General features: G+C 35.6%; 3 protein-coding genes across 7 annotated transcripts; 2 read left to right on the top strand and 1 right to left on the bottom strand.

Moving 5' to 3' along the window:
- The first annotated feature begins 6,628 nt into the window (after positions 1-6,628).
- Positions 6,629-83,164, top strand: LOC137396524 (protein PALS1-like). Of its 5 annotated transcripts, XM_068082830.1 has the most exons (13): positions 6,629-6,755; positions 13,232-13,372; positions 33,724-33,857; positions 43,735-44,013; positions 48,442-48,675; positions 49,417-49,507; positions 54,245-54,405; positions 54,638-54,769; positions 71,214-71,427; positions 73,827-73,988; positions 78,612-78,823; positions 81,027-81,140; positions 82,375-83,164. In XM_068082830.1, the coding sequence occupies exons 1-13, from the start codon at positions 6,674-6,676 to the stop codon at positions 82,831-82,833; spliced, it is 2,415 nt and encodes an 804-aa protein (XP_067938931.1). In that variant the 5' UTR covers positions 6,629-6,673; the 3' UTR covers positions 82,834-83,164. The 5 variants fall into 5 exon arrangements, with proteins under 5 accessions (XP_067938931.1, XP_067938935.1, XP_067938934.1 ...); XM_068082834.1 differs by lacking the exons at positions 6,629-6,755; positions 13,232-13,372 and adding an exon at positions 22,686-22,805 and having other exon boundaries at positions 33,727-33,857; XM_068082833.1 differs by lacking the exons at positions 6,629-6,755; positions 13,232-13,372 and adding an exon at positions 22,740-22,805.
- A 2,781-nt stretch (positions 83,165-85,945) lies between these two features.
- Positions 85,946-102,878, bottom strand: LOC137396739 (phosphorylated adapter RNA export protein-like). The gene is made up of 9 exons (XM_068083047.1): positions 102,795-102,878; positions 100,397-100,555; positions 99,876-100,013; positions 98,987-99,088; positions 95,571-95,759; positions 93,058-93,101; positions 92,284-92,463; positions 89,351-89,411; positions 85,946-86,638 (listed from the first exon to the last, which is right to left on the bottom strand). The coding sequence occupies exons 1-9, from the start codon at positions 102,820-102,822 to the stop codon at positions 86,409-86,411; spliced, it is 1,131 nt and encodes a 376-aa protein (XP_067939148.1). The 5' UTR covers positions 102,823-102,878; the 3' UTR covers positions 85,946-86,408.
- Positions 102,879-103,037: 159 nt separating this feature from the next.
- On the top strand, positions 103,038-115,619 carry LOC137396227 (AP-2 complex subunit sigma). Its single transcript, XM_068082412.1, has 4 exons — positions 103,038-103,160; positions 108,336-108,485; positions 111,768-111,941; positions 115,173-115,619. Exons 1-4 carry the CDS (start codon positions 103,158-103,160, stop codon positions 115,272-115,274), a joined length of 429 nt encoding a protein of 142 aa, XP_067938513.1. The 5' UTR covers positions 103,038-103,157; the 3' UTR covers positions 115,275-115,619.
- Positions 115,620-144,179: the final 28,560 nt, after the last annotated feature.

Genomic DNA, 144,179 nt, shown 5'->3' on the forward strand with positions numbered 1-144,179 from the left:
GAGATGCTGTAAGGACGTTACTAATGAAAACGATGAAAATCTAACCTCCGATCGCAAAGATTTGTGCAATAATACGAATAACGATGTTTACAGGATATGCAGTACTTCGTTGTTGATACGATGTTTTCAGAAATACCCTTCCTTGAAACGGAGGTTTGAATCGCTTCGAAGATTTAAAAATTTGGCATGTTGAACCGTTTACATGCTACGAAGATGAAAAATATGACAAAACTTTGTAGCATGTTTTAACATGTTTTTAACACTAATCATTGTCAAACTTCTCAGTCCATTATTTACATATTTGCTATAAACTATTCAATAAACTACTCTCTGTCATAGGTATTGTTGCTGTGTCTTTAGACACTCAGGGTTGTATACACTCATTGGCTTGATTCAATTTGTTTAATTCTTTTAGGCTAAGATGGCAGCACTACAAAACATTATTTGCTACCTATATTATCGGGTTTCATAAATAAAATAACTATTTTATATTTTGTTTAAATAAATCAGTACTATTGGAGTATTTGTTATATAGCATCCCTCCGCTAATCTTTTTAAAAACTAAAGCCTGGTTCCCATATATGCCGCAAGCACCGGCAACAGCACCTGCAGGGCTATCAGTGGTGAAATGTGAGCCTACACGCCGAGTACCGCCGGTAGTTGCCGGTGGTTAACGTAAGAGTTTGGCGCTGTACAAATTTTGCGAAAAGCTGCAGGCAAAACCTTCCCAAAATGCAATGTACAGGTAAAGGTCAGCATTATCGAAACGACATGGTAAGCGAACATTTTTTATGCGATTTGTAACGATGCAGCTTTATGTGAACAGAAGCCACTGAGCCTAGCGTCGATATGGGAACCAGGCTTTAGCTTGCCTATTTCCTAAATTGGAGACTTTATTGTTCTTTGAAACGTCAAATCAATTTCAACACAAAGTGTAACAACTTTCATGCACCTGTATGATTATTATTTAACTGATGGTTTAATTAGTTTTAAATTATTATATTGTTTCATGCAGAACTTACACGGTATTATTGTGTTATTACATTCTATTCTGGTGTATTGTACTATAATAACTGTATTATGTTGTATTGTATGTAGTGTTGCATTGGATTGTGTTATAGGATTGATATGTTGCATTATGTTGTGTTATATTATATATTAATACATATTTCATTGTATTTTATTCTATTGAGTTATGTTATATTGTATTGTTATAGTGCTCACATATTAATTATTACTTTACAGAAGTATGCGATGTATGGGGTAATTAAATATCAGTGTGGCAAGAACTAAAGGGTGTACATCTATTGTTTTCTTGTAGAGCTTTGCGCATTGCCTACACATCCAAATCAGCCCTTTACCTCTTCCTATTTTTAAGTTTTAAATTTTTGGCTACATGCTTTGATAGATCGTGTTTTCTGATAGGTTATGTGCTAGCCAAAAATATTGTAGAAAGGTTTTTCAAAATTGGCCCTGGCTATAACTGTATAAAGTGCTTGCCAAACAAAGCTCTGCTTTGAAATTGGTTTTGTAAACTACTCACTGTAGCCAATGATTGTATCGCAGTATCTGATTAAGTTCCTTGAAATTTTTGCAACAATCATTTTACCTCGTTGTAACTTTTTAGGTGATTGATAAATATTCCACCATAAACGTAAGCTCTTATATGTCTTTATGATAATTTTGTATTTTGAACTCATTGTATGTAGTTCTTTACTTTGTAGTCAGCCGCCAGGGACTCAATATGACAGACATTTCTTGTCATCATCTTAGCCACTGGTCTGCCAGGAACCCTCTTCATACTCTTTACAAAGAGACTTGTACAACTACTGTTTGACAGGCTATACTGTATATCTCATTGGGTACACAGGTTGTGACGCGGACTAACTAACGAATCTAATGTTTGATCTTTTTAATGAAATTATGCTGCTGGGCAACACGTGACAAGCATAAAGTATTTGTTAGTACTTTCCATTGATACAGGTTATTTCTTTTTTATTTAACTGGTGTTTATATACGAAATTTCTTGCTTCGTTTTAGATTTATTGTACTTGTAGCACGTGAAAACATTATTGGTGCATTATGTTTGATGATAACTAACTTTCTGGATGATTAATGAATACCATATGACTTTGTACATGTATATTGATACACTGTATGCTTATTATATTATATAGCATGTTTACCAAGGTATCAGTCTGTTTATTATGATACATCAGAATCTTTCAATTGATTCTAGAAAGTATATTGCAAAACATTTAATAAAACTATTACATATAATCTTAAATCTATTTATAATCTCACTGCCTATATGATTACCATCCTCAATCTCGCGCTCCACAGCTTGCAAAATGCTCAATTATTGATTTTTTGCTTAAAAAATAATAAATAATAATGTGCTAATAAGGCTTATTAGCTCATTAGAATGTGGTATTTGATTATAGTGAATTATGCAATTCATGATAGCTAGCTTTGGAATTCAGTATAAATAGTGAATTAAAGTTTTCGACTGTTACTACCGATGCTGACGAGTCGCTGGGCGAAACCGGAAACGGACTACAAACCTAATTGCTATAGGCGGAATTTAAAACCCCCTTAACTAAGCATGACATAAATGCAGGTCTACGGCTCTAATTCGCTGGTTTGAATGATTGCACACGACGTAAGAAAAGTTTTATTTTTGTATTACTACTCACCATTTAATGGCCAATTACTCCTAGCTTATCAGCTAAATTAGCGGTAGGATTAATAATGGATTAATTACCGGATTAATAATGACTAGGTTAAAGCATACTAAGAGCATTACGCTACTATAGACCCCATTTTCTGCCACATGTTGACATGAGAATGCCCTGTGGTCACCAGACTAATACCCTACAGGATGAAAATATTCGTTGGTTATAAAAATTCGCGATTTCGCGAACAGCCAATTCCGCGAATTATTAAATTTCATGAATAGTTAGTTCTATTTTTAATCATAAGGGAGAATAACTACTGCATCAAATTAAAAACTAGCTGCTAGGCTAGTTTTTAATATAAATACTAAACGTAGTTGAGTTCCAAAACATTTTTAAAATCATTGCCTGGGCTTTGAGCTAACACCTTTGCCAATGCATCACATGTCTTTACAAAATTATTCAAGGTTGTCACAAGATATGCAGAATGGTGTCATCGCAAAAATAGCCGCTAGGCAGAAGTACTAAACGTAGCCGAGTTCCAAAACTTCTTTAAAATCACCGCCGGGCTTCGAGTTTTATTGCCATTGCATCAAACTTTACAAAATTATTCAATGTTTTCACAAGTTATTCGGCATGGCTTCGTCATCGCAAAAAATCTCTCCTAGTCTTTTTACATTGAAATCAACTCCATCAATCTCTAATACGGAAGTCAAGGACGATCATGATTTTGATCTGGACATTATGATATGTATTTGATTTGCAGTGCAGATAAATTTTTCCATAATTAACTGCATTAGTTAATTTTTTTGTTTAAAAACTGATCGCTTTCATTAAGTACTTCAGTTATTGTTTTTGTACTTCCTTAAAGGTTGACTTGCAACAAAATTCACATTATAGTTATTTGGTATCAAAAGATTCACCATGTCTTACTCTGTTGTGTTGTAAGTGCCAAATATATGGAAATGTGATTACAAGCTCTTAAAAGCTCAAAAATGAAAAGCCGCCGTAGATTAGAATCTTTTTATGTCGATGACGTAACCACAAAATTTGGTTATCGTCTTGTCACGTATGTTCTCACATGAATTGAAAGGCCAATACAAAAATCAATATAAAACTTATCGTAGTACTAGTTTCTGACAAGCACTTCGGGTTTTACCGAAGACCCCATATCAAATATAGATGATCGCTACTTTACAGTTTTGTTTCAGCCTGGTCTAATCGGCAAGTCGTAATCTGATCATGTGACCCAATACTTCGCAAATAAGTTTTGCAGCACTTTTCGATTATCACAGGTGACCAACAGGCTCGTCATGATTATCAGACAATGATATGTACTCCTTCGAGCTAAGGCTAAAAAATTAAACGAATTTTTACGGTAAGTTATAAGATATCACTGCTAAAAGTGACAGCATTACGATGACGATAAAACAAGCGTAAGAACAATAGACATAGTTTTATTGAATGCGTGAAGTATATTTGTGAAAATATTTCGACAAATAAGGTTGCAAGAAAGTGTAAACAGAAACCATCTCTCACAACTACATCACATTTGAGCCGTTTTGGAAAGGGAATCCAAACTACGGCAGTCTCGTGTGGCTGCGATTTTCTGTTCATTTTTTAGCTTTTAAGAGCTTGTAATCACCTTGCCACATATTTTGCACCTACAAAACAACAGAGTAAGACATGGTGAATCTTTTCATATCAAATAACAGTAATGCTTGAACACTTATTAATATTTTTTCTTTTTTGTGTTTACTGCAGATTGAGAATGAAACAATGTACTCTGATTACGAAAACTAGAGACGAGTAGTAATATTCATCAAAGCAGGAATATTGGTAGAGAAGCAACCAGTCAACCTAGACCTCTTCATCGACAACAACTCGTTGATATCGCTGCAGCAAACATGATTAAATTATATATTTTCTTTCATGTATAGATATATTACAATTTGTTACAAACTTGAGTGTACAAATAAAATATTTCAAATACAAATAAAATTTTACAAACGATGGAGTAAATATAAACAGTTTAGTGTATATGGCGGTTGTCTAGAGCAATAAAATTAAACTGATACTCTTGATAAGTGAATACTAGCGTGTAATGGTGCTCTCTGAGTAGTTATTTTGGTAATAGCAGCTCTATATCGCTGTCACTGTCTTGAGTAAATGTTAAAGGTGATTCTCTCGCTACTACATGGCTGGTAAGGAAGTTATCATCAGAACTCTTGTCGTGGCTTACTATTGCAAAGTTCTGCCGGTTGGCCAAAGATTTGTGCTCGTAAAGGTGTTTTTGTTCCTCTTTTAAAACAGATATATTCTCCTCGTAAGTAGCTGCGGTCACTTCTACCTCAATTTCCAGACCTCCCTAAATGATTGGTGATCTTCTAAGAATGACATATACCACCCTTGCAGTCATTGTGCTTGCGTGTATGATAAAAAACCTCTCTCTCACACTAAAACAAATAATGAAGCGGTAGGGATGGAAAAAATAAACATTGCGTTTTACCGAAGAACCAAAGTAAAATTCAACTAATTTAGTAAATGGTTTTGAAAAAACTCTTAACTTACCACAAATTGTTGGTTCATCAAAGGCCTCCAAATCTATGAATATTCGTAAAACCTCTGAACGCAGCAAAAAAGTTATAGCTTAGCACGATCGACCCATAGTTGTAAGCTAAATAGAAAACGAAACACGCAATGTGCGCATGCGTAGGGTTAACTCTATTGCTAGACGTAATAGAGTTAACTCTTCATAGAGAGTGACAGTTTTCAGCCACGAATAAATTAATCCGCGAATATGCACGAAATGGCAATTTTCGCGAAATTTAACTCCGCGAATAAATTTATCCTGTAGGGTAGTGTTTTAAGCCAGCTTAATAATCATTATGTTCCACGTAACGATCAACTGTGCTAGTTATTAACCTCAAGAACTTTAAGCTTGAGTATTCTGTTGTAAAGAATACCATTGCAATCCGTCATCACTACAGTCACTTAGCCATTGTAGTGTAGTGGATTAGATCGCTGGTCTTCAGACCTTGAGGTTTCGAGATCAAATCTTCTGGAAAATGGATTTTTTACAACGGGTACATTTTTTGTTTTATTTTTACCAGTCTATAATTTTTTTCAAAACTGCAAGAATTAGAGAAGCTCTGAATATGAAAGATGCGACTGGTGAAAACACAAGATTTTGACTTTTAAAACTTCTGTTACTGGTTTGGTGCAATAGCCTGAGAAGTTTTGCTGCTCAGGAAACACGATTAATATCTATTAGTAAATCTCATGAAGTTATTGTGTGTGTGTGTGTGTGTGTGAACACAAACGCTACACGTTTCTAAACTTTTTGGCCAATTTTGCCTCAACTTCACGCGCATATGCCATGTAAGTCGTGCCAGGCCGACAAATATATTTGTTTTCAAAACTTCACCCTGTTCCTGAGGACCAACCTTTTAAACACCCATTTTTAGTAGAAACTCATGAACATGTCTTCGCTTGCGTTATGTACAATTGCCCTAAAGGAACATAGTATGGCAACTGGTGTTGAAAATCTACACGTGTGTTGCAGCCTATCTGATCGAAAATGAAAGCAACCCAGACCGACGCCAGCCGATGCTAGTTATTTCTATTGCTGTCAGTACTATAAACTAAAGTTTCAAGAGGTATCGAATTATCAAGCAAATGATGCAGTAATCAGTTGTCTGGAGAAGTTAATACTCAAAATTTCATATCTTCTATCCATGCTATTTCAGGAACTAAAAACAATCCTACAATCAATAATTATATCTCTTCTAGTTTACTATTGCAGAGGAAACCCCAAGCATCACGTTGCATACAAATCCCAACACGAATGGGATTCCATGGCATCAGATCCAAAATTGGATGAATTAGCCCAAAATCCTAAACTGAATGCCCTAGCCTTGAGTCCAAAATTGAGATGTCGAAAGCAGTTCGGATTCTCACGACTCAAATCTCAACTTTTGGCTTGGCCAGGAGACCGAATGAAGAGGTCCATTTCGCATGACAGGCTCTTGGCGGACAGTTTTGTTCAAGAAGGTTCCTTGAACGGTATGAATATGCAAGGTAGGAAGAGTTAACATTGCATCAAAAACTGTACCACTACCTTGTTTGTGAAAAGCCTAAAGAAGGAAGGTTTTTGAATTACTCCCATGAGCATGACTAACAGGATTTGTGCCGTTTGGGAGAAATGACCACCAACCATGCTTGCAACGTGACTGGGGTATTTAGGTCAGGGATGCTTATCTTTATTCGCTGCTTAACTTTGTTGAACGTACCGAGCACCATCAAATTCATATTCATTTTCACCCATTAGCCTACATACCAACACCGAAACGAAATGAGATGAAATCATCTAATTGTATACCAAATAATTTTTGATTGTAATCGTAGCGAAATAGACTATATTTAGCCGTTAGACCTACTTGCTAATGATTTCACATTTACATTTAAAAACCTTTACATTTTCATTTTTTCTTCTAATTTATTTCAACGGAGCACTTCTTGCAAGTTATGAAATTTTAAATTTGCAGCTGTTTGAAAACCTTTACGGTTGTTTTATTTATTTTTAATTTAGTTTTCATGCACAAAACATTTTTCTCATGATTTGAAGTTTAAACGTTAGTTGTTTCACAAAGTTTGAAAACCTTTACAGTTGTTTTTATTTTCTCTCTTAATTTATTTCAATTACACACAACACTTATCTTATGATGTGTAGTTTGAAAGTAAGTATGGCAAATGTTGTTTTATGTTAAAACAAATCAATTTTCTGTCCAAAGACTTATTACCCAGACAGCGCTGGGTAGTATAGCTAGTATATACATGTATATATTTCAAAGTTTGTGTATTTAATGATCATTGTATATGTCCATCTATAGCTATTAAAAACTTGGAATAAAGAATCTGTACCGTAGGAGATTCGATCTCGGACCCTCCCGTTCACCAGTCCGACACCTTACCAATTCAGCTACACAAGCTTGATAGGTTCAGTAGGCGATATATGTCGCTATATGGGAGCAAATACGCTACCGCTTCCTGTTACAACGTAACATCATGAGAAGTGGTCTCTTATTAGTAAGCGTACTCAAATTATCCATTGGCAATGTGCCAGGCTAATAGCAAGTGATAGGCAACTCTCATTACCTCTCATTGTTTATAAGCTGATTTTTAATATCTGGACAACGTCGGGTAGCACAGCTAGTTGGAATATAAAATATGACTTTTTCTCACATTCAAGACAGGTATATGTTTTACTGAGAAAAATGAATTGCATATTACCATCATTGTGTTAAAAAAGGCAATACAATGCATGAACTCACAAAAGATATCTTTGCGTAAAGGCATCGCCATGCAAATCATTGTGACTTCAGCTGTCGCCTTTGAGTGACCTTCACCGAACCCTTGAGACTGGCTCCCCAAATCCCTTGGGATTTAAAAGCTACCGCCCTTTGAGGCTAAACAACAAAAGAAAAATTCGACTAGCCAACCTACTCTAAAATTGAGCTCAAATCACTTGTATTGAGAGATTTGAGAGACCACTTAGGTGTCTTGATGTACTTACATGTACTTACACCTGAGGTACTTACATGTAGGTGTTTTGATCTCCATCGAACCGTGAGATTGACTAACAGAGCCCACAGGGTTTGATAGGACCGCATTAGGAACTACTGATTTAAAGGCACAGTGCCAGTTAAGCCAGTTTCCTTTCCTAATTTTCCATAGTGAGGATTGAACCACTGCTCTGCAGTTTGTCTGTCCAGAGTACCACCAACTGCACCATGTGTGCTCCCTTTTTAACATTTGAATTCAAGAACATCTGCCAATAAGGCATTCGTATTTGCCCCTCTTGGTTGACCGCTTTCTGATAAACATTTTCACTGCTGACTATGCAAGAGTTCTTATGAATAGAATGTGCCAATTCAATTAGTTTCATATTTTTACGCGTAAAAAGTGGAAATCTTTTTTGTTGGTGTGATGCTCAAATAGTTTTAGTAAAATCATAAAAATTGGCCAATCATAACATTTTCAAAACAAAAAAACTAGGATTGCTTATGTTACTTAGACAAGAGTTGAAACTCATTTTATAATACATAAAACTCACAATTGCCAAATTAAACATCTTTGTATTTCCCGCAGATACAAAAATTTAATTTTTCGGTTTTATTAAACAGGTTTCAAAATCTAACACCCATTTATCAGCATGGTCAGTGTGAAGTTTCAATGAATTTTCAAAATGTCTGGTAGTTGTAGCTGCCATACTGAAGGATAATAAATTAAATAGTAAAAATAGTAAATCATTTAAGGATGTTCTTTTTTAATTTTTAGCTTTTGTATTTCCAAAAGTAGTTAATGAAAAAATAATTAATAAAAGAAGGTTTTTATTGTCACTTCACCTTCGAGCAGCTATGGCCAATGGCTATAGTGAAGCTATGGTGGATATAGATCCGGATCTTTCTAGCCTTTTTTGTGGATCTTTCAAGTTGGCTGTAAAAAAAAGTCTTTATTTTAAAACTTGGTTTGAAAATTTTTTTTTGTCATTTATTTGGTCATCAGCTGTAAGCTTGGAAAAGTACCTAATAACTACTAGGCTAGTTGAAAGACTAGTTGCCCTGCCTCAATTTACCTATGTGAGTCATTGTTTTCAACAATGAATTTTGTGAAAAACAATCATAGAACACGACTTACAAATACTCATCTTCACGAACTTGTAAGAGTTGCTGTAAGTAGCAAAAACCCATGTTTTGATAGTATTGTGAAGTCAAAAGTCCACTCACCATTTTTCTCTCTGATATCAGACCTATTCATTACAACACATTCATTCACTGATTTTTAGTAAAATGATGTATATAATTAAAGTTTTTAAAATTTTATTTGACGCCTTTTTATTGTATACACAAATAGTTGCATGCTTTCGTTTGGTAAAAAAAATGCGCATCTTCAGCTTGCTGTGGATCTTTAATTTGTCAGATTTGGCTGTAGTAGGTCATGGCCAAAAGTATATGGCCATCCCTGCCCTTGAGGCTGGTGTAGCCTTGCTGATATGGAAGACGGTTGACGCGGAGGTAGAGTTGGCCATAAATACAGTAAAATCTCCAATTGAACTCCACCTCTATTTGAAAAATAGAGCGTCATGGCGTTCGATTAGAGTTTTATGGTAGATGCAGCATAAATTACTTTAGCTTAAACTAGATAAACCTTAACTATTTTATTTGTATGTTTTTTATATATTTACGCTTTATTTTGAGTTTTGCTTTTTGAATGCTGCTAGTAGATGAACTTTGAACTTGCAATGCTTTGATAAACTATATATATTGTATGGTAACCAGTACTTCGAATGTTTAATTGAAAATGTTCTCAAATCTTATGTTTTTATGTTAAAAATAATTAAAGCAATCGTAAATAGAAATTTACCTATAATATCATTCACAAATATCCAACTTCTGCAGATATTAATTAGAACCATGAAGCAACCGTGGTTCAGTGGTTAATGCATTGGCATACAATCAGCAGGTCAGTGGTTCAAATCACAGAAGGACCATTGGTGGTGTTAGGAAGGGCATCCAAATACAATTACTCCTTTGTCAAATTCCATACTCAGATGGTCACAATATACTTAGTTCCAAGATAAATCTGGTTCAGAATATAGTGCCATACACGCAGCAGAGAGGGAATAACTCTTAATAAAGAAATTGGCATTATTGATAATAATTAAACTAAAAATATTGATTAAAAGTTATTATTCAAAATGAAACATTGTCAAAAAAACATTTGGAGTTACAGCATAAGTCCCCTTGTTTTTCACAAGTTAGTATTACCTAAGGACACTTAAATTTCGCTAGTATTTAGTTTCGTGAGTAGCATACAGAGTAAAATTTCGCTGCAACTTGATTTCGCGGCTTTGATGAGTGCGAAAATATGGTGATGTGAAAATAAATGCAGTGGAACTAACAGATTAGATTCCTCAGGTCTAGTTCACGAGTAAGAAAAAATTTTTCAGTGTGGGACTAGTTTGTATTTGTAAACCGCAGGTAAAAATGTGTGGGCGAGATCGATAATACAATTTGATCGCTTGCTGCCATTTGTTTCATGGACTATCAATGAACAAAGCTATTTAATTTCGCGTTTTCGCTCAGTCGTTATGATAGTTTAGTTTCGCTCATGAAATTTTCACGAGAGGATGACTCCATGAAAACGCGAACGTTAGATGACGCGAATACATAAGTATCCTAGGGTAACTCAACTTGCGCACATTCCCAAATGCGTATCATGTGAATCATGGAATCATACCCAGGCCTTTGTGTAGGCTTTTGTAGGAAAATGACTTAATGTTGAGCTACTCAAGGGATATATTTTATTGCACAAAGCTTACACTACGTGAATTATATTCTAAACATTTCTTCTGGTAATTGGTTTATTACAACATAACGGTGTGTTGGTTGGAGTTTTTATTGTTTGAAACTGAAGAATTTACCAGAACACTAGAATTATATCAATAGGCTGATTATAGATTTTAGAGCAGCTGAAGTACAAGCGTCAGCATACCTGCAGAGTTAGTCAGGCTAATTACGTTGCCTCTATACCTGCATTAAGATGCATGCACTGGTTCATTTATTCAAATTACTAGCATTGATCTGTGTCTAATGTGCAGGTGACTGACTCGTAAGCAAGCGAAGAAGCCACGACTAAGTCATGTTAATTCAATAGCCATGCTTTCTTGTGGTTTGGTAATCACATTTGATAAAGTTTTCAATTTTTCTGTGAGCTTTCACTTTCTAAAAAATTAGTTATAGCTTTGACCATATTTAGTGTATATGTACTTAACTGCTACACTGATCTGTATATATAAATCTGAGAGTTTGTGCGTGTTTCGGTTTGTCCAACTATAGCTATTAATGCCAGGCTAATGGCAACTGGCAGACAACTACATTATCTGTCACTGTTTATAAGTTGATTTTTAATACCCGTGCAACGCCGGGAAATAAACATACAACGTTCTAAAATATAATTACAAGCAAACCCTAGCTTTTCAATTCTTACATATGAAATTTTGGCATGATGCGTAAAGCTGAGCGAATATTTGTTTGAAAATATTACACACAACGTCTGAAATTTCTCCAAGCACTACAGTTTTGTAAGTAAAAATACAGCAGCTAGCAGAGATTAAACATAAAATGTTAAAATAATGGAAAAATAAAATACTTGAAACAATATATTGGGTAAGATCTAATAAGTTATATCAAGTAGCTCTATTACTATTTGTCCCACTGAACTTAGGTATTGTCTAGTCTACACTTATGTTCATTTCTCTAAAATAACAATGAAAAGTTGAAAACATCGCTTTACAGATTATAGATTTCATAAGTTTACTATTTACACACCACTGTATGTATTTGCATTTGTTTTAATACTATAGTAGGCGCTCCACAATGTAAATAATCCGCTCTGAGAGCGTGTACGTTATAGAGATTTTACGTACAATTAATACAAACAGTAAAATACATGTAAATTGCTTAATCCATTCTAAGATCGTCCCAAACTCACTCCTTTAGCCCTTAAAATAGGAAAAAGTTAAACCTAACTTTTTTATTTAATGACTGTATGACCTTTTTATTTTTTATTATTGCTTACACTTGGTTTAGGCCTCACGATTACGTTAATTCCACGTTAAGTTAATGGTGCGCACACCTTCTATGTCCATTTAAATCGATTTCTTCACTTTTTTCTAGACAGCAAGGTCTATGCTGGAAAGAAAAAAAATTGAATAGGTCTAAAATGTAGTAAAACAAAATATATATTTACTATCGTAAAAGCGATGTCTGTCTGTCCATTTTCCCGAAGCCAGGGCTTAAGGTTAGGGTAAAATATTGATTTGAATGATATTCCAACTCATGACATTCAGCTTGGTTGACCAACATTTTAACCAATTGACCACCTTTAAGTATTCCTGAAGGATTGTGCTGCTACTTATTCTCTTTGCTTTATCGACAAACTTGATGATCTCCCACTAGACTGAGTGTGCTTGTATATGTATAATAGAGATATCCGTATACGTCGTTTTTCCACCCGAGTGCGACAAGAGAGAAAGCTATATTTTTAAGACTAACTACAAGATTTACAATATTCAAATCGAATTTGAGAACTTGCTCTGACTTGATACTTTCCGTCATATGGATTTTTTTATGTAGTACGAGGCAGAAAAACATTACATAAATTCGTTATGTTGAGTGGAATTTACGTCAAAGAAGTGTCTACTATATACGTAGTTATAAAAATTAGCCTGCACGCTGTCAGGCCTGACAGAAGCCTAACTGCATGCTAGTGAGAAGAAAGGAAAGATATAATGTGATTATTTGAAGTATTTATGGTCAAGTTTTTTAATCTTGGGAGCAAATTAGATCAACTGTTAATAATTGGAAGGTTGTCCACTCTGTTTACTCTAGAGATCAAGTTTGAAAATATCCATGTCCTGCTAAAACTCCTCAGTAATTGCACGCAGTTTTGAATAGTTGACTTAGTAGTTAACTCGGAAACTCTATTTTTAGAGTCCGACCATGACAAAATCTCCAACAAGCATGACAGCTTCTCAACAATAGATCCAATAATTCCAGGGTTAGCTTCAATCTTATCACCGAGAGAAGACGACTCTGAAGACACAGCACAAAAGGATCGGAATGATGACTCCAGTAAGTTGACTTGTATTTTTTCTTTCTTTATCTTTGAAACTACATGTTAGGTATAGCCTGTGGTTGCTTAACTTGAAAGTGTTTGATTGAGATGCTATAATGCGGGTTGCTAGTTGTTGAAGAATAAAAGCTTGCCTGCTCGGAAGACATTTACTAAGTTTTCATACAGCGATAGCTTAGCGACACGCCCCCATATGGTACCGCAATACCATTGTGGTAATTACCAAGTTGCTGTCATTCTGTTGTGATTAAGGTTCACTGTTTGGAAGGTAAACACCCGTTTGATGCGCCATTTTTGTGCCATGGAAACTGCCCTAGCGACCAATGACGTCGCGATTGCGCGTGCATATAGGTCTTGCTTTCCTGTTGCGTCATATGCAGACCATATGCCTTGATATAAGACGTCGCACAACCAGCTTGTCTATAGCACTCTATGGAAACATAATTTGCTTGATGGCCCTGCATAGCACATCAGGACTGGCGCACCCAGGAGGTACTAAACTATCGTGATAGGAACGTTGGTAATTCTCTCCAGACAAGCTAAACCGATAAATTATTGAATATGACCTTGATTAGTTACTCAGATAAACTCATTTGGATTAAAATACCGTAAAACCTGTAATTGAACGCCATGGCACTCTATTTTTCAACCTCTCTATACTGGCGGTCAATTGGAGGCGGCGTTCAAATAGAAGCTGGCGGTGTATTTTTCAAATGGCTCGTTACAATTTTCGGAAGATAAATTTAGCCCTATTGTGGGCGAAGTGAATGTCGCCTATATTTTGCTCTCTTTTTCTGGTGGAGCGGTATTAAACCTTTTGAATGCAATAAATCTGCTAACTTGGCTCCAACTTGTCAAAGATTTCTTAATAAATATGCATGGAGAAACCGAGAAATATCTTTATCAGTTGATATTTATTGCTTGCAATTGACCTGCGTTGATATTAAAGCCTGTGTCCTTCTTTGCAATTTGATGGAATTTTCAAATTTAATTTCATTCTAAATTTGAAGATAAATTTTCATTTTATATCTATCTTTAACATTATTACATCAAAACTCATTGTAATCATTGATATGTTTGCTACAGTTCGCAGCCAAAACTAGCTTTTTATGTGCAATAGACATGGAGTTGTGAGCATCGATCCATTGTAAGCCGTGTTAAGATAGCCGCAAGGATGCTATTAAATAGCATGCTATAGATCTGCCTATTTATAAGTTATGCAATAATAATCTCTCAAATGATACAAATATATATTCATGAACAATTGACATGAATGAACTATACTTATATTACATACAGAAACAAAAATTAACGTTTTTAAAACAAAAATATTTCCATCGTTTACTCGGATAGCTGCGTTCTGATTGTTGCTTTTGAGGGAACGAACATCTTCTAGTTGCCCAATACTTTCCACAATATCTTCTGGTCTCAACTCTTCTTCTGCACTGCTGAACTTGTCGATATTAGCGTCGAAACAATTTTTTAGCAAAGCAAAACCTTCACGCGTTGCATTTAGCACGAATTGCAATGCATAAAAGTTTGCTTAGTAAACGTAACCTTTGGTCCAAAACCTGTGAACTGGTTTTATACGCATGTCTTTTGGAGTATTAGGACCGCGCTAAACAAGAAACTACTATTAGCCTAAGATAGATAGTATTTATTTTTATGGCGTTGCTTTCAAAGTTTCATCTACTACAGTGAATTTAAACCATTTTTTATATATGTACCTGTACTTTGAAGTATCAGGACCGCCTTAAACAAGGAACCACTATTAGCCTGAGACAGTTATTATTTCTATGGTGTTGCTTTGAAAGTTCATCTACCACCGTAAATTTAAGCCGTTTTTATATGCAGGCTACTTCGAAGTTGAAAGACCGCGTTAAACAGAGAACTACTACTAGCCTGAGACTGTTATTGATTATCGCTATGGTGTTGCTTTCAAAATTTTTACGAAAAAAAACGAAAAGCTTTAGAATTAGACAACGAGAAAATTAATTGTTATTGATATAAACGATTCATTATTAATACCATTTTGTGGACATTTTTCTACTGATCAGTTGATATCATGGGCTCATAAAGATCAAATAATGTCAGAGTGGCGGTCAAATGGAGGTGGCGTTCAAATAGAGGTGGCATTCAATTGAAGGTTTTACGGTATTTAATGCAAGCATACACTGGTACAATCATCAAAATAAGATATACTTACTGTACATATTAAAGATAAGTAACAAAATAATATTTTAACTTCAATAACTATAGTTACCTACAGTAACTTTGGTGTATTCAGTGTATTTAGTGGTTATGATCTGCAATAAAATGTAACATTACAATACAATGTAGTATGTGCAGTAGCAGCAGTACGTACCGTAGGGAGTTCTTACCTTTGAGACAGACAAATAACATAAATGTTGAATTTAATTTAAATGAATTTAGTTTACTAAACACATACTTGAAGTTAAGTTTTAATATTAATTTAGTAATAAACTTCAACTTTTTCATCATCTTAAATTTTATCACCTGTTTCCTGTTTCGTTTTTACTATAATTTATAAAGAATAACGCCGAACTGAAATTGAGATTGAGCAGCGTATCTCTTTCAGATATTGTGAGAGGAATTTCAGCGAATAGCATGTTAGCATCTTCGATACTTCGACATATTTAGCACACCGACTGCCAAATTTTAACTGTGAGAGAAATTTTTGTTGATATCGTATGGCAAAAAAATACATCGTATGGTCGAGACGTAAAACCATTGTGTGTGACATCATAAGGCGAAAAAATCGTATAACAAGGGCAACTTGGGACGCACTGTAGCTTGAAAAATTTAACTGGTGTTAGATTTGTCTTCTCCTTTTGTGAGCATAGAAGCTTCTTGAATTTTTTCCTCTCACAAGCTTTTATGATAGTTGAATTTATTTTTTCTTGTTGTCAATTTGTGATCCATTGTTAGGTTTGTCCTTTTTCCGTACGAACTCGCGACGGCTATATTTGCCTCCTGCTTTTTGAAACCCTTTACAGCAAGTTAATGAATGAAAATTCACCGTTGAATGCACACCTGTAAACACATGCCAACTCCTGTCACACTTGAGGAGTGTCATTATTACCAGTATCTGGTTAAAAACTGAGTGATATATTTTCTGTACTAGTTGTCCAACTATGCAAGCTCTCTTTATTCTTCTCACACTATTTATAAAACAACAAACTGTCTTTTCTAGCCTACAGATTGATTCAGTTTTATAGTTGTCTGCTCTTTCTTTTAACAGTTTTTGCGGATAAGGTGTTCAAACTGTTGATATTTTTACTTTGTGCTCTGCTTATAAACACAAGGAATTATCTACCTTTCCGTTTCATGAGATCTAAACTAAAGTTGTGTAGCCTTAATGTACCATTTACTAAATGCACTCAGCGGAGAAATCTAGCATAGACATCTAGCTTTGCTACTTGGCAAGAAATCCAGCGCTGGCATAAATCATAAACATTTAATATAGACATTTGGCATAGATAGAATGCATGAACATCAAAGATGAAATGTATGTGTGTGCGAGTGTGTGTGTGCGTTCTTGCGCGCGAGTGTGTGTGTGTGCGCGCATGTGTGTGTATTTCATTTCATCAATTAGTAGAAATATAACATTAAGCAAAATGAAGATATAGTTATAATATTGATTAAGTTAAACAAAATAAATGAAAGCCTAGTTCCTACTCGTTAAGGCATGATGAGGCCCACATGCGCAGTAGCACTGCAGCTAGTCAAGGCGCTGGGCCCACAGGAATTGGCAAACTCAAACAGCAGGTCTGAATTAATCTTGGCTTAACAAATGACTTTTAACATTAACTCTAAAACTAGTAAATGCAGAGGTTTTGCGTAAGTCTATTGAAAGAATTCCATTGTGATGGTACCCTGTATTCAATTGTTTTTTTTACCTGCAGCAGTATAAAATAATGGTAAAGGTAGATTGATTTCTAAAAATCTGGTGTTATAGTGTGAATCTTTTTTGGTTTCGTCATCACTTGCATAAAATTTTGAATGAGCTATAAAGAGAATTTTATATTTATAAAATTAATCAACAGGCCACACAGACAGTTGAACAAACAAGGACCAAGATGGTTTGTGATGGTTTATTGCATATTATGCGCATTAGACATTTTTGAGATATTAATATTATTTTAAATAACAAAATGGAGCACTTTTCCATGACTCCATGACTCTAGACGGTAACTAATTTTAGGGTTAATAAACATGTTGTATATTAGTTTCATAATACTTCTGGGTAAAAATTTACTTATTTTACCCAGAAGTTGACCCAAAATTTACTTGGAGAACATTTACTAATTAGGCCTGACATAGATCCTATCTGCTTGTTTAGTGTATTGATGTGTGTATCACATACCAGGTGACTGTCCAAATGAATTCCTAAGAATTTGATCAACAATGTCTCCTTTAACTCGAAATCAAATAATTTTATTGATTTTTTGAATTTAATTTTCTTTTGATGATTTCGCAGTACAATGTACATTGTTTTGTCTGTTTACAATTAATTTATTTGTATTACACCATTGTTCAATTTTTTGAAGTTCATTATGAACTATATCAATGTCATTAGGCCTGTTCAAATTGTTAGACTCAAAAAATAACTTTGTTTCTTCAGCATATAGAATAAGTTTTAAATGATTAGAAGATAACACAAGATCATTAATATATATTAATATATAAATAATATATAATGTATATATTATATATTAATATATATTAAGGATAAAGTTGGACCCAGGATAGAACCTTGAGGAACGCTACAATTGATACTTGAAAAGCTAGATTTGTAGTTTTCTATATTATAAGTAGTTTTTTTATCCAGTGAATAGAAGACAATGAAAAGTTCAAATATTTTTATTTGTGAATGAGTATATCGTGGTCAAGTGTCAAAAACCTTACTTGAGTCAAAAAATATCCCTAATACTGCTCTGCCATGGTTCATTGCCGATGAAAATTTATTTGTGAGCTCAGTTAACGCTTGGTTAGTGTTTCGATTTTTTCTGAAACCAAATTGTTGTGCCGTAAGAATGCTGTTATTTTTTAAATATTGGCATATTTTCGCATTAGCAACTTGGGTCAAAATTGGGTCATCTAGAAATTCATGTATATTAGAACTTGGTTGGTGGTAGACTATTGTGATAACAAGACCACCTGCTAATTTGCTAAAGATTCTACCATGCAGCCTGATTGCCAATGACTCTGTACCAGATATGCCAACCGGGTCCGCCCCCACGCTCTCCGCAATGCCACGGCGCATGTAGGCCACAACACTACCTCCTCGACAGTTTCTTTCTTTTCCTAAAAATATAATCAACAAGAGGAAAGTAATGTTGTTCATACTTGTAAATAAAGGTTTCAGTTAGACACACCATATCAACTGGTTTAGAAAAGAGACCCATAAAACAGATGTGCTGGGAAGCTTGAGGTACAGAACAAGTCACCTTGTTTTCCACAAGACAAGGTACGTATGGCCACACATGGCAATTTTTTCATTAGTTATGACCAAAATCACGAAATGAACAAAAAACACAAAATTATTTTGGCAGAAATTCATAAAATTGTCAGAGCTGTGCGTGCACACCGAAATTGTCGACGACACGCTTTAAATTGGCTAAACAAGTTATTAGCGAGTGCGATTTTAGCAGCTTTTGCAATTGGTATAGTCCAAGACACGTATTATGACACACAATAAAAGTACGACTGCAATTCAACATAGTACATACGATGCAACTGCCTAAATTGCGCTATTGTTGGTTCTTCATCGTTCGGACACTATGGCTACAAATTGTTTCCTTTTTAATAATAAGAATTTCTTTTTTAGCAGCCAAAGTTCCGTTGTAGAAAGAGTTGCCATCTTTAGCGCAATCAAGTCAATTGTATCGTATTTACTACGGCGAGTTGCGTTAGTATTTTTCTTACGTGTCGCATTATGTGCTTCGGACTATATAAATTGCAAAAGCTGCTAGAATTGTACTCGTCAATAATTTGTTTAGCCAATTAAAAACGTCTTGTCGACAGTTTCGATGTGCATGCACAGTTCTGACAATTCTGTGAATTTCGGTCGAATAATTCTGTGTTTTTCGTTCATTTCGTGATTTCGATCAGAATCAACAAAAAATATCGGCACGTGTGGCCGTACATTAACTCTAGATATTCTAGCTAGTAATTTTGTAACACCAGAGATATACATGTCTGCAGTAACTGTTTCTAACTTTCTCTTATCATTGATAGTCTCATCACAGGCTAGAGACAGGGTGTCTGTGAGAAGGTTTTATTACCGCTGTATACCATTTCACCAACCACAGCAAATCAAAAGGCACACAAAGTAAACCATTAATATGCAAAGCCATTTGCTACACAGAAACTTCCAGACAACTTCACTGAGCACATAGCAATGTGACTGTTTTGGCTGACTTTATTGCAAATGTAAACAACTACTAGCCATGGGCTGTTAGTGAACAGTACTGAACAGAGACTCAGCGGTCTCTCAGGTCACACGTGGTCGAAGGCTGTCAGAGCAGCGGGAGGCAGTGTTTCTAGTCAGCTGGTGCAAAGGTCACTCTCTTTCCCCTCACTAATCTAATAATAATTGCTCATTATATAAATACCTCCAGTTCTAGGATACAAGCTGAAAGGCAGCGCATACCGTATAACCTCTATAATGCCTTGGGAGGGAGCTGATCAAGTAGCCAATATACAATTTCTGATATGAAGATTTTGTGGACTGATTCTCTCTGTTTGTTATGTATATGGTGTCTCGAAGTGCTGTATCTTTTTTCTACTCACTCATGTATTAGCTTTAATACTTGATCCGCTAGCTTTAACAAGTTATCGCAACTGCCATATCCACAGACGTCAGTGTAGCCTGGGTGCCCGTAAATCCCAACAGTACACAGGTGCCAATATTGCCAAAATGTTTTTTAAGTGATTATTCTTGAAAACTTGTTAGTTTCAGTAAATTTTAATATGTCATAGTTACTAAAAGGTTTTAGATTTAAATATTTAACTTTCTACCTTTTTTCATTTTTAATTTATTTTTTATTTTATTTTTTAATTTATTTCCGTTTTTAGCCACAAATGATTTGGACCGTAACCTCATACGCAAATCTCAAGGAAATTTCAAAGGTCAAGAAAAGGCGTTTCATAAGTACAATTTGTTGATTAACAAAGATCAGCATGGCTTAAATCTAGACAAGTCAGAGCAGCTAACTCTCAGTTTTGTTATACAACAGGAAATACCTGGTTAGGAATTGTCTCCCTTACCAATTTCAACGTAAAATGGAAACAGGCTGCAGTATAGCAGACTAGACCTGTTAACTTCTGTGATAGTTTAGACCTTTACGTAATTCATGCTGTTGGTTTAAAATGGACTGATAAAACCCGTACGAAGTAGGTGTTTTTGCAATACCTCTGCGACATGGTTTGACAACTCTGAAGCAGACAACTCTTTAGTCTTCTGCATTTGTGTGACTTTTTAAAAGTATATTCGAAATCGTATAGCCAATGTTCTTGGAATGTCACACAAAATAAGAGGCGAGTCCACTACTGCTGTTTCTAACCGCCGCTTTCTGGCTGCAGTTTCTGGCAGCTGATAAGTGGTCAGTGAATATTGGAGAAGCATGTAATGTAACATAATTACTTCAACTTTATGTCTACATGTTTCTAATGGGGTCTGATCAGTATCTTCACCAGAAGTAAAGTGTAACAATGAAGCCCTTTTCTCCCAACTAGTCCAGGTGCTTCTGAGTCCCCTTTGCATAGGGGTACATGATTGGAGTACACGGGTTCCAATCGTGTTCCCTGTACAGTTTTATTCAAATCATGATATACCAGAGTGCGCAATAATCGAGTCAGGAGATGCTGTTGAGGATGGGTAATTGCGCTTGTATGCGTGGCGATAAATCATTCGAATCTTCATAAATATTTGAATGTTTTTAGGTTCTGATAACCTACAAATTGTCTCATAAGTAACATAACATGTTTGGTATATGCTGTATATTAGAGTTGCCCCGATTTTGGTATCGGAATCGGTATCGGTGCCGATATGAGTGTCAAGTATCTGAATCGGTATCGGCCGATCTTTTCTTAAAAAATCTGAACCTTCCGATACTTTTTACAGATCAACCATTTAGCAGAAAACTGTATTTTAGCCTGCTATACTAATAAAAAATCATCAGCTGTAAGCTTCTTACTTTTACTTAATGAATTTCTGGCCTGCTACACAATTTATTTCATGTCTATAGCCTGATCAACACAGCGAAGGAAACTTTTTAGCCAGAACGTAAACAAAAAGTGTGGTATTTCCCAATTACAGCGATAGGTTTTATTGCAAGCAATCACGAACAAGATAACAAAAATGGGAAACAAGAACGCAGTGTAATATTTCTATTTACTAGCATTACGAAAGTAATTTAAACAGTCGACGCATAAAGTTATCTATCACTCTCTTGATCCTGACGATACAATGGATCGTTTGTATTGTACAACAAACGGTAACCCCAGTGGCGTATCGGTATGTAGCCTGTCCTCCAACATCTGTTGCAAGGGAATCCCCCTTCAGTACGCTTGGCTACATTGATAATGATGGAAGAAAAGAGACGTCTTACTGAGATAATTGAATCACTAACGGTTTTTAAAAGAAACATTGATTTGCTCTAAACTTGTACAGGCACAGCAGTTCATCCAACAATAGAAGAGGGACTTCGTTATCACAGATAGAACTGTACCACTAACAGTAATTACCTTTATTTACAAATTACAAGAAACATGGACTGTTTTGTTACTACATGCACGGTATGTCAGTATGTGAATATGTATATATTTTTTTCCATAAATGCAAACAAATAAATACAATAATATTCATGTTTTCTTTGCATTATGTTTGTATTTGCATAATAAAATGAGCTACTATCTATGCAACACAAAAGATCTGAATCGGTACCTGAATCGGATTATTTTTCAATTAGGATCGGTATATCGGATCGGTATCTGAATCGGCTGGTGAATTTAGAATCGGGGCATCTCTACTGTATATCATCAATTGAGTAATATTACTGTGTAGATCGCCTATCGCTGAAAGCAGCATGGGGAAGAAAACTCCTTGGATACACACAGAACCAAATGAGAGCGTAACGTGTAACTCCCCCTCCGCAAGGATAAGTATATTTTGATATTTTACGCCCTCTGCAATGCGCATCTAAAAGCAGCAGTCAGTAGTCGAAACAGTTTTGCACGTACAGCTTATGGTTGGGATACTACGGTAAACCAATCAGATCACGGTATCTCTATTGCGCTCCCTGCTGCTGGATCGCTGCTTCACATTCCTCTATTTTGTCAGATCTGTTCGAAGCTCGGAATACAGCAACACTCGATAACAGGAAATATCACTTCTCTTCTCTTACGGTGGATATCTCAAATTGGTCGCTAGCTCTTACATTGGCTTATTTAAAAAGGTTTCAGCTTTGAACTGATCTCTTGAACTCTATAGCAGGAACAGCTAGTTTTTTGGAATATAAAGTGACAAAGTTGGCTGCAAGGTAGGACTAGGGAAGGAATGAATATTGTTGGCTCAATTCACGCTAGAGAATTGACAACACGAGTGTGTGGTCTTTTTAGAGGGCTTATGATTTACAAAGTCAACCAAATATTAGTTCTGGTAAGATGTTATATTGGTTTACAGCTATAAAATGTAAAAATGCCGTCATAAATACTTTCAAGCATGTTGAAATTGGGAAAACAAGATGTTTTGCAACAAGGTTTTATTAATAAATGTTTGGACGGAACGTTTGCTTGGGATCATGCAAATGCTAGAATGCTCATTTTTAGTGTGATTGATATCTCTAGCTGGTAATGGTAATACACAGTTATCATATGCTGGTCAGCCACTATACAAAGGTTCTGTTCTTTGTTTATTCTGGTGATAAAACACTTTTGCTTCACATTAGCTACTACTTTGTCATCTTTTGATATTCATTCGCTCGTAGCATGAGCTGTCAAACGTTAGCTGATGGGCTACCCAGCAGAGCCCCAATCTGCTTGATGATTCAAAGCTACATGTATTAGTCATTTTTTATCAAGCGTAGTTATAGGTCTGACAGCTTACACCCGCTGTTTCCCCCTTTGTCATCTTGTCATCATTCAACTGCAACATTTACTCGAACTCGGAAAGTACATTGGAACACTTTTTTGTAACCTACTTTCAGACTCTATCCGCACCCTAACCCTTTCACTACTGCGCTATAATCGCTGTTCTGAACTTCTGACCAAATTAATTCGAATAGATTTTTGAAAAAAAATCGATATACCGCTAGTATTTATGCAATATTTCGAGAATCAATGCAGATATTGTTTTACTGTGAAATGCATCTTATTCAGAACAAAATATTCTACAAGATAAGTGTAAAACTGTTTAGTGAATCCCACTCTCGCAAAACTTCTGATGCTTCCTCTCCTTTCCATTGAAAGAGCGCAGTGAATTTCTTATTGCCATGACATAAGCGATCTGGTTTTCCCAATTTGAAAAAATAATTAGAAATGAAAATACTTAGCAAAAAGACTTTCGATTGGTTGCACGTGATTGGCAACAAGGTTGTTTCATGGGAGACAAAATTTGATTGGTCTAGTTATAGATATATAAACCTAGATATATATATATATATATATAGATAAAGTTTATATATCTATGGGTCTAGCTAATGTGTAGGCTTTGTAATAAAAAGAAAAGTGAAACCCTATTGATTAGCCGATACATCGGCTTACGGTCTGTACTTCTATTACCGCGAAAACCGATACATCGGCTTACGGTAGCGAAAGAGTTAAGGGGTCATGGGTGACAAAATATAAAAAAAGATTTCTATCATTAAATATGGTACATGACAATCAATCATTCAGTCCTATATATCGATAAACTTGGAGTTATCCCGTGTATGTGGATTTCAGCAATATAACCTACACTGCAATTACTCTCTTGAAAACCGATGATCAAATCCCATCAAACATTTTCAGCGTACATGACATGTGTTTGTTACAAAGCAAGTTTACAGTTACCATAGCCTGCAAATGGTAAAATATTTAAAACGATCTTTTAATGATGCATTGACAGGTGCTTACATTCAGTGAGCCGACGTTGTACGTTATTAATTCGTTTCAGTGTTGGCATCGAAAGGCGAAAAAGTCATATAGAAACCCATAGAAATTATCTAATGTAGACACACCTCTTGGTAAAAACATCAACATTTTGCACATATGAAAAATTGGTAACAAAATAGTATGTTAACCTTATAGTAACTATAGTTACCTACAGTAACTTAAGTGTATTTAGTAGTTATGGTCTGCAATAAAATTTAACATTACGATGTACATGTACTATATGCAGTACATACCTACTGTAGGGAGTTCTTACCTTCGAGACAGATGTATAACATAAATGTTGACTTCAACTTAAATGAATTTAGCTTACTAAACACACACTTGAAGCTAAGTTTTAGTATGTATTTCACTAAACTATAAATTTGTCATTGTCTAAATTTTATCGCCTATATGTTTCCAGTTTCGTTTTTACTATAACTTTTAACAAATAATGTTGAACCGAGACAGAGCGAGCGTTGTATCTCTTTCAGACGTTGTATAAGGGATTTCGGCGAATAGCATATCAGCATCTTCGTTATTTCGATGTAAACAGCACATTGACTGCCAAATTTTAATTTTGAGCAATTTTTTGTTGATGTATGGCGAAAAAAATGTTGCATAGTGGGGGCAGAACAAACATTGGGTTCTACATCGTACATTTGAAAAAACCTTTTGACAGTTTAATCGTAACTCGGTTGAACTGTACAGTTAACCAACTCTACTCGATCAAGGCAAAAACTATCGCAAATCTCTTTCAATTGTGAAGGGGTAAGTGACTGGAAACTGAATACTTTACAAGCACCCCCTATGTGTACGCATGTCTTGTGCCCCCATATGTACCCCCTATATGTGCTATCTATGTGTAGCCCTTATATGTACCTCCTAGATGTACACGTAGGAGGTACATATAAGGGGGTAAATATAGGGTTAATATATGTACCCTTTATATGTCCCCCCTCTATATGTCCCATGGGGAATCTGGAAATACCCTAAGAATTCTCACCACTTGGCGTGATATTTCATCATAATTAGAAAACATCTCAAAATGACGCAGTGACAATGCTTTTCTTATGTGCACCCATAATACCGTCATTGCTGATTGACGCCTGCATTGCTTCGTTGCTAACCAATAAATTCACTTGTTTAGCCTTTTTCCTTAATTGAATGCGTCAAGGGTTAAAACCAACCTTTTACGCCCATCTGTTATTCATTCATTAGCACAGACCTGAGAGAACTGCTGTCAGTCAATTGTGACAGTTTTCAGCAGGTGCTTTGAAGCAGAATCTTCAGTGTGATGTTAAAGATGATGCCTCACTCGAGTCGTGTTATCTACAAAAAATTCACTTCATAAATTCAATGCTTTGAAAATTGAGCCTTCATAGCAATTATTTTTATGCGTAAAGGTTTAAAAATAAAATAATTTCTTTGATTCTTCAATAATTGATTCTTTAAAGCCGAACGTATTTATAACAATATAATCATAATACAGTCATACCTCTCATACCAAGTGCCCCAACATACAAAAAATACAAGATACGAATAAAATTTCAAGGAAGTTTTTCTCTTGAGATATGAGCCGGTGCTCCATTGTGACTACACAGCCAAGTATGTGAGAGACCGCTTTTGAGAACAGCATCACTTAATTTCTTCCTTGAACCAGTTTGAAAAAAGGTTTTCTAAAGGTCGGCTAAAAGTTATAGTAACTCGACGCAAAAGAGTCAAAAAAGTTTAGTTTATCGCGCGCATTGCTATCAAGTCTCTTCCAGAACGCTGTTAGTCACTGTGTCTGTCTAGCAGGTAAAAACTTACAATAGTTTACATAGTAATGTTACATTTTATTGCAGATTTTAACAACTGATTAGGAATTTATAACTTTTGTTAGCATAATTGCTGAATTACAACAATTCTAAACATGTTTTTCTACCATAATATCTTGTTTTATGTTTTTTTACAGCATGGTACCGGATTAATTTTAGTTATTTTATATAGGAAATAGTGCCTTGAGACACGAGTAAATTGACATACGAGATCAGTCCCTGTGTGCATTAAGTTCGTATGGCCAGGTGCGACTGTACTTGTTTTTTTTATAAATGATGAAACGGAAAAAACTATTTTGGAGACAAAAAAACCCTTTAAAATAACATCTCAACTGAAAACTAAGATGGCCGTTTGTTCCACAAAATCACAACTCTGTGATAACGATGTCAATGCCGCAGTCTCGCCTTGACGTTTAAATAGATGAAGGATTAAAAATTCATGGCAAGATAAAATTATCACTAGTAGCACTTACTCTGCTCTAAGCTCTCAGTCTATAGTTATACGTATGGTGATTAGTTTATATCTCGAAATATCAACCTTCTGCACGCGCGGAATAAGGTCGAAGCTGATCCCACCGAATACTGACTAAGTATGTTTGTATTTATACGTCTCGAACTAGTTTGTCAGAGGTTGGTTATAACATTACACTAATCGGCGTGTGTGAATTGTGTTGGCACAACATTCTTGCATTGCGTAGGATGGAAATTGAAAAAATTGTCTGTAAAGGCAGCGTAACTTACTCTAACAAGGACTAGGGAAGTTGAAGCTTGTTCTGCTGCTGTATGAGTCTCTTTTGTGTCTGTATTCTTTGTGCTGTACATTATGGTTTCACCAGCCAACCAACCAAAAACGTTTCATTTTATATTCCAAGATTCGACGTTTCATTTTATCTTTCGAGGTTCTACACCAATTACGATTGACATAAGCTGATATCGCAGAGCTAGAGGTGAGTTCACCCTTAGGCTCAACTCGTCTGAGGTTGACTTTATCAAATTGAACCTATCACTACTATCACTATCTATCACTACTGTGCTAAATTCGCTATTCTGACCAAATTAATTCAATGGATTTTTGAAAAATCGATAAGCCGCTAGTATTTATGCATTATCTTGAGAATCAATGCAGATATTGTTTTACTGTAAAGTGTATCTTATTCAAAACAAAGTTCTCTACCAGATAAGTAAAGAATTGTTCAGTGAATCCCACTCTTGCAAATTTCTGACGCTTCCTTTGCATTGAACGAACACGGTGAATTTCTTATTGCCATGACAACAGCGATCTGGTTTTCCGTTTTGAAAAATAATTAGAAATGGAATTGCTTAATAAAAGTGGTTGCACGGGATTGGCAACAAGGTTGTTTCATTGGCGACAAAATTTGATTGGTCTAGCTAATGCGTAGGCTTCGTAATGAAAAGAAAAGTGAAACCCTATCAATAAGCCGATACATCAACTTACGGCCTGTACTTCTATTACCGCGATAACCGATACATCGGCTTACGGTCTGTACTTCTATTACCTCGATAACCGATACATCGGCTTACGGTAGTGAAAAAGTTAAAGCCTTTGCAATATTTGAACACCGAGACCTTTTGCTAACTTGTCCAAATATTGTAAGTACTATAAAACGCTGACAGAGAGGTCAAGGATATGGAGAGGTCAAGTATATTGCTTTTGTAAAGATATACGGTAGATAGATTCGGTAAAGGTGAGATGCTGCTCATGCAAGTATAAATGATTAACATACCACTGTTACAGAGAGCACTCTAGGATGTATCAACTAAAGCCGGGTTCCCATATCAGCTGTGAGACCCCGGCGGTAATCTTGCGCAGCGACACTAGGCTTGGCGGCTTATGTTCACATAAAGCTGCATCACTAATAATCGCATGGAAAAGGTTCGCTCACCATGCTGTTTCGATAATAATGACCTTCACCTGTACATTGCATTTTGGGAAAGTTTTGTCTGCGGCTCTTCATGCCAGCTGAACAGCACTGAACTCTTGCCTTGACTGCCGGCATCTACCAGCGATACTCGATTGTACTTGGCGCGTAGGTTCACATTTCACATTTCATTGATGTCGTTGATGCTTGCGGCGTATGTGAGAACCAGGCTTAGCAGATCCTTGAATCCGGCAACATCAAGCATGGCCCCAGCCACTATTAGATGGGAATTGATTGGTGTAAATGGCATAGCACTGCTATAAAGGCTAGACACTGTGATGCCCTTACAAACTATAACATAACACCACTTGTTTTCCTTATTTTTTGACTATTAGAAGTTCCGCCTTTTGATTTTGATTTCGAATGGACATGGCTCAAGGATGCAGATTGTCTTACGACAAAGATGCAAACTATCTGTTTACACTGCATACACTACCCTAGGACACTTATGTATTCGCTTCATCTAATTTTCGCGTTTTCGCGGAGTCATCCTCTCGCGAAAATTTCATGAGCGAAACTAAACTATCATAACGAATGAGCGGAAACGCGAAATTAAATTGATTTGTTCATTGATATCCACATTAAAATTGTCATATAGAGGGACCTAGACGTCATTGATAGTCCATGAAGCAAATGGCAGCAAGCGATAAAATTGAATTATGGATCTCGCCCACACATTTCTACCTGCGGTTTACAAATACAAACTAGTCCCAAGTTGAAAAAATTTTTCTTGCTAGCGAACTGGACCTGAAAAATCTAATCTGTTTGTTCCACTGCATTTATTTACACATCACTATATTTTCGCACTCATCAGAGTCGCGAAATTAAGTTGCAGCGAAGTTTTACTCTGTATGCTACTCACGAAACTAAATACTAGCGAAATAAAAGTGTCCTAGGGTATTTTCATGATGCCATTGCTCTGCAAGTTTGTGTCATATGCAGGATAGAGATGGCGAAAACCCGCAAGCCAAGTGAGTTTTGTTACTGGCAAATTTTTATTGCTTGCGAAAGATAAAAACAGCGGCCTTGCGAATAATGCTGAAGTAAAGGCCTCGCAAGCTATTCCATGTCAAACATTTTTTACATTTTAAGTGTTCCTATTTTGAAAGTGTGCTGCTAAGTGAGACAGGAATGTGCCGATATGACCTCTGGAGAATTCATTATTTTTTTATAGCAAAATACCTGCTCGAATCCTTAACATTCGAATGACTGTTGAAACACTTATTGCAAGGTATTATTGCACGGTATTTGGCTTTTGCCAAACCGCATCATCCGGGCTTTTGGAAACATAGTGATAGAGAAAAAATTTTTTATTATCACATACAGTGGCACGCCAGCTCTATGTCCGTTTTAGAATATTGCAGATATCTAACGCACTTTAGGAGTATTCCAAAAAGATTTCATGATCACTGTGCAAATCTAGGTTGTCCAAACCACCTTCTGCAAAGCATCCATGTAACTACTGTACTAGCCTACTAGTTAACTAACTAACAAAGGCAGGCATCGTTGTTTCTATGGTATAGAGTTATCAGGCAGAAGTTCTGTATTGTATACAATCGGTACCTCCAATAGACACGAGCGTGCTTGATGAACTATAACCTCTAATGGAATGTACAAAAGGCGGAGCCTAGTTATTCCGCTGGTCTTCTAATGTGGAGCTAATTAGCTGTAACCGTAATGGTGGAATATGCCAAGAATGTGGCTCCGACAGTGATTTATATAAGACTCAATAAAATGGCCACTGTTATATATAGCATGTCACCTAGACCTGCACGATGTTTCGGTTTGATTCGGTGGTTGCGGTTAGTTTATATTTAATCGAGCCGAATGATTAATTTTCTGACATCGAACAAAACCGAAAACACCGGCTAACCGGTGTGAGTTTGAGGTGCGATTTCGGTTTCCATATCATAAAAACTGTGTCTGCGTGCTTGGGCAGTTACACGGAATCTTCCATGGAAATTGACACTACTTTCTCTCGAAAGGTTTTTTAATCTTTACTTTACAAATACGTAGGCCTAGATATCACATCCATTCTCGAAAGCTATTTATCCCTCCCGCTGCCATAAACGCTTTTATGCGTTTTCTAGGGTCCACTGCCATAGATGCATTATTGCGACTTTCCCAGCAATACGTAGTAACCTGTTTTTATTATTCGTTGACAACATAACCCACGGTCTTTAAGACTTGAACGAAGATGACAGTGTTGTCCGAAAACTTCTCTAAAAGAATCAGCCTAAAACAACGAAGCAATTTTAAACTTTCTAACCTAAAACGAACATTTTTTTGTGTGAGTTCATTTTTGTGTACCGCTTGCGAGTCAGAAAACAGGTAATTAGTTATGTTGATCACATTATAGCCAATTCAGATTTTCATGATCATACTGATAATTAAAGTAGCAGCATTGTCTCTGATAGTGGTGAAAGTAATAGTTTTGTAAGAGTAAGGAACATTGTGGAGAATCGTTTTAGCTTCGCATCGATCGTAGCTTCACATAGCTTTATCATCGCACGAAGTATAGATCCATTGAATTTTTGGATAGCGATGTTGGTTAAAATGTTGTCAAAATAAAATATGTACCATAACAAACATGTTCTAGATAAAGATTGAAAAAAAACTGTATACATATCATGAAGCAATGTCGGCAGCTTTCGGTAAAATGGCTGGCACTGGGTAAATACTTGAATTTGTACATGGTTGGCAGTGAAAGAGTTAAATTTCATTACAAAAATCTGAAGTTAAGGTTCATGAAATGAGGATGTTCATGTTGTCTCGGTGTCAGGTTAACCGCAATCAATTGTGACACCGTTTGACACCGTGGTGAGTCCTCATGTGTGTCGGTTATAAACGGTGTTCGATTGAAGTTGAGGTCGATAACCAAATTGGCATGGGGAGACGAATCGTGCAGGTCTAATGTCACCTGCTGGGTAGTAGGTCCCGGTAGTTCTGGCTTAAAGACCTCTTTGTTATATGATTCCATCATTGAAGGAACCCCCTCGAACATCAATCGCTTACATATAGGCTATTTACGAGTATTGTACTTCTTCCCTTTTTCTCATTCTTTATTTTTTGGTAATAAGTGTAAGCTTTTAACAAGTAGTGTACATTTTGTTGTAACCTTTTCTTTTTTATTTAGGTCTTGCGTGTGCCTGAAAATGTAAACAAATGTTCAGCTAACGCAGAGCACACTACGGTAGATGTTACATATTTTTACCTATTCTATATGTATACTTGGCATTTATCTTTTCATTTAGCATTTGTATGTACCGAAAGTCTTAATTTATAGTGCTTCGACTGCTGCAAATATCAGCCAATGCCTTGTATGACTGATACAAATGGCAGATACGCTATATGTATGACATTTATATATATGGTACCAGGCGGGTGGCTGGTACTGTACATACAGTACCAGCCATACACATGGCACTGTATGTGCCTAAATGGGTGATATTTGCTTAACCTGATACTATATATAACAATGTCATGGCTTGTGTACAGTGTAATATCTATAGATTCATGGTTACTTCAATAGTTTTAAGAAATATATTTTCTTTTTATTTGCAATTAGCTTCTTTTAAGGTTGACTTGCAACAAAATTCACATTACAGTTATTTGGTATCAAAAGATTTACAGTGCCTTCCTTTGCTCTGTTGTAAGTGCAAGATATGTGGAATTGTGATTACAAGCTCATAAAAGCTAAAAAATGACCAGTTAATCACAGCCATCACGAAAACGCTGTAGTTTGGAATTTCTTTATTTCGATGATGTAGTCAAACATTGTGGTTATTGTTTTGACACGTGATGGTGATGTTATCGCATGAAATCAAAGGCCAATAAAAGGCTCAATATAAAACTTCTCGTAGCACTAGTGTATGACAAACACTTCGAATTCTACCGGAAAGCCCGGGTTTTACCGGAAAGCCCGCACCTAATTAATAGTTAGTAATTAATTATTAATAATTGATAATATTAACATTAATTATATTATTAATATTATTAATAGTATAATTAATATTAATTATATTGTATGTTAATTATATTATAATGTTAATTAATATAATTAATATATTAAAATATAGATAATATTAATTATTAATAATTAATATTAGTACTATTAGTACTATTAATTGTTAATGATGTATTATAAAGCATACTGCTAAATAATAAATGAGAATAATAACAGTTTTAAATTTTAAATTTCTGTATTTATAACAATGACCTTGACACAGTTCTAGACTAGTCGCTACAATTATTACTTTAGTTTTCATCACTAAATGAGAATGTGATTTCATGCAACTGAAATAAAAATATTGATTTTGTGGAGTGCGACAAATCACTGACAAAGTTTAAAGTTTGACGTTTTAGAATATCAATTTAATTACTGATTAATAATTGACTTAAACCATAACTGCCACGAACAACTTTTATCATATTTACTAGGTAAATCAGACATGCTGATTCCGATTTTGTAATCAAAATAAAGATTAGGCCACTAACTTTCAGAGTAATGAAGAACTTTTTATAGCGTTTTAATATCGGTCTCGAAAACAACACGATCGGCATAACAAGCTCCGCCCATAAATACTTGACGTAACCTAGCTTTTTAGGAACAGAAGTTACGTAGGGATGTTTAGACCGATTTAGAATAATAGATATGGGTGTTTTAAAATCCATTAATATCTAAATTCAGCCTTAAAAATAATATCAGTCTTTTCTGAAAGGTAGATAAGCTATTTAGCATTGCATATTTAAAAAGCGCAATAACAATGCTAGCTCGTGATAAAACCGCGCTTTTTGAGCTCATTTTTTTAGGCGTCCAGCCCATTTAAACGTCATGTAACAAGCTGCGAGCAATTCTAAATAGTTTATATCCCTTTCATAAAAAGCTGAAATTATTTTACAGGCTGGATTTAGATAATAATGGGTTTTAAGACACCCATCTCTATTATTCTAAATCGGACTAAACATTCCTAACTTCCGTTTCTGAAAAAGCTAGGTTTCGTCACATTTTTATGGGCGGAGCTTGTAATGCCGATTGTGTTGTTTTTGAAACGGATATTGAAACGCTTTAAAAAAGCCTAAATGACTTTGAAGGTTAGTGGACTAATCTTTATTTTGAGTACAAAATCGGAATCAGCGTGTCTGATTTACTTACAAAATACGATAAAAGTTGTTCGTGACAGTTATGGTTTAACTAGTTCGAAAACTCATGAGCAAACTAATACCAGTTATTGACCTAATTCATTAAAAGTTTGGTTCCTGGAAATTGAGTGATTGAGAGGAGTTATGGGAATGACAGCGAACTTTTCAGGAATACCATTGAACCGAATTGATGAAACAACTCTATGCAATTGCTCTCTACGAATAGTTTATTCATAGAGTTTATGTTATTCATTTATGAATTTAGTCTTGACTAATCAAGCTCATATTTTGCAGCAGTCTGGAACACTCTCCATCTTCTGGTTGAAATAAAAAAGAGGCTGCAGCAGACGTCTTTTCACGACCTTCTGCTACTCAACCAGTTCTTTAGGCACGATCCTGCACAAAGAGCCGTTGTGTTAAACCAGCGTGTAAGTAGGAGTTATCTTATCTTTGCGGAACTGATGTCACATAGTTAGTGGTTCCCATTTGGTACAACTTGTTGGTAGGATCCAAATATTGTCACTTGCTGTGGTACTACTCACACAACACTGAATTTATGTTTTCAATATATTTTATAATAAAATAGAGTTATTTTTATATTTTCAATTTTCAGAAAACAAAAAATTTTTTTTTTTCTGAAAGTTTTAGCCAAAAAGTTTATTATCAATCATCAATGATGGTAGCAAGCCTACAAATAAGAAGTTGCCAGTGTGAGTATCGTAATCCCCCAAAGATCAGGTATGCTGTCTGCAGAGGCTGTGTGTGTTTTAAAGAGCATTGTTGTACAAACAATGGCTCTGTGCAAACGATGGCCCTATGACATAGGCTGGACATGCCTGAGTCCAGAGGCAAGGGAAACTCAATAACTAGAGACATACCCAGTTGCAGAGAGCAATTTATTGAATATCCTTCCAGGCACCGCCAGTGAATTGTCACAAGTCACTGAGTTAGTAGTAACTAGTCACTGAGTTAGTAGTAACTAGTCACTGAGTTAGTAGTAACTAGTCACTGAGTTAGTAGTAACTAGCCACTGAGTTAGTAGTTATAAGTCACTGAGTTAGTAGTTATAAATCACTGAGTTAGTAGTAATAAGTCACTGAGTTAGTAGTAACAAGTCACTGAGTTAGTAGTAATAAGTCACTGAGTTAGTAGTAACAAGTCACTGAGTTAGTAGTAACTAGTCACTGAGTTAGTAGTAACTAGTCAGTGAGTTAGTAGTTATAAGTCACTGAGTTAGTAGTTATAAGTCACTGAGTTAGTAGTAACAAGTCACTGAGTTAGTAGTAACTAGTCACTGAGTTAGTAGTAACTAGCCACTGAGTTAGTAGTTATAAGTCACTGAGTTAGTAGTAATAAGTCACTGAGTTAGTAGTAACAAGTCACTGAGTTAGTAGTAACAAGTCACTGAGTTAGTAGTAACTAGTCACTGAGTTAGTAGTTATAAGTCATTGAGTTAGTAGTAATAAGTCACCGAGCTAGTAGTAATAAGCCTATGATGTAATAAGTCAATTACTGGGTCAGCTAGTAATGACTAGTTACTGAGCTCCAATTGTAAGTATTAGTCATGGACTTATTGTAAAGCAAAGGAAGCGATTATGAAACCTTTTTGGAAGGTAATTTCAATTTCAGTTAAACTCTTTCATAACTCTCTGATTATAATATTAAATAATTACTAGATGATGATTGACCTAACATTCAGTGCTAGGATCTAGATTTGACCTCGACGCTGACTATTTGCCCAATTGACAAAAACATTTTATGTTGATGCATCATATTTTGCAACTGAATAATAGTTGAACTGTTGATTTCCTGTTCATCAAAGGCATCATACTAACATGTTTATGTACAATTAATTAACATAACTCACTTACTGATGTAAAAAACAATAAATATTTACGTTTGAAATGCACGCTTGCGATATGGAAAAGACGTGCAAAGGATTGATTGTACCAAAGTCCAATCGACCAGATTCGAATGTTACAAAATTGTACTCAAAGTGTTCGTCATGGTAAAGCATTGACCTAGAAACATATAAAAACTGGGGTCGGTCCTCTGTTGTAATGATTCATTGTAATTGCGAAAAGTAATTTTTTATACATTTTTGAAAGATGCTGCGATCAGCTCTTTGTAGTACGTGATAAGAATTCATTTAGACTTACCCTTGCCCATAAACATGAAGTTATTCTCTACATACCTCTAGCGATATGCTCTTGACACTGTAATTACTCCATTGATGACCCATAAACATGTCCAATTAACATTTTAGCATAACCAGTGTTTGGTTGCCAGTCTTTGAAATATTAAAGTACCTATAACGATGCTTTTAAAGAACTTACACAAATTTTTAATAGAGTTTATAAGAAAGTATTGGTATTGTTCTGTAAATGGTGATTGCTTTTTATGCTTGAGGTGATCTGATTGCCAGGATGTTTCAAGATTAAAATGGACAAAATTTCATTGCCATTAAAATGGTTATCATTGCTATAATTGGTATCAGCTATTGCCTGCTTTTGTCTGTCTCTTTAAAACTATAGATGTCATAATCACACTTTCGCTTGACCTGAGCAAGTTTAACCATGATCAAGCTTTATCAATTTTAATTTTGAAACATGCTGGCAATCAGATCACCTAAAGCTTAAAAAATAATTGCAAACGATAGAAAAATACTGATACTTTCTGATAAAATCTAGTAACATTTTGTAAAGGCTCATCTTTAATGTGCCTATAGTCCAGACCATAGAGTTATCACTCTAGGGGGAGATGACTCTATAGTCCAGACTTGGTCATCATCTACCCTCATACACTTCGTAGACCTCATATCAAGATTAAAACTATGATAAGTTTCCTAAAATTGTGAGAATTACTCGATTAGAGTTGGAATGCCTCACATCTACCCCCATAGTCTATCATGTATAAGCAATCGATTAGCCTTTTGGGACTGGAAGTGTGAAGAATTTTTAGTAAAGGTTGATTGCGGGCCCACCTGCTCCCAGGATTTTTATTGAAAGGTATGTACAAACTACATGTCAAATTGCAACACTTGACCTGCATATTTACTCGTAAAATGTCTCTTTTTAGTATGCACTTTAGACTCATTACAGGCTCTGATGATATATGACAAAAATATTTCTGGTAAAGCAAGGCCAGTTAAAAGTAAGTGCGCTTTGTCATATTGCACTTAACTGGTTGGCAGCAGGTTCAGGGAGCAGCAGTAAACGTGACCCAAGTTTGAGTTAGCTTTGGTTACAGGCCACAATACACTTACAAACATTTGGAGCTGGAAAGATGGCTAACTAGGCCAGCCTTAAACCATACAACCGTACAACTTTTATCGTTGTTTATAGGTAAATCAGACACGCTGATTCCGATTTTGTACTCAAAATAAAGATTGATCCACTTACCTTCAAAGTCACGAAGGCTTTTTTAAAGCGTTTCAATATCCATCTCGAAAACAACACAATCAACGCAACAAGCTCCGCCCATAAATATGTGACATAGCCTAACTTTTTAGGCATGGAAGTTCCTAAAAAGTTCTCTTTAGGATAATAAAATCGAATTGAGTCTTTCCGAATCTCAAGTTTCAGCTCAAGTTGTTTTATATAAAACGGAAGTAGCAAATTGATAAGTAGGCCCATTTGTGTATTTATAGTAGGCCTACAGCTAAAAATAAGAGATTTCACATAATTTTAAAATATATTTAATAAAAGCAAAACAAAAATTCAACTTGTATTAAATGTCGAAAATAAAGCACAAAATAGTAGTACAGTAGCAGGAAATACTTTAGAACAAAATCTAGGTTTTATAAGCATTTCCAAGTTTCAATAACCACGATGTTTGAGTACGTCGTCGAAATAAAGAGATTCCAATTTACCGCGTTTTCATGACGGCCGCGATTAACTGTTTGTTTTTGAGCTTATAAGAGCTTGTAATCACATTCCCACATATTTTGCGCCTACAACACAACATAGTAAGACATGGTGAATCTTTTGATACCAAATAACTGTAATGTGAATTTTGTTGTAAGTCAACTTTTAATACATAAGTTGCTCGATTTTCTCAGTATTTACCTGAGAAATGCTGTCGGTTAACCTCTAACTTGTACTAATGTGACAGCATGAATACCTTGTTGACCTAAAATAGCGATCTTCGTAGCTACTTCTGTACTGTAGATAAGGTGGACCCGCCATACGGCATTAATTCGTTCTGGTGTTGGGATAGTAAGGCGCAAATGTCATATGGAGAGGCATATAGTAATTATCTAATGCGAATCACCTCCGGTCAAAGAATAAAATAATATATACGTACAGTACATATTATTTGTATTATTATATATTATTATATTGTTTATATTATTATATTTACAATTAGTAACAAAAGAGTATAGTAAGTAGTACACAATTATATAATCACACGCAGTACATTACAATCGTTTTAACATTAATTGTGTTAACAATAATCGCGTTAACTGTCTTAACGTTAATCGTGTTAGCATTGTATAAATTAATTCTAATGTGCATAACTGTTCTTGATAATTGTTCCAATCGCCGACTGGTTACGGCTATTTCTGGCCAAATTTTGATTATCTCCACCTTCATTTCCATATTATCTTCTCCCTTTAACATCACTAGCAATCTTGGGACCCAAGGCTAATGAATTAATGTTTATATTAAGCAATGAAATATGCAATAAATATTATATCGTGTCACTCACGCAAGATCTCAAACATATCAACACTCGCAGTCATGCGCACACTGGCTGCCAAATTTGAATTTTAGAGACATCGTTGTTGATGCCGTATGATGGAAAAACTGCTGTAACGACAGCCGGAAAAGCTTCATATTCCATTTCGTAAGACGAAAAAACTGTAAAGCAGGGATGCCGTAACCCGTATGTAGATATTGTTCCTCGTCATGGCAACTGACAGATGGTTCCTTGTTTGCTTGTCTAACTCGTTCACATTTGGTATTACTCAATGCAGTTTATTGTAAAGCACCCCATGATAACAGAGAACAATATACTAATTATAGAATGCAAAAGTACTTGCAGGTGAACAATCAGTACATAATACGCCACCATCTTGAACTTGAACCTTGACCTTGAACCTTGACCTTGAATCTTCTAGCTAACACATCTATCTGCAAAATTGTAAACTAGTGACATGCTTTAGTTGGTTCATGAGACTTTGTAAGATGTTTTTTAACATAATCCCTGACATCTCTTTCTGTCTCTTTATTGAAAATTAACTTACACAAAATTTTTATTAGATTTTACCAGAAAGTATCGGTATTTCTCTATCATTTGTGATTGTTTTTTATGTTTGAGGGTATCTGATTGCCAGGATGTTTCAATATTGAAATCGACAAAACTTGATCATCATGGGTAAAACTTTCAGAAGAAAAATACATGCAAAATGACATCACTGGTAGTTATCATTGCAATAAGTTGATATCAGTTATTGTGTTCAAGTTGCAGTGTTAAGTGTCTCTATTCTGTCGGTCTCTTTTCAACTATAGACTTCATAATCGTGCTTTCCGATTGATCTAAGTGTTTTAATTGCGATCAAGTTTTGTTGATGTTAATCTTGAAACATCCTGACAATCAGATCGTCTCAAACATTAAAAATCACAAATACTAGAAAATACTGATACTCTCTGATAAAGTCTGCTAAAATTTCATCTCTAATGTAATTTCATCATTGCAAGTAATATTGATGATGAGCTTCTAAATGGTATGTCAAGGTCGGTAGCATGATTTGCGACTTGAATACATTATAGCCTTTTAGTTTCACTTTCACTGTTCATCGAAATATTTTACAACTTTAAATTTTTTCTCGAATTGTCAGCCATTATGGCTACTTTGTGACGCAATAGGGTCGCTCTTTCAGAACTGACTTTCTCCCATAGGCTACATTTTCTCGACTGGGTCGACCTTTTAAATTGTGTAGATCCAACAATATCTAATGAATTTATGTCGATCTCTGCTGTCGCGGTGTAATTTATCAACCTTTTTTGATACGATTTCATTCATAGACAGTGGCTCATTTTGTATTTTGACAAGCATGATTGCGCCATGTCAACAAGAAAATCCTTGACTGTGCTAATATTCAACAAATCTTATAAACAACAAGCCACTAATAAATTTTGAAAAGTCCAGTAAATGACAAGAGCTATATTCTTGTCGTAAATGTCGGGTGTTGCGGGTCGATTTACCTTAGCTTATTGCTATTTCTTTCAACTATCGGGAACTTGGTTGTTTAAAAGTCGTTACAAATGACAATAACACACAGCCATCAGCAAAACTGCCTCATGAACTAAAAGGAAATGATATGCACCATCTTTTTTCAAGCGAAGTAGTCTACCAAAGGCTCTCCTCTTTGGGCGCTAGCCAGATGCTGACTTGCTTTGGGACAGGAATCTACAACAGACATTTTTCACCTTACTTTGGGCTCCCTATGTGACTTGGTAAAACAGTGGCCTATACCATATATCACAACAATAACAATTAGTGATGTCATTTTGTATGTAGTTTAACCACAATTAGAGTGGCTTGCGATCACCCACACAGTTCCTATAACTGATGATTTATTTGTTTCTAGGAATGCAAAATCACAGATTGTAAACACGCAGCAAGTGGTGATATCGGTACAATTTTAAAGTTCCCAGTTTAGGAGAAAAGTTTTGATTAGAGACATATAGCCACATTGTTAAAATTACGTCGATCTTTGGAAATATCGATTTTTACAACCCATAAATTTGCTTGTTAGCGCATGGAACTTTTTAAGGGGACCTTTTTTGTTAGCTCTATGCAAGCAAGAGTAACAACTCTAGCAACCCTGTCAGAACTATATCACTGCCAGTAATATGCGTTACCAAATTTTGAAAATATGTCATTCACGTCATATTTTAGTACTTGCAAAAACATTTTCGTAGCTGTAAATATTAATCGTTATATTTTTTTACGTTTGAAGGCTTTCTGCTGCTTTTTATCGACTTTTGGATCGATCTTTTAGGGCTGGCTTTCTTTCACACATAGGAAAATCGTAACAAACCAGTTTCAGTCGACCCTTGCCAGAATCACATTAATTCATGACTCTACTTTTACCTATATTCAAAGGTGTCGACCTTTTTATCAATTTGTGCCAAAGACTGGCTTATTAAGTAGAACCTTTTGCTTAGTTTATTTACTTCAATGAGTCCACATCTGCTAGTCAGCAAGACAGACTTAGAGAAGGAAGAAACGCAAACAACTTGACGTCGACTGTTTATAAGAGACACTCATCGAGGGGAGCTGTTGCTTGCTCTGGCATAGTTGTGGTGTGGACTTTGTACTGCTGTTCACGCTGCAGACATGCGCTGACATGGGGTGTTGCTGCCAACAGCAACAGAAACCTAGCTGTAGTCTTAGAGATGAAAAGTCATTTATAGATGGTGTTCTTTTTCTTTCACCTCTGAGTTCTCTGAAGGGTCATACACACTATATAGCACTATGTCATCGTTGGTCCTACAATATATCGGTGATCGTCTGTGATAACATTGTTCACACTATCACAAACCTATATGCGAATAGTCTGCGACATAGTGTATGCATGAAAGTGTAAACAGAAGCCATCATATATTCAATTACGTCACATTTGAGCCCTTTTGGAAAGGGATACCAAACTACGGCGTTTTCGTGATGGCTCCGATTAACTGTTCGTTTTTGAGCTTTTAAGAGCTTGTATCACATATTTTGCACTTACAGCACACCAGAGTACGACACCGTGAATCTTTTAATACCAAATAACTGTAATGTGAATTTTAGTTCAAGTCAACCTTTAAAGGAAATATAGATTGAGGGATCTGTGACAGTCAAGCACCATTGCCTAAGTGATGCACCTTGCGCAGAGTGTCATGGATTCTCAGTAAAATATTGGGGAAAGTTTGACAGCCGCAAATGCTTTCCAGCTTATCAACGTTGCCTCGATGATGTCATCGGCTTACGATGCACATAGTTGATGAATAATTGTTGAGAGGGCAACCCCAACATACGGATTGTGCATCTGCTCTGGATAAATGTGAGCTGACTAGAGTAAATTCAGTGAAAAATTCAAAAGAGGTTCAGAATTTTAATTGCGCTGGAATTACAGTAATCTAGCCACTTTCATTCGCTATGTTTCTATGATTTCTGTGGATTTGGAGTTGTGTTACCGTGTGAATTAAGTGTTTCTATGGATATTCACATGACGAGGATTGACTCCGGCACCTTGTTGAAGAAAGGTAAGGAATTGTGTACGCTATAAATTAATAATTAGCGACGCAAACACGTGTAACTCGATCGAGAAAGGACGATGGATGTATTGAAAATGTTTAAAATTGAATAACTGGGGCGTTATTTTAATGCGTATTATTCGCAAGTGCTGTTTCCATTATTCGCAAGCATGATGGATTTGATAAAGTTTTGCGAATCGCAAAACTCACTTAGCTTGTGGATTTATGCAGTTTTCTGATGTGCGGATGATGCGGATGCCGTCTCCATGATTCCATTAACTTGCGGATTGGCTCAAATTTGCACATCATACGCGTCATGGAACCATGGTGATTACGATTAACTAATCACAGTTAAACGATGAAATATTCTAAAATGATGAGATATACTGAAATCCTTCAGTTTTTGTAGTTAATCGGGACCGGCGACTGCCACGAAACGGGAACATCCATGAAATAAAAACTAATAAACTCAGGGCAGACGAGGGAGGAGGATGGGAGTTGAGTTGAAGAGGCGGGGTGGAGAGAGGGGAGAGGGATGAGAAAATCATAGCTAGCTAATGCCTGGTTCCCATATGTAAATGAAATGTGAACCGACACGCCGGGTACTACCGGTAGTTGCCGGCGGTCAACGCAAGAGTTTAGCGTTGTTCAAATTTTGCGATGAGTCGCAGGCAAAACCTTCCCGAAATGCACTGTGCAGGCGAAGGTCAGCATTATCGAAACGGCATGGCGAGCGAACATTTTTCATGCGATTATTGGTGATGCAGCTTTATGTGAACAGAAGCCGCCTAGCATCGCAAGCGTTTTACTGCGCAAGATTACCGCCGGGGTCTCGCAATCGATATGAGAACCAGGCCTAATGCACATATGAGATCAACTATTTAATAGCATTAGTTACTTCATTCATTTTTGTTCAACGATCGTTCATAAACAGCGAGTGTCGATCTCTGAACCTTTAGCAAAGTTATGTTCCTGCAACATCCAAACCTATTTATGACAATTAGCTGGCAAAGGACTGTGTTGGTCTTTTGACATTTTACATTACTTGCATCTGACAAGTCATTGAACGGTTTGAGTGTTTGACATCCAAGAAAGGTTACTCTATATGAATATAAATTTGGTTTTCCAATAAGTTGGTTTGCTCTCTGAGCTAAATGCCAGTTGCGGTCAGCATTTACTATAAATAGTAAATAGTAAAAGTTGCATTTCAAATTATTGCTGTTGATCTAAAGATATTAAATAATACGTGTTCTCTCTCAGCTACAACCTTTATAAGAAAAATATACAGTCATACTTTTACATATGAGTGCCCCAACATGCGAGAAACTCAAGATATGAGCTGACCTTCCAACAAGCTTCTTCCTTGAAGGTTGACTTGCAACAAAATTCACATTTGAGCCATTTTGGAAAGAGAACCCAAACTACGGCGGTCTCATGTGGCTGCGATTAACTGTCCGTTTTTGAGCTTTTAAGAGCTTGTAATCACATTTCCACATATTTGGCACCGACAACACAACAGAGCAAGACATGGTGAATCTTTTGATACCAAATAACTGTAATGTGAATTTTGTTGCAAGTCAACCTTTAAGATATGAGTAATCTTTGAGATACGAGCATACGAGCTGGTCCTCAAAGGCCGTTACACTAGATGGACAAGTATGCAAGAGGCCGCTTTCGAGAACAGCAGCGCTCGTTCTCTCCCCTCGAATCAGTTAGAAAAATGTTGGCTAAAGGTTTAAGTGAACGCGAGACGTTCCTTTTCCTGTCCCTTCCCACAATCCTCGATCTTTTCAGGCATGCGTGGTCATCTGCCTAGTGAAGTTATCTTCTTGATAATACGATAGTTTTACCAGCTGCCAAGTTATGCGATAACTATCGGGGAACTCTGTCTGCTCATTGATAATTCTATCGCTATCGGTGGGACAACTCCAACAATAATCGATCACACCTTTCCAAACTACAAATGCCATCCCTAATTACAATCCTAAAGGGTGAACTAGTTCTATTTACATTCCTATAAATTGCTTACTGACATACATTTCCTTAATCTTCATTTTAGTTGGTGCTAAGGCTAAGCAAGAATCTCCGCAACACATTCCCAGTAACTTTAGCCTCCAAACCACTGGCTGGTAAAGTCTGTGATGTTTTGAAACGAGCCAGAATGAAGGAGGATTCGTCCCAAGTTGTTCAGCAGTTTTCCGAAAAGAATCCCAAACTTCACACGCTTGATAGCGGCATAAAAGATTGCCTCGGTAACCAAGTTATTAGGGATACAGATAATAACATCAGCCACGAGGGAGGACAACTCATCGATATTCTGGAGTCGTCTCATATTTCGGTATGTTGATGGATTAGTTCATAAGAGATAGCTTTGATTCATGGAAATGATTAGTGCAAAACTGCCAGCATCGGTATGTTGCTAGAAGGTTTGAATAAGGATGGTTTCGGACTCCCTACCCGTCGGGGTAGACATACACTCTGTTTTCATAACACAGTTAATCTGCAAGTTTGCAGCTTGCAAACTAACTGTTTGCATGAAACTAACTGTTTCGTCATAGGAGATTAGGCAGCAATCATTTCAGATCTTGGCGCTATTGTAACAATCATCAATTCGTCAAAGCGTACTAGTAAATGCGATCACACATTTACTCACACTTCAATGAGTTAACATGTTAACATGTTAACATTAACTAACTTAATGATGAACTTGCACAAATTTCAAAAGAACAGATTTTAATTTCAATTTTTAAACTTTGACAAAATTTAACAAATCCTACCAGAAAGTATCGGTATTTTTCTATTGTTTTCATTGTTTGACGGAATCTGACCGCTAGAATGTTTTAAAATTAAAATTGACAACACTTGATCACAGTTAAAACGCCCGGATAAAATGAAAGTGCTATTACGATGTCTATAGTTGAAAAGAGACTGAAAGAATAGAGACAGGTAACGTTGCAACTTGAACGCAATAGCTGATATCAGCTATAGCAACTAGTGATGCCTGTTCGCACATATTTTTCGTTAGGTTAGGTGAAGTCGAAATGGCATCGGATAAAAAACATACGAGCTTATACAAAATTTTATACACAAAATTTATACACATATTTTTCTACTTAGAGATTTAGTGGACATACGAGTACACTGTTTTTATGATGCGGTTGATCTGCAGGTTTGCAGTTTGCAGTTCCACAAATCATCAGCAAGATGGAATTTGCAAAAACCCACAAGTTAAGCAAGTTTTATTACACACAAATTTTTACCAAATATTTCATTTTCACCAAATAGTTCATTTTTACCAAATATTTCATTTTTACCAAATATTTCATTTTTACCAAATATTTCATTTTTACCAAATATTTCATTTTTACCAAATATTTCATTTTTACCAAATATTTCATTTTCACCAAATATTTCATTTTTACCAAATATTTCATTTTTACCAAATATTTCATTTTTACCAAATATTTCATTTTTACCAAATATTTCATTTTTACCAAATATTTCATTTTTATCAAATATTTCATTTTTACCAAATATTTCATTTTTATCAAATATTTCATTTTTACCAAATATTTCATTTTTATCAAATATTTCATTTTTACCAAATATTTCATTTTTACCAAATATTTCATTTTTATCAAATATTTCATTTTTATCAAATATTTCACGTTTGTGAAAGATGGAAACAGCATTTGCGAATGATGTGCAAGAAAGACCGCGCGAACTATTCCATTTTAAATATTTTCTACATTTCAGTCACTCCTATTTTGATTTGAGCAATATATTAGCAGGAGTATATAACTCCTGCTAATATAACTCGCCGCTTTGGCATCTGTATAAGATTTTTTATCTATTTTTAACAAAACATCTGCAATGTGCGAATGTCCATCGAAACACTAATCACGCGGTAACTCAACGTGTGCAGCTGCAAATTCATATCCACACAATAAAAACATTCGCATGAAGCGTTTGAATTTTAATTGTGTTTTTACTGTGACGGTTTTAGGAAAGAATACGGTAGCTTGTGCCTCAATTAGTTACATGATGTTACATGATAACCGAATTAGGTTAAAGTCGAATTGGCATCGGATAAAAACATACGAGCTTGTACAAAAGCCGTAGCCCAAGATCTTTGTTAGTACACTGATGTTATTGGCGATGATAACTAAACACATTCGGTGCTTGCTAAAAATGTTTTATTGCATTTGTTCGCTGGTAATCGATAGAGTAATCACCTAATTGGTAGCATATCTTAAAGCAGATAGAAGATAACTCCTCGTTTATGGACACATGAAACTAAAAGAGTGTTTGTTACTACTTGCACTAGATATGTTGTGATATCTTGTCATGTGTACCTCCTTAGGTAGAGAATCTAAATGCTCTAAAAAGCTGACATGTCGAAAGAACATACAAGGGATTGAGTGCCACACATATTTGTTGTTCATACACATTTATTTCTAAGTAACACCTACGCTAGGTTATGTTAGCTCCATGCTGATTTTCTCAGAACTACGTTATGTTATGAGTTGATGCTTTTCAAATTAGGGGCATCCCCTCGGTTTCAGTTGACATTTCCTTTATAAAAGGCTAACATTGTCATAGCTAACGGGCATTAGGATAAAGGACTTGTGTTGCACTTTACTACTAGGAATTCCAACTGCTCTAGCTATCTTGTAATGTGTGGGCGGTCAACACAAAAAATTAGCCTTAGCTTTGTAATAACAACAGCCCTTCTTTTTCATACACAGTACAATAGTTTGTGAGTCTAAATCACAAGCTATGTAGAATTATTATATTCTCTGACCTTTGTCACATTTGCAATAAGTCATGGTAATAGCATGATAATGTCCTTGTAGCCTGAGAACTTATATTAGCAGGCAATCTTTGATATAATGTCATTTTAAACAAAGGTTTTCCAAATTATGCCATACAAGAATCATAAAACAAAAAAGGCCAACAGTTGGCTAACAAAATTTAATAACTGGTTTGACATATACATGTAGTGTTTAAAATACCCTTCTCTGCTAAAAGAACAGATATTAACTCTTTCACTACTGTAAGCTGATGTATCGGCTAATCAATAGGGATTCACTTTTCTTTTCATTACGAAGCCTACACATTAGCTGGACCAATCAAATTTGGTCTCCAATGAACCAACCTTGTTGCCAATCACGTGCAACCAATCAAAATCTTTTTGCTAAGCAGTTCCATTTCTACTTGTTTTTTTAAAACAGGAAAATCAGATCACTACCGTCATAGCAAAAAGAAATTCACCGTGTTCGTTCAATGCAGAGGAAGTATCAGAAATTTTGTGATAGTGGGATTTAGTAAACAATTTCATACTTATCTTGTAGAGAATTTTGTTCTGAAGATGCATTCTGCAGTAAACCGATATCTGCATTGATTCTTGAGATATTGCTTAAATACTAGCAGTATACCGAATTTTCGAAAATTCGTTTGAATTAATTTGGTCAGAATAGTGAATTTATCGCAGTAACGAAAGAGTTAAATTAAGTCTAAGAATGTTAAAGCAGCCAGCAATGATATTTTCAAAGTAATTGTTAAAGGTTGTGTACAACTTGTCATATCCCGTAGGTTTATGCTAATGCTAGCTCATGTCAGTACTATGTGACACTATCTTATCGCAATGCGAGGCGCAACAAAGCTTCAGGCTCAAATTAACAATTTGCGTATCAATTTTTCATTTAGTCCCCAAGGCTAAAGAAGAATATCCACATGCAATGACAGTTTACTGAGATTTGTTTTAGCAAGCAAGTAGGTTTGAAAATTGTTTAATAATCTTTAATATATTTGTGAAAATGAATTAAATGGAACTGCTGAAAATACCTAAACTTTAAACAGTCCTTCAACATGGCTACTTTTTTCTGGACTTATCAACAGGAATCAATGGCAGCAGGCCTTGACTAAGGTTTGGTATAGCCAAAATTTTCAAGTCTTCAAGTTTTTGGTTGTAGTAAAGTCTGGAATTTTTAAATTAAATTTTTTGACCTATGACTCAAAGTTAGAGTCATTTATTTGTCACATAAAATTTAGACTTTTACATTTATTTTTGTGCAGTTTTCTATAATGTGTTTGTTTTAATTAAATATATGTAATTACTTGAAGTGTTTGTCATTATTTTTTGTTATTATTCGGAATTAATTAGACAAGATGTATTTTATTTTTATGAGAATATTTGATCCAACTGAAGTTTCCTGCCTACGAAGCAAACCTTAAAGCCAATTAATTACTTCTGGCTTATCGATGTGTAGCGGTATATTTGCATTCTATAGATTTATTAGGGTTAATAAATTAGTCTTAAGGATGAGCTTATACCAAATTTTAGCAGAATTTATTAGAAGGTATCAGTATTTTTCTAACATTTGCAATTTTTTATGTTTGAGATGATTTGACCGCCAGAAACATTAAAATTGATAAAAAGTGACATCACTAGTGTCGTGGCTGTCTGTCTCTCTCTCGTTCTTGATATCGACAATTACGAAAACAGTCATAACCAACATTATTTTCTAGTATAAATTTTGATGGCCGGAAGTAAGACCGATATAGGTGCCAGTGTATGTTGAGGTGTTATCTTATTTTGTTCATTTGAGAATAAATCCTCGTGTGCACAACCTAGTTTTTTTAGTTTCAACTCTGCTAGTATAGGAGTGCAAAGAGTACTTCTTAACATATGGTTAGCTGTGATGTCACAGGGTAGGTTATGGTTTTATAATAAATTCTCAAGTTTCTGGATGGTTTTCCCTAGGCTGTGCTCAAGGCCCATGACGGGGTAGCAACACTTACCCATCAAAGGTCAGATTCACGGTCAATAAAGTCACAAGCTGAAGATCCGGACACTGACCAATCAGAAAAGAGTTCTATCGCCACTAACCAATCAACATTAAGCAAAGGCTTAACAGATGTCTATAAGGTGGAGACTAGTCTATCCAATGATGCACATGTGAAAGTCATAACATTGCACAAGAATGCAGAACCATTGGTTAGTTGTTTTCTTTACTGTCTGATTATTGGCTAGCTATTTTATATGGCAGTACTTCATTGGGTAGGTATCACATGTATATCTGGCATTTGTTCAGCTATCTTATTTACTTGTTGATTATTCTTTAAATCTTTTGCCAATGATTGGTCAGCTACCCTATTTCCATGTCATTCATTGGCCAACCACACTATTTTCATGATATTCATTGACCAGCTACCCTATTTGCATGCATGCCATTCATTGGCCAACAAAAAAAATATATATTTAGCAATCTATAAATATAAATATTTCTCAAAGTCTGTCTGTATGTCGTATATCTGCCGGTCATTCCGGCTATAGTTATTATTAGAATAGCTGTAGCTGGACAACAATGCAGACGCATAGTCATAGCTTACTGTCATTAGAAGCCTAGCTTAATAAGCAGCTTACTGGAATTTTCCATTGGCAATATGCCTGGCTAATAGTTTGAAGGTTACAGTTGTTTGACAAAGTTTTAAAACCTTTACAGTTCTTTTTATTTTTCTCTTAATTTATTTCAACTACTCAAAAAACTTCTCTCCATGATATATAGTTTGAAAGTTAGAATTGGAAATGTTGTTATATGTTAAATACAAATCAATTTTTTGACCAAAGACTTTTTTATTACCTGGGCAACGCCGGGTAGCACAGCTAGTATATATATATATATGTATAACATTGATCAGTTAGTGTTATGAAGGAGATTTGACGATGTACTTGTAGGGTGCAACTGTCCGAAGTGAGGGCAACTCCATAGTGGTGGCCCGAATTATAGAAGGGGGAATGGCAGACCGCACCAAACTTCTTAAACGAGGTATTTAGATATTGGGTAAACTTATACGAGAAAAATATTACTTTTGAGCAGTTTTACTATATCCTACTTGCCATGAACTATTTTGTTGAACTGATACTGGTGGGCCCAAAAATTAGTTTTAAAACGTTTTATGGGTTTTACTTCGTGCTTTCACTTAAACTTCGGGCGAGGGTTTATTTGAATTGATTTTTCAGGTCTGATCAACAGCATTTTCCTGTTGCTTTTATTTTTCCCTTTGCTTTTGTTGGTTTTGCTTGTTTATAAAATGGATGATGGAAATAACACCTTCCTGAAGTGATTTCATAATTTACTACGTTTAGGTGCTGTCCACTCTTTTAGCCCTTGAACCCTAACTGTCAATATTCCGGCATCGCGTAGCGCGTGTTAGCAGCCCTGATAGCCGGTATACTAGCATCCACATGGCTACGTTTACAAGTGTGTTTCTAAGTAACAACGTAAACCAATCAAATTAATTCTTGCCTAGGGCTTTAGACTGGAAATTTTGCTTCTATTTTTTATCGTTTTCAAATATCTTTATCTTTATTACATTGGTTAAAATACTCACGCTTAACCCTTTGAAACCAACGGCCGGTTTTCCGGCATTGCGTAGGGTGTGTCAGAATCCTTAACAGCTGGAGTTCCGACATTCACATGGCTTTGTTCACAAAAGCTGTTTCTAAGTGACAGCATTGTCAATCAAACTAACTCTTGCACAGGATGTTAGAACAGATATTTCGATTTGTAACAGTTTTCTAATATCTTTATCTACTTCCTTCATTATAATAAAATAAATTATTAGAACGATACCGCACAAAAATTGATACGACTCATTTGTTGGTAGGTCATAAATGATTGTGATGCAAATAAACAATTTTATGATACTAAATATAACTTTTCAGTATATTTTGAGTCATGCAATGATGATGAACAAGTGCTCAACGAATTCGATGCTACTGTAAAAATTGTCAGAATTTGTTAAAATTGTACAAATCCGTAGTATGGTTTTAGCCCGAAGAACTGTGAAATGATTTCTTTCATATCTGGTGACATTTGCTGCGTGTAGTTGGATTTGTTTACCATTGCATTAGCAAATATCATTAGGTTATGAGCATAGTTAGATATGTTTAATAAAAGTCTCAAAATCTCCTACTGTTTGACATACCCAGACATACACACATTGACAAGCCCGGCCAGGGTTCAAAGGGTTAATATTAGTGTCATAAAGACAGACTTTCAAAAGGTAGTAGACAACTTCTTTTTTTTTTCCCTGTATTTTGGGGATATATTTTTGTTGTGATTTACTCATGGTGTGGCTTAGTGGTTTACAGCATTATAGGGATTTGGTTGCTCGAAAAAAATTGCTGTTGGTGAAAAAAAGAGCAAATCAACCGCACAGACTAATCTAAATGACCAACTAGATGCAAAAAAAGGTCGCATAGCTCACAAAAAGTTATTATTTGCTTATGATTGCTAAACATAAACAGTTGTGGTTTTACTTTCAATTTGTGTATTATCTATATAAATCTCAAAGTTAGTGTATAGTTCTGTGTGTCCAGTTATAGCTAGTAAATTCTTGAAATGAAGAATCTGTATTGCAGAAGATTTGATCTCGAAACCTCGCCTGATAAAAAATATCTTACCAATTAACCTACATGAGATTGATAGAATTACTGGGCGGTGTACATTATGTTGCTATGTGGGTGAAAATAAGCATACCGGTCTGCGCGGCGCAACATCATTTCATGCTTGCTCTCACGGCTCTTATTAGTGGGTGCTCAAAGTACTAGCTTACTCAAATTAGCCATTGGCAGTGCATTGCATCGTGTGTACTATGTTGAATTGTACTCGTACTTTTATTGTGTGTTATCATACATGTGTTATCATAGCTTTCGAGAATACGAAAGCTCCTACGATTCATAGCTTTTACATCCTTTTCTCAGTTGCGTATTAATTGAAATTCTATTAACTCTGAAGTTGGAAAGTTAGAATGGTAACTGTTGTTATATATTAAATAGAAATTTTCTGTGCAAATACTTTTATTACCCAGGCAACGCCGGGCATTTAGTTAGTAGATTAATAAAACAGATAATATTGTAGAGGATTTGTGCTGTCACCTTTACCAGCTTCACATGCAAGAATAACTCGGTATGCTTTGAGTTTAAATTTTTAAAATGAGTCATGCAATTGCTACGCTTTTGACCATAGAATAAGACATTCAGCAGTTCACAAGCAAGCTCAGATGGGCTCTGATCCTTCTCCTCTTGCCTGTGCCTTTTATATGAATCTTGGCTAGGAAGCCCCGCCTCCCTATGTATGACTCGGGTTGAGCTGTCCAAAGTTGTGCCAAGTTGGTCTAAACTGAGTCGAAATATCGCCCTTCACAATATATTATTTTTACCCTACTGGAGAAACATAATAATGGAAATATAAAGCTCATCAATGGGGTTTTCAGGTAAAGCCTCAGGATATGGTGACTTAACCTTTTGGCAGTGATTTTCAAAGGAAAAGCAAACTTGAAGGTTGACATGCAACAAAATTCACATTACAGTTATTTGTTATCAAAAGATTCACCATGTCTTACTCTGCTATGTTGTAGATGCAAAATATGCGGAAATGTGATTACAAGCTCTTAAAAGCTCAAAAACAAACAGTTAATCGCAGCCATCACGAAACTGCCGTAGATTGGAATCAATTTATTTCGATGGCGTTCTCAAACTTTGTGGTTATTGTTTTGACATGTATTGTTATCACGTGGATTGAAAGGCCAATAAAAGGCTCAATATAAAACGTTTCGTAGCTCTAGTTTATGACAAACACTTCGGGTTTTGCCGGAAAGCCCTTATCAAATATAGATGCTTGCTACTTTACAGTTTTGTCTCGGCTTGGTCTAATCTGTCATAATCCGATCATGTGGTCCATACTGCCTGCCAAACAGCGCAAACAATTTCTGCAGCATTTTTCGACCACCACAGGTGACCAACAGGCTCTTCATGTTTATCAGAGGATGATATGCACTCCTTAAGCTAAGGTTAAAAAATTAAACAATTTTTTATGGTAGGTTTTGAGATATCAGTGCTTAAAGTAACAGCATTACAATGATGATGAAACAAACGCGTAAGGACAATAGGCATGGTTTTCTTGAATGCATGCAGTATGTTTGTGAAAATATTTCGACGAATGAGGTTGGATGAAAGTGTAAACAAAAGCACATTGTGTTCAACTACGTCACATTTGAGCCATTTTGAGAGGGAATTCAACCTACGGCTGTTTTCGTGATGGCTGCGATCAACTGTTCCTTATTGAGTTTTTAAAAGCTTGTAATCACATTTTCACATATTTGAACCTACAACACAGCAGAGTAAAGGTCCGGCCACACGTAACGAATTATTCGTTCAATCTGACCGAATCCACGAATTTCACAGAATTCACAGATTTATTCAGCCGAATATCATAGATTCGTCTGAGCTGTGCATGCACACCGAATTCGTTAACGAAACGCTTTTAATTGGCTAACCAATTTTTTTTAGCGAGCATGGTTCTAGTAGCTTTGACAAGTGGTATAGTCCAAGACACGTACGACGACCCACAATAAAAGTATGACCGCGATATGACTTGATACATACGATGCAACGGCCTATATGCGCTATTGTTGGTTCTCTCTCGTTGGTTCACCATGACAGGAACTTCTCATCGTGTATCCAAAATTTTCTTTTATATGTTTTAGAAGCTATGAATTATTTCTTTTTCAATAATAATAATTTCTTTTTATGCAGCAAAAGCTCCGTCGCAAAAACAGTCGCTATCTCTAGCGCATATAGGCAGTTGCATCGTATGTATCAAGTCATATAGCGGTCATATTTTTATTGCGTGTCGTCGTACGTGTCTTGGACTATACCACTTGTCAAAGCTACTAGAATCGTGCTCGCTAAAAAAATTGGTTAGCCAATTAAACGCGTTTCGTTAACGAATTCGGTGTGCATGCACAGCTCAGACGAATCTATGATATTCGGCAGAATAAATCTGTGAATTCTGTGAAATTCGTGGATTCGGTCAGATTGAACGAATAATTCGTTACGTGTGGCCGGACCTTAAGAGATGGTGAATCTTTTGATACCAAATAACTGTAATGTGAATTTTGTTGCAAGTCAACCTTTAAGATAGACAATTTGAAAATCGCTGCAATTTAAAGCGGCAACGCCAATTGCATAAACGATATAATCGTGTATTGGTGATTTATCTCATACCTGACGATTTTCAGAGAGAGCCATACTGGAACTAAATTGCACGCCTGTCTAGTTTTATAATAAGCTCATTCCACGACCTTCACGCACACGGAATGGAATAAATGTTTCTAATTATCACGCACACAAACAGTTTCTATTTAAGTTAAACTAAACAAAATATTAGCGAAAATTTACAAGTTTTTTTTTTACTTCATGCTATTATGATATATCATGAATCGTCTATTTGCAATATCGAATTTAAATTCTTCTTTCGTTTGTGCTTATAAAACTGCATCAAAAGAATTATGGAATTTACTGTAAAACCTCTATTTGAATGCCACCTCTAATTGAATGCCACACTGAAAGAAAGGTTGAAATAATTTTTGTTGTGGTTGCTGTAGTGGTTGCCATGATTTTAATGACAGTGCGCCTGAGAAGATCGATCGTCATACTTGATCGTCATACTTTTGTGGTAGAAGTATATAAATATTTTTCCATTGGTTTGTAATTATAGGCGATGAACTGCTAGAGGTGAATGACACAGACATCAAAGGTAAAACAGTGGATGAAGTAGCTGACCTTATGATGTCCTTGACTGGAGATGTCAAACTTGTTACACGGACTGCATCTTCTGCGCACATCGGTGTCTCTAACAGGCATATGCCACGGCGCAAGGTAGGTAGAGGCACCTGCATAGCGTGTCTAGATTAATATTCGTGACTCAATGCTGACCCACATTATTGATGAGGTTAAATGAAAACACAAGCCATTAGTGCTTTATTTTGAAGTATGTGTCAAAATGATAAAATTTAATAAACTGAGCCTTGATTTTGATTTAAAAAACATACATCAACCTAGATGTTGTTGAATGAAGCAAGTTGCAGGTGCTCTGTCACATATTTTGTAGATAACAGTGCGAGCTCAGTTTGACTACGATGCTCCAGAAGATTCTTTCATTCCATGTGTGGAGCTAGGTCTATCTTTTCAGATAGGAGACGTTCTACAGATTATAAACAGAGATGACCCGCATTGGTGGCAGGTTTGTGAGGCTATCCTTCGTTTTTTCGTGACGTAATTTTATCGTTGTTGGCCATCTTTATATACAATTTTATCATCAAAAACACGAAGCTTTTGCAATAAATGTTTGAAAACGATGCTTTTGTTTGCAATTTTTTATTGCAGTATCAAACCAAAAAGTGCTATTAAATAAAAGGAAAGCGATCGTTTTCTACTAATATGGCGGCTTTTTCGTGAACGAGCGCATGTGCAAACGACTTGATGACATAAAAAAACACGATAGATTGTGAGACGTGTACACATGGCAAGAGTGAACATTTGTCTCTATCTGTACCTATAACTTGACTTACCCTTTTGAGAAACAATGGTGACACATAGCTCATCCTACTTTTTAACCTTTTGATAGCTTCTGACAGTTTAGTTTCCTGTAAGTGTCTCTTGCTATTGCCCAAGGTTATGAGAACATGTCGCACCGTCAACTTGTGAATACAAGGTCAAGCAATTTCACGTGTGGTTACAAAAACCTACATCTATAATATTGTGTTCTTCCAAAGCTAACTACCATGAGCTCAAATGTACAGATTTTAATAATCAGATCCAAGAATTTAAATAAACAATTCTAGTGTTTTGCAATTATTGATCAATTCATTTAATATTGATACATTGAATTATTTAATTAATTGATTGAATAAAGTATATTTAGTCTATGTTCGCAAGTTTTAAATTGTGTAAATGTTAACGATTTTCTGTATTAATATTGCTAACGTATAACCGATTAACGATATAAAAATATATAATTTATATCGTTATATAACGTACTAGCTGCGCTACCTGGCGTTGCCTGGGTTATAAAAAAGTCATTGGACAGAAAATTTAATATGTATTTAACATATATAACAACATTTGGTATTCTAACTTTCAAACTACATATCATGAGAGAAGTGTTTTGTGTAGTCTAAATAAATTAATAGAATAATTAATTAATTTCAAACTTTGTCAAACAATCGTAACTTTGGAAACTTTATATCCTATATATACATACATATGTATACAATATATATATACTTTAATGATTTTGTGCAGAACAGGTTCTTTTCATTAGATGCATTAGACAATGTGTAACTTCTGAGAATACATTTATTTAGCAGATTGATATAAAATATGACAGAATATGGTAGCATTTCGTAGTTAAAATAGTAGTTTGCCGTAGTAGTACTATGGTAGTACATTCGTAGTTGTCTGTCAAAAATGGTTGAATGAAAAATTAATATAAATAATAAAGATTGGAAACTGAGTAATAGGATAGGAAAACAGTGATAGGAAAATGAATAATGTTTAAACTTCAAACACGATATCATACTCCAATTACGTTTAAAAAGTGCAAGTTGAATTAAAAAAGATATTGCAACAAACTTTAAAGCCTTATATTATAAACTTCAAAAGTTATACAAAGTTTATAAATGTAATAAGAGAATGTAAATCTATCTATCTATACATTTCTCAAAGTATGTAAATTTGTGTAAATATAAGAGAGTGAGGAATAACTCATACTTGTAATCTTATACGATAAGTATTACAGTAAATCTCACAGATAATCTAACAGATAATCTTACAGTAATCTTCCAAATGTTTGTTGTAAAATGTGAAATTTATTACGGATTACTAATTGTTTAGGTTTAAAATGAAAGATGTAAAAGCTAATACACAAAGCAAGCGCTGATGGGAACATACAAACAAAGATTTTTTAATTTGAACTAAAAGAAATAATGTAAAAAGATTGTTTAAACAAACAAAATAATTATTTTTATTTAATGATTGCGGAGCGCAAGATACCAAATCAGAATCCAAAAAACATACTGTAGCTGGAAAAAAGTATTCTGAGCAGTCGGAATAAATAAGTAGAGAACTAAATGTAGATGTAAAATAAATAGCAAGTATGTAAACTATGAAACATATTATTTGGTAATGATACAATTAATACAAAGTGCAAAAACAAAAATCGTTATGACCAAATAAAAAGCACTACAAAAGTCGCCAATATTTATTTCGAGAGAGAAATGTTTGTTGATGCGGTTTGGCGAAAAGCATCGTGTTTTATGGGGGCGTAATGACATGTGGGCGCATAGTACCAATAAATACGCCATTTAGCTGACATTTTATCATTAAAATGATTTTATGTTTGCGAAACCGTTTTATCGTAATGAATAACGCTGAACTCGCCATTGTGAGCAACTGAATCTCTTAATAACGTATTTAATCACTACACAATTTGCCAAATTTCAGGTTCGTAGATAAATTATTGTCGATATCGTGAGGCTGAACAAATTAGCCTTAACGAAATAAAGAAGAAGAAGCATCGGGCCTCATAAGTCCCAAAATATTTTTTCCTCGGAGCTTTGTAACGTGGGGGGTGCTTTGCTAAAACAATTAGCGTGCGTTATGAAATATCAAATATGATAACGCCATAGATCGAAATTTCTTAACTGGATGTTTGTAACTTGTGAGCGCAATGCTAAAATAATTTCTATAGCCAGACAATCAAACCTAGAATACATATACAACACACTTTGAGAAATATACATGTATATATAGATAAAGATATGATAGTATTTATTATTAATTAGTCAGCAACTTGGAGTCTTAAGTGATTTTTAAGTACATGTACAACAGTGCAATATCATGCCTCTGGCAGTTATATCTGGCGGTCATCTGCCAGATATAACTGCCAGAGGTTCAATTTTGTGTAGGTACATCTGCCAGAGGTTCACCTTGCCTCTGGCAGATGTACCTACCTGTTGCATAGAATCATTTTGTAAACCTGATGCATTGAGACAAATTATATTAACAATTCATAGGTGTATTTCACACACTTCTGCAAAGAAAATGTTTGTTCAAAGACATTGCCATCTTGAAACTTATATAATTATATATATAACTAGAAATTCCACTGTCATACAGCCCACAACCAAAGTGATATTGGAAAAAAGAAAGGGTACTGATGGTTGAGAAATGCAATATTAGCAGTCAAATAGGATAACTGCAATGGTAGCTGTAATGTACTGGGTGTGGGTGTTATTATATACAACAAATAGCAATAATGAAAGGAAAAGATTATATGTTTATATCTCTCCTCCTGCAAAAAGAGGAAGGCAATATTGGCCAATATTAGAAGTAAAATGCACTGATATTATTATAATAACCAATATTATTTATATAGTAATAATATAAAACCAATGCACAATTTTGTTTACATTTCAAAACGGCATAGCTACGGCATAGATTTTTAGAAAATCTGTACTACGTAGCCATTGTTCTGTAGTCATACAAACTTATAATTAATTATTGTAATAATCTCATAAAAAATGTTAAAAAATATCCCTTTTGCTTTACTTACACTGTGTTGGACATCAGTTAGAATGCGAAAGTATTCAAATGTGTCGGCAAATGAAAATGAAAAAATTGAAATCGGCAAAAATGAAACGATTTCTGTACTCCTATGTTAATTGCCGAAACCTTTGGCAATTCGACAATGTTATAGACTGGTGAAAAGTGCACGTTGTTTTTTCGTGAAATGCGCAAGACTTTATCGTTCTATTATCTGTCGCTTGGCGTTTCAATTTCCGGTCTTAACTTTTATTAAACCAAGCTTTTCAAGCGTTTTGTGGTGATTTTCGTCCATTTTCGTCTATTTGTGTATAATCCTATCAGATGGGTTAGTTTTAGGAATTTGTGGTAACCCTTCAAAGTCTTGGTAACATATTTAAATAGGTTTAAATGTGTTTTGTATCGTTATTATACTTTAACGACTTTACAAAACGATGCTTAAATTTGTTGATGAAATTTCTTGACGAGGGTTCGTCTCATTGTTGATGAATAATTTTCGTAAGTTGTGTGCACATGCATTTATCATCAAAACTCCCACACTTCGCTCCGCTCGTTTAGTCGTGGGATTATAAATTATATATATAAGTCTACAATTATAAACCAACTATGACATAGATGTATGTAAATAAGATATTCCTAAACTCACATACCCTAGGACACTTTTGTATTCGCCTCATCTAACTTTTGCGATTTGGCGGAGTCATCCTCGTGAAAATTTCATGAGCGAAACTAAACTATCGTAACGAACGAGTGAAAACGCGGAATTAAATAGCTTTGTTCATTGATAGTCCAAGAAACAAATGGCAGCAAGCCATCAAATTGCATTATCGATCTCGTCCACACATTTCTACCTGCGGTTCACAATTACAAACTAGTTCCAAATTGAAAAATGTTTTCTTATCGGTGAACTGAACCTGAGGAATCCAATTATGTTTGTTCCACTGCATTTATTTTCAAATCATAATATTTTCGCACTCATCAGAGCTGCGAAATTCAGTTGCAGCGAAATTTTACTCTGTATGCTACTCACGAAACTAAATACTAGCGAAATATAAGTCTCCTAGGGTATGCGTACTTTATCTCAGTGTAAGTACCTTGAAAGGTTGATTAAATATTGATTCTATATTTATTGATTATATTTATTGATTATCTATAATATTGATTATATGGCTAGATATTGATAATATATGATATTGCTAATATTGATTCCTATGGCTAGATACTTGCTGTCTAAAGCTAATTTTATTTTGATAACTCCATGTATGCGTCTACCTTTACTTCAAATTTTCTATTTCTGAGCTATTCATTTTTAGAGGTCATCTCTTAGTTTTAGATTGCTATTGCACAACCAAGTAAAGGAAGAGCAACTCCAATGTTAAAGTTTTTTGTATTGATAGCTCCATTTAGCGCAAGAAAATTATTTTTTTGATGGCCTAACAAAATCTTCTGAACCACTGGCAACCTTAAAAGGACCTTGAAAGGTCTATTAGCTTGCTCGACTTTATTGTATTCTGATATAAAAAGCTTAGAGAGCATTATCTTTTGATGGCATGCTACTTCCTGTTAGCTGTCCTATACATTTATGCTGCCAAATTCCTTTGTCAGCTTGTCCCAGTCGATGTCTGGCGATGTTATTGGCTGTTTAGGTGGCACGACCTTTGGCCTATATCCGTAAGTAGAGTTGCAGACCTTGACAGCCAGCCGCATTAGTTTATGGTCATGGAAAGCAAACTTGACTGCGTGAAACAAAATTAAAGCCTTCCAGTCGTTCTTTAAGCAAAGATCATTTGCAAACTTGATGCGTGTGGTTGACGGTTCAAAAACCACTTCAGCTATCTTGTATTTTCCGTTTTCGACGTGCACTTCGTAGTTGGACGGCTCTTGGATGTCAAAATACTGCCTCTTCCGGTCAGTAGGTAACATTTCTCCATAATCAAAACGGTTTCTCGTCGCTTTTAAGTTGGTTTGAAACATTATCCGATTGCCACATCTGTCTTTAAATTCGACACATTTGGCTGTGATAGGCGAAACTATACCCATTAATTCTTTCTTTTCATTAAGTTTGTAGGCTTTAAAGACGTGCATAGGCATAAGCGTACCTAGTCCGTGACACTTGAAAATGCAGTTACCGAAATTGTCCTTGACCTCGAGTGCGCCTTCATGATGCTCAACATTGTCAAATGCTAAGAATTCAAAAGTGAGTAGAATATTGCTATCTTCGTCTAAAAGGTCGGTGAAAATGACTCGCTTACAGGAAGTGAGAGCTGGTCGTAAGCGAACAGTCGTCATGTTCGAAAGCATGCAGGCCATCATTTCATCAGAGGATATCAACATACCGTCATATGGGCTCTGTCGGTACAACAGTTGTTTTGGGTGGGGCAGGTCATGAATACGCAAGACACAGTAGCAGTATTTGAGCACATGCATTAGTACTAAAGCTTTGTTTATCGGGTGTCGGTTGTCCGTTTCATTCCGTACGGCCATCGTCGTTGGATTAATCATTGAGCCAAAACCGACTATCGGAGTCTTATTATCGATAACTGTTGAGAAAACCAGTTGATTTGGTGTACGGTTTGTGATGGTCGTTACGACATTGCTACGTACCATGTTAACTGTTGCATGATCAGATATCGTCCCAAAGACAACTTTTGTTCCTGGATAATTCAACGATATATCTATTTTATCCTCCAGTAAGCCTTCGATTTTTGCATCAAAGATGTCCTCATCCTTGTTGTTCCTTACACTCACCATTCCAGTTTGAACGTTTACATATATAGCTGCTTCGGGATATGTATGCTTTGTATCTCTGATAATCCACCAAACGTCGTAGACAACAAATTCATCGACTGTCTGTCCCATATGTACTATTTCAAATGCGTCAAACCTGAAGTCTACTGCCAGACCTAGTTTTAGTTCCAATCTGGTGTCGGGTAGAAAGTTTGGATAAGCAGGTGTTGTCGAGACATAGTTTCTCGTTGTGTTGAGAATGCCGATCCCTTGACGGGACGTGATATCTTGCGCATTGAATAAACCGATATTCCTAGGTATTCTCGGCAGGTATAATGGACCTTCGTCCCTCACTACAGGATCGCCTGTCGCTGGTCTCTTTGCCGCCATCTTCGCATTGGCTGTAGAATTTTTGCAATACTAGCATAAGAAAAACATTTCAACTATGCAAAACAAATTTTTAGCATCTTTTGGTGCTCTTTGTTGAAATAATTCTGATGTTTTAGTTTTTTATATTATTGTATTATTGCAGACTTTTGAGAAACTCTGGGCGTCATATGGCCAAAAAGCTGTCATAAATAATGTCTTTTTAGACGTTGTTCATGACATAGCAACTCTAAAGATCTTAGCTTTGCAAGTTTTTTAACACCTAAAGCTGTGCAATGCAGATGTTGCTTATATATTATGTATTATTTATTTCAACAGCTCAAGTTAGTTTTAGTACGAAATATTTATAAAATGTAATTAAATAAAATTTATAGCATTAAAAGTTAATTGAGTTAGCTAACACTTGCCGACAGCTGACAGCCGACAACTGACAGTTGACAGCTGACAATCGACAGGTGGCTGTTTAAACAAGATCACATTTACTCCCATTTCATGACATCTATAAGCAACATCTGCATTGCACAGCTTTAGATGTTAAAAAACTTGCAAAGCTAAGATCTTTAGAGTTGCTATGTCATGAATAACGTCTAAAAAGACATTATTTATGACAACTTTTTGGCCATATGACGCCCAGAGTTTCTCAAAAGTCTGCAATATATCTATTTGTATGCATTTTTCTTGCACATTGTTCAGTTCTACAGAGTTGAAAAAATATTAAAGTTTCTCATACATTTCTTTGCTGGTTTAAAGTCATGGATCTTGAAAAACATCGTGAATGGTAAGAGTGGTGAGGAGACCATGGGACCAGTTCTGACATCATCTAATTCTTATTCTAATGAAAAAAGAAAAGTAAATAAAGAGAGTCTCATGGTATTTGAAATTAAACATAATAGCTATCAAATATAAAACCAAAAATATAAATGAGCTATTTATTCTTTAGTTTGCATTGTTTTAATGTAAAGGAAACTGCCAGTTCCCTTAACTCTCCACAAGAATAAATACACCGCGCGAATCACCGATGCAAATATATATTTGAGCATTATATATACATTCATGAAGTTAATATTTGCACATACAATTAACAACATTGCAGAGAGACTGCCTCTATCTCTGCCTTGTCCTTCTTATCAGGCTTTTAAAATATATCTTCTCTTGCTTGGCCCCGCCTTCTTTACGTCCGCTTACATGACTCAAAAATGCGCAATTTTATCACGAGCTAGCATTGTTATCGCCCTCTTTTGAGCTAATTGTTCTCAGCGTTCAGCCTATTAAACATCTTGTAACAAGCTACGAGCAATTTTTAATAGTTTATCTACCTTTCATAAAAGACTGAGATTATTTTGAAGGATGATTTTAAAGAATATTCTGTTTTAAAATATCCATCTCTATAATTCTAGATCGGAGTAAACATCTCCAACTTGCGTTCCTAAAAAGCTAGGTTACGTCACATATTTATGGGCGGAGCTTGTTGTGCCGATTGTATCGTTTTTGAGACTGATATTGAAACGCTGTAAAATAGCCTTCATGACTTTGAAAGTTAGTGGACCAATATTTATTTTGAGTACAAAATCGGAATCAGCGTATCTGATTTACCTAGAAAATAAAATCAAAGTTTTACGTGGCAGTTATGGTTTAACCTTTTGACTCCTGTTCCCGTAATCTTACGGGCTGAGAGCGCAGTCTCAGCGTACCAAACCCGTAATTGCCCGTCAGATCTGAGTCTTCGATACGTATTTTTTAAATTCATTTATTTATTTTAAAAACGGCACTAAAATTTTTAATTAATATTTTTAGGAGGTTTAAAAGATATCACACTACTATTTTGAGGCAGTAATGAGTCCATTATACGCATGTGCAAAAAGAACACGTTGCTAAAAGTTGATCGTTCTTTTTGGAAAGCTTATCATCGTGAACGGACGCGATGTTTCAAGCGCTGCTAAAAAGATTCGTTTACAGGAAGATCTCGACTGGTATGAAAGTGAAGCAGAGGATTTCAGTGCAGAAGAATATGAAGAAGAAGATGAAAGTGAAAAAGAAATTCGACAGAGTGAATCGGAGTACGAAAGTGAGAGTGAAACGGCCGGCGTTGAACGAGGGAGTCATGACGGATTTCAGAGAGGAGCTGATTTAAAACCAAAAGAATTACATTTTGCTGACAGCCTGGCAGGAGTATAAGTTTGAATTCTTAAACAGGTAAGTGTTTTTATTATTCAAAGCTTTTTAAACATCGGCCATGATAAATGTTTTATTTAACGAAACGAATAAATATGGCCTTCAAAAACATTGCGATGCTTCGGAGCCTGTTGATGATAAATATTTGGCGAGTTGCTTGTTTAGTTTTGCATATAGGTATTTTCAAAAAGCCTACTCTATTGCCTTACTGGTCCACATTCCTTTATTATCTACGCTGATTTTTAATCAGTTTATAAATTGAAAGAAAATTAGGAGCAAGTTTACACTTTATTGACAATTTTGAAGACCCTGCTGGCAATAAATTGTTCAAATTAAAAAATGTTTTTGCCATGACATGCGACTGGTTCTATCCTGTTTTTCTATCTGATAAATTTATATTTGTAGATGAAAGCTTGCTGGCATAGAAAGGCTGGCTCAACTTCAGACAGCATATTCCATCTAAAAGATCTAAATTTGGAATTATGTTATTTGCTTTCCATTGCTGTCTCTGGCTATGTGCACCAATTGTCTGTATACATTGTCGATGAGCAAGCTGATTGCACTGGCAGCGGAGGCAATTTTGGAATATCTTTGTGCGAGTCATGTTTTGATCCTTACCATGCTAGCTAAATTTATTTACAAATGGTATTTTATTTAGTTTCTGCAAATGCTTCACTGCTTTGTATTTCTAGCTTTTGTACATACATTTGCTAATCTATTGTATTAGTTGTGCATTGATGTGCTGTATTTGTTGCACACTGCCATCTTCAGAGCAGCAGTCTAATCAAATAGTTCAGTTCTCATATTGTTCTGCAATCTAGCAGTCCGTGATTTGCTGTTTCTGCTCATAAATGTTGCTTCCTGTCTTTTGCTGCTTCACCAAATGTGTGAATATAGGCTCACGACTCAATTCTTCTTGCACACATCCAGTTAATCTTTGCTGCAGCACACATGAATCTTTGCAATGACTTTATATGCAAATTTTTTACATAAATCTAGTCTCAAGAAATGCATAAAAATTCAGAGCAAAAAATTGTAACTGCGCATATATAGATGTCTAGCTGCAAAGTTTTTGCAAGCTGTGTGGAGGAAAAAATCTCATTCTGCAGGAAAATGTCTCAGCTTCCAGATGCATATTCATTTGCAGTTTTGTGCCAATTTGCACGAAGGTTGGAGCAAACTTGTCGGATGACTGTCTTGCGCTGCTTATGGACATGGCGTCTCGAGCTTTTCCAATGGCGCTCCCGCTATACATCGGAGCTCATAACTCCGCTTTCAATGCTCTTGGACGACTAATTTTTTTTTGCAAATTGTTGTGAACATATGAATCCATGCAAGAATTTTTTATACAACATTGCCAATTGCTTTTAGTGAATATAAAATACAATCGAAAATGACGTACTAACATAAAAAAACTCGTAGCTTCAACGAATTGCGACTCTTGCAGGTAAGCAAATGCAAGCTAACTACATTAAAAAAGTATCAGCTTGTAGAGAAATTTCTCAGGATTCCGATGCATGTTAATTTATGTAACTACCTCAATTTTAAAGAAAATTGATGCAGTTTTTACGCAGTGGTGTCGAAGGCTCAAATCGCCATAGTAAATGCACTGGTACGCTGGGGAATTTCCAGCCGTAAGCCCGCGGTCGCTAAAGGGTTAAGGTAGACCGATTCCGCAGCTGTATCATCATTTCTACCTATGTCATGTCTATCACCCATATACTATTTCATATAGTTTGTTACTTTATATATATACAACAGCACATTATATAATATAAAACTGCATAATACTTAAATATGTCTGTGATGTAATAACTAAAGTTAATGTCTGTTATGTTATGATGACCTTTATGCAAAATATAATTGTATAATTATTATGCAATTCTATTTATATTTATTTATATTTATATATATTTACAATATATATTTATTTATTATGTTATAGTTAACTTGTTAACCCTTGATACAACTTAGTATAATGCTATATTTTATTCTGTTATATCATACTATGTATTAAATTATTGCATATTATATTATGCTATTCTATAGTATAATCATGCAATACAAACTTATTGAGCAACAATTACAAAAAAGGGATGATTCCATCAACAGTAGGCTATCGATATTCCTTTAGAGTTAACTGACAGCATTTTAAAATCACATCTACAGGTATTTTTACTAATGCAATCATGCTATTTTATTTCTCCGCAATGATTCTGATGTTAGAAGAATGAAAATCTAGTCTTAGAAACAAAAACACTCGCGACACAAGCTTGAAGCTTGAGTAGACATGCTTGCAAGACACAGGGCAGTTATTTTTTCTGCACAACACAGACTTATGAACTGTTTTTATTAGCCAATGATTAGCCAACTGTGGGACAAAAGCATTTCTGTTGGCCAGTATTCTTATACAAATTTAAAATTTGAAAACTTCTCTAACAATTAGCTATTCTTGGCAATCCTCGCTTTAAAATCTTTCGACATATGCTCTGCTTAGTAATTAAGGAATTGAACAGACAATTATTGAATAATCTAGTTTGAAAACGAGTGATATTAATCTTCTTCTATATATATAAATCTCAAAGTCTGTCATGTGGTATGTCCAGCAATAGCTATTAAAATTTGGGAATGAAACATCCATTTCGTGCTGGGTTTATCTAGGAACCTTCCATTCACCAGGTGATAATCTTACCAATTAAGCTACTCAAGATGTAATGAATTCATTAGGCAATATGAGTAGCTGTGTCGGTTAGCATATGCACAGCACTCTGCATTACGCAATGTCACTAAAGCTTGATCACACGGCTCTTACTAAGAAGTTTAGCAATACAGATACTAGCGTACTCAAATTATTCATTGGCTATGTGCCAGGCTAATGGCAAGTGGTAGGCAACTACATTACCTGTCACTGTTTGCAAGCTGTTTTTTAATAGCCGTGCAACGCTGGACATTAGGCTAGTATAATTATATAGCTTTACAGCTGTTTTCTGTTGATATTTTGCAAAGATGGTGAATCTTTTAGTCTATTTTTAATACTCAAAAATTTAGTAAATTAGTAAAAATTTCACAAAAACCGGATAATTGGTAAAAATTTCACAAAATATTGTTGAAACCCAAATCTGTTATGTTATTTGCTGCTATTAATTCGATATAAATTTGTACGCTCAGTTAACCTTTAAAAATGGTTTTTGGTTAAATAATAATTACATTAATTTAATTTAATATATTATTAATATTAATAGCAGTTGCTCTTCCAACCAATCAAATATGATGTTTAGTAATAATAAGTATCTCCACATATAATCTTTGGCTAATCAATAATCAATAATCAATAGGATTGATGTACTTTCATTTTTACTATTTTTCTATATGCTGCACATTTTGCAGAAATTTGTCGATGCAGTTTTTATAAATCATTAAAAATTAAACTGTTGGATAACAGAATGGTCTCCAAGTTTAATTACCTCCATGTTATGGAATTCTATTAAGTTGTGTTATTTCAATTTATTAGCTAGTTCCTCTGTTGGAAGTAGATATCTTTTATGTGTTTTTGTGCAAATTTCTTGTTTTTTGCCTCAAATTGTCGACTAATTAGATTTGAAGAAAACAATTTGTAAGTTTGGCCAGTGGCAATGACAGCAAACACTTCAAACTTGAGAGGTGTTGCTAATCTACATATCCTATCATTGTTTGAATATGTACATTTATGCCATAAATATTGTTCAACTTGTTTCTTTTATTTCACTGTTAAAAATTCATTGAGTTAGTTAGTGAACATTAACGCTTGCTACAAGAAGCCTTAGCGGAAGCGGTGCTTGGGGCAGGTTTCGGGATATAGCCATATTCTCTATACTCTAGAGGGAGCCGGCTCAGAGCGTGCAGTTCGTGGGCTACCTTGAATGCATATACCAATGCCATGGTTCTCCATCCCGCGGTCATGTGAATCACGGGCGAAAACGTTATTTTTGTAACAGTCTCCGCAGGTTCGATGGTAACCAATGGATCCTTTCCTTTTCGGGTTGGAAATATATCGATAGTCTTTGGCTGACATTGGTTTTGCCGCATAACTTGTTCATATCGGTAATCCCTGAGCGTTGTCGTACCACGACGTTCATAAACTTGCATGATGCAGAAACCTCTGCCATCTCGAAACGTACCTGGACTCTCAATGGATCCAACCTGGGTTTGCATCCTTACGATTGTGTTTTTCGTTGTAGATTGCATATTAGTGCCTATGATTAGGGTATCTCCATATTTATCTTTAATGGCAACCTCCCCAACCTTCGCAGTAGTGTAGTCTACATTGTAATCATAAACTGCTAGAATTCTGCCGCATTCGTTGATAAGATCAAACCAAATATGGCCGTTAAATGTGCAGGCTGGTCGCAATAGAACGGTTTTGAAATCCATTATCAAAGCGTGCATAATGTTAGGGGTTGTTAAAGGCAAGTTGGAAGAGGTAGTTTGATGCAAAAGACCCATTGGCATCGGCAGTTCATCATATTTGTAAACGAAATATGATTTTTTTATGAGCCAAAGAAGAATCATGCATTTAATGGTTCCGTATGTGTCATTTACTTTGGTGAAGTTTAAGAAGAGGCCAGAGGATGTAGGTATGTAATCTACACACTGAGTTACAGTGATGCGCTCTTGAATAGCGATGTAGCCACTCCTGTCTAGCGGGTCTGCTATCATTTGATTAGGCGCGTCGACCAGACGTATGTCACCGGGAAATTCCGCAATCCAGCATCTGTTTGGGGTAAGAATGCCCATAGGTCGAGCACCATCGCTTTCAGCATATGTTATTTGCATTCTGAAGTCGTCTGCTGTCTTCAAGTTTGTAACGGTCGTTTTAACCAGTGGAACGCCTTTACTGTTAATAATTACTATCTCACCTGTTGCTTCTTCAACTCGTACTACTCCTCGTATGTGCGGCGTTACCACATTAACCGTTCTTGACGCAAAGTACGGCCGTTGAGGTGTCTTCTGGATGAGACTCCAAAATGTGAAGATCTTGTTGTTTTGGGAATGTCTACCCTGTGGTACTAGAAACACCTCTTTCCATTCGTTACCCATATCATTAATACTCGTTCTCATAGGATCACCGATAGCCTCGTGCATGTTATAAGCATAAGTCAGAACTTGTGAGGAGATAGTTGTTCGATATTGCTCGGATATTCCTCCCGGTAGATTAATGCATTTGTTCGTGGAGCAGGGACTCGGTATAGGCACCCGTCTCGGTATTCCGGTATCGTATGCTGCTTGGCTTTGGTTAAATTGTTCCCTTTCGGCGCAAGCATCCTCCTTATCCGTTTCAGTCATTGGTCGCTTAAGCATTTTGACTAGTGAGCACCGGTGCTTTTTTAAAGTAATTGCAGTTTGGAATTTTAGTTATGCTTGATATTATAGTACTGCAATAGTTCAAAATTTTGAACTATTCTAAATAGTTCGTGCTTTTGCAGATATGCAAATAGTTTGTGCATAACTAGTACAAACTCTTTCTCTTTTACCGTACTCTTTCATTTTTGGGTATGACTAACAACTTTTTAATACAAACTGACTGGATGGTAATAATAGTAGCAAGTCAGACGAAGAAGGAAGCATTCGTCAAAATCTTTCACTGCGCTAGAGAATACAAAGTTTATATCACTCAAAAACAAAAAAGTCATGCAGAGTGCGGAAACTCGGGAGGCTTTCAAAAGCGTCTAGAAGTTTAACGGTTGTCATGTCGTGTTTACTTAAACACCTTGTATCCTGGTGGCCAGGTGCCTCGCCTCATCTATTTGGGTTTGTTAACTTGGCTCATCTGACCGCAAACACAAGAAATAGTGAACTTGGTAAAGTTATGTGTGGTCTCGTTACACCCTTAAGGTATGGCCAAACATGCTGATTTTTTTCGTTGGTTTTGACCGAAATCACGAAATGGATGAAAAACGCAGATTTAGTCGGCCGAAATTCACAGAATTGTCAGAGCTGTGCATGCACACCGAAATCGTTGACGAAACGCTTTTAATTGGCTAAACAAATTATTAGCGAGCACGATTTTGACAGCTTTTGCAATTGATATAGTTCAAGACACGTATTACGACACACAGTAAAGTACTAGTGCAATTCAACATAGTGCATACAATGCAACTTCTTAGATTGCGCTATTGTTAATTTTTTATCGTTCGGACACTATGGCTACGAATCGTTTTTTTTAAAATAATAACAATTTTTATTTAGCAGCAAAATTTCCGTTGTAGAAAGATTTGCCATATTTAGCGCAATCAAGTCAATTGCATCGTATTTACTATGGCGAATTGCGTTAGTATTTTTCTTGCGCGTCGCGTTATGTTCCTCGGACTATATAGATTGCAAAAGCTGCTAGAATGGTGCTCGCTAATAATTTATTTAACTAATTGAAAGCGTTGCGTTGACGATTTCTGTGTGCATGCACAGTTCAGACAACTCTGTGAATTTCGGCTGAATAATTCTGTGTTTTTTGTTCATTTCGTGATTTCGGTCAAAACCAGCAAAAAAATTGGTACGTGTAGCCGTACCTTTAATCTTTTGTGGAGATACATGTAAGTAAAACAGAAAGTTGAGCGTTTAGCGAAAGAATGATTTACAAGTTTGTTATTGGAAAACGAGTTGTTTGTCTCGCAGCCGATCACGGAGCTTGACAAATTAGCCGGCATCAACTTTTATGTTAATATCCACTTGTACATGTTCGCTGTTACTAACTTTTGTGTTGGTATCAACTTTTGGGAAAATCTTTCGAAAGTCAGCCTTAGACTAAGAGGTGACTTTAATAAAATGTGTGAAAGTTTGAGGAAGAGTTGGTTAAAGATAACACATATTATCGACCACTTGTCAAGAGATATGGCAAAAGGCCTTGCGGTGTTTCTCTTCAGCATTTATCATAGTTGACATGAGTGAAATTCTTTTGATCAACAGAAACTTTCCTCAGTTCGATAATAAACTTCTTAAAAACAAATTAAAAAAAACTTTGACGTAAAAAATGCTTTAGTACTTAAGTAGAGCAGGTTTTGTCAAACTAATTAGACTAATTAGACAACTCGTCAAATAACAAATGGACTAATTGTTAACATGGCGAGTCAGAAACTTGCTCAAACCCATGAGTACGGAAATTGTCGCGTAGATAATTAAACGATCAAACAATTTGCAAAAGATCTAATTTGATAACTTGCCATATTTTACGTAGAAAACTCGTCGAAATAACGACTAGTCAATTTGTCAAATCGACTATTAGGCAAAATCAGACAATTTACCAAAATGGTGCTTGTCCAACTGATCAAAACTATCACTATTCAAATTGTTAAAATGGTAAATGGTAGCTCGATGATCTAGTTGTAAAAGTAATGTTATTTTCTCACCCATTAATAAGTTTTCTCTTGTAAAAAACAATTTTTTTTTGTTTTAGCACTAAATTTGATGAGATAGGAATTCAATAATTTTAGCTTTTTAACACGCTTTATATTCATAAAATTTTATTTTTGACCAAATTTGTATCTGATTATAAAAATATTTGTAACCACTAGCAAAAGCAAAGGCCTTGAATTATTGACTAGTTTATTAGATAAATGCTGAAGTGGCAATTAACCAATTTGCCAAAATTATTCTTTAAAAACTCGCCAAAATGGCAATTGGTTAATATGCCAAAATTATTCTTAGAAATCGCGCCGAAATGGCAATTAGTTAATACGCCAAAATATTCTTAGAAAACTCTTAGAAACTTGACAATAACTTATATATTTACCTGAATCCCACTCGTGTCTCCCTATATCATGCAGGCACTAAGAGAAGATGATGAACCTTGCTCTTTGGCTGGATTGATTCCTTCCCGACTCTTCTGGGAGACTCGTGAAGAGGTACGAAGAGCAATATTGGCAGAGAGCGATGCCAACATTAAAAAGAAGCGTAACGGCAAACTCAACTGCTGCCGCTCATTAGGAAGCAGAAAAGGTCAAAGGAAGATGTCTATAAAACATGACTCTGGCTCTTCAGGTATAATATTGTCTAATATATTATATATATATAATAATATATATAATATTGTCTATAACTTCCATTACATAACAGTTAGTAAGAGCTTGTGATTTCATAAAAATACAAGCGATTTGTGTATTTGGAAATACCAAGACAGCTATTTCAGAATAACAATTCAAGTTAACCATTTTTAACCCTTTGAACCTTGATGGCCAGTATTTCGGCAATGCGTAGGGTGTCAGAAACCCTAACGGCCGGAATACTGGCATCCACAGTATAAGTAACAGTGTAAACCAATCAAATTAATTTTTGCACAGGGCATTAGACTGACAATTTCACTTCAATTTTTAACCACTTTGAAATATCTTCATCTACTTTCTTCGTTATAATAAGAATTTTACGATATTGCGAAAAAACATTGATACAACTCATCTGTTGGTATGTCATGGATGATTGTGGCGCAGATGAAGAGTTGCATGATAATGACCATAATTTTACTCGGATTATTTTGAATCAGAAAACGATGATGAACTTGTGTTCAATGGATATGATGCTACTGTAAATATTTTGTAAAGTTTGTAAAATCGTACAAATTTTTAGGGTTTTAGCCCGAAGTACTGTAAAACACATTTTTCTCTATTTGCTGTATGTAGCTGGAATTTTTTTACTTGTGTTTTACTAAATATCATTGGGTTATAAGCATATTCAGATATAGTTAATAGGTGTTTAAAAACTTCCGATTGTTGGACAAATTGCCCAGGGATACTGACACACATTGACAAGGACAGCCAGAGTTCAAAGGGTCGATAATCTCACAAAGTAGTCATGGTTCATTTAGATTTTTAAGGTTTTGACAGAAAAAACATAGTCATACCAGTATACCTTGAGACACAAGCTGCTCAAGATATGAACCTTTTGGAATCCTAAATTTGTTTGAGGATTTCAAACAAAAACTAAATTTGAGGATAGTTTTTTGTTTGAGTTCCAAATTTTAACTCTCATACATAATGCTACAATCTGTACAGTAAAAAATTGACACACGAAGTTAATCATTTCTGATATTCACTTTGTATGTTGAAACCTTCATATGTTGAAACAAGTATTCTTATAGAAACGTGATATTTCCTTTAATCTATTCTACAACAAAAAACAACTTAGCATTCTTCCAGTAATTATACATAGTATTAGACCAAATGCATTATGTAAAATAATTCAAAAGAAAAATATAAATATATGAAAAACTATAACAATAAAATTATAAAAAATAAACGGAGATTTCATTATTACATCACCTTATTTTACATATTACATTATTACAAGCATCTGAACGAAAGGACAGGCGATTTGTAGGTCTGACAGCGTACTTTAGTCCAACTTAAACTAGAAACAGACGCTGCCATACTTACAAACATTCGTGTTGCGAACAAGGATAGATACGAACAGAATGGTGCAGAGGCTACCTTATAACCTTTTATAACTATATTTAACAATGTTGCATTAGAGCTCATTGCACTCGTTGATATGTTTGCTACAGTTTTCAGCCAAACCGGTTTTTATGTGCAATAGACGAGGAGTTATAAGCATCGATTTATTGAATGACGAGCTTATATAACCGCAAGGATGGTTATAATATATAATATATTATATTATTAGATGCTATCAAATAATTGGCTGTAAACCTGCAAGCTAATAAATTATATAATGATAATTTATCAAATGCTACAAACATTATTCAAGAACAAGTGACATACCCTAGGACACTTATGTATTCGCCTCATCTAACTTTCGCGTTTTCGCGGAGTCATCCTCTCGCGAAAATTTCATGTGCGAAACTAAACTATCATAACGAACGAACGAGCTAAATTAAATAGCTTTGTTCATTGATAGTCCAAAAACGAATGGCAGCAAGCGATCAAATTGCATTATCGATCTCAGCCACACAATTCTACCTGCGGTTCACAATTACAAACTAGTCCCAAATTGAAATTTTTTTCTTATCGGGGAACTAAACCTGAGGAATCTGATTATGTTTGTTCCACTGCATTTATTTTCGCATCACTATATTTTCGCACTCATCAGAGCTGCGAAATCAAGTTGCAGCGAAATTTTACTCTATATGCTACTCACGAAACTAAATATTATCGAAATATAAGTGTCCTAGAGTAAACAAATTTGAACTTTATCTCCAATAAAGTGCCACTTCCCCAAGGGAAGGGTTGAAAAATAGAGCGCCATGGCGTTCAAATAGAGGTTTTATGGTAAGCTTGATATAATCATGGTTAGTAAAAATATTATTGTTTTACGTTTGAATTATCTTGCAGCATCATAAAAAGTATGGTAGAGCCATGTGTTTATACTAGCCATGGATGCCGTATGTTAAACCTTTTTATGTAAATTTCTTTACAACATTTTTGCAGATCTAGAGGCAATTCTGACTTACGAAGAAGTCGGGCCATATTATCCGGAGCCCCATAGAAAGCGTCCAATAGTTCTAGTGGGATGTGAAGAACTAAGGCTACATAAGTTCTGTGAGAAAATTGTATCAGTGGATAATGCACGATTCTCCCAACCAATCAGAAGTAAGTTGTGAGGTGCAGTATATTCTAATAATTAACTCAAAGCCTCTTTACTTGATGACCATTTTGCTGCCTTTTGTGAGGAGCAGCCACCCTTCAACATGCTGAAAATATCCTCTAGTGCAGTGGTTGTTGGTTCTTAACCTTTTTCAGTGTATTTCCCACTTTGACAAACTACACTTCGAGATTTCCCCCTCTCTAGCAGCCTAAAATTGTGGTATTTTTGCCACTCTCAGATTGCAAGAGGAGGCTTTTCAGGATAGCATTTTGCCATACAGTCAAAATGAATCAATTATTAATTGAACTGTGATAGAAATCATATTTTATGCTAGTTTGTCATGATATACTTTTTATTTATGGAAAAATAATGTTCAAGATAAACACAACAATAGAGTAATTTAATTATAATAAAAACAGCACAGTACAAAGTTAGCAGTCATGATCTTAGTAGGCCCTCTGCTGCTGTTCATTTTTTACTAGCTCTGGTATGTTTGGTGTATGCTTGTGTGATGCCTCAGTAGTATGGTAGTGAATACTAGTGATGCATAGCTGATGCAATGCAGACTAATTATCCAATAAGCTGCTTGGTACATCACGAGGCTTGGTTTCCGTATTAATACAGTTGTACCCACAATAAAAGCATGTATCTGCACCATGTATGTAGTGAAAATACAGTACAACAGCTATATCCTTGAAATGTGCTCAATCTGAAGTTTCAGAATTTCCCACCTCAAGTCCTCAAATTTCCCACTGGTGGGAAATTTCCCACTGGTTAAGAACCCTTACTCTAGTGTAAGCAACTACACTTATAGAAACTGCCATTGGTCAACTGAACTGTCAAAACAGCCAATAAGAAGACATCCTGAATAGTAATGACGCTATTTGCTTTTATTTTAAACAAACATGCAAATCTTTTTCTTTGTTTATGCAGCAGACATAGTTTACCTAAATTTGCATTAAATTGCATGACTGCTTTCAATTTGCATTTTACACCAGGTGAATAATTTATAGAACTTGAAAAATGACAACTTACCCAGCATATAAGCTGATTCTAGAACGCAAAATTTTTGTACAAAACTTAGAGGTCCAGCTCACACGTCCGTGTAACTCAGGGGTCAGCGTAACTCAGCGGTCAGCGTATCTCAGGGGTCATTGTAACTCTGATTGAAAGCAAACAAAAGGATATTATGATAACTTAATTTTAACAACTGCAGCTCGAACCTTTCTTAACTCAACTTTATTAATAAAAATAAAAAAACAACAATAATAGTTACCACTATGATTAACTCTTTCGCTACCAACTAAATTTTTATAGACAAATATTTGGTAAATCAAATATTTGACATTGGCACATACAGGTTGTCATAACATTTGACCAAATTTATCAGCATAAAATGTACATCTTCTGATGCCATAAAAAGGCCACCAATGTGTTGCAGAATGAGTCAGGACACTTTTTGTCCTCTTCATACTATCGTGGTTGACAAGTTAAGCATGTTCCGAGTTAGACGAGTTATCACTATTACTATAACTTACGGCATTAATATTACTGTTAAAAATTAATATTCGCTGTCACAACTACTATTGCCCAATAGAGAATCACCAGAAGTCCACTGATCTACAATTTGTGGAACCTACATAACTGTAATGTCTCTAATCATCGCGAAGAACAAATATGTAGCTATAAAATGTGCTTTTGAAAAGCGAAACTACGGTCAATGTGAGATGCAAACATGTTTTCCATTGGCTCATCACAAACAGATGATTGTTTCCTTTCGATTAAGCGCAGACACGATGCATTAATTATACAACTGCTCACCTATCAAAAAACGTTTTGTACTAAGCTTGCAAAAGCAGCTCCATTTCTTTGACCTTTTCCTCTGATAAGTACATACAGTGTGTTACGATTTATAGTGTCGGCTTAGTGTGAGTTCTTATAAATCAGCTGATTTCAGGACTGTTTTTCTAGGGTCGGCTTATATGCGGGAAATATGGTAGTTGAATCCGTATGAAGCATAGACCTATTAACTATACAGTGTAATTAATAGGTCTATGGTAGAGATGCCCCGATTCTAAATTCACCAGCCGATTCAGATACCGATCCGATATACCGATCCTAATTGAAAAATAATCCGATTCAGATACCGATTCAGATCTTTTGTGTTGCATAGATAGTAGCTCAATTTATTATGCAAATACAAACATAATGCAAAGAAAACATGAATATTATTGTATTTAATTGTTTGCATTTATGGAAAAAAATATATACATATTCACATACTGACATACCGTGCATGTAGTAACAAAACAGTCCATGTTTCTTGTAATTTGTAAATAAAGGTAATTACTGTTAGTGGTACAGTTCTATCTGTGATAACGAAGTCCCTCTTCTATTGTTGGATGAACTGCTGTGCCTGTACAAGTTTAGAGCAAATCAATGTTTCTTTTAAAAACCGTTAGTGATTCAATTATCTCAGTAAGACGTCTCTTTTCTTCCATCATTATCAATGTAGCCAAGCGTACTGAAGGGGGGATTCCCTTGCAACAGATGTTGGAGGACAGGCTACATACCGATACGCCACTGGGGTTACCGTTTTTTGTACAATACAAACGATCCATTGTATCGTCAGGATCAAGAGAGTAATAGATAACTTTATGCGTCGACTGTTTAAATTACTTTCGTAATGCTAGTAAATAGAAATATTACACTGCGTTCTTGTTTCCCATTTTTGTTATCTTGTTCGTGATTGCTTGCAATAAAACCTATCGCTGTAATTGGGAAATACCACACTTTTTGTTTACGTTCTGGCTAAAAAGTTTCCTTCGCCGTGTTGATCAGGCTATAGACATGAAATAAATTGTGTGGCAGGCCTGAAATTCATTAAGTAAAAGTAAGAAGCTTACAGCTGATGATTTTTTATTAGTATAGCAGGCTAAAATACAGTTTTCTGCTAAATGGTTGATCTGTAAAAAGTATCGGAAGGTTCAGATTTTTTAAGAAAAGATCGGCCGATACCGGATTCAGATACTTGACACTCATATCGGCACCGATACCGATTCCGATACCAAAATCGGGGCAACTCTAGTCTATGGTTTGAAGCCTTGATTACAACTCATCAGCAATTTGGTTGCATTTGTGGGAATTGTTAAAATTGCTCTCTAGTACATCTTAACCCAAAATGGTGTTTAGATATAATATACATATGGTATACGAATGATATGCATATGGTACATATTGTATACGAATGGTACATATGGTATACGAATGGTATTTCACATTCATTTGCTTATCCTTCACATTTGTGGAAGATTTACAGTATGTTTATGCGTGTTAGGGTATATAGTATAGCCAGAACTAGTCTTGTTGAGGGTGTGTAAACATGCCTCTCTAAGTGGCATTCCAACCATAGCCTGAGATCCTTACAAATACAGTCAAACCTGTAGCCTACTTACTACTGTGACATAAGGACTTTTCAGTGTTTGATGCAGGTATGAGCAACAAATGACGTTCAAACATTTTTGTGATATTTCAGTTTATTAAAAGTTGGCAAAATTTAAAAAAACGGTCAAAACACGATAATAAAATAAGTTGGCCAAAATATTTTCTTTCTTTCGACAAAATTATCGCCACACCTGAATATACACTCTCTTAAAGGCTCTACATTTTAGAGTAACAATAAAAATTTATTTTTATCACTTTATGTTGTTTTATTAACTCAGTTTTTAAACATGCTAGTACTCTGGCAGTCTCGTGTGCTCGTGTGCTTCGAGAGATCGTCAAGTGTTTCAATTTGTCCCAGAGAATAAGTATTTTGAGAAGCAGGAAGGTGCAGGTGATAGTGTTGGTTTACCTAGCCGAATGTCATTAATTTGATACACGTTAAAAGCAATATTTTATCTTGACCTCTAACCCTGGCATCGGACAAACAGTCAGATAGACAGAGAGAAACGACTCTTATTGTAGACAAAATGTGTTTTTGAGTAATATTCTATGGAATTAAATGTACCAAGATATTTGTTTCAGAGAGATAATTTATGAGTTTTGAAGCCCTATGACATTCACCCTACAGTAAAGTTATACTTTATGGATTACATGTATCTTGAGAATTCTAGGGTTATACTCTATGAACTTCCGTGTACCATGACATCCCTTCTGGATGATACTCTATGGATTTGAATGCATTAAGATATTTTCATTGTTTTATTACTTGATAAGACTGTTTTGTGTCATTTATTTTACCAGGACACTGCTTTAGGTTATATGTTTTCGTTTAATTTAAAGCAGATGATATATACTGTAAAACCTCTAATTGAATGCCACCTCTATTTGACCGCCACTATAGCGGTAGGGTTGAAAAATAGAGTGCCATGGCGTTCAATTAGAGGTTTTATGGTAAGTTTAGACTTACTTTTGCAATTGAGCAAGTTCTCAATAGCAAAAGTGATAATTTAAAAATATAATTTAGAATTTTACGCTATTCAAGTTCTAATGTCTGTCTTTTCAGATTACTCTATAAATTATGTAATTACTAGTAGATTGAGCAAGTAGCTATATTATGGAGCTCTACAAATTCATCCGGAACATTCTATGAATACGCAAGTAAAGCTCTGTGTGTGATCTTGCAGCGACTAGCCTCCCAGCAACATATACATCAGGAAAACATCGACCTTTGGAGTACCTTCAGCTAGACAAGTTCATAGAGAAGATCAAAGGAGATGAGTTTGTGGAGCACAAGGTCGCTGACGAGCCAGAGTTCCACTATGTGGGGGTCAGCAAGCAGGCTGTCACAGATATAGTTGAGAAGGGAGTGACTTGCATCATGCATTGCCAGCCAAAGGTCTGTTACAAGTCATAGATATACACCTTTTCTTCTAGGTGTACCGTGTGTACTGCATACACACTGTTACAAGAAATAGATATACACCTTTTCTTTTAGGTGTACCATGTTTACGGCATATGTACTGTTACTCTCAGTATTTTGCTTTCAAAGCTATAGTTCCTGTCATAAAGCATTAATCAAAAGTTGTTTTGGAATAAGCAGAAAATTATACACAAGAATCAATGCATTTGACAACCAAAAGCAATGTTTAATATTCTTTTTAGTTTAGTTAAATCAGATACAAAAGAAAACTCCATCGTTTTTGCAGTTTGAAGAAAACACAGACACACATTCTCTAAAATAAAATATAATTATCGGAAATATCTGAGGCCCTATGTTGAAGAATTTCACCAGCAGAAATACATTTAGGTCGGTCTGTACAATTTTTTCTTTCATCCTAAACTGGAAGCTGCAATATTATGATGTGGATTCTGACTAACATGAAAGCTGAATTACTCGTTTTTCTTTTGGGAAACGATGACCCAGTATCCTAAATCTATTGTGGTAACATTTTGGGTGGATCGGTTAACTCTGTCATACATGATCAATGTTTTTGCATAGGTACTAAGTTGAGCCATTATAAAAGCTTAGCCCGAAGAGCTAAGAGAGGTACAGATACAGTTAATCCTTTGACTGGGTTAAAAAAAAACACCGCAAAAACACCCGAAAGTCGTGTAATTTATTGAAAATTCAATAAAATCGGTATTTTATGAACATGCATAGCTCAAACTTATATTTATTTCTATGAACAAAATCTTTTGTACACAAACATTCATTTACATATCTAGTACTACAAAAAACTACAACCATGTGCAATTGTTCCTGTATTAAATGCTTGGAAGCATTCCTTTCGGTAGAGTCCAACGCTATAACATAGCCGTGCGAGCCACCATAACGATCATTTTTCTCAGTATATTCCAAGTATATTAAAAGTCCAAAAGGTTTACATCACTTCTATCATCTGAATTATTTTTATTCTGATCAGACAAAAAATCCCTAACGATCGCAGGATCAAATATATTTGTATTTTACTGTTTTAAACGTTGAGTTGATGTTGACTGGTTTTTCCAACTTTTATTCTTTTCCAAGGATGCGCGATTTCTTTAGCTTTTAGCACTAAGCAACACCTCTCAGATAATCGTTTCATATTGTTAATCATCGACTAATATCTTGTTGATGATATTTAAAACTTACTAGTGTTCATATCCTTTGTTTAACGTTACTAGGTAACAGCTTTATAAACGTCTACCGAAAGCGACATAAATGTGGTTTCCCCACGCAACCGATAAATGACATTTTGGTCGTTTCCCCAGCCAAAGGGTTAATAGTTATATTATGTATATTTTTTTCAGATGTACATACAATCAAAAATGAATAACTCGCCCACGGATAGCTCGAACACATGGTTAACTCGAAGGGTTTCTTTGGTCCGTTCCCACGTAATGATAAATTGCTATAGATAACTCGAACTCAACACTGTTAACTCGAACTGTTTTTTGCCCAACGGCTACCGAAACGGTTGTTATTGCTTTAGAAAATCACTTTATTTCAAGCCATAGAGGTAAACCTCAACTTTTCGTAATTCATAAGCGTCGTTATTACCACCATCGGCAAAATATTTTTGTCAACGACTTTTCTTAAGATCTGGTGAAATTTTATTTATACCAAACATCCGCTTAGCGATCGCCCTTCGGAAGCAAGGTAAAGTGAGGTAAACTTTGCATAAACTTAAAAAAATCGGCAAAATTGATTGTGGGTAAAACGCTCAAACGAAAAAGATGTCTTTTCTTCTGAGCATTTCAACAATGATCAAGTTTTGCCAATGTCAATCTAAAAAATGTCCTGGCAATAACATCACCTCAAACAACAAACCAATCTCAAGTGATAGAAAAATCTCTATACTTTTTGATAAAAACGTTTTAAACTTTACATTAGAAGCATTTAATTTGAAACAAGCCATTTGTGCTTTTGATTTATATTATAGTTTGTATATGTACATGTATCTACTAATAAATAAGTAAATACATGGACTTGTGGCAGTGCTCTGATAACTTGAATGCTCTGATAATTCGAACACTTTTGTTCGGTCCCGTGAAGTTCGAGTTATCCATGTTTGACTATATATATATGTATATATTCATGTTAATGTTTGTGCTTGTAGAATATTAACAGAATCCGTACCAAAGAATTCAAACCGTACATTGTTTTTGTTGCCGCCCCACCTATACAGAGACTTCGGGATTTCCTGAGGTCTGAGTCTACAATTGACCCAAGTGTAAGCATTTTAAAATACCTACTTTTAGTCTGTGGCTGCCTTTATGTAGGGGCAAAGGGCAGCCTAAGAAAATGAGAAAGGGTAACCTTTCTATAGAGTGTGAAATTACTCTAATATCTTATACTAGCTGTGCTACCCGGCGGTGCCCAGGTAATAAAAAAGTCTGGACAGAAAATTGATTTGTATTTAACATATAACAACATTTACTATTCTAACTTTCAAACTACATATCATGAGAGAAGTATTTTGTGTAGTTTAAATAAATTAAGAGAAAAATGAAAACAACTGTAAAGGTTTTAAAACTTTGTCAAACAACTGTAACTTTCAAGCTATTAGCACAGCACATTGTCAATGGAAAATTGCAGTAAGCTGCTAGGCTTCTAATGACGGTATTCCATGACATTGCGTCAGCATTGTTGTCCAGCTGCAGTTATTTTAATAATAGCTATAGCCGGAATGCAGACAAACATACGACACACGGACGACATACTTTGAGAAATATATATATAGATGGAAAACATTTCATCATTGATCTTCGTTTCCCTTCAAGCTGCACCTTAGCTACATTCAAACATCTGCATACAAAATTAATATACCTTGAGATAAGCTTCATGTGTTAGAATATTCCCATAAAAATATACTGTATTTAATTTGTTCTACGACCTTAAATAAACCTACTATAGTGCATTTATACTGGGGTTAACTATACTGCATTAAAACAATCGCATTACATAGAACTAAGATAAACTAACTGTAAAAATCTAGAACTATTGCTCACTTGATAAACACTGAATTAGTAAGATAATAATCAGATAAATGTTCTTATTGTTTCGCTTAAAGACTTGTAAAAGGAAGTCAAAAATTTCATTTCTACTTTTGAATCTACAAATTTTTGAAAAACCTGTAATTTAGTGTCTTACAAATGACTTTAGTGTAAGGTCAAATATTTGTTGTAATGTTATATGTCAGAGTATCTGTATGTTGAAGCAATTGTAAACCAAAACACGGGTTTTAGTAAAGATTTTAGTAAAGATCTAGTTTTTCAAGTTACTCAAATTCATTAGGTGATTATTTTATTACCCGTTCATTCAGCTAGTAGACATATATACTTATAGCGATTATTTGAAGGCTGGAAAATGTTTTGATATTCTCATTTTTGTTACAAATCTTAATACTGTTAAGCAATCCAGCTTCTTGGACTTTAAGAGACATCTCACGCATACCATATTTGTAGAATGATGAATGCAAGCACATAATAGATTTATCTCGTCACCACGAGTCCACTTATTCCTATTTATATGACTACGTTATGACTGTGAGGAGTATAGAGAAGGCCGTGGAGGAGCTGATGAGTCAGATCAACCTCCTTGATAATCAGCAGCAGTGGGTGCCCATCGACTGGCTGCCAACTGTCGACGGTAAAACTAACTCAAACTACGTGAGAGACCCTGATGAGTTATCTGCTCATGACAGCAATGTGTCCGTAAACAGTCATGTGACAAAACAGTCGGTTGTAGTCGATGTTGAACCCGCACCAAGCGATGTTGTGACGCAAAAAAGTGAGGGTCAGCCTACATCAGAGCAGCGGATCCACGACATTGAACATCAAACTGATGATGAAATTCAGCTAATTTCATTGGACAGTTCTAGCCCTACGAACGTAGGAGAAGATAAGTGGGTTGAATTTTTATAAAAAAATTGTAGGGTAGTAGCAGTTTTCTGTTACTAATAAATTTTTATTTTAACATGACCTTGAACATTTACCTGGTAAAGTTTGTGTACAAATTATATTTTATAAGAAGTGCAATGCATTGGTCAAAGTAGCTATGCCCTGTGCCTAAATTTATTTACGCTCTCAGAAAATCACTAATCATTGTCGATTAATGAGAAAATACTTTCAACAAAAAATCTTTTTAGGCTGTAATATTGCATCCATTGTGATAGTTTGTAGGTTTTTGAAAAATCATCCGTTTCATGTATTGTAATGTTCATTTTTAATTATTTGTTGTATCAATAAAAATAATAATTACACTAAAAGAAACATCCATCTCTTTAACTAGGTATGTATTTCCTTCACAACTACACATTTTGTGGCCTGTGCTCCATACGATAGTGACGAACATTAGGCTAAGGTAATAATGCTGCATATAAGTAAACAAGTAATATAAATGGTTTATTTTTAGATGTAAAGATAATGCTTTCATTACATCATTGGTATCTGTGAACTATATCCATTGTCATGGTAAATTTAGATTATGTAAAAGTCAAATGTGAAAATTAAACTGAAATGTGAAAGTAAAAAGGAAATGTGAAAGGGACAAGTGAAATTTGAAAGGGAATATGAAAGTAGAAGCCTAGTTTTATGATGAATGAATCGGTATGATTTGAGGCAACTTTTGACAAGAGTACTGACCGATCCTTGTTCTTACCGTCGACAGCTCCTAATGACCGTATATTTTGACTGGATCTAGTTTTTTGCCATTACCATGGAAGGTACATGCATAAATATTTTAGTGAAACAGTTTATCATGGATTAAAGGTGCTAACCGGAAACATGCTTTTCTCATTGCAGAATTCTTAACCACAATGCTTCAGAATTTGACGTGAATGCAGCATATTGATTTATTGCTAGTCGTCCCGCTGGGTCGCTACAGAGAGCTAGACTATTTTTAGATTAAACTTATAAAATGTAGATGTATGAACTTTGCTACTTGAAGCTCTCCGTCGACTACAAGCATTACCAGTCAGAAAAAATGGTTAGCTGTGAGAATTGAACTCAAACCACCCGAGTACTAAGTCAAAACTACAACCACTACCTCAGTCACAGAAATTGTTAAAAATTTGAACCAACAAACGATTTCTGTTGTTTAATGTCTTTGCATGCATTTAGAATATCTCTGCATAACCATGCATTGGAGGACTTTTCACATATGAATGTTGAACTACATGCATAAGTTGTCATCTAGAAATACTTTGGAATAAGTTTTTGGAAGTTGTGCCAAAGTGTGTAACCCAGTCTATATTCTTTGAGCCCATGATACATCATAATCATATTCTGTACTCGAGTGTCTCAAACTCCATGTTTTTGTTTGATAGTTTGGAAGTATTTATGATTAGATCAACAGGCTATATATAAAAGTAGCATTAGGCCGGGCGTTGCCCAATATGTCTTTCATCTTTAATCAGATATCCAGCAGCATCCATGTAAATTTCCAATGCAAATTTCTACACTGATTTCACAACAATAATCCATGCATTCATCAAGTGCAATTGTCCTCAATGCATGCTAAGGCGCATTCTGGAGTTTCTAATCAAATGGACTGTGGCACATTTATTTAGAAAACCAAAGTTGTAAGATTACCAATTGAGCCAGGATTGCTTGAAGTGGGTCTACTTTTTCCAGTGCATCATACACAGGAAAACCTTGATTCTAGGTATAATGTAATATGTTCACATTTGAGGTAATTGCTAAGCGATTTGAAATCCTTAGGTTTTTACCGCAATTTTTAAAAGTCACACTCAAATGGTTATGGTTAACAGTTTTACAACTTCGCGTCGGTGTAGCTTTAGTAGCATGCGAATATAAATTGTGGCACTGTAATAGCGACACTATGAATATATAATTATCCTCTTCAACAAATTTTATATCAGAAATACCAGGTAATGGTTCTGTAGAACCAAAGATGATGATGAGGAGCGATTGATCCAATTTAACGTCTGGACCAGGTGTAACAAAATACCTCAAATCTAGACAAAGACTTTATTATGCTTAGGCCCGACGATTTGTGGAAGTATATACTGACTTTTGCACATTTAATAAGTTGGTAACGCATTGAGCCCTATCAGTCTGTTCTTAGAACTCGTCTCTCATGCGAGAATTTTTCATGTCACTGATTATTCTGCTAAATCAGAAGGGCGTCGGATTACCTGTAAAACTCTGATCGTCTTACAATCACCTTTACAATCAGCTTTAAACCGTCACACCGAAAAAATACTATAGGCAGTAATTGAAGTGCTTTAAAAAAGATTGCTTTGTACAGGACTTGAACTCATGACAGTTTGTGTAGTAGACCGACATGCTATTACCTGCCTTCTTTCTGCTAGGCTTGCAGTGACCCTGGTGATACTCGGGATGGCTTTAATTTTCAATGAGGGATAGCCCTCAGGTGGATGTTTAAGATGTTGGTGCAAACAAACCAGAAGGGGTTTTGAGATCGAATATTTTTAGTGACCAAGTGGAAGGCACGGAGCGTCGGTTTGTGAAGTTTAGATGAAATCGGAAAAAAAGGGAAAATACGAAAAACTTTTTTTTGTGTTTTTTGTTCACGCCAAACACAATGAATGGCTGTCATCAGTTGTATTCCTAATAAGACAAACTGCTAAGATTATATATTTTGGCTTGTTTATAATTTACTAGGTGAATGCCAGCATTGCACTGGTGATAAAATAATTACCCAATACATTTGAGTGACTCACCTGGTAAGCTAGTAGTCTATAACTTTACTATGACAATAGCCATGTTTGAAGCCAGGTTAATTTAACTCATGTAGCTTAATGGGTAAGCTCGTTGCCTCCAGAACTGGAGGTACTGTGTTCAAATCCAATACAGAGAGCATTTTTCTTTCTCAAAATTTCATCGCTATAACTGTACAGACGAAGAGACACTGAGATTTATATGCATAGCAGTAGATAACAAACTAGAAAATTTAGTTTCCCTTGTTAAAGCTGACTCTAAGACAGCCACACATGTGATATCTCAACAATGGGACAAACATCGACTAGATAACCCACTTAGCCAGTGTTTCCAACCTCTTTTTGCTAGAGAGTAAAGAAGTACTCAGCCAATTAAAAACATGGAGTTTGAGACACTCGAGTACAGAATATGATTATGATGTATCATGGGCTCAAAGAATATAGACTGGGTTACACACTTTGGCAATTGTTAGCTGTGAAAAAATGATGAAATGAGCAAAAGATACAACTCTCTACAGGTTTACCTCAGTTGTGCAAGTTTTTTGATATAATAAAAAGTGGGAGTTGTCTTCCATTAATAGCGTACCTGAACACATTCCACTGTACATTATGTATTCAAAATAATAAACTGTACACAAATAGAGAAAGTGTTAATAAAAAGAATATCTACAAATGATAGGAAATGTGACTTTGTTCAATCTGGTGAATAGTGAAAATATACACTGATCAGCTAAGTCAGTTCAGTACACTAATCTAATTGGTCAATTTTGTGTGGGCACACCTAATTGGTCAATTTTATGTGGGCACACCTAATTGGATATCAGGCTCATCCATTAAGTCAAGGTCGTCAATATTGTCATTTCGCGATGTCGATGACATCACACCCTCCGACATTGTGTCAGAATTTTCCTTACTATAATATTTTCGTTTGCGGGCTTGTTTTTCCTTGATGATGACCTTTTTAACAAACTTTTGGTTTTCTCTCTCTATAGCGAAAATATCTTGGATTGTCTCTTTGGAGATACCTGTCAACAAAGGAATACATAGTGCCATGCGTTGAAGGTTTACGTTTTCCTGTAGTATTACATGTTTCATTGACAATGGGCCAAGCTTTAATATTTGTTTATGACAATCATGACGTGCTATGCAGTTGCTGCCAAATTGGTGACAAGTCACCCCGATTTCCCAGACATTGGCAAGCAAACAGTAAGTTATACCAGATTCCAACACAGTTTGAGCTACAGTTGAAAAAAATGGCTGCATGACTGCTGTACAGGGCTTCTGGAGTACTAGAATGGGTTTTAGACCAGTTTTGTGGCGATTACTACAGAAAATAAATGTTAAATATATATATATAATAAAATATAAATATAGCATAACAAATATTTATTACGCTATATACTTTTGAGAAGAGAAATCATGTGGATTTACAGTGCAAACGTAACTTATGACTCTTTAAACCAGTCTTCAAGTTTTTGGCAACAGTTATTGACATGAGAGATTGATGTACCATGGTATCGTGAACCATGTTTGCAAGAAAGGGATCAACACCATTACTCATCGCGGCCAAGGCTTCCCGATTAGAGGTAAAAAAATCAATCATGAGAAGAAAGAATGTGTATTTGTTATCCCAACAACTCGCCTACGTAAATCCCAGTTTCATCTCTTGTGTATATCAAAAATAAACATTGTAATGCCATAAATCCTGAAACTGATCTGCACATTTCACCCACAAGCAACTACATTTTGATCAGATAATAGCAGAGAGAAGGCAGGAAAAAGGGCAAAGACCTTAAAACGAGTTGTTTTTAGATGTTGCTGCTATGTCAAACATTAGATCCTTAGTAGAATGACCTTCCAACAACTTTGTTTACATGTATTCCAAATACCGTACTTTTTGGACTATAAACCGCACCCCTATATAAGCCGCATCTGATTTATGTTCCAAAAAACGATAATAAAACAATACATAGGCCGCACATTTGTATAGGGCGGAGAACTCAGGATGGTGCTTTTTAACATGGCAGCAACTTTGCTGTTTAAAACAGAACAGTGCCTAATGGCACTGTTCCGTATTAACCGACGCTTTTTAACCTAGTTCCTAACGGAACAGTACCGTTAGGCATTGTTTCGTATTTTCTTTCACCGCTAGAGGCGCACTAACCGAAGATTCTTATTAATGTGCCCTAGCAGTGAAAGAAAAAGCCACAGAATAGCCGCACTCTTACATAAGCCGCATGGTTCAAATCGTCAGAAAAAAAGTAGCGGTTAATAGTCCGAAAAGTATGCCTGGTTTTTAGTATGTTTTGAGCCTTTTTGTTCCATTCAAAAGAAGGGAGTGCGAGATTGCCCTCATCAATTGTAGGGGTTCAGCGATGAAAACCAACAGAGAAGCGCTGGACTAGGTAAAGCCTGTTAATTAACAAGTACAGGTGTACATGGACACTCAGCGAGTTTAACCTTTAATATTTAGCGAGTTTAATATTTCCTCTCTTAAGGTGAAAACACACGAGGCGATATTTAGAGCAATATCGCGCTGCGTGGCGCTAATCTGCGCTAGAATTTACTCAGCGTGCTCATGCAGAGCGATAACGCTAGACTTTCTCTACACAACTTTATCGCTAGCGAGATGCATTTCGACTGGTTGGTTTTTACCAGAATGCAATTTTATGGCGAGTAATTATTTCTTATCAATGTTCACCAACGTACAGCAGCAACAATTTGCTATTTTGTTACGATTGAAACATCTTCGGAACGAACGCTGAATTGTTCATAAATTTAATAATAGCACTCCCAGTCCTGTACACCATAACAAACAAAAATTACAAAAAATCCGAGTTGAAAACCAATATTCGGAGTCAATTGTTGCGCAGGTTGACCATCTTGAGAATGGTAACTATTTAATATATTAAATATAAAAAACCACTACAAAATACAATATGTATAAAAATCGTAAAAATATTACAGTTAAAAATACAATAATCATTTTTTCTTATGTCTTCTTGTAGTGTAGGCAGTGTACAATCCGTGAAAGTGAGATAGGTTTAATAACAAATGCGGAAGTTGTTTACGTTGTCGCCTAGACGGCGCCATATTGACTTACCTAAATTTATTAACAACTCCGAAGAAACTAATGATACGGAATTTTATTGGCAGTTTGTGAGCGTGCTCATTATATCATTTGCTAATGAATCGCTCAAGTGTGTTTATGCCCATGCTAGCGATATCTTCGCCCTCCTCATGACGCTCGCGATAAAATCGCCTAATGTGTTTGGACCTTTACTATTTCATATAAGTTCATATTTTTGTAAAAAATACCGTATGAACCTGTATGAAATTGTAGAACTTATTTGCATCCGTGGTGCCAGCCAGGTGGCCGGGTGCTCGAGCCCGCCTATGGACTCAACCCAACCAGACCAGGGTACCAACTGAAGACTAGATACAAAGGGGTGGAGCCTACCTAATAAAGAGCCCTATACAAGGGGAACAAAGAGTGAACAGACAGCATTTTCGCAAGTTGTCATTAGTGTGCATTGCTGAATATTCCAATTACATGTATCTAGACTGAACTACCCCTGGGCAGTTGATTGAGGTTGGTGTGGCGCGACGTGATAGAGTCTTCCAGACTTCCTTTACACATCTCGGACTGTGGTAAATTCTTAACTACTAAAATGCCTGCCACACAGTTTAAAGAGATTGGCATCTGCCAGCAGGTATGTTAAGAGATCAACTCTTACCTTTATCTTTTTTGAGCAACTGCAGAAAAACTCCTCCGGGTGTCCGTCTTGTATCACCTCTCTGGAGAAAAAGTACAGATATTATATAAAGGCGGGTATTCATCTAGTATTATATAAAGGTGCTTGCTACAAAAATCAGTAGGCTAAAGTTGAGAAACATCAAAGTTCAACGATTTGAGAGAGAAAGAAGCCTGCTAGTGAATAAAGATATTTAGGACAACCATCACAAGTTTATGAAATGAAGGTTGATTAAAATGCTTTTAAGAACTAAGTCTAAAAACATGACTACAAAACTTAAAATTTAAACAACTGAAAAGTGTTAAAACTCAAACGATTACAGACGGTTCCCAACCTACGAACGAATTACGTTGCGAACGATTGTTCGTAAGGTGAATTTGTTCGTAAGTTGCTTCAGTGCTATATTTTGTATTATAATTTATGTTTAAGGCCTGTATAAGTATATTGAAGGTTTAAGTAAGTATGTTTAAGGCTTGTATAAGTAACCTGTATTGGTTTGTACTGAAAAAAAATTTAATGAAATGGAGATAATACTTTGGTGGACGCCGGGCCATGACACTGCATTTCTTATTTATTGTATGTCTTGTCCTTTTTATTATATTGTTGTTTTAATCGTTATGCTATCACTTATCGTTGTTGTCTTATTTTTTGTATGTGTTGTCCGTTTATTATATCGTTGTTTCACTTGTTATGCTATTGTTATATCTGATATGCCGTCATAACACTATCACTTATCGTCACTTAGATTTTTGTCATACCAACGCTAGCGGTCCTATTTATTCATCTTGTTAGCCGGTGTTCTTACCGTTAGCCGGAACGGTTGATATTATTGCATATAACTGAGTGCGCTCATTTAGTTGAGCAGAGCAGATAGCCGTACGCTCCTCGGCTAGTGAAATTTCCTCCGCTAATTAAAGCTGAATGAAACTACACGCACTCTCTTCTCTTTATTTAATAGTAGAGATCGTGCCAAGTAAAGGCCGGCAAACCCCTTTACAATACGTATGTAAAGTTCAAACAAAGTTCAAACAAATAATTCGAAAGTTATTCGAGTTACGAACAACTGTACATACGTTCGTATGTACAGTTGTTCGTAACTCGAATAACTTTCGAATTATTTGTTTGAACTTTGTTTGAACTTTACATACGTATTGTAAAGGGATTTTTCGGGATTTTCCGGAACAACGGTACATACGTTCATATGTATCGTTGTTCGTAACTCGAATGTTCGTAAGTAGGGAACCGTCTGTACTTAAAGGTTGACCTGCAACAAAATTCGCATTACAGTTATTTGGTATCAAAAATTATTTGGTAGCAAAAGTTATTTGGTATGTCTTACTCTGCTGTGTTGTAGGTGCAAAATATGTGGAAATGTGATTACAAGCTCTTAAACTCAAAAACGAACAGTTAATCGCAGCCATCTCGAAAACGCCGTAGGTTGGAATCCATTTCCAAAATGGCTCAAATGGGACGTAAATGAACACGATGTGCTTCTATTTACACTTTCATGCAATCTCGTTCGTTGAAATATTTTCACAAACATGATTCATGCATTCAATAAAACCATATCTATTGTCCTTACGCATCTATTTCATTATCATTGTAATGATGTCACTTTGAGCACTGATATCTCAAAACCTAGCCTAAAAATTAGTTAACCTAGCCTAAACATTTTTTTAACCTTAGCTCAAAGGAGTGCATTTTATCTTTTAATAAACAAGTGGAGCCTGTTGGTCTCCCGTGATAGTCAAAAAATGCTGCAGAAATTGTTTACACCATTTGGCAGGAAGCATGGGTCACATGATCAGATTACAACTAGATGATTAGACCGGGTTGAAACGAAACTGTAAAGTAGCGAGCGTCAATGTTTGATAAGGGCTTTCCGGTAGAACCCGAAGTGTTTGTCATAAACTAGTGCTACAAGATGTTTTATATTGAGCCTTTTATTGTCCCTTCAATTCATGTGATAACATCACGTGTCAAAACAATAACCACGTCGAGTTGAGTATGTCATCGAAATAATGGGATTCTAACCTACGGCGTTTCCATGATGGCTGTGATGAACTGTTTGTTTTTTAGCTTTTAAGAGCTTGTAATCACATTTCCACATATTTAACACCTACAACGCCGCAAAGTAAGGCGTAGTGAACCTTCTGATGCCGAATAACTTTAATGTGAATTTGGTTGTGAGTCAACCTTTAATAAGGTAAAATTCAATCTCGCCGTCATGAGAAGACAACACAGCTTTTCACTCTTGTCCACCTTGTAAGTGTGCTATCTTACAGTCTAGCTGAGCCATGTGTATGAATGTACAGTAACCAATCACTACCTCGCGGCTCAACTTTTGCGGTTTCAGTAGTACATGGTTATAAGATTTTTGTTGTGAAGTAAAAAAATTTAATTAAAAAACATCAAAAAATTTAAATATATGCAAGTACAGTAAAGTATACACTGTGACAACCAAGAGTTATACTCCCTCTCATGTTTACAAACATGTGACTTCCTTGTTACAGCGAACCCAGTTAACCACAAGTACGAATATTCAGACCAGATGAAGTTCAAACTACACCCGTGCTATGTAACTGCATTCCTGGCTTAAAATACTGGGACTGAGGTTGAAATAATATTATAAACTGAATGTGAGTGAAGATAACTCCAATTTACTTACTTATAATATAGGAATACAATTTGTTTAGAAAACAGTTTAATTGTTTTGGTGTTTAAATTTGGCAAATATATATAGGCTTACTTAAAAAATTGGTCTCTATTTCAGGTTTACTCTTATTGCGTGGGATGCCAGTCCCTTATAACCACAAAAAAACGAGGAACTCCTGTACTCCTATGCTATGAACATTTTATAGTTAGACAACACAACATTGAGCCTTGGGTTTTAAAAATGGAAACAGAAAACTTACGAGAGTCTTCATACCCCCAGCCGCCTCGATATCCATCGTGGCATTAAAAAGCTCGAGGGTTTTTTCTCTTCCGACAAACCGAGTGACCCTCTCCAGTAGGACTACCTTGGGTTCGTTGAGGTTGCGAGCTATGTATCTCGCTATATCTCTCTCATCGTCATTTGCGCAAACTTCCAAAGGCTAGTGACACAAATGTTAACCAATGATACAATCTGACAGCATCTGATAAAAATGCAACAATATGGTTCTATGCTTTTAGTAATCCACTTTAAACCACAGAAATGTCCTCAGGCACTGTTTTTCGTGTTTAGATTCTGCCTTGTCCAATTAAGAGACAAGGTAAACCAAAATCCACAAAAAATATCAGACATGACTTCCTGAGATAACTTTTATCTGGAACATTGCATATTGAGCAAACCAATCAGGGATATTTCGCTATTAAATGCAGGCTAGGCATAGCGAGATCTGATTAATATCACAGTTTTATGATTACTACTGCAACTCGGCATTGGCATCACATTGCAGGTGATCTATTGTTTTCACTTCTTACAATAATTCAAAACAGAAATTGTCTTCTCATGTGTACAGAATTTGTGAGAAGACAACTCCTAAACACACTTCGAATGACATTTTTTTGATAACTGAATCCATCATTTTTATATTACAGATGTCAATGCTTGTGAACACAATGAATGTCAATGTCAATGCTTCAGCAAAAAGTGTGTGGTTAGGTATACTGAGTAGGCTACATATGAATAGACAGTTTTTACTCACATGGTCATCATGGCTGTCAAATCCGTGACTTTCATACTCTAAATCTGCAAATAGTAAGTAAAGATGCCACTATATACATGATAATCCATCCATAAAATATCATCATCCATAGATATAACCAATCATATATAACCTCATCCATAGATATAACCTATCATATATAACCTCACCCATAGATGTGATCATATTTTGGTACAATAAATCAGATATCAACATCTATATATATAGATTTTATCATACAAATGATCGTTCATAGATATAATAAACTGTATATATAACCATCCACAGTTATACAGTCAGACCTCGACATACGAGTGTCCTAACATACAAAAATATTTGTGATACGAAATCCTTTACCTTGAGATACGACACAAATTTGAGATACGAGCGTACCAGACGGTTCTCGAAACGGTCGCTAGGTGGTCGAGTACGAGTTTCGAGGACAACATAGCTCAACCTTTCTCATCAGATCTGTTTGAAAAAGTTTTCAAAAGGCCAGCTAAAAGTGAAGGTGAAAGCGAGCCAAAATGAGCCAAACCGGAAGAAAACAAAAATACAATTTAATTTAGTGTCATGTAAGATTTAAACTTATTTTCCAGCAAGTGCATAGTATGCTAAGTTTATTTATAATAAATTTAATATCTATGTTATGGTATGCAGTGTCACAAACATGTGGCGTTCTGAACGGGTTGCCATCAAGTCTCTCTCACAACACTGTTAGCCACTACCGTCTGTCTCGAGGGTAAGAACTCCATACAGTATTGTCGATAATGATGTTACATTTATTGCAGATCATAAGCGCTAGACAGATATTTGTTAGTTTGTGAGTTTAGGTAGTGAATTAAAAACATGTTTTTCCATTGTAATATTTTTCTTTAGTTGATTTTGTCTGAAGATGGGAACGGATTAATTTGTATTTAGGTATTTTATATAAGAAAAATTGATTTGAGATATGAGAGAAGTGACATACTCGGTCATGGAATGCATTAAGCCCGTATGATTAGATATGACTACATTTTTCAAAGCTAGATGCCCTTTTTGTGGCTGGATAAATCACTGAAATAGCTTTACTTTTAAGCAATGAATTTCTAAAAGCCGAGACATTGGCAATAAGAGAAAACCTCTGAAAAAAATATTATGACAACATTAACATGTGATACGCAATGCCTTGGTGAATATCACAAGTATTCTACAATTAAACCAAGGCGGACCGAGGAGGCAATCAAGGAAACAGACACAGCAACTTGCAAGCTGCTGGCCATGCATGGAACACTCCACTCGAAGTCCAATACTGCTAGGTTATTTCTTAGCAGGAAAGATGGTGGTTCAAAGAAAATGGGTCAAAAGTGTAAAGCAGACAGTGGAAGACAAAGAAACAGACCATGAAAGCCTATGTGGCATCCATGGCCACTATAGACAAGTTACTAGCTGAATTTCACTCAATTGCTGTGACAATGAAGCCGCCCACTGATGATGAGGAGCCTGACTGAGACATCAAACCTCTTCATGGTGTCTACCACTGACAAATATCTGAGGTTGGTGACCTCCACCAGATATATATGTGGCTGAACCAAGGTGACATAACAGTCAATGCGGAGTCGCTAGTTATAACAGTACGAAAACAAATGCACTAGAAATGATCCGAGATGCAGACTGCAAAAATGCACCAGAGACCTTCCAACGCAACAGCAGTTAGCCGGAAATGCAAACACTGTATAGCGTAATCAAGTCGCAGGTGGAGTGTACAGAAGTCTATGTGATGAGTATGGCCTCAATAAACCAGTAGGCGGTAAACTCTAGAGAAGGTCAATAAGAACACCACACTAAGCTCCTCTAAGACTTCCACATCTGGACTGACAAGCATGCTTTGGCAAACCAGTCGCATATTATAGTGATGAACACAAAGAACAAGCAGGCTACTATAATAGATAGAGCAGTACCCTATGATTACAACAGAGCCAGCAAAGATGAAGTGGAGAAATATCTCACTCAGAGAAAAGATTGAAAAGTGCTGGCATGTATGTGCAACTGTAGTTCCCGTAGTCATCGAAGCATTGGGTGCAGTAACACCCGAGCACAAAATGTGACCCTAATACCAGCAACAACCAACACAAGTGAGTTGCCGAAAAGCGTGACTAGTAATGGCTAAGATCTTGAGGCCAGTGCTCAAACTGCCGAGTCTATGGTACTCCCAGGTCTATGGTGGGAGATCCGAGCTTGAGTTAACATTACCAGCCACTTAAATTAACTGGTGAGGAAACAATTGTTTGTGCTTCGCTTTTATATACATAGACAGTGAAATAATCTAATTTACTAATTTTATAAAACCAGATTTTTTTATCAAACTTTTTTTAAATTTAATAAATTTTTTTAATGAAAGATTATGGTTTTGGGCTACTTCAAGTAAAACAAAACTTTCCTAAGGTTTCCACACAATATCAAAGCTACTTGATAGCTGACACTGGAGATGTAAAGATGCAATACCGACCCTATATAGTTACAGCTTCACCCACCGAGTCTGTCCTTTATTTTACGCTTCTTCTTTTTATCTTTTTTCTTCCGCACCGTATGATGAACTTCTCCATCGTCATTTACATCCCACAATTCCCCAGTCGCAGCTTCCTGCCCATCCTCAAAGTCCTCCCTGGTGACAGTCCTGCTCTCTCCGGCCGGTCTGTATGACTCTACACCCCTTTCCACGGCTGCAAGTTATGTTAAGAAACAAGTTTTCCAAACAATTCCAATGTCTGAGTGGTTAGCATATCAGAAACAAGAATGTTTCTGAAACAGAATATCAGAAACAGAAATCAAAAACAAGAACAGAATTAATTGGTATAACTTGAAATATAATAATGATGTCCAAAGTAACTCATTGAATCAGAGTTGCAAGCAACCACTAACTGTCTTTACACATCTATGAATAAATCTATGTTGTAAACATTGACTGAAGTATTAAAACCATTTATGAACGAGTTTATCTTAAACCCAGTCACACAGTCTATGAATAACTCTATCTGTTATAAGGCTATCAACTACTATATCATCTTAAACCCAGTCACACAGTCTATGAATAACTCTATCTGTTATAAGGCTACCAACTACTATATAAATAAATGTTTATATACAGTAGACGCTCCATTAACGTAAATAATCCATTTCAGGAACATTTACATTCTAGGGGTTTTATGTTATAAGAACAGTAAAATACATGTAAATTGCCTAATTCCGTTCCAAGGTCTTTCCAAACTCACCCCATTGGCCATACAAAAAGGAATAACGACTTGTCTTTTTTAATTTGTGGGCTGTACCGTAAACGCATCATTATTGGTTTGCATCGACAACTTTTCTCCTTTTTCTGATCAACCTTACTGGTTTTATAGGCCATGATTTCGGTAATTATACAATAAGTTGATGGGAGCGCACATTTTCGAAGTTTATTTACAACGAATTGCTTATTTTTTTCTAAACAGCAGAGTCTACTCTGCAGAGTAACACTATTAACAAATATTTTATACGTCTACATTAAAGCAAAAACAATAAAATATTTTTAATATAAAAACCCGCTACTACCTGTTCGTTATCTATTTGTACCCAGGGGTCAAGGTTAGGATAGAAGAGAACTTTTGATGATACTCCAACTTGTGACATTCAGGTGGGTCAACGGACGCTGTAACATCTGCACCAATTGACTGCCTTCAGGTATTTATGAACAATTGTGCAGCTACCCTATTCTCTGTTTTATCGACACATCTGATGATCTATCATGACGAACTAGTATGTCATGGAAGTTATATATACAATAGATATAATGCTATACGCGCACCGTTTGTTTCTTTGCAGGCGCGGTGAGATGAATTAACAATTAAATCGAACTTGACAACTTGCCCGACTTGAAACTTTACGTTATATGGAATATTTTACGCAGTACAAAGCAAAAACTTCACATTAATACTTTACCTTATCTGTAATTTACATTATAGGAGCCTCTACTGTACATAAATTTCAGTCATTGTCATCCGGATGTTCAGTTATAGCGATAAAGTTTTAGGAATGAAAAATCTGCTTGGCGCTGAGTTTGAACTCAGAACCTCCAGTTCTCAGACAAACGTACTACCCACTACACGTCCAATTGGCAATACTAAGTAATAATAGGGCACATATTTATGCAATGCTTGCGAAATACTAGCCTAACTCACACATACCGCCATGACGCCCCGTAATGTCATGACACACCGTAACGTCAAGCTGGTTTCCCGGCTATTATTATAGTAAATATTTAGACTAGCTTAAGTTACTAGCTTACCAAGTAAATTACTCAAATTCATTGGGTAATTATTTCATTATCCGTGCAACACCTGGCATCCACCTAGTAAGTCTTTATTGTGCTCTGGTTCATTAAGTTTTCCATAAACATCTATAAATAAATCTGTTGAATCCAGCTTCTGAGATTCTGCTAAGCTATATTCTAGCACTAAGGCTATAAACTAGTCTATGAGTAAGTAATATCTGATCTTGAGGTCTATGTACAAGCCTATGTGTATGGCTAGGTAATTGCCTAAACACCTGTGTATGTTCGTATTACAGATACAGTAGACACCCCTATGTTCATATTACAGATACAGTAGACACCCCTATGTTCATATTACAGATACAGTAGACACCCCTATGTTCATATTACAGATACAGTACACACCCCTATGTTCATATTACAGATACAGTACACACCCCTATGTTCATATTATAGATACAGTAGACACTTCTATAATGTATACCTTTAACTCCTATAATGTCCTTTAATGTAAATTTCACATAACAAAAATAATTTATGTAAAGTTTTTGTTTCGTAACACGCAAATTATTTTATTTAATGTAAAGTGCTAAGTTATTGCAAGTTATCAACGTGTGAATGTGTGCGCTCCTTTAATTTAACATAAAATTTACCATAATCCTAATCCTGGATCCTAAACCAAGTGAAAATGTAATAATTATACGACGGTTACTGTACAGTTATTAAAATGTTACGTTTAGTTTTCTCCTATCTGAAGGGCCAAGAAGATGAGTTTGAGATGATCTTGGAAAGGATTAGGCATTTGCATCAGAATTTACATGCATTCTACTGTTTTTACAGTAAAATTCCTATGACGTAAACGCTTGGAACGGATTATTTATGCTGTAGGAGCGTTTCTAGCCTGTCTTGACAAACTGTTGTTTTTGCAGAGTTGTTCTCCCGTCGAGCGGGCGAGCAACACAACAGCTTGTCACAAGACGTACTGCACCTGATGCATCAGCTGCACTTATAGGGAGTTGTTCTCTTCCGTCTATGCGGCTTGGCTGCGATGTTTTCAGTCGTTCCATTGGCAATCATAACGAATTTCGCGCAAAAATTTATGTAGAAAAAATAAGATTACAACGTTTAACCAGTGACCAGTCTCTGCGGTAAACTTCAGTAGAACCTGATAACTTAGGCAACAACAGCGACTAAACATGTCGTTATTTGTGCGCTCAGTCAGTTTTATTTTTATTTTTGTATCAGTCAGTTTTATTTGTTCTTATGGATTTTACTTTCAATTAATTTTGTTCTTAAATTCTACTAACGTTTACAACAAAGACTGGTTTTTGGTTAAACATTGTAATCTTATTTTTCTACATAAATTTTTGTGCGAAACCCGTTATGATTACCAATGGAGCGACCGCCATAACATCGCAGCCAAGCCGCATAGACGGAAGAAAACAACTCCCTTTCAGTGCAGCTGATGCATCAGGTGCAGTACGTCTTGTGACAAGCTGTTGTGTTGCTCGTCCGCTTGACGGGGGGACAGCTCCGCAATAACAACAGTTTATCAAGACAGGCTAGAGCGTTTTCTGTACTATGAAATATATAGCTCTTGTTCCAGACACACCAGGTCGATGACTACCACACTATACTTACTGTCAATATCATCAGAAGTAATCCCTCCTGATACAATCTTGGATGAAATCTGCTGCTCGAAAAGTACATCTGCCCAAAGGTTACTCTTTTTGCCACGAGGTGCTGCCAATTAATGGGAAGATACAATAGCACACACAGGAAACATAGAAGGCTGAAAAGTGAGCTTTACCATAATGTTACACTGAGTAGAGATTGCATAAAATTGGTCATATCATGGCTGTTAACATCCATCCATCTGAGAGTTTGAAATATGCACAAAGCAAATATTAATAATAGTATCGTAATATATATGATAATATCGTACAGTAAATGCTTTACAAAGTCTATGGGTGCAAGTAAATGCGCTGAGTCTAATGACAGCAGATAAGAGCATGTGTCTACATATTACAGCATAAGCCATAGTTTGAGATTCATAAATACGCATAACAACATCACTAAAGCTTGCTCTCACAGCTCTTATTAGTAAGTTAGCTTACTAGCGTACTCAAGTTAGTCATTGGCAACGTCCCACGCTAACGGCAAGCAACTCAATTACCTGTCACTGTTTATAAGCTGTTCTTTCAACACCCGTGCAACGCCGGACATTCATCTAGTATTTACTATAATAAGAGTCATGTCCGTCCGAAGCCACAACAATATGTTTGAAAAACATTTGCATCACACGGGATTTGAACTGAGACATTCAGCTTAGTAGTCAGACACACTACCATCTGTGCCACCCCACCATGCTGCTGCATTTCAGCATAAATGTACACATATTTATTCAACCTCTTGCGTCACATTAGACTTCCAATGTACTAGTAATTACCATAAATTATACGATAAAGAAATTTGCTGACTCGTCTTCAAATAACTGAGTAACTGCAAGAAAAGGGACCTAGATTCAAACCTTTCGTGGAAACATTTGGCAATAGCTTGGGGCGTTTAGCTGCCTCTCGGCTATCGTCAGAGTCAGCATCTGAGTCTTGAGCTGCCAGACAAGACGGACTAGAACGGAATGATTGTGCGGGAGGTAGTCCAGGAGAATCTGCGAAGGATATCACAGAAATTACTGACTGTTGAGGGCATTTACAAGACACAAGTAGGGCAGTCAGTACCAGATGGGAAAACTAAAGGTGAGTATATAACTCCTAATTTAGAAATATTAATGATGTCACAAGCTTTATACTAAATCTAACTTTTTATAGCTTGTGCAAACTTGATCTGAGTGTTCTAACCACGATCAAGTTTAGTTGATTTTAATCTTGAAACATCCTGGCAGTCAGATCACCTCAAACATCAAAATCAATCACAAATAATAGAAAAATATTGATACTTTCTGATAAAATCTACTAAAAATTTGTGTAAATTCACCGTTAAGGATTAAACCTGCAGAAAAAGAACCCCAATGACTAAAATGATTCAACTGACCCTGAGGTGCCCGATAACTCATTGCTGGGTTCGTTGGCCTCGAGAGTAAAGTGTAATCATTAGGAGCCATAGAGCTACCAGCCTCTGAGCTCGCAGTAATCTCAGCTGTTTCTTCATCCGAGTCACTGATCTCCCCTTCCTCAAGATCGTCTTCCATTTCTACAAGATCATGATGACACAGCAAGTAACTACAGATCATTGGTAAAGTACATCTATGGAAATTATAGAAGTAACAGTCGCCAATTCCAGATGCTGCATACAGACTGATTATTAAACTTGTTTTTTGGCCTAAAAGGCAGCATGGCTGACTTCTTACGGTGTTGAAAACTTTAGCTTCTTTTCTAATAATAATATAAAATAATAAAAAGAAATTAAAATAATAATATGTCATGTGACCTTTTATATGTTAAAAATGTTAACATTACAATTAAAGTGTTTCTCAATAAATATTTTGTTTATTTTTCTTCGTAATAATATAATAAGAAAAATTGCAGATGTATATGATCAGTAATAATTTTTTAACAGATGAAAACATCTATGATTGCGTGATTTCAATTGTAATACAATATATAACAAAAACAATTGAAGTCGAGCAAGAACACCACATCACAAAAATACCAAAAAATGCACAATTTCACATGCAATGAAAACTGTACGGTTATTTGTAATGATTCTGGTCAATGTATATTAAAGAGATGAGCCTCATCAGCGAGAAAAAAATACATGTTTGTGTTTCATAAAGGAAAAAGTATAAATGGAGTCTGCCATACAAAACTATAAACTTCTAAATAGTTTTAGCTAAAACTGTGTTTGTAGTAGAAATTTCCAAAAAAGGTTTCAGCTAGATTTTCTTGTAGAAAATTGCCATTAGATTTTCGAATCTTCCTATGTTCAGAGAATACTAGCATATCATAGCTTGTTACAATAGGCTAATGTCTGCAGAAAAGCAACTTTAGGGGCTGTTACTTTAAAATACTGAATTTGCTAAGTTATTTAGTAGAATTTGCTAAGTCTTACTAAGTTAAAGTGTCTAAAAGGAATGAAAAGACGAAATTTATAAAAGTTAATTAAGGTTAAAATTTGATTCACCAGAGTGGTAACAATTCCTTAGATATTCAAATTTAACAATTGAAATATTGATGAGTTACAAGCTGAAAGAAAATCTAACGCTGTAAAAATGCAAATCACATTCATGACTGAGTTATTAGCACTCGTTAGCCATATATGATCTAGAAATTATGAAAAACTACCCCTATTAAAAGCAACCAGTCTTATCTAGAAATATTATGTTTAAAAGGTGTTAGTCCAATATAAAAATTAAAATATGAAGCCTGCAAGTAGGCCTACTTTCTTGATATGAATTAGTTTGCATGTTGTACTTTTGTTGCTGGCTGTGTTATTTAGTGATGATGCACTCAACTCTAATCTTCTCTAGCAAGAAGGTAAATGCTCAAGAGTAGAAGCATATCAAAATATAACTTGCAGTTATACATACTAACAGCCTGTTTCAATGTGTACTTTGTGTGTCTTATAAGGTCTTTACAGATTTGATGCCTTCATAATCCATCATTAATCTCTCAGTTACATATTCTCCAATATTCATTTCGATTTTAAAGCAAAATTTCTGACATTACAAAACTATGAAGAAAAGCATGCAGGTTACATCAAAGTTAAGCCAGTTTACTTTTAGAAGTACTTTGAAAATATTTAAAAATTTTATTTGATTTAAAAATATTCTTTGAAAATGAATCTCGTAGAATGTGAGAGCAAACATGAAACCTGGAACCTTGAATATTCAAACAAAATGTACCAATAAGTCACATTTCTTTAAGACACTTCCTCAAGACACATTGATAAGATATTATTAATATGAAATCTATAGAATATATTGTGATTATCAAACTAAACAGACTAGAAGAGCTACTAAAAGAAATTCGCACGAAAAAACTCACTACAGATTTATTATTTTGGTATGGATCTTAGCTTTGTCTACATTTATTGTAAGACTAACATAAAGGCGCTGTATATATTTGTTTTTATGTAATCAAAACTCTAGTTTTTAATGTAACATTTAAATAACTAAATGCTTTTACAACTGTTCATGCTATTGCTTGGATTTATTCGATATACACAACTTCATTTTGGAGATTAGGCAAAATTTTGTGCTCGGCCCAGAAATTTATTAAAAAGCTAACACACACACAAAATAATAAATCAATAATCGTTCTATTCACAAGTGCGAACCAGAAGGTCGGCATTTGTAATGAATTGTCATAAATTGCCATTTTGACAACCTCGCTTTCACACTACGCCTCTTAAGAACACTTCACAGCCAATATGCAAAGTATCCATAATAAATTATATTGATAAATTAAATAATGATATCACTATAAGTTACTGTTTTTCTCTTGAAATAAACGATCCATTCAACAAGAAACTCTTAAACCACGCAGAATTCGAAGTCCGCAAGTCTTCTAAAAAGAAACTACTTTCTCTGAAGGTTGCACGAATGTGAACTCTTGGCTTTTGAAAATCAGAATAATGGCGATAAATAACCACAAATCCAAAAAAGCATTTTTACTAACTTTCATACTTCAGGCTATGTAGTTTGCGTTTCATAAACATGCATATTCACCGCGATAAAACACAAAAAGTTGTTCGGTAATGGGTGGAGCGTTAGATTTTAGTCTAACGCGCTCTCTTCCTGTCTGTAACCATTGATTAATTTTATTAGCGTTGAGCGACTAAAAAGCTTCATAAGATGGTATGTTATTGGCTATCAACGAGTACAATTAAGACTTTACATACGCTACACGAAACAAACTTATGCTAGGAATATTTTTTTATGGACGCAAGAAAAGATTGTTCGTCTAAAAATCCTTTAACAAAATAGACAAAAGCTGGAGCTAAATATACGTTCTTTCCGTGCACGTTTTGTGGACGATGGATGATCATACCTGCCAACTCTCACGCATTGGGTGTGAGACTCACGCAATCACCCCAAAGAAAAAATGAAAATGCGTGAGATTTTTGCCCCAATTTCCACAATTTTATATATACTATCATTGATACATCAATTGCCCCAAAACCAAATCTCACGCATTGCCCCACTCTTGGGTTGGCAGGTCTGTGGATGATTCAAATCAAACTTCAAGTCGATTGCATTTAAGCTTGATATTATGCATTGTATTTAATTTTTTAAATTCATTTCTATAATATTTGTACAGTTAATTAGAATAATTGTTAGTAATGTATAATGGTAGAAAATGGTAAAAAAGCTTTTTCCGTGAGCCTTTGTGGTTTGAGACAAATATTCTACAAAAAAGTTTACTTAGTGCAACATTGAGCTTGTTATTCAAGGCAATCAGATGTCCTAGGTCAACTTTGAACAATTGCTAACATACATACTCCAATAGCTCTTTACAACCGTGAGGTACCCACGCAACTTTGAACTCAGTAACACCATTAACGTTTTTATGAGTACTTGCAGTTGGTGGGTATAGATTACATATAAAACATATTTATTAGATATATTATACATATATTGTACCAATATATGATAGAACATATATAAATTGTAACAATTATATGATAGAATAAAGTACTTAGGCTACCTGCAGCATTTTACGATGTCCACAAAACAACTAAGTAAAAACTCACAAATGACCTTAAGAGAGCACATATCATAATCATTAAATGTCATGGGTGCTTGATTTATATCTATGTTAAAAGCTACAAGCTCTAAAAGAAGCTAATAGTCTTATATAAAAGCAGGAATTATTTGCAACATTTTTTTTACTAAAACCTTTATGTGTAGCATTTTTAATACTGTTTTAAACATTTTTGAAAAAATCCAACTCACGGGTGCTACATGCAATGTGAAGGGTGATTGTGAGAAGAAATGGTGAAGGGAATATTACAAGAAATTTAACCATCTCATTTACTCTTGCAAATGCTCTCAACAGAAAATAGACCTCAAATAACTTTAGAAACCAGAAGTTTCTACTCAAAACACTAGTTTCTTACAATTGTACACAACTTTTAAAAGGTAGTAGCGGGAAGAAAAAAAAGTCAAATGTTGACTTTTATATATATATCGGAATTTGTAGCAGCTGCGGTAAAAGACTATGTGAACTGGCTCATAGGGAGTTTAAGATGGAGTCCAACTGATTGTTTGGTTAATAATAGTTTGAATCACAAACCATTGAACCATGAAAACTGTAAACAAATACATGGTGAATAATAAAGTAATAAACATAAAAGTATTTAGCAAAAAAAACTATTAAATGTACACTGTATAGAATTGATTAAAATGATGGTAAGCCGTAATGCAATTAGAACATCAAACGCATTCATAAATCTGGAAGATCCATCAGGCAAACAATAAAATGAAACATGAATGATATAGTCTATTATAAAAGCATACCTCTTTGGCCTATTCTCAATTGAGTCAGTAATCCTGATATGATTGCAGAAGATTATATATTGTAATAAGATGACATATTGCTTCTGAGTAAATGATTGAAATCAAAATGTACGCAAATAGTCAATAGTGTAGTCAAAATTAATTACCTGATTCGGTAAGGTGTCTGACAGAGTTACTGAACAATAAATGAATTTGCTGGTTCTTACGCTTGATTTTATACAAAATTAACAAAAGCATGTTTCTATGTTGGAATGTTGTTACAAGAAGTATGAATCTCTGGTTTACACCGGAGATCTATAAAAAAGTACTATTTAAAAATAAATACACATAATGAATCAATGCTGCTAAGTTTCACAAGGTGTTTTTCCTTGTTTGCTGGTTAATTGCACTACGCTATATAAAAAAATATGCTGCTAAACTACTGTGGTCAGTGTAACAGAAACTGGTTTCATTTATATAAGGTGAATCACGATAACTCAGGATAGAGGCAATGAATTGGGTTCACTACACTATGTAATGACTTAACATTTCTGTTGGATCGGCAAAAACCCGTTAAGCCACAATGCCTTGATGTTTACATTGGGCACGTGTTATATGCCATTGGAAGACACACATATTTTGAGTGGGAAATCTTCTTTATAGGTTGTTTCAAGTCTATGTTCTGTTGAGAACATTTTGCAAGAGTGAATGAGATGGTGTGATTTTTTAATGCAATATACTTTTCTCTCTTCTCACTGTCGCTTTTCACAACACACCTTTTTTTCGCTATCTGCTGACAACTACAGTTTTTCAATGCAGTAATGCACAAAGTCAAAGTACAGTGCACCCTCAGGATACGATTACCTTGACATACGATTTTTTCACCTTACGAAGTTGAACATGGTGAAGTTTCTACCTCGCCATACAAATTTTATTTCACCATACCAATTCAAGAAAATTTTCAAAAGAGTTCAACTTTGGCAGTCGGTGAGCTTATTACGTACGTCGAAATAACAAAGACACCGAAATTCTGTTCACCAAAAACATTTTCACAACGTTTGGAAAAGACATGATGACCGATTTCTCTCAGGTCAGCATTCCATGTGGGAAATTTTAGGAAAAGTACATAAGCGCATTTGAGCCGTTTTGGAAAGAGAATCCAAATTATGGCGGTCTCGTGTGGCTGCGATTAACTGTTCGTTTTTGAGCTTTTAAGAGCTTGTAATCAAATCTCCACATAATTGGCACATACAACACAACAGAGTAAGACATCGTGAATCTTTTGATACCAAATAACTGTAATGTGAATTTTTTTGCAAGTCAACTTTTAATGAAAGGTGCATGAGCTATTTTAGAGAAATTGTGAGGTTGTCAGAAACAGACCTCATTGAATAGATTTTTTTTCAAGGGCATTGTGTTGAAAAGTACAGATGATAAGAGTGAATCTAAAAAATAAGCTAGATATGAAGGCGTACCTGAAGAGGTGCTATTAGATTAAGTTTTTTTAAAAGAATTTTTTATTTCAAGTGTTTAATTTACTGATGTGGACTGGTACATAAAAACAATACTGTACAATGCATGTATAATATATATCATTATTTATCCTCTTTGTGTGCCATGTTTTCCTTGTTTTATTCATTTTGTTTTATTTTATTTCATGTTTAATCATGTTTTTTTGTTTTATTTTCATTTTAAGTTTTATTTTTGTTTCATGTTTAGTCATGTTTTTGCAGGCGGACCTGTTTTTTACGTAAATACAAATCATCGTATGTATGTAATTCATATATATCACTAGCTACTCAAGGTAGTTGACGCATCCACATTACCTTCTAGAACTTGCTAAAGCCCTGCCTTTTAGGGTATAAATACATGTACATACTAACTTCTGTATGTATGGTTACATTGATTATTGTTCATACAAGACAAACTACAACTTTCTCTGGATCTTTTTATAAGCAATAGCTAACTAGCAATTGTCTGCATCGCACCAGCATTTACAGTGCACCGGCTAGCATCATCCTTAATAAGTGACCAAGTAGGCTATCTTCTACACTGCATCAAGTTAGCTTGTTTCCTTCAAGCACTCTCTGCACCAGCAGGGAAGCTGTGTCCTCCTGGCCATTTCTCCTTTTTCTCAGGACCCAATAGTGGTAAACCTTTCTTTAAATGTTGGCTTGCACAGGCTCGTCATGATTATCAGACAATGATATGTACTCCTTCGAGCTAAGGCTAAAAAATTAAACAAATTTTTACGGTAAGTTATAAGATATCACTGCTAAAAGTGACAGCATTACGATGACGATAAAACAGAAACGTAAGAACAATAGACATAGTTTTATTGAATGCGTGAAGTATATTTGTGAAAATATTTTGACAAATAAGGTTGCATGAAAGTGTAAACAAAAACCATCTTTCACAACTACATCACATTTGAGCCGTTTTGGAAAGGGAATCCAAACTACGGCGGTCTCGTGGTGCTGCGATTTTCTGTTCGTTTTTAGCTTTTAAGAGCTTGTAATCACCTTTCCACATATTTTGCACCTACAACACAACAGAGTAAGACATGGTGAATCTTTTCATATCAAATAACGGTAATGTGAATTTTGTTGCTAGTCAACTTTTAAAATTAGTAGAAAATTTGAGTTGCGATCCCTTCGACAGGGTTAGACAACTTCTTTTAGTCTGCTAAAAAGTTCCATTTCATTGGATTAAATTTATTTTCAAGCGTACAGTAACATAATTTGCATTGATTTGTTTTTGTCTCCTCTGTGCTCTACTTGCTACATGTACCAGCTCAAGTCACGTTACTCCAAAGGCATGTACGTCCTGTATAGTAAATAAAATTTCATTTTTCTTTTCGATGTCTATTAAATGGTCAAGTGTGTGAAAGACTGCTTTCGAAAACTGCATTGCTCAGCCTGTTTTGTCGAATTGAGTCAAAAAAGGTTTTAATCAGACAGGCTAAAAGTTATTGTGAAAGTCAAAACAAAAACTGCTAAGTGATAAAATTTTAGTTAACTGAATAAAAACTGGAAATTCAGTAAAATAATTAAAAATACATACTGAAACTTAGCTTTAAGTGTGTGCTTATTAAGCTAAATTTATTTGAAGTGAATTCAAAGTTTATTTTATACGTACGTCTGTCTTGAAGGTAAGTACTCCTTACAGTACATACTAAATTTGGTACACACTATAACGTTGCATTTTATTGCAGATCATAACCACTAAATACAATAAATTTAATGTAGGTAACTATAGGCACTAAAGTTAACATATTGCTTTGTTACTAATTTTCAATGTGTACACTACTTTTATAAAATTTTGAAGATTTTCACCAAGGGATGCTTTTTTATTGTATAATTACTATGGTTTCTATACCCCTACATATGATTTTTTTCACCATGCCATGCTAACCCTGGAACGGATCAACATCGTATCTCGAGGGTGCGCTGTATTTAAATCATGCCAATGAGCTCCTCGCAGTTTTGAGTCTCTTTGAGTAAACTGTTGACCTTTTTGTATGTACATTTTTAGATCCGATTCATTCTAATTCAAAACCGGGCTGGAAAGACGCGACTCGCCAAGTGGTACATGCATTTTGATGACGAGGAGAAACAGAAACTCATAGAGGAAGTCCATTCCGTCGTCACCGTCAGGGATGCCAAACATACAAACTTTGTTGAGGTACTTTTATGGCTTGCTGCTATATTCTATAGATATTCTATAGCTCTCTATTAGCTTGTAATATATTTGATTGGATCATTGAAATTGTTTTTCCTTGTTTTATTATAAAAAGGCTTTAGCGTTGTAATTCTTGTTCACACATTCACAAAAGTATTCTGTTTTGTATTTATAGTTATTGTACTATATAGTTATACTGTATAGTTAATAGGTCTATGGGTGCTACGGACTTTCGCCATCATCTGAACATAGGCATCGACAATTAAAGAAATACCATAACAACATCAAAAGTTACGTGGATACACAACAAGAGGTCTCATAATGTTCAGTTATGCGAGTCGTATAAGACATGAGCACACATTTAAGTTCAACCCACTTAGGAGGACCATCAAAGTATTCAAGGCTTTAAGATCTTTCATTGTGGATTGTGTCAAATGTACTTACCATTTTCAAATGTTACCAGAGAGGGCAATGTCGTTTTCTTGCCTTCTATATTGAGTCTGACAGTAATCAAAGACTAGTTTCAACCATATTACCAAATTATGACCTTTTATTTGGCTTCAGCTTCAATATTGATTAATCATTGGTAAATAAAAATTATTATCCTGATTTTTGTTTCCAAGAACTTGAAGCGTGTACAACAATAGGTAAATATAGTTTAACAAGTGAAGGTAATTTTATATAATAAACATATAAGAATGAAGCAATATACAGTCAAACATGGATAACTCGCCCACGGATAACTCGAACACATGGTTAACTCGAACGGTTTCTTTGGTCCGTTCCCGCTTAATGATAAGTTGCTATAGATAACTCGAACTCAACACTATTAACTCGAACTGTTTTTTGCCCAACGACTACCGAAACAGTTGTTATCGCTTTAGAAAATCACTTTATTCCAAGCCATAGAGGTAAACCTCGTAATTCATAAGCGTCGTTATTACCACATTCGGCAAAATATTTTTGTCAACGACTTTTCTAAAGGTTTGGTGAAATTTGATTTATACCAAACATCCGCTTAGCGATGGCCCTTCGGAAGCAAGGAAAGTGGTATTTGTTAAGAGCAACACTCCAAGGCAGTTCAATTAGAAGTTTTATGAGGTTTTACGGTACATTGTATATCACTCTATCACTCACGCTTTTTGAATGGATACTTATTGAACGTACATGTATTCTGTGTTTAGGTCAAACGATGAATAGTTTTCCGACGTTAATTCCGTGTTGAATCAACGTCGGAATGTTGAATGTTTAAAACGTCTTAAAAATTGTTGTGATTAAACGTATACGTTGTCTTAGCTAAAAAAAACTATTCATCGTTTGACCTAAACACAGAATACGTGTGTACATTCAATAAGTATCCATTCAAAAAGTGTGAGTGATATACAATGTACCTTAAAACCTCGTAAAACTTCTAATTGAACTGCCACGGAGTGTTGCTCTTAACGAATCCCAGGTAAAGTGAGGTAATCTTTGCATAAACTTCAAGAAAAATTGGCAAAATTGATCGTGGGTAAAACGCTCAAAAGAAAAAGATGTCTTTTCTTTTGAGCATTTCAACAACGATCAAGTTTTGCCAATGTCAATCTAAAAAACGTCCTGGCAATAACATCACCTCAAACAACAAACCAATCTCAAGTGATAGAAAAATCTCTATACATTTTGATAAAAACGTTTTAAACTTTACATTAGAAGCATTTAATTTGAAACAAGCCATTTGTGCTTTTGATTCATATTATAGTTTGTATATGTACATGTATCTACTAATAAATAAGTAAATACATGGACTTGTGACAGTGCTCTGATAACTTGAACGCTCTGATAATTCGAACACTTTCGCTCGGTCCCGTGAAGTTCGAGTTATCCATGTTTGACTGTATATAAGAATAATATATCTATTCTTATTGTGTAAAATATATATTAATCAAATAATAAAAGTAATTAAATGTGTGAATTACGATAAACCAATTGAATTTAACCGATAGTCAAGCATAGTTTTTCGATGTGTTGAATATTTTAGTAAGTGTTTTCATCGTGATAGTGTAGCAACACCTCGTTGCGCCAGTGTTGAAGCACTGCGCCGGGCCGACAAGCAGATAATGTTTCCACGGGTAATATAGTAGAGCGGTGGTTGTGTGACGCCTATGTCAAGTTTGTACCTTTAAGAAAAGCCAGACCTACATGTATGTGCACGCGCAAGTACAACGCCGTGAGTGCATAGCTTGGGTGTTTCACTTCCAAACAGCGGCACTGAATCACAACAGAATGAGAGCGACATGGCTGTTCTTATGGTTTCATTGCATCACCATATGGCAGCGTATCGCTATTCTAATGCTGTATGGAAACCAAGTATTTTTGATGTTGTTTGTGCTTTTATGACACCATTCTTTACTTAAAGAATGGCATGTTTTTTGCTATTGTTGAAAAAATGGACAAAGCGCGATCTGGCACACCTTAAATCAGACAGGGAGTTGAGCAGTCTCGTTGCGAAATCACCAATTTTTTGTCAAATTTTGCCTGTTTTTCTCAATAAATGTTGGAATGAACGTTAATATGTTAATATTATTCACTCATCTCTTAGATGGGTTCAAATATAAGTTTTTACTCTTCTCTTTTCAACCAATATAATAGTTTCAGTATTAGTTGTGTTTACCTTCAGGATCCAGTAGAGTAAAATAAAGCAAATTTTATTTGAATTTTTTTCGTGTTTTTGTATACCAAGTTCACATCAAAACTCACAATTGAATGTTTCATCACCTCTGCTATAAAATGCGCCTGAAAGGCTTTTTTCTATATTTGCATCTAAAGATTCACAATATGTGGTAATTAAATGGGTTAATATGACTCCAGTGAGGGTCCCAAGATGAACCAAGGCTAAATTATTGGGTGGTCTTATAACTTCTGACAGGACAGCTTTGCATATTCCTAAATTTACCTTCAGTGTGTTATGAGACTGCCTCTCAGATTATATGTGGTTTCTGTAAACGCTTTATGTTTTGTTCAAGGACCGGTGTTTCTTTAACCAAATGATTTGGCTTAAGAGGGGAAGGTAGTTTTATACAAACCATTAATGGTAAAAATAATCTACGAATGTTATTGTACAAACAAGTGAAATTTTATTTTTACTTCAAAAAGTTAAAGGTTTGTGTTAAGTTTTTAGAATGTCTTTTTGTGAAGTTGTTTCTTATATATACGTAGATAATATCTTGTACAGTAAGTTTAATGAGAGTTCTATTGTAAATTAGGTCAGGTTTCTATTGCCTACTGTGATATTTGTTTCTCTTGCAGTTTAGAAATTTCAAAATCGTCTATCGGAGGTACGCTGGTCTTTTCTTCTGTGTATGTGTTGACACAACAGACAACAGTCTTGCCTACCTCGAGGCCATTCACAACTTTGTTGAGGTGCTCAATGAGTTCTTCCACAATGTCTGCGAGCTTGACCTAGTCTTCAATTTTTATAAGGTGAGATTGTGTGGTTCTTAGGCTATCTGTTTACTATAGCCTTACAGTCAATCCTTGACTTGCGATCACCAATGTTTCTATGTATGGCTTAACCTTTGAGCATATGCTTGTCCCAACCTGCAAAGTAATTCAAACAATGTACAATATTTGTACAAAGTACAAAATTTTTCAAAGAGAACAAAAACAAACCTGGTAAATTTTATTGCGAAAAAATAATAAAGCTTTGGAAATTAAATTAATTTAAATTCTATCGATTAGGGTACGTTACACCACATATTTCTATACCAATGTACCTATGCAATGTTGAATTTATATGTACATATATGTAGCTTTGTATATTGTGTTGCCTCAATACTTCCCTGTTTAGCTCTCGCTGCTTCAGCACTTTGCAAGGTGAAAATATTCATTAAAAGGTTAAAAATTAAAGTGAGTAAATAAAAAGTTGAAAAAAAACTAGAATACATGAAGCTCTCTCATACCATGGCCCAGTGAGGTCCCTCTGCGAGCATTATTGTTATAGCAGTCGTTTTGGTACGCTGTCTTCTTGTTACATTTGTGAAGCGTAGAAGAGGTGAGTTTTTGTGACACCCTTTATTATGCCCCTTAAATGCCCTTGACCCTCAAAATTGTTTAATGAATTCAAGAAAAATGTTTACGATCAAGGAAAAAAGTGACTATATGAGTTTATTAGTTTTTATTTTACAAATTATCACTTTGTACGGAGGGAGGAGAAGGTACCCACCCTTATTAACCACAATAAGTGAGGTACATGTGCTATCATAAGTGAGGTACATGTGTAAACTATCATATTACATGATTATTATATGATGTAATACTTCATATGATTACTCCAAGAATAATTATATCATAAACTTCTGGGCTCTAAAATAAATCAAGCCAAATATAATGTATTCCTATCAAAATATTCTCTTCTACTTTCTATGGTTTTGCATTCAACGATAATTACGCGACAGATTAGATTTTTTTGTAGAGGTATGACTGGGTTTATCTTGAAAAAACCTTTAAGAGTTTTTCTGTCATTCCCACCATTCAGGTTCAATTATTCAGTATAAAACCATAATAGCACTGTTTAAACCAAATCGAGAAGTTGGATAATGAGCTCTGTTATGATTTTATTCAACTAAAAAGTCAAGTTCCAAATCATGAGGAGTTGTCTCATCCTGAACACGATATTTATTTCTAGCTCAGGACTGTTGTTAATGTCACTAATATTTTGGAAAAAAATGTTAAAGAAAACTAAATAGTAAATACTATTCTACACACTGCTGCTTGCATCATATTTTTAATGTTTTAGTTTTTACTAATTTCAAACCAAAAATTTTTTAATTATGTGTAGTTTCGTAGACTAGACGGTTTTATTCATTTTGTCCTCAAGTTTGCTTAGCCATTGACTGATCAGTTTTCTATCACTGTGTAGTGCTTATTTGAATACCAATTAAAAGGCGCCCTTAACAGCTTTAATTCCATGAATTAAAGCTTTAATTAAAATATAATATTAAATGTAATATAAAATAAATAATACGTCGTACTTCAAAATTACTCCAAAGGTTGACTTGCAACAAAATTCACATTCCAGTTATTTGGTATCAAAAGATTCGCCATGTCTTACTTTGTTGTGTTGTAGGTACAAAATATGTGGAAATGTGATTACAAGCTCATAAAAGCTTGTAATCACATTTCCACATACAATGTATTTTGTATTTCCGCATGAGCACATTGGGTTCAACTACGTCACATTTGAGCCGTTTTGAGTGGGATTCCAACCTACGGCAGTTTCATGATGGCTGCGATTAACTAGTGGTTTTTGAGCTTATAAGAGCTTGTAATCACATTTCTATATATCTTGAACCTACAGCGCAGCAGAGTAAAACATGGTGAACCTTTTGATACCAAATAACTGCAATGTGAATTTTGTTGCAAGTCAACCTTTAAAAGGGTTTTTAGTGGATTCCCTGAAATTACTAGCAATTCAGAGTGTGAAATACGAGTGATCCAACACTTCTGTTTCACTCATAGATAGATTATGGTCATTATAGAGAATATGTTTTCGGAATACGCATGTACAGCCGCTATACTACCAAGTTCAGTGATTGATTCATGTTTACACACATTTTGAAGAATACAAATATTTTTCTTTAATCTAATGGGGATGCAATAGTTTAATGCAATTAGATGGATCTAATAGTTATGCAATATAGAGTGTTTGTTCTATCAAATTCTTCAAAGTTATAAAAACTTTGTTGTTGACATCTAAAGTTTGGTATTTCTTCCTTTCGTAATTGAAAATATTTTTCCTAATTGCTGTGTCTGTGATCATTAATCAGTATGGAATAAATTTAACTCGTTTAATTCCTCTAATACGTCACTATAATCGCCTTGTGACATCACAATAACCTATTAGCAGATAGGTCGTAATGCAAAGGCTTTACCTCATCATATCTTTAACTTGATTAATGTTTATTTGTACCAATAGAAACCAATCAGGTGAGAGTTTTTTAAAGCTCCCATGATAGGAATCATGCGAAGCTTACGTGTGATTGGCTTGTCATAGCGATGTCATCCCTTTATCATACCGATATTCGTGACTTCGTGACATGACGTTGAGTGAGTAAATAGTTGAAGCAGATGTTTCTTCAGCTCTTAATCTGTGAATGAGCTACTGCAAAACCTCTAATTGACGGCCACTCTTATTTGACTGCCACTTTAGGAGAAGGGTTGAAAAATAGAGCCCCATGGCATTCGACTAGAGGTTTTACACTACTCTACTTGTATGATGAAATCCATTTATATGTAGGTCACGGGTGGCTCGTGATGTGACGTCTTTTAGCCAGTGGGATTTTGAGGTCTTTAAGGGTTTAGATATTTAACCTTCTTACTTTTACCAGTGAAAATTAAATCCACTTGTTTATATAATGTTAGTTTATAGGTAATGAAATTAAAAGGGGTCGTGGCACGTCTCCTATTTAGTTCAACTACAGATGAAGTGACAGACACTTGCAAGTCGTGTCCAAGTTTGATGCAAACGCACAAACATGTCATAATCTTACCCGTAATTCAGTTTGATACTAATTCTTATTTTATGACTTTGAACTTGACAACAACAAAAATTGTTTAAATCGTTTTCAAAACATAGACAGGGAGTTTTGGATTTATCTGTACAATGACTGTAAGAAAAGATGACGACTCCTAATAATTAGTGTTTTGTTGCAGGTGTATAGTGTAGTTGATGAAATGTTCTTGGCGGGAGAAATACGAGAAACAAGCCAAACTAAAGTCTTAAAGCAGCTGCTGATGTTGGGATCATTAGAATGATAGCCTGGGATCCAACAATGCTATGTGAACTTTATATCTTCGTTATGGCTCTAACTGGTATTTATGAAACAAGTCTATGCTCCTTGAATGCTTTCAGCAGTCAAGATCTATATTTAAGTTTTGTAATTGATTTATGTATTTAGATATTTTCGGTTACAAATAATTAAGGAGCTCGATCTAAAAAGCTGCATCTGAACTTTATTAAAAGTATAATTTTGCAGCATTAGAGGTAGGTGACACAACTCCTGTGTTTTGCAATAATTTCTGTATGCTGCGCATCAAACATTGAATCAAGTTATTTGTATTGATAGCGATAAAATATATCTATAAAATGTTACCAACAAATTCAAATGAAATACTTTGTTGAATATTAGGGTAGAGGTTCTTGCTCGACTGGCTTCTTTTTGGTTTCCGGTTTTGCACAAAGGAAGACGAGCTTGTCCGAGAAACTTCAGATAGGGCTGTCTTTAAATATACTGCTCACTAGTTTTTTCTGTAGGCAGGTGGAATGCACCCTGTGTCAAGCTTGTGTCAACTTCAGAATGTCATATTTAAAATGTGTCAGTCTGTTGGAATGTACTCGAAAATTGTCAAAAAATTGTTTGTTCTTTTTTGTTTTGCTTTTGCAAGCCAGATGTCATCTCACCTTCTCGAACTCTCGAACTTCGATTGAGCAGCGTTCGCCCAGAGTAAGGGAAGGTTTAGGAGTAAAGACTATAATCATCTGGAATGAGAAAACCAGATAATAATGTTTTTACAACGAACCTGAAGAAGGGGGTTTTGTTGGTGTTATATTTGTGACTCTTCCTGTACCGCAGAGGAACTTTATTTCGTTATTGATCAGACAGGACTATCAAGGAATGGCTACGGGTGACCAGACCAAAATTTTGGTGTACAGACAAACTTCAACATAAAAAGTTAGTTCGTTCTAATATGTTCATTGCTAGCTAAAACTGTCATGTGTTGAGGCAAATACACAGCACTTGGTGTGATCAGTTCCAGAGCCATAAATTATAATAAATGAAGAAATAGCATAGAGCTTTGAAATGAATACATCATATAAAAGATGTTATTACATCAGATTCTAGTGGATTATATCAGACAGTATGCGTATTTTTCTATTATTTGCGATTTGGTTGTTTTAGGTGACGTCACTGCCGAGATGTATCAATATTAAAATCGACAATATTTGATTGTAGTTGAAACGCTCAGAAAAAGAATACATGGCTAAAATTGATGTCAACAGTGGCGTTTTCTGTTTATAAGTGATAAATATATGTTCTCATCAGGTACTCATATGTTTACACAGCATTTAGAAAAAACAATGAGACAAATTTAACCAAACTATTTTTTAATCATTTGATACATCTATGGTATCTTATAGTATTTCAATTGTATTGTAATCATTTATGTCTGAAACTGTATTTGAAGTTTTATAGGACAAGTCATGAGCAAATACAACATAAAATATATGTAAATAGAGGTGATTGAACACAATAACCCATGTCAATACCAAGAGGGACGGGCAATTGCCCGACTATTGACATGATTTTGACATAATTTCTGGCACGTTTTTGTCTTCTGCGCGTTTTAACTGTGATCACGGTTTTTTATATTAGTCTTAAAACATCCTGACAGTCAGATCACCCCAAACAAAAATCAAAATATCAAATGATGGAAAAATACTAATACTTATAAAACCTACTGAAATTTTGATGCAATCACATCTTTAAGATTACCATGAGATCGTTGTCAGAGTATCGTGGCTGATATAAGAACCACACATTTAGCAAACTTCATCAAAGTCAAATGTCTATAAACGAGATAGATCAGAGGCTATTTAAATACTATTAATGCTTCCGATATGTAGCTTGTAGGATACCCTAAATATACTCAAAAACGATTTTGCTCATAAGTGTTTCACAGGTAATGATGTTCAGTTGATGAAACTAACTTCCTGTGTGATACTCTCTGCCGACCGACCGTGAACAGTTACTAAAACAGAGATTCAAGATTGCACAATTGAAATCGCCTAGTTACGATTCCTGGTACGACACGCCAAGATTGCATCCTCTATGCTGATGAGGTTTGAAATAATGCCACTGATGGATATTTCATTGTGTAACCAATTTTGGCATAAAATTAATGGATTTCGTTCAAATTTTTGGTCGTTGCGTTGCAATCCATCGCTATGAATGAGCATCTACTTAGGAATTCTCACTGATATGTGGCCAAGAACATTGCAATCACGAAGGTATGACTGAGCTAATCACATTTGGCAGGGAATGCCAATACGCTTGTGATAGCATAACCCGTGTCTATCTCAAGTGCTTTATATCCTGGTCTGTCAACATTTCTTCTGTCTCTTTGAAGCTGAGTGATTGCTGGCTAAATAAATCTGAAAAAATGACATTGTGGTAGAGATTTCAGCTAGGATGGGCGATGCAACCGCTGTTGTTGTAAATAATCTTGAAAAACTAACTGGTTTGATGGGTAAGCTTATGTAAGTTGCAAAGATCTATGGTGTAGATATCATTATGAGACAGTATTAGTTAGTTCAGCCAGCAGTGAGTGGCAGCTATTCACTATACTTCCATGGTGCAGTTAATTCGCAAGTTCGCCTCATCCACCATATGCAAATGGCAAATATCCACGGGCTTTATTACTCGTAAATAGCGTACTTCTCGGACTATTAACCCCAAACCCCTATATAAGCCGCATCTGGTTTATTTTCAAAAGATGATAATAAAACAATACATAGGTGGCACCTTTTGTATAGGCCGCAGAATTCAGGGCGTTGCTTTTTAACACGGCAGCAACTTTGCTGGTTAATATGGTTAACCAGCAAAGTTGTTAACCATATTAACCAGGTTAATACGTTGAGCGTCGGTTAAAACGGAGCAGTGCCTCACGGCACTGTTCCGTATTAACCGAGGCTTTTTAATCCAGTGCCTAACGGAACAGTACCGTTAGGCATTGTTTCGTTTTTTCTTTAACCACTAGAGGCGCACTAACCAGAGATTCAGGTTACTGCGCCTTAGCGGTGAAAGAAAAAACTACAGAATAGCCGCACCCTTATATAAGCCCTATGGCTCAAATCATCAGAAAAAAAGTAGCAGCTAATAGTCTGAAAAGTACGTATGTATCGAATGTTTTATACATGCGAATGATGGAAACGGCACCGGCTAATGATGCGGGAGAAAATGCAAAGCAAGCTATTCCATTTTGAACATTTCCACACTTCAGTTATTCCTATTTCCAAAGCGCGCTGCTAAGCGAGACATAAGTGCCCCGCTATGACCTCTGAAGTAGAACTTATAATCCTTTTTAACAACGCTCTCACGTTAATCGCAACATGCGAATGCTCATTGAAACACTTATCACGCGGTAACTTAACAAGTGCACACAATTCCAAATCTGCATCATCAGCATACTGGAAACACTGATAGCTTGCTGCCAATCCTTGTCATGTTTAATAAGGCAGTCGATTTGCGTAGTAGTTTTCAATCTTGCAAGTCTAGTTTAAAAATAACAGGCATCTAGTGGTGTCAGTGAATAATACCTTTTTCTTATGAGAGGTGTACTACTGAAAATTTTTAGAGTCAAAACAGGGAAGATTGGATGAAAATAAAATATTTCAATAGCGTTGTAGGTTAGCCACGCCATGGGACAATTTAGTTGCTTGTTCAGGCAATAGTCGTTTGATATTCATAGGGGACGGCGGGAATATAGCATGAGAGCTTCGACGTCGGTTCAGATAGGCGCCATAGCATCTAAGCAGGTTGGTTTCTTCAGATGGTTAGGCGCAATCAAGCCTCCAGTTAGGTTGGATAATTTAGTTTTATCAAAGATACCTTTAGTTATGCCAGTTTGGCTGCTATATGCCCAATCTTGAGGCTGGTTCATACTATGTCGCCGTACAACGGTGTTTTCCTTTTGGCGTTCATCATCGATTTTGTGAACTGTAAAGCGATGGCATCCATAAAGCAACGCGGATACACCGGGAATGTTTGCAGCTATCAAATTTTCCAATATTTCGTCGACTAGCAACAACCGTCTGTACAATTTGGACCATTTCGGCGAAAGTAATTCGCGGTCGCTGATAGCGTGATTTATTTATTTCCATTTATGATAGTTGCTGCAGGACTAGTATTTGATTTAAGCATGCGAAAACAAAGATTTTACTTCGCGAAAAATTAAAAAGACAATGAGAACACTACGTCACGCAGTATTTGCTGATGCAAACATGAATGGGTTTGTGATAGTGAGGATATTGTTATCATCGACGATCACCGAAGTATTGTGGCATCAACATCGAAATACGGTGATATAGTGTGAACCAGCTACAGCTCCAGATGCGATGAAAGCTTACATCGCATCTGGCCAAGAAATGGTCGCTTGCTTAACCAACCAGTCAAGTTTTATTCATTGCGAAAAGGACATGGCTTGACGACATACCACAATAGCTGATGTTTCTCGTTCGTCAAAAACTAATACCTCACCCACGCAGATTTATTATGATACTTAAAAATTATGGTCAAAACGCTTGATGCTTTGACTTCTTTGACCTCTTTGAAGTTTTAGTATTGTTTCTCCATGTAGCTACATCTCTGTGGCAACGTAGTTTTATGTTGCTACAGATAGTTATACTGAAGTTGTATTTCGTCATCTTATGAATGTGGCCATTGCCAACGTGCGGTAATAATGATATAGGCGTGAACAGGCGTCATATTTTCAGCCTCAAATGACAAGAAGATATAACATAACTGTCATATAATAATAGCATTACCATAGCTGTCGATTTGCGTCATAAATTGTACAACATTTTGTGATTCTGAAAGCTCCACGCTATTGTCCTTGATCTTTGTAACCTTTAGATGATTTTAGCAGCAACTACATCAGGAAGCCCTTTGTTATATCACAACCTCAGGCAGAGAAATAAACTGATTCCGATCTACGGCGGGTTCGTGATGGCTGCGATCAACTGTTCGTTTTTGAGCTTTTAAGAGCTTGTAATCACATTTCCACATATCTTGCACCTACAACACAGTAGAGTAAGACATGATGAATCTTTTGATACCAAATAACTGTAGTGTGAATTTTTTTGCAAGTAAACCTTTAAAGGTTGACTTGCAACAAAATTCACATTACAGTTATTTGGTATCAAAAGATTCACCATGTCTTACTCTGTTGTGTTGTAAGTGCCAAATATGTGAAAATGTGATTACAAGCTCTTAAAAGCTCAAAAACGAAAAGCCGCCGTAGATTGGAATCTCTTTATTTCTCTGACGTAGTCAGGAAATTTGGTTATTGTCTTGTCACATTATGTTCTCACGTGAATTGAAAGGCCAATAAAAAGCTCAATATAAAACTTATCTTAGCACTTGTTTATGACAAACACTTCGGGTTTTACCGAAGACCCCGTATCAAATATAGATGCTCGCTATTTTACAGTTTTGTTTCGGTTTGGTCTAATCGGCAAGTCGTAATATGATCATGCGACCCAATACTTCGCAAATAATTTCTGCAGCACTTTTCGATTATCACAAGTGACCAATAGGCTTGTCATGATTATCAGACAATGGTATGTAATCCTTCAAGCTATAGCTAAAAAATTAAACGATTTTTTACAGTCAGTTATAAGATATCACTGTTAAAAGTGACAGCATTACAATGACGATAAAACAGACGCGTAAGAACAATAGACATGGTTTTATTGAATACGTGAAGTATATTCGTGAAAATATTTTGACGAATAAGGTTGCATGAAAGTGTAAACAGAAACCATCTAGCACAGCTACGTCACATTTGAGCCGTTTTGGAACGAGAATCCAAACTATGGCGGTCTCGTGTGGCTGCGATTAACTGTTCGTTTTTTAGCTTTTAAGAGCTTGTAATCACATTTCCACATATTTTGCACCTACAACACAACAGAGTAAGACATGGTGAATCTTTTCATATCAAATAACTGTAATGTGAATTTTGTTACGAGTCAACCTTTAAGGTTTTATTCATTGCGAAAAGGACATGGCTTGACGACATACCACAATAGCTGATGTTTCATGTTCGTCAAAAACTAATACCTCACCCACGCAGATTTATTATGATACTTAAAAATTATGGTCAAAACGCTTGATGCTTTGACTTCTTTGACCTCTTTGAAGTTTTAGTATTGTTTCTCCATGTAGCTACATCTCTGTGGCAACGTAGTTTTATGTTGCTACAGATAATGATACTGAAGTCGTTTTTCCTCATCTTATGGCCATTGCCAGCGTGCGGTAAAAATGATATGGGCGTGAACGGGCATTATATTTTCAGCCTCAAATGACAAGAAGATATAACATAACTGTCATATAATAATAGCATTACCATAGCTGTCGATTTGCGTCATAAATTGTACAATATTTTGTGATTCTGGAAGCTCCACGCTATTTTCTTTGATCTTTGTAACCTTTAGATGATTTTGGCAGCAACTACATCAGGAAGCCCTTTCTTATATCACAACCTCAGGCAGTATGCCAGGCGTTCATTAGTATTTTTGTCGATAGAAATCCTTACAAGTTATGTTATTAGTTTGTCGGTACTAGCCTTTCAGTTTTTTTGTAACTAAACTGAATTATGGTCAAAACATGAATGAAGAGATTTATTTTCTAATTTAGCTTTACAAATAGTATGACAACAGTTCAAGTTTTCACATTTTAGTACATATGTTCCTTTAAACTCTCCTATACAGTCAGCATGGAATCGTGCAAAGGCAGGTAAAGGGAAGGTGTATAGATTTGTCCTAATTGTATATAATATATTATTACTGATAAATTGACTTGCAGCGATTGGTCTGAGATAAAGCAGTCGAACCTTTGGCCTGCTGCTTAGGAACACGGCATCAATCAACAGTTTGAAATTATCGCGCCTTTTCAATGTGTTTGTAATGGCTATCTACAACATAAAACAGTGGACACATTGTGAAATGATACTTGGTTATGTTTGTATTATGTAGGTTTCATCTACATACGCTGTGTTGTGGCTGGGAGGAGGCCATTTGCTATAACAAGTGGCCAAGGTGCTTGCAAAGTTCTGAGAGAATAAAATAAATGATATTGTTACACAGAGCTTTCAGGCACATCGCTTGGCTACGAACGAAGTAAAATATTTCTGGCAATCTTCTGCCAAAATAGGCGAACCGTGAGTGTGCCTGGACCTGCGTTAGTAGTGGAAGCTGCTCACATGTTTGATCTCCCAGCCATGAGGGCATATGTCTACGCACCATTTACCATTCGTTCATAGTCACAATTGAAATCAAAGGTTTACATTACGTTATATATAGTAAAAATAGCGGATCCACTAGGTTGCTTTTTAAAAACGAGACTTATTCGCACAGATCATTTAGCATTCATCATAAGAATGCATCATTCCCGCTGCTTGTCCAAAATTTAAGCCTTGTGCAGAGGTTTAGTGGCTGATGCGCGCCCAAGTGTTTCACGTGATGGTATAAAAAATGTGTCATTCGGCACGCTCTGTAATATAGTTATTCATTTTTTCTTAACACTCTTTAGCAGATCGTGCTTTTCTGAAAAAGTCACGGATTTCTTGTACGTTGAACAATTCTCCTCAAGGCTGGTTTACACTATATCGCAGTACGTCGGTATTACTTCCACAATACATCGGTGATCGTTTGCTACATATTTTTCACTTTCACAAACCCATCCACGCTTACGTCGATGAATAGTCTGCGATGTAGTGTTCTCATTACACAGTGCAGTCACTAAAAAATCAAGTACTAGTCCGGCAGTAACTATCATGAAAGGAAATATAGATTAAGCATTCCGCGACAGCCAACCAGCATCGCTGAATGATACACATAGCATAGACTGTCATGAATACTTGGGAAATATCAGGAAAGTTTGACAACTGCCACATTTTCTGACATTCGTGTTGCCTCGGCAATGTCATTGGCTTACGGTGCACATCATTGACGAATAATCCTGAGAGGACAACTCCGACAAATCGACACTGTAAAACAGCTTTTACTAATATTTCATCTTTCATTCCACTTTTTCACCCTTCGGCATGGACTATATTAAAAATTAGTTGTTTTTAGACAGAATGACGATCAATTGAAATTTGACAACTGTGTCACCTGTCAGTCGCTAATCCACAGTTGGAACTGATGAGCGTCTCTCTGTGCGTCTGGATGTTGGTTATGAGGTGTGTGTGTGAACTTTTCCATCTATAAGGTGAATCAGAGAAATGCCTGTCAATCCCTTTGTTCCCTAATAGCGCCATCCATAAAAATCTCTTCCTTCAACAACATAACATTACAGTTATGATCAACAAAAATGAGTCGATGCAATGTTTTCAAAGTCAACACTTAATTTTTTGGAAAACAGAGCGTTTTTAATAAAAAAATGAAGTAGAGTAGCTGTAGCAGCTTATCATGTGATAAAAACACACAATTATAATATTTTTTATTATAGATAGTTTCTGACTCTAGAGGCATGTTCGTTCTCACTTTGTATCTTTTATTTCCTTAATTGTTCCAGATGTGTGTAAGAAAATAAAGTCCTTTGTTGAGACCCTTTGTCCTTTTTAAAAAGACCCAAACTAAACAAAATGTTTGCATAAAATTCCATCTGTCGCTATAATAACAAACGACTCTTCTGACAGTGTTAAACGTGACCTAGAACTAGCCGATCCCTTGTGACTCATGTCCTCCTCCAACAACATGATAAAACTTTCTCTGGTTTTTAAAATAAACTTATGATGAAGGGTGCCTAATCTAGCGTTGAGCACCCTCAGAGGTGACCAACTGGAACACCCGGTTCGCGTCTGGACGGCTGCCAGATGTCTCATGCTCTATTTCATTTTATATTGTCATATTTCCAAGATCATTTTGATGAGTCTTCATAGTAATTGCTTTTAGGTGAAGTGACAAAACATAACAAATCCTATTCTGCAGCTGATATCCGTGATATCAGAATTTGGTAGGATAGGCGGTTTAACATTTACTGTGATTCAAAGATGTGAAAGTTATTTTCTTGCAGTAAATTGATTTGAAAGTTTATAAACCGCCATTTTAAATGATATCTGATTGCATGCATTTGGTTACAAATGGGACACAGCCAGTTCAACATACTTTGACCTTGTTATAATACAGGTCACAGCGTCTCTAGTATCTGTAAGCTTACGTAGCGTGACCCACTTTGTAACTCCACATCGTCTACTCTGATTGGTCAAGAGAAACTGAAAGGTTTATCCGAGGCAAACCTATCCGTCTGTATCCTGCCTCTTTTGTACCTATGCTCACATACACTTCTTGTACAATTTATAACATAGCATTATGTATGGATTTTTATAGATTGATCGGCTCCTGATTGCCAGGATGACCCTCACCAGTCATAACAAAAGCTAATGACTTTACCCTTTCGTTCATAAGGTAGTAATTATACATCATACTTTCCGCAGCAAGTAATTTTTTTTTCATTTGGGGTAACCCTCTCTTGCTGTATGTGAGATGTCATCAATGAGGTAGCTTTATACATTTGACGCCATTACTGAGCCACATGCTGAACTAAGTGAGAACACTATACCTTGACATACGAGCTTAATGCGTTCTGAGGTTGGGCTTGTATGTCAATTTTTTTGTATCTCAAAGTACTATTTCCTATATAAAATAACTGAATACAAATTAATAGGTTCCAATAATATAAAAAACACCTAACAACAGAATATTACACCGGAAAAACGTGGTGTTAGTTTTCTAATTCACTACCTATGCTCACAAAGTAACAAATATCTACCTAGTGGTCATGATCTGTAATAAAATGTAACATTACTATGTAGAGTACTACACGGATTCACTACCTTAGACAGACATAGTGGCAAGGGCTCTGATAAACTAGACTTGTGACACTACGTAACATAAGTGTTGAATTTAACTTACATGAATTTAACTCGCTAAACACATACGTAAAGCTAAGTTTAATCTCATACTAAACTCGATTCTAAGTTTGACTTTTTAATTTTTGAAAATCTTTTTCCAGTTTGGCAATGTTTTCTTCGCTTTCACTATTACCTTTAGTCGGTCATTTTAAACTTTTTTTCAGTTTGATTCGAGGAGAAAGACTGAGTAATGCTGTTCTTGACAGCGGCCTTTGCATACTGTGTCATATAATGGCCATCGAGAACTGGCTTATATGCTCACATCACAAAGTTTTCTCATATCTCAAGGCACAAACTTGTTTAATGTTTTGCTCGCATTTCGATTTTCTCGTATGTTAGGCACTCGCATGTCGAGGTATAACTGAATATCAATTACAAAACGATAACGTCGTTCTTATTTTTATTCCATTACTAGTACCGTGGTACATAGTCCGCCGTGTTGTGAGAGATCGTCAGTTGTGCCGATAAAGCGCAGAGTATTGCTTCTTGCACAATTCATCGTTTTTTTTACGTCATCAAGTCGTTTGCACATGCGCTGCTTCACGAAAAAGCCGCCATATTTGTAGAAAATGATCGTTATTCTCTTATTTAATAGTATTTTTTGGTGTTGTTTTGATACTATAATAAAAAAATTGCAAACAAAAGCATTGTTTTCAAAAATTCATTGCAAAAGCTTCGTGTTTTTAACGATAAAATTGTCTATAAAGATGGCCGACAACGATAAAATGACGTCACGAAAAAACGAAGGATTGCGCTGAAATTGTCTGACAGGGTCGATTGGTACAGATATTCGATTGTTGATCTACCAAGCTAAAAGTCATATGTTCAAATCCTGTACAATACAACCTATTTTCTGACCAAGCAATCGTAGCTACAGACAGACGGACACAGCTCTGATTATAGTAAAGATTTTCATGCTGCTCGAATGTCCTTAGTAGGAGTTATGATCCCTTCAAAGAAATAATTCCAGTTGGAGAGGATTGTAGCCAGTCAAAACTTCATTAATTCCAGTTGATTGCTGTAGGTAAACCAAAGTTAGTTCACAAACTAATAAACTCTAGAGTCCATTTCACATGTCTCTTAATCTTCTCTGGTTCATCACCTTCAATGTACAATTTCGTTAACTGTTATCCGTGTGTTAACTGTTAGCCGTGTGTTAACTGTTATTCGAGTGTTAACTGTTATCCGAGTTTTAACTGTTATCCAAGTGTTAACTGTTAGCCGAGTGTTAACTGTTATTCGAGTGTTAACTGTTATCCGAGTTTTAACTGTTATCCAAGTGTTAACTGTTAGCCGAGTGTTAACTGTTATCCGAGTGTTAACTGTTAGCCGAGTGTTAACTGTTATCCGAGTGTTAACTGTTAGCCGAGTGTTAACTGTTAGCCGGGTGTTAGCTGTTAGCCGAGTGTTAACTGTTAGCCGAGTGTTAACTGTTATCCGAGTGTTAACTGTTAGCCGAGTGTTAACTGTTATCCAACTGTCAACACAAATCATTCTTTTAAGGTGCCGGTTTTAAATTAAATTTACGGTGAAAAAGTTATTTATAATAAGAAACCGATATGGACGGGTAATAGAGAAATTACAACTGCAGTTTTTAACACCGACCCGTTATTGCTAATCACTATTGGGAGGCCTTTAAAGGTTACCATTCCCTTCATTGAAGAATCCTTTATGGAACTGTTACAAGAGGAAAAAATCTATGAACAGCTTCCTTCAAGCAAAAAGGTCTTCACACTTTTGCCTGTTTCCACGCATCGAAAGATACCTTGAAGTATCCAACATTGTTAGCATGGGAAGCGATTAGAACGTTGCCATTGTTTCATTACCATAGCATGTTTTGTAATGTATTTCATAACGTATTTTTGAATTATTCAGTGAATATTTACTATTCACGCCCAGATGGGTACTATCTATTCACAACCATGACTCACAAACAGCACAACATCTGTACTGATCATACTCCTTGTTTGTAGGCATTTCATCATGTACATCCTATTGCACTGCTTTTAATCATATCCAGGTTAGCTGAAAGTTCCGTGTCACTGAAAATTTTATACAGAATTACTTAGTCTTTTAAACATAAAATATGTTTTTCATGCTTACGGCAGTCAAAAATGCTATCTGTCACAATTTTCATTTTGCGTTCTCATCCAGCTGTGGATGCATTCATGGTTTCAGTACAGAGATGGTTTACTTAGACATTGAGATTCGCATTGACCTAGAACTGCACATCCATTACAATAGTAACTTGAAACTAGGCGTTTTTTTCAAGTTAGCAATGGCCCTGGCATAGAATTGGCACAAACATAGGTATTACCATAGCCATCGATACAGACATAGATAAATGCATAGACATTAATACAGCTTTTATAAAAAAAGAGAAAGAATTACTGCTTCAGTGTGGAGCAGAAGCTATTAAAATTAAATTTAATGTAAGTCGCATTGAATACCTATTTTTATACTGCAGTTTTTTTCTAAGCAAAATAAGGACGCATTTTTCTTATCATGTTTGTTGGTTATGAATTCTCAGGTTACAACTTGACATCATAAAAACTGCTCCATAACAAAAATGTGCGTCACTTTTTAATACGATCTGAGCCACTCCGCGGTTCATCGTTCTGGCGCTTGCCAAAAGCCACCAGAAATCGTTTCTGCTCGTATATTATACCGAGTAGCACACTCAAACTGTTGCACCTCTCGTGTAACCTCCGTGTAACCACGGTATTTGGCTACAACAGCTGCATTAACTAACATTCCAAATGCATTATTAGTTTATTTCGCATAAATAGGTTCCTGGTTCAACGGAAGCCCTCCAAGTCAATAGCTTTATCACAATGAATAGTAAAACATCCCACCAGTTAGTTCTTTGAGTGCTTCTACCAAACACAAAGGCAAACCACTGTTTGTCATCACATCTTGAAAATATTTTGTTTTTGCCGTTTTATTGAGTATTTCTAGTTGCGATTAATGTTATTGTTTTCATTAGTCATTTTGATCATAGTGGTAAGAAGATATGCTAGTTCAAGTGCTCTTACTTTCTTGTTGTTTGGTCTTTTGGTATTTCAGATGATAAAACCCATTTTGACAGCGCTGGTAGTGTTTATTTTGTAACACAAAATATTATTGGGTGGATCAACTGTGCGCAACTTTACAGAGCAGCAGATTTGTTTCAACAGCTATTTACTACTTTTGTAACCGCTTTGCTGACCACTAATGGGGCAATGAGATCTCGATAAGCTTGGAATCTAGAATCTAGATGATATCACCAGAGTGCCTCGGTTCCGCGGTAGAATCTGATGACATCATGGGATATAATATGTATTGCCGTTTCCCCCATAATCTATAGCAAATCATCCAATTGATTTTTTGCAGTTTCTCACAGTTTTGTAGATTACAGGTTTTCTGCCGGTGAAGGAATTTATAATTGCGCATATAAAAAATAAGTCAAGCTTCCACATTTTCGGAGTTGTGTTCACACTCTTTTATCAACTAATATCGTATTTGTCTTCTCATTGCACATATTGTATTAGTAAGTGGAAGCCTACGTAACATGACAAACATATTTGGGTTATACGCATATTCGTATTATATATTAAGCTTTTATAAATGCAGACATGTTTAAAGTTATGTTGAAAAGTAATACTTCTCTTTAGAGTTACCTGCAAACCGGCAGGTTCATTTCAAAAACCAAATTTGTTTACTGCAATTTTCTATTGCTGAACTAGTGAAATGCAGATGGCATGAGAATGGAGTTGGAAGCGTTGTCGTTACAGCGAACCTTGTTACAGCGAACCCTGTTACAGCGAACCATGTTACAGCGAACCATGTTACAGCGAACCCTGTTACAGCGAACCCTGTTACTAAAATGTAGAACTAGCTCGTAGATAGACATTCCATGTCTTTCTCCGCCGCTCATGATGATCGGAAGCGATTAACTACTAAATTTCTCTTTGAATACTATCTTGTTTTTTAACAAGAAAACTAACTGCGGGAAGTACATGAATACCATTTGTGTTATTGGCAAATATTTCGTAAGTTTCTTTCGTGTACAAACTGAAAAATGTTGATATTTTTAGGATTCATAAGAAAATTATTTTAAGGCAAAGAAAACATGGAACAGATGTTTACAGTTTTATTTGGTCAACTTATCATGGAGGATCTAGGTGACTCATCCAACTCGACTAAATCTTTGCCTTGCCGAAGACGGATGCTCATTTAGAATTGTTGACATCTAATTGAGACGGCTTAGTCGAATGATTCCTACTCGTGACAAAAATATCTTTATTCCAGGTATTTTGTATTACTAAATATCTCACCATCCTGCTTTAGCCGATGTGTTGATGAAAACTCGTGACACCCGGAAGATTTTCCTCCATTAATCAAGTATTTACGGTGAAGTATTTTATGGATGCTGGTCGACTGCTAAGAAATGTTGGTGTCGCAAGCAGATATGTCGGGTATTAAATTTATCACTCATAAATATCGCAGTATTTATAACTCTACCTAATCGTTGCCCTTCCTGATGCAAGAGGCGTTATGATTGGTCAGTTTACTTCTCCAACATTTAATTGCCTGTTAATTATAGTTTTTCTTGCGTATTTTATATAAAGTTAGCCGCAGTTTACATAATTATGTTGTTTATCTAATAGTTCCCGTAACTATTCAGCGAATCATAGAATAAATACCAAAATAGTATATTACAGTTTGTGCTATTCTGCTACAAGGATAAAAATAAAATGATAAAATAAAAATCATGGAAGCTTCCCCAACATTAAGTTGATGCTAAGTCCTCGAGTGTCTTTCAGTAGTTGGCTTCAGTTACCACGAATGTGTTGTTTATCTAATATTTACTGTATCCAGCGATGCATGGAATAGCCATTAAAATAATCTATTATACGTTTTTGCTAACAGTGATAGCAATCTTAAGAGCGATTGAGATGGATGTGGCGTACTTCTATTTGATATATTTGTAGTTTTGTTTTTATTATCTATTTGTTCACTTTAATGATGAATATTTTGAGGGTGGCTCAAGATGGGCTTATTTTTAATGTGTTTTATTTGTATTTTAATGGATTTTTAGCTTTTCATTGCTTTTTTGATAATTTAGGCTTGCAGCAAAATAACTTTTTCCAGGATATGGCACTTGCTGTTAGTGATGTCTTATTGAATATTCTCCTGCCGCCCCCGGACCAGGTTCCTCCATATTCATCAGACTTACGCCGGTTTTCATGATATTGTTTGTGCCGCCCACGTATAACACCCCTCAAAATCTTTCTTTAGAAAGCTTCTTGCGCTGCCATGACATCTTCTCATTCATCACTCCTACTGCTGTTAAAAAGATTGAAAAAAACTTTACTAGCAGTGATGTGGGCGTAATCATGACTTCCATAGGATTGCTCTCAAAAAGGGTCGTAAGGCAACCATAATGCTGTATCTTTCACAATCACAAGGAACAGCGGACAACTGTTTTGGTTTCGTTTGAACTATGAGAAGTCGATACTTTCAACTAGTTTGAGAATTGTAAGTTAACAAACTTACCTCTGGCATGACAGTTTATTATCTCTGCAACCACACAAACCTTTCCTCTAGCATCAACATGAGCAACGCTTCCAAGCTTTTTGACAAAAAATTCTCCCTGTGTGGTCTGCTTGGTACAGTTACTCAGAGCTAGCTGTCAATATGGACCTACAGTTGTTACATGGACCACCAAGTAGCTAGTAGCATTGACAAGCACTGCAGAGTGTGCCCAGTGAAGAAAGCTTTTTCGAATGCTCTCAGAGTGGTTTATACCATAACAAGAGGTTGCTGTTGAGTTTATAAGACTGTAAGGACAGATCTGTCATTTACAGCCACTTGCCAGTTTAAATTTGCAATCAAAATTCAATCAGAGAAAAAATAGGAGAATATGTAATGAGATTTTAATAGTGGCCTGTGCCATGTAAAAATAGATTATTGCTAACACAGCTAGGGCTCTGCAAGTTGTACTTCTTTGGGCATTCCTTGCCAGAAAAGTATGAGGCTTTGCTATCGCTGTTAGCTTTTTCATGCTTCATTATATATTTATATATAGTTATATATAGCCTAACAAACATTTTAATTTGTCAAATTTAATCCATTTCATCAGCAAGCACGAAAGACATTGTTTTTAAAATCATCTGTAATTTAAGAAATTTGCGTTTTTACAAATTTGATCTCAAATTCAACGCTCCGGAAAATAGATCCTTGTTTCAATCTCATCTCATGATAACACAACCCTAGAAGCACATGCAGTAGCTACAGCTAACAATGTAAGCAGATATATTTTGTATCCGTTTTCTGAAAGTGCAAAATAAATCATAAGTACCAGTAAACATAACATAGGCGAAAAGACCCTATAGAGTTTTCCAGAACTTTGTCAGTCAAAATAATAATGTTTATGTTATCTATAGTCCGCCTGCTCCGACCCCGAGTCCGGTGTTGATACCGAAAGACCTTGCTAGGAATTCGGTCACGTGCCGATCTATGAAAATGATAACTATGAGCTTTACTGGTTACTTGATATTCCTTCAGCAATATCTACCCTGGCAGCGTCAGCTGCATGAATAGATATGACCAATCCTGAATTACAAAAAACGTGTCCTGTTTACACAATAAAACAGCTAATGTAATTTATTATCTAGGTCAGTTAATAAAAGGTATGAAAATTGCACAAGTGCATTTTATTTAAAAACCTTACATCCTGTGGAGGCCATGAGGTAAAGTAGCCAGAGGTTGAGGAGGCATGAACTTGAGAGTTTAACTTTTAGATCCAAACTTCTGGTTTGTTCTACCCTCGCTAGCTTGTCTTGACAAACTGTTGTTTTTTGCGGAGTTGTCCCACGTCGAGCGGGCGAGCAACAACAGCTTGTCACAAGACGTACTGCACCTGATGCATCAGCCACACTTATAGGGAGTTGTTCTCTTCCGTCTACGCGGCTTGGCTGCGATGTTATGTCGGTCGCTCCATTGGTAATAATAACGGATTTCACGCAAAAATTGCATCACATCACAACCATCACGCATAACATCGCAACCAAGCCGCATAAACGGAAGAGAACAACTCCCTAACAGTTTGTCTAGACAGGCTACTCTCTCGCCTACTTAGGCTGTTTGTCGAATACAAGCTCAGAGGGTCTCGCTTGTACTATAAAGACAACAGACTAGATAATTTTTGTTAACCAAGGAATTGAAACTTTGAAAAAACCTTGAATATGTACATGCAGATTTTAAAAGGTAACTTCTGCTGCCTGCTGCAAATATAGCACATATCTCGTGGGTAGCTATCACTTTGTCTCTGTTTTTCTTTTTACTGCACCTCTGGTAGTTTTCCTCTCCTCTGTAAATCCCCCTTTCATCATCCCTCCAAGTCTTGAATTTTAGGACTTTTTAGGGATATTTTTAGGATATTTAGTAAATATTTTTAGGGAAACAGGATTTGTTTTAGAAAGCATCAAAAAACTATCAGAACAAAAAAATTTATTGAGAATTTCTCTACAGTGAGCTATTCTTATGTTATTTTATAAAGTTGGTGATGGAAGTTTTAGAGGCAGTAGTTACTAGGCTACTTCCTGTTTAATAGACCAACGTATACAATTTAGTGAAAAACCTAAATATCTACCCGCCAGTTCCAAGAAGAAGAATCAGTATAAAGCAAATATACAAGCATGAGATGAGTAATCTCATGCACGCTGCCGCGCTGCCGGGCTCAGTGGCTGTGCTTTCTGAACATCAAATGTTTATTAATTGTTTATGAATGCGTGCTTATTGAATTATTGTACTCAAATGCTTGGCCACGGTTATTGAGATACAAGAAACACGGTGCCTGGTTAATTGATGCCATTCTAGGGGGTGGATAAAGATCTATACCCCTATAAAGCCAAATGTTAGATATCATAGTTGGCAGATTTTTGCATTTAAATTTTAAACCCAATTGTTAAATAACTGTTAATAGTGATGTTTAGAACTTGGTCTAGAGATTCATCAGGTTTGTAAGATTTCTCGCACAGGCAAACCTCTTTGCTCCTACTATATAGATTGGGCCATGTCCAGACATTGGAAAAGGCTGAACATCGAAAATTGATTACTATACTGTACATAACACAACCTATATTGTCTCACACATACTCCTAAGTTACAATATATACAATATGCGTATACAGTACACACGAGAGAGTAAAATATGGTTGTACCTGCAGTAAGGTACAGTATAATATTAATAGCAGCAATAATGACCAACGAAAATTACAGTACAACACTCTAATAAGAAATTCCCGTGCATGCGTCATTACATCGTCTGTTGTGAGAGCCACCTATCAGTAAAATCTGTCATTCTCCGAACTCATCGGATGATCGTCCAGACTCTGAACGTTGTCTGAGCAATCGAAATCTAGGGAAGTTAATCCGGAAATACGGGAGTCGACTATATAAAGCTATTAGTAACTCGGCGTGTAGTTGGGAGTCAATGCATGTAAATTTACCAACATGTGTCTGGTTGGGACATTTCAAGATAACGCCTCGTCAGCATTTTCATATTTTTGACGGGTGCTTTTATTAGCGTGTTATTGTTCAGCTCGATCATGAGCAAATGCTCACACATGAGGACCCGCAATTATTTCAATTTTTCAACAAAGCCAGCAAACGAAAGTAATGTAACCCCTTAGTGAAAGGCACTTTTAGATCCACTTCTGAATGACCTTAAGCGTGATTAGCCCAGTTGACAGGCTATCTGCATAAGATACATGTGAGAAATGCTGCCTCTGATACATATCCTTTGTTTAGATCTGCTGCCACTGACTTGCTCGCTTAGCATGGGTCTGGATTGGCAGCACTCACAAACCTCAGTCTAATTTGTCTCACAGTTGCTGACAGAGATGCCATCGCTGGGAAGATCTGACACTGACATAAGCAAATAAGCAGCAGGGGGAGCTGCCGACTCTCATTCGGAGAGTTATCTGCTCTATGAAATTGCAACCCAATCTCTTTCCGCTGTCAATAGGACATGATTGAATACTGCAAAAAATAAGTTTCTCAGACTTTTTTAAAAGAATTTTTTCCCACATATAATAAAAAGAATATCTACTTATTTTTGTTGGCTATGCTAACTATGCATGCTAGCCATGAATGGCTACGCGGGCCATTCATGGCTAGCTATGTATAGCTAGCTATGTGTAACTAGCTATTCATAGCTAGCTATGAATAGCTAGCCTTACATGGCTAGCCATGTATAACTACCCATGTATAGCTATCCATGTACAGCTAGCCATATATAGCGAGGCAAATATAGCTAGCGATACATAGCTAGCCATGCATAGCTATCTGTACATAGCTATCTGTACATAGCTAGCTATACATAGTTAGTTATGCATAGGTAACTATACTTAGCTAGTTATACATAGCTAGCTTTAAATAGGAAATATTCTTCAGTCATGAATTTTATTAGACAGATAATAAGTTTTGAATGGTCGCTCTTTGCACTGCCAGCCTTACTGAGAGCTAACATCAAACCCATTTGTATTGATATGCTAATTAAGTCATAACCCTTTTATATTAATGCAAAAATAGTCTATTTTTGACCAAGCCTGAATATCTGAAACCTGCTTTTTGCACACATGCAAAAAGCACACTGATCGACCTGGATTAATTAGCATAGGAAGATAAACACTTGAAATTACTAATAAATTATACTGTAAGAACACAACAACACCCTTTTCAAATGTTAGTCTAGCAAAGCAGCAAATTCAAGTAGTTAACAAATGCGAATGGCGTTTGTATGATTATTTTTGTGAAACAGTAATAATTTATTACTAATACAGTAGTAACGATGTTATATTATAACAATTCGTACCCTGGCAGTTTCGTGTGCTGTAAGAGATCCTTCAGGTGTAATAACAAACTGCACAATTATTCCAAAATGTGGCAAGGCAGTCGGTAAAGTGTCGTCTACCAAGCAGAAAGTGGTATATTTGATTCCTGTTGAACGAGATCTTTTTTTTGATCTCCAAGTATGGCTGTGGATAGGCAGACAGATGTTTTAAAATGCTGGCAAACCAACACTGTAACAGTGGTTAAGGTGTTGGTTTACCGTGGTGAAAGTAGGGAGTTCAAATCCCATGTAAGGCAATCTTTTTTCTCCAATTGTCAACCGTGGCTTCAGACAGATGGACGAGGATCTTTTCTAATAAAGATTGACAAAATTCGATGCATTGGACCAATTTTAGTCATGGACTGACTTCAAAAGAAGATTGACTTTGAAAAGCCGATCAGATCATGCAAGAGCAGCCATAAAGTCATAAAGCAATAAATACTGCGGTCGATCCGCAGACACACGAGACAGAGTTATCTATTTTAACTGTTGTCCTTGACACACTGCTTGTGGAATCGCTACAGCTATTACTTTGATTTTCATGAACTCACAGAATTCGATGTCATGGGTTGGATTGGAAAGGATCGATCTTGTGAAGTGCTGAGGATCAGCTGTCAAATCTCGCAATTTTACATTTCAAAAAGGCGGGTCTCTTAGATTATTCAAATTTGGCTATGGGCCAAGCTTTCCTTTTTAGGCTGGTTCACACACGCTTTGACGAGGACCTTCTGCAGGAATCTCTGATGCTTTGAAAGATGCAAGACTATCTATAAAACTATGACAAGTTAGAAATAGATTTCATAAGGCCAGTTCTACAAACACTTCATTATATAAAAATTATAAGGAAATGCTTCTGGCAATATTTAATTTGTTATAATAAGATTTTAGTTTACTCATTTTTTAAACCGATAACATAAAGCGATTACTACTACATTTTAATAACCTCAAAAAAGAGTTATTTGAATTGTAAATTTAAAAAGATACTAGAATTGATTAACAAATGTATAAAATGGACTCGACAATTCCTGGCTCATATTTTGATATTCAACTAGAGTAAAGGCTGGTTCACACTGTAGGCCTATCGCCATATCTCGGCGCTGATGTCACAATACTTCGGTGATCATCGATGATCACAACGTTCACACTATCACAAACCAATCCGCGTTTGCGTCAGCAAATACTCCGTGACGTTGTGTTCTCATTTTTCTTTTTAATTTTTCGCGAGGATATCCTGTTCTTTTCGCGTGTTCGAATCAAATACTAGTCTCGCAGCAACTGCCATTAACGGAAAAAAATAAATCCGCGATCGCGAATTACTATCGCCTAAATGGTTCAAATTGTACAGGCTGTCGTCGATGCTCGGCACAATATCGGGAAAACTTGACAGCTGCAAACTTTCCCCACGTACGCTTAGTCAATGCCATTAGTTCGTGATTCACATAGTTGACGGTGAATGCCGAAAAAAAAATGCCTGTCGCCGATATAGTGTGAACCAACCTTTAGCGGTTGACTAAAATGATCAGCATGACTCATGCAATGAAAGTTGGCGAACACCCACTGTTAAATTACAGCAAGAATTATGTCACAGTAGCCGGTGAACAGCATTGTGCAAAATCAAATTAAAATGGAAACCAACATAACCTCAGCGTGACATAACGTGAATCATAAACTTTATAGATATCAAGTTGTCAGTTCTTGGGTCAATTATGATGTCATAAATTGATATGATTTTTAACCACTGCCTAAATTGCGAAAGCTCTGACTATATACAGCAAACCGTCATGGTATTAGGTGATTCACATCTGCTGATGGTGCTGATCACACCGTGAGAGAAGCTGACCAAAGGATTTTCACAGAAGATGCCAAAAGTGCTTTGTCTTGTCAACAACAAAACATTCCTTGAGGCAGAATATATTATAAAAAATTATAATATGCAGTTTTGAAGTTACCATCTGTTCATGTGCATGCCTCTAAAAGTCAACTGTACAAAGCGTTGCATTGTGTATATTTGTTCAAAAGTTTTATTATCTCATTTTAGTTGAAATATTTTTTACCAAAACTCTTTTTACATTGACAGGTTTCTTTGCCAAGAATCAAGGTCAAAGGTCAAATGCAGGGTGTGTCCGGAAACCAATCTTCATCAGAGCTGACATAAATATTTTTGGGCTATTTTTCCCAGATATTTTATATTGGTGATGTTCTCAAAGCTGTCAACAGCATATTGACCACCCGATGGAAAACTGGAGCAACACCAAAAAATACTAGCTATTGGGAAACCCTTTGAAGTATGTCAAGCAGTCCCATGCTAGTCGGCCATTGCTTTATGGGGCAAACCGAAAGTGAAATATTCTAGCCAAGTTCTCCTTCCTATACCTCCATGGCACTAATGAAATATTTTAATAAACAAAATGATAAATTTCAATATTTAGGTTTTAAAAAGCTTCAGATTTTTAGAAAATTCATTTGATTTTCATACTATCGCTAATTTCCTAAAAACCAGTGAGTCAACCATGATAGAGCAGAATGCTGACACATTGGAAAAGCCAATTTGCTCACTGATTCATCTAAGATATCTTTAGTGTTGCAAGCAGGTTACTGGAAGCAGGGATTTAAAGCTGAGCATGAGTAAATGCGTGACCCTGAATCATCAAGATGGTGCCACGCCATGAGTCAACAAGCGTCCGTAAAGTGAGTCATTTATGTTAACATTGTTCGGCTCGTTTACCTTTTCATCTATTTTGGAACGAAGCCTTCAAGCGTTTTGTCTATTATTTTTCTTAGAAATGTTTTTAAACGGAGAAAGTTGTTTTTTTAATTTTAGAAAACTTACAACACCAAAGTCAGCTGACCAATATAATTTGTATGTAGTTTTACATGGATATGTAATTTAACATATCAAAATTTGTGATGGTCCGCTTTTATATATCAGTTTAAAAGTGCTTAAAGAATGTTTTAACAAAAAGTTCATTTAAGTCATTATTTAGGTGCCAAAAATTTGTATATAAATAAAATCAGTTGCTTCCTGTTCTGTTCAAGTTGTTGCAAAAAGGAAGGAAATGATAGTATTGCAAGCAAATATTGTGAGTTGTCCCATCGAGTTAGCAAATAACTTCTAAGAGTGATGCCTTTGCCACCCTTTTTTATCCAATGAATAATTTTCGCCATTGTTTGTTAAAGAGGAAGCAACAAAAATATGAATCAAACTTTTTTGTGACTGCAAAAATAGAATGTCAAAAATATTTAGCTCTGAAAGCTATAGACGGCTAAAATTCGCTGTCACCATCAACCCCTTCTTATAAAAAAAACAGTTTTTTATAATTTCAGAGCATTGCAAATTTATTTGGCGTGGGTTGCGATGAGTGTGGATAGAAGCATACTGGTGCACTTGAGTTACGATCTATATCTTGTCAAAGTATTTATATCTGGCGCATGCTAATCACTCACCCTGAGAAAACTCTGCGTTCTGTAAAATGTACTTATCTGTTCATTCAGCCATTTAGAGCTCTGATGAAGCACCTCTCTCTCAGTGTCACTTACTAGTTGGAATTATTGTTTGATTTGTTCTGAGTGTTTCAGCATTTTGGTTGTTCTAAGTGATGGCGGGCTCTCATTCTAATGTCCGATACATAGGCAAGGTCTGGGACTGCATGTTGATTTACTGAAACATGAATCAAACTCTGTGATGTTATTATATAGGCTATGTACATTATGAAAATGTTACTATTATTACCAGTCATCAGCTTAATTTATTACTGTTGCTATTGATTTTCATTATTGGTATTGATTACTATTATTTGTATTGATTACTATTATTTTTATTGATTTTCATTATTGTTATTGATTACTATTATTGTTATCTATTATTTGTGTTAATAATTACTATTGTTATTGATTAGTATTATTGTTATTGATCTTTATTGCTTATTGCAATTGTCAATATTATAAATTATACGAGTATCTCATACCATCATCTGGTGGTAGTTGTATCTCAGCCAGTATCCGACCAACGTCGTCTCGGTGGTAGTTTCTCGCCCGGCCCCTTGGCTGGCTCAGACAAAATTCTTCTCTGAATATTATTGTGATTAACCTTGGCTGATTTTTTCAGCTTTAAACTAGTTTGAATTGGTGTCGGGTTAGAATCCGTAACCTTACACATCCAACAACCTTCTCAGGATTCTCAAGTATTCTAGTGGATCAGTGACTCACTCCCTGATTTTAAATCACAGTCACCATCATTTTTTTCTCTGTTTTTTTTTCTACATTCTTTAGTATTGATCAAATTTCTCCCACAACATTGAGTACCATATTAATTGATGCGGAACACCGTCTTTGAACTTCTCTTGATACATCTTGATACATGCAAATCTGTTCATTTTCTTTATTATTGTCAATGATTTTATTATTGTTACTGTTACAGCTATTATTCATATTATTATTAATGCGATCACTATTACTATTATTATTGCGCTGAACTTTCCTGTAACTATTTTCTGGTCCAAAAGTATAATATGCTGTCTGTATACTTCTCTGTACTTGAAGGGTTGTCCGCCACAGTCCATACCAGTGTCTTGGCAATCTGGTGCACCATGAGAGATGATCAGATGTGCCGGATACAGCGCAGACAATAACCATGTGTACCATTATCTGGAAAAGCTGGGAGGTGGTCAGTTGACGCAGGTGTTAGATTGTTGAACTGTTAAGCTGAATGTAATCAGTTCAAATCCCATACGAAGCGATCTTTTCTCTCAACCTCTAACCATGACTTCCGACAGATATGTCTTTTATAAAGACTAATACGCTGGCAGGCTAGTGTGCCGTGAAAGATCGTCAGGTATAATAACTTCATGTACAAATATTCTCAGTCCTCAGTCCTGCAAACAGACACTAATATCTCTAACAATCTTTATTCTCAGCCTTTAATTGTAGCTTCGGACATACATATGGACAGAAGGACAAACGCCGCTCTTATAATAGTGAAGATATAACTCGGTTCTCGAACACAATCCGTTCCAGAAGGTTGTTCGAAAACCCAGTTTTTCGAGATCTGAAACAAGTTTTCTCATTAGAATTAATGTATGTAAGTTTTAATCTGTTCCAAGTCGATTTGAAAACTTCGGTAAAATTTTTTTTAACATTTCACACCATAAACTGTACTGTATACTGCATACTATAAATAAAAATGGGTAGTTATAGATCGTGTTTAATTTTAATAAAATATTTTCTATCTATTATGATGAAAAAAAGAGTAAACATTTCATATGCTTTGCTCTTAAAACATCGAAAACATTAAAGGTTACGATACAATATCAAAAATCGCAGCAATTGATACTGAAACAGAAAAAAATGCAACAGATCAGTTACATCAGAAGTCGTGTGCAAAAGAAAATAGAAATGGCAATGGCATGTTTACTTCACATCTTTGAAGAAGAATCCTCCTCCAAAACAATTTAGGGTAACTATACTGGAGGAGTTGTGTCCCTAGAAAATCTTTTCGGTAAAAGCGACGTCATCCCAGATGGCTCCTTTTTGTAAAGAGTTTTTGATGCGAAACTTCTGCCTTTGTCTGAGAACCTTCCGGAAGTGGCTTATAACAACGTCGTTAAACGTATAAACATGCTGTTTCCGGAACTGTTCCGAACGTTTAATTCAAATGCGCATGTTCCGGTTTGGTCGAGAACCGAATTTATGATCAAGATCCGAGAAGAACAAATCTCAAATTTTTTGGTCGACAACTGAGTTTATCGAGAGCCGAAGCGTTTGAGAACTGAGGTTCCACTGTACATGTAGAAGTGCTTTACTATTAGAAATATTGAATTTCCATTCTATGTGCGACTTTACCATTAGTATATAGCCCACCCAAACCATTTCGACATTGGTACATGGCCCATCCAAACCATTTCGACATTGGTACATGGCCCATCCAAACCATTTCGACATTAGTACATGGCCCATCCAAACCATTTCGACATTGGTACATGGCCCATCCAAACCATTTCGACATTGGTACATGGTCCATCCAAACCACTTTAACATTGGTATATATTATATGGTTTTATAATAAAATGGCTCACAAACCACCAAAGTTAGTAAAAGCCTTCAGAACACACCCTCCCATCAGCCCCAAACGGGGACATCACTAGCGGCCCCTCAATATTTCTTCTACTTTGTGTAATAATTACTTTATTATTTGTTCTACTTATACTTGTTATGTTTTATTTCTGGTTTGTGATTTTTATTCATTGTTCATTGATAATATATAAAATTCTACTACCTAACTGCTCAAGAGAACTGGTAAAACAAGCAGGTTTTGTCAGACACTTACGCATTCCTTTCCTTGTGACATGAGAAAGCTTTAGAGAATAAACATACGTATATTCGAGATTTTAGCAGACAAGAAACCACTAAATTGAGATATGGAATAGATGTGGTTGGAAGCATAGCAAATAATAGAAATTTACATTGTTAAGAGTGAGAACATAATTACAGAAGTTTTTACTTAATTCAATATGTACATTATTTGATGCGAACCCTTAATAAGATAGGTTAATTCCAATTATCGCTGCTTTGATGTGGTTTCTAATCTTACACTAGGCTAGTCGGTGATCAAAGTGAAACAGATACACAGGAGCCTTTAGGGGTAATTTTGTGGTGGTATTTATGGTGTGAGTAAGAAGGTCTGGAAACCTGTCATTTCTGGTGAACTGTTTACCACAATGTCTGTTAGCAGTAACTTTATCAAGCTTTGAAACAAGGAATTTAGTCTATACACGGCGAACTTAGTTGCTCCTGCTAAAAATATAACGAAAATGCTGGCTTTCTTTTACTAAAAGTTGTTTCAGCGCAATTTTGACTAATTTTTTAAAATTTTTACTCTTCGCTTGAAATTTTTTTCAAATAGCGTTCTCAAGATATGTCACATTCATTGATGGATCACAGGCTTAGATAACATTTGATGATATTGATATATCATTTAAGGGAATTACATGACATTCGCACGACCTTCAGAAATCATCTCATCAATGTAAAAATAAAAGCTTTTTTTTCAGTAGAATCAAATTTGCTAAGACTTTCTGATTTGCTGGCACCAAAGTTAAATTATTAAAACAGTATCATTTCATGGATATGTAGCCTCAGGTACAAGCATGGCAATTAGGGGTGACCACATAGCAGCTAAGCCTTTGGCAATATAACCTGTGGTTAGTGGAATTGGCTGAAGTAGGATACTTAAACGCTGCAATCCAGTAACCTTGGTCAAGATTGATTCTGTTTGGCTAGGCGCAACATAAACTTGCGTATGATTGGACAATGTATTACTAGCGAATGTAATAATCACTGTACTTTTTAACAAGTCGTTGATTCAATTGTAATCTAGATTTTAACAAATAAAATCTCAAGACAATACAGTAGGCGCTCCAACGCAGATCATTCGTTCCAGGGACGTTCACATTATCCTTCGTGTTTTCATGACGTCATTTTATCGTTTTCGACCATCTTTATAGACAATTTTACCGTTAAAAACATGAAGCTTTTGCAATGAAATGCTGAAAATGATGCTTTTGTGTGCAATTTTTTTATTTTAGTTTGAAAACAACACCATAAAGTACTATTAAATAAAAGAAAAACGATCGTTTTCTACAAATATGGTGGCTTTTTCATGAACGAGCGCATATGAAAACGACTTGATGTCGTCAAAAAGAACGATGGATAGAGACTTTACATTATAGGAACATTGAAATACAGGTAAATTGTTTAATCTGTCCCAAGATCTTTTCAAACTAACCCTTTCGGTCAAGCAAAAAAGAAAAACTAGGCATAAATTTTTTATTTGTTTCCTGTACCGTGACTGCAGTATTATTGGTTTGCATCGACAACTTTTCTTTTTCTGATCAACTTCATTGATCTTATAGACCATGACTGCGGTAATTTTACAATAAGTTGATGGGGGCTGCACATCTTCGACATTAATTTACAACGATTTGCTTATTTTTATAAAAGGCAATGTCTATTCCGCCAAGTATTACTAATAACAGATATTTTATACGTCTACAATAAATCAAAATTATATTTCTACTATAAAAAGAAAGGTGTCTACTTGTTCGTCATTTATCTGTGCCCAGAGGTCAAGGTTAAAATAAAAGATAACTTTAGACGAGACTCCAACTCGTGACAGTAGGATTGGTAGACCGACGCTGTAGCACCTGCATCAATCGATCGCCTTTAGGTCTTGATGGACAATTGCACAGCAATTGTTTTGTCAACAATTCTGACAATTCTGTTTTCAATTCTGTTTTCAATTCTGACAATTCAGTGTTGACAATTCTGTTTTGTCAACACATCTAACAATCTACCCGGGCTAACTAATAAGTCACGGAAGTTGTATCTATAACGCTATATGTACGCCATTTTTTCGTGGTCAGGTGTGGTGATATAGGTTTCTATTCAAATCTAATTTGAGAAGTCCCGACTCGACACTTTAGGTTATATGGATTTTTTTACGCAGTACGAAGCAAAAACTTCACATAAATTTTTTACGTTACTTGAAATTTATGTCATAGGAGCGTCTGCTGCAGTATGAAAAGAGTAGCTAAAATGATACCAATTCTTAAATTCTCCTAAAAGGCTTCAAAAGAATCTCAGCTGCTGCAGTTAAACTTTGCACACAAATTAGATATTTCTACAATGACTATGTTTCCATGGTGCGCAGTACTGCGATGCAGCCCCCTCTGAAGTCGAGGGGATTGTACGTTTCCATGCTGCGCAGTGGTTTTCAGCAAATTAGCCAGAGAAGAGAAATTGTATATATCGAATCGCCTGATGGAGAAATTGAATCGATCATGGATACCGAACGTCAGAAACGAACTTTTTATGCTTCTGTCATCATTATACTTTTATTTACAATACACATTCACAAGGTTTTACAAACCTTCACACAATTTTTACAAACCTTCACACAATTTTTACAAAGTAATATATTTTTAATAAGTATTTTTTAAGTAATATATTATTTAAACGTTAATTTAGGACTTGCCACCCATTTTTCGAAAAGTGTTGGCATCGATAACAAAGTCTAGGAAAGTAATTACCTC

The sequence above is a fragment of the Watersipora subatra genome, chromosome 5 (assembly GCF_963576615.1).
Source record: "Watersipora subatra chromosome 5, tzWatSuba1.1, whole genome shotgun sequence".
Taxonomy (NCBI): Eukaryota; Metazoa; Bryozoa; class Gymnolaemata; order Cheilostomatida; family Watersiporidae; genus Watersipora; species Watersipora subatra.

Bases quoted from the DNA above. Each gene is read 5' to 3' on its own strand.
- LOC137396524 (XM_068082830.1), top strand. From the start codon at position 6,674: ATGAAGAGGTCCATTTCGCATGACAGGCTCTTGGCGGACAGTTTTGTT. The intron at 6,756-13,231 runs GTAGGAAGAGTT...CTCTATTTTTAG, and splicing joins GAACGGTATGAATATGCAAG to AGTCCGACCATGACAAAATC. The intron at 13,373-33,723 runs GTAAGTTGACTT...CATATTTTGCAG, and splicing joins GGATCGGAATGATGACTCCA to CAGTCTGGAACACTCTCCAT.
- LOC137396739 (XM_068083047.1), bottom strand. From the start codon at position 102,822: ATGGATCGTTTATTTCAAGAGAAAAACA. The intron at 95,760-98,986 runs GTAAGTATAGTG...CATAACTTGCAG, and splicing joins TACTTCTGATGATATTGACA to CCGTGGAAAGGGGTGTAGAG. The intron at 92,464-93,057 runs GTGAGTAAAAAC...TTGTGTCACTAG, and splicing joins TTGACAGCCATGATGACCAT to CCTTTGGAAGTTTGCGCAAA.
- LOC137396227 (XM_068082412.1), top strand. The intron at 108,486-111,767 runs GTACTTTTATGG...TTTCTCTTGCAG, and splicing joins AACATACAAACTTTGTTGAG to TTTAGAAATTTCAAAATCGT. The intron at 111,942-115,172 runs GTGAGATTGTGT...GTTTTGTTGCAG, and splicing joins TAGTCTTCAATTTTTATAAG to GTGTATAGTGTAGTTGATGA.